Source organism: Phyllobates terribilis, unplaced genomic scaffold, assembly GCF_046119375.1.
Source record: "Phyllobates terribilis strain yellow unplaced genomic scaffold, ASM4611937v1 Scaffold_4__5_contigs__length_816908805, whole genome shotgun sequence".
Lineage (NCBI taxonomy): Eukaryota > Metazoa > Chordata > Amphibia > Anura > Dendrobatidae > Phyllobates > Phyllobates terribilis.
Genome location: NW_027362764.1, coordinates 155,408,350 through 155,552,528, shown reverse-complemented (window position 1 = coordinate 155,552,528; position 144,179 = coordinate 155,408,350). Strand labels below are relative to the sequence as shown.

Genomic DNA, 144,179 nt, shown 5'->3' with positions numbered 1-144,179 from the left:
CACAGCAAGATCATTTTTCTGCATGATAATGCACCATCTCATGCTGCACATAAAACATCTGCATCTCTGGCTGATATGGGCATAAAAGGGGACAAACTTATGGTGTGACCCCCATGCTCCCCTGACCTCTACCCCATTCAGAACCTTTGGAGCATCATTAAAAGGAGTGTCTATGATGGCGGGAGGCAGTTCACATCTAAGCAACAGCTCTGGGAGGGTATTCTGTCCTCATGCAAAACAATTGAAGCAGAAACCATCCAAAACCTGACAAATTCAATGGACGAGAGAGTTCAGAAGCTCCTTTCGAACAAGGGGTCCTATGTGAAAATGTAACATCACCTAGAATAAAGTTTTGAGTTGAAAACTGTTTGATTTCAGTTTCTAACAACCTGCTAATGCTTATAATTTCAAAAATGACCATTTTTTTGGTCTTTATTAAAATGAAAAGGTTGATCGAAAAGTTTGGGGGATCTAAGAGTGTGGCAACCCAGTAGTCATGATTACTTCGAATTCTGACAATATGAGGGTCATGCTGCAGGTAGTGCAGCAAGAAGGCACTTATGTGTCTTGCGCATCTCGGAGCCCCAAAATTATTTTCCGGGCTAGATGCAGCTAAAAATTATTTTTAATTTTAAATCTGGTGGAGCTTATTATAGATGGCCTAATAGGATCAGTGCTGCACACTGCTACAAAGCCCAAATTATTTTCCAGTCAAGATACAGATAAACATGATTAGTAATTTGAAAGCTTAAAACGTTTGGTAGGGTGATTTTAACCAATCATCAAGCTTTTACTCTCCCCAGGATGACACAGGGGTAGAAAAGTCGTTTCGGATCCATGATTTGTTCATCTTTATGAACGTGAGTCTGTCTACATTATCAGTGGAGAGCCGCGTGCGCTTATCTGTCAGCACACCACCAGCAGCGCTGAACACACGTTCAGACAGAACGCTGGCTGCGGGGCATGACAAGATCTCCAAGGCGTAAGTGGCTAGCTCCGGCCATTTATCCAGATTGGAAGCCCAAAAAGAGCAAGGGTCCAGTGACACAGTCGTGGCTTCAATGTTTACTTGGAGATACTCCTGTACCATCGTCTCTAGGCGTTGACTATGTGTCAGACTTCTTGTCTCCTGTGGCCTTGCAAAGGATGGGCTAAAAAAGTGGTGAAATGATTCCGCAAAATTGATGTTACCAGCAGATACTGTGGTTCTGTTACGGTTTGAGTGCTGAACACTTGACGGTCCCACGGTTGGCAAGTTGGAACTGTGAGATTCACTACGTGCACCACTGGTATTTTGTGGAAAAGCACATGTAAGATTCTGCAACAGTCTCTGCTGATACTCCTGCATGCGTGCATCCCTTTCTATGGCAGGAATAATTTCTGCAAATTTACTTTTGTACCGGGGATCTAACAGTGTGGCAACCCAGTAGTCAGGATTATTTCTAATTCTCACAATTCGAGGGTCATGTTGCAGGTAGTGCAGCAAGAAGGCACTCATGTGTGTTGCGCATCCAGGAGCACCAAGTCCCTGTTGTGTTGGTGGCGAGGTAACAATCATGCTTCCTTCCTCTGTCCTCTCCCCCCAACCTCGCACAACAGAAATGTGATCAAGGTCTCCCTCATCTGATGAGTCTTCCATCAGTTCGTCCTCCACTTCTTCCTGGGCTCCTGCACCTTCCTCACTAGTTTGGCTGCTACCATGCGCCCTGGTAAAACCATCTCCCCCACCCTCACATGCCTGCCGCCTTGGTGCTGCCGACCGTCTGGACCTTGCAGATGTTAGCCCTTCCGCATACAACTCCTCCTCCTCTACTTCCTCCACCTCCTCTTGTGCCACCACCTGACTCCGAATTCTGTTTAACATGTGCTCCAGCATGTAAATCACCGGAATAGTCATGCTGATAATGGCATCGTCAGCACTAAACATCTTCGTCGCCATTTCAAAACTGTGCAGAAGGGTGCATAGGTCCCTGATCTGAGACCACTCCTCCAGCGTGATTTGCCCCACCTCTGAATCTCGTTGGCCCAGGCTATACGTCAGAACGTATTGCACCAGGGCTTGTCGGTGCTGCCACAGTCGCTGCAACATGTGCAGAGTTGAATTCCACCGGGTAGGCACATCGCATTTTAGCCGGTGAAGTGGCAGGCCCAACGACTTCTGTAGAGATGTAAGTCGCTGAGCTGCGGGATGCGAACGGCGGAAGTGAGCACACAGCGACCGTGCCCTCTGCAGAAGGCCATCTAGTCTGGGATAGTGGGCTAAAAATTGCTGGACAACCAGGTTCAACACGTGAGCCATACAAGGCACGTGTGTGACATTGCCCCGGCGAAGGGCCGCACCCAGGTTTGCAGCATTGTCGCACACGGCCTTCCCTGGTTTCAGGTCCAGTGGAGACAACCATTCATGAAATTGGTTCTCCAGAGCTGACCACAACTCCTCAGCTGTGTGACTCACATTTCCCAGACATTTCAATGTAAAAACCGCCTGATGACGTTGAGCCCTACTGCCAGCATAGTAAGGAGGTGTGCAGGATCCCTTCTGCGCAGTTAGAAAGCTTGTGGCATGACCAGACAGGCTTTGGGTGCAGGTGGAAGACCGAGAGGAGGTTGAGGAGGCAGAAGCAGTGGAGGAACTTTGACATAAAGAGGATTGACGCACAACTCGTGGGGACGGCAAGACTTGGACAGCAGCCCCTTGTCCTGCTGTCACCATAGTTACCCAGTGCCCAGTCAGCGACATGTAACGCCCCTGTCCATGCCTACTCGTCCAAGTGTCTGTGGTGAAATGCACTCTGTCACACACAGAGTTTCTCAAAGAAGCGGTGATGTTGTGTGCGACATGCTGGTGGAGCGCAGGCACACCTTTCTTTGAGAAGTAGTGCCGACTGGGCATCTGGTACTGGGGCACTGCGACGGACATAAGGTCTCGAAAATCCTCTGTGTTCACCAGGCGGAAAGGCAGCATTTCTGTAGCCAAGAGCTTGCAGATGGTGAAATTCAACCTCTTAGCTTTCTCATGGCTAGGAGGAAATGGTCTTTTACTTGTCCACATCTGAGGGACCGAGGGCTGGCTATTGTGCTTAGACGGGGTTGATAAGGGTGTCCCCGGCAAACTGCCGGTCTGTGAGGAAGATGCAGGCGGACATGTTAGGTTGCCTTCATCCAAAGGTGGTGCTATCGATGTCGGACAGCGCTCAACACCAGCTGGTGTTACCACCTCCAAAGAAAATGATGACCTGCCAATCACGCTGGCTGTTGCGGGTAAAGAGGTGGCAGGTCTGCGCCCCAAAACAGGTGTGACTGCTGTCCCCCCAGTCACAGAGGATGAAGAGGCCACGGATGCACAAGATATGGCAGACGGTGGTTGGCCCGGCCGGCTAGGCCACATTGTAGCACACTGAGCTTCCCACTGCAATTTATGCTTCATGTCCATGTGCCGGTTCATGCATGAAGTACTCAAACTATGTATTTTTTGGCCTCTACTTAGCTTTTGCTGACAAATGTTACAGATAACACGAGTTGGGTCATCTTTATCGATCTGAAAAAATGCCCAGGCTATGCAAGGCTTAGCACCCATGCGACCTGAAGAGCCACCACGACTTGTGGTGAGAGGCAGAGTTGTGTTTGAGGATGCAGTTGTTGACGTGCTTCCAGTACTACGTCTCTGTCCAGGAAAGCGCAACCTGACCTCGTCGTCACTAGCATCTTCCTCCACCTCCTCTGCTGACCTCATCTCTTGGCTGACTGTGGGTTGACAGTAAGTGGGATCTCCGACCTCATCATCATCACCCTGTGCGTTATCACACCCGTCGTCCTCAGAGCCAACCTGTTCCTGCCCTGACAAAAAACTAAAGTTGTCGCTCCAATCAGGTATTTGAGTCTTATCATCGTCTTCCTCATTGTCTCCACCAACAGGAGTTACAGTTTGGGAATGAGGGTCTACATTATGGTCAGAACCTTCTGCGTCTGGTCCTGGATCCGACTCATAAAGATTCTGGGCATCAGTGCAGATCATTTCCTCGTCTGGATTCACAGAAGCGCTGGAGTCGACCTCTGATTCCCAGGCTATAGTATGAGTAAACAGCTCTGCAGACTCAACCATCTGTTCTACCTCATACTCAGACGGGCAGCTGGAGATTTGGGAGCTGTGAGGAAGCAAGTGCGATTTGGGTGACACCTTTGAGGACTGGAGTATTTGTGATGTTGAAGTTGATGTGGAGGAGAGCCCACTTAAAGGAGCACTTGATATCCGTTGAAGCACCTGCTGTTTTTGTGCCTCATCTGGAATTTGTAGCGATTGGCGTGGCCGTAAGAAAGGGATCTTATCACATTGTCCGCTAAAAGAAGTAGACATTTTAGTTTGGCTGGAAGATGGTCTTTCTTCTGCAGATGTTACTGTTGCTTTAACACCTACCCCACGGACACAACCTTTTTTCCCCTTCCCAACACGCCTATTCCCCTTTCCACCAGCAGCAGGCCTTTTTCCACTCATTTTGGTGGTTAACTAATTCACAACTCTGGAGTTGTTTGCACAAAAAAACAATGGATGGTAACCGAGCAGAGCTGAGTGGCCAAACTGTGGTATTAGGCCAAAACTATTGGCTGGGTTAGATGCAGAAAAAAATTATTTTGAATTTGCAACCTGATGGAGGTCAGTATAGATGGACTAATACAACAAGTCCCACACACAGCTAGAAGCCCAAATATTTTTTCAGACGTAGATGCAGAAAAAAATATATTCAGTTTGCAACCTGATGGAGGTCAGTATAGATGGATTAATAGAACAAGACCCACACACAGCTAGAAGCCCAATATTTTTTCAGAGGTAGATGCAGAAAAAACTATATTCAGTTTGCAACCTGATGGAGGTCAGTATAGATGGACTAATACAACAAGTCCCACACACTGCTAGAAGCCCAAATATTTTTTCAGAGGTACTGTAGATGCAGATAAAAATTATTTTTAATTTGCAACCTGATGGAGGTCAGTATAGATGGACTAATAGAGAAAGTCTGACACACTACTAGAAGGCCAAATATTTTTTCAGAGGTAGATGCAGAAAAAAATATATTCAGTTTGCAACCTGATGGAGGTCAGTATAGATGGATTAATAGAACAAGACCCACACACAGCTAGAAGCCCAATATTTTTTCAGAGGTAGATGCAGAAAAAAATATATTCAGTTTGCAACCTGATGGAGGTCAGTATAGATGGACTAATAGAGAAAGTCCGACACACTACTAGAGGGCCAAATATTTTTTCAGAGGTAGATGCAGAAAAAAATATATTCAGTTTGCAACCTGATGGAGGTCAGTATAGATGGATTAATAGAACAAGACCCACACACAGCTAGAAGCCCAATATTTTTTCAGAGGTAGATGCAGAAAAAAATATATTCAGTTTGCAACCTGATGGAGGTCAGTATACATGGACTAATAGAGAAAGTCCAACACACTACTAGAAGGCCAAATATTTTTTCAGAGGTAGATGCAGAAAAAAATATATTCAGTTTGCAACCTGATGGAGGTCAGTATAGATGGATTAATAGAACAAGACCCACACACAGCTAGAAGCCCAATATTTTTTCAGAGGTAGATGCAGAAAAAAATATATTCAGTTTGCAACCTGATGGAGGTCAGTATAGATGGACTAATAGAACAAGTCCCACACACTGCTACAAGCCCAAATATTTTTTCAGAGGTACTGTAGATGCAGATAAAAATTAGTTTTAATTTGCAACCTGATGGAGGTCAGTATAGATGGACTAATAGAGAAAGTCCGACACACTACTAGAAGGCCAAATATTTTTTCAGAGCTAGATGCAGAAAAAAATTATATTCAGTTTGCAACCTGATGGAGGTCAGTATAGATGGATTAATAGAACAAGACCCACACACAGCTAGAAGCCCAATATTTTTTCAGAGGTAGATGCAGAAAAAAATATATTCAGTTTGCAACCTGATGGAGGTCAGTATAGATGGACTAATAGAACAAGTCCCACACACTGCTAGAAGCCCAAATATTTTTTCAGAGGTACTGTAGATGCAGATAAAAATTAGTTTTAATTTGCAACCTGATGGAGGTCAGTATAGATGGACTAATAGAATGATGCTATGCCCAAAAGATTTTACTTCACTAGGTGCAGTAAAAAAATTGGTATTCTATACACAGGTGGTATATCTTGCAACACAGATAGGCTACTCCACTGACTAACACACTCTGCAATAGGCCAAAAAGGATTAGCTTTGCTAGATTCAGCCAAATGCTGTGAAAAAAACTTGCACAGCACTGGCACAGACCTGCCTGGCAAAAACTGATAGGAACTCATGTAACCTAGTCCTGAAAAGGACTCCAATTACAATTAGTCTTTACTCCCACAACCTATCTATTTAAGAGCACAGACCTCCCTGATAAAAGTCGTAGGAAATGCTGTAACCTAGTCCTTAAAAGGACTGCAATCACAACTATTCCCTACTCCCAAGCTATCTGTATATTTGTGCGAAAATTGGCTTGAAATTAACAAGGTATAGCGCACACAGCAACAGCGGTGCCGTCTAACACGCAGCTGCAGCAGTGAGAAAATGGTGGCGACGGGGAAAATGGCTTGGTCTTATAGGGCAAGGACATGTGACATACACTGCCAATGACACATGCCCTTGCTTGTGTGAAAAAAAGCACTTCGCTCCGTGTGTGCGCTGCTGATAGGCTGACAGATGGCACCTCCCCACTGTAAATGCGGGAAAGAGAAAAAAAAATGGAGATCTTCATTGTTCCTGCAGAGATCCATCCCCTGCCCCTCCCCCCACCCCGCTGTACACTCAAACTGCGTATTAACATTAATTTTCATCATTACTGAGAAAAAATCCAGTTATGATTTTGGTGCACGAACAGTTATCGAACATAACCTCGAACAGCCGAATTTTTCTCAAATTGTTCGTGTTAGCCGAACGGCTCGAACACCGCCCAAAACAGCTCGAATTTGAGATTGGCGAACAGTTCGAGTAGAACAACGCTCATCTCTAACGTACATACAGTAATGTTCAAAATAATAGCAATCCAATATGACTTACCAGATTAATCACTGTTTCTGGTATAAATTATATTACCACGTGTCAAACAATTTACCAGTTGGTGCAGTAGATTCTAAGAAAACCGACAGACTCAGCATTCATGATCCGCATGTTTTTGGGTCTGTGTATTTGATTAATTGAAAGGGGGTGTGTTCAAAATAATAGCAGTGTGGAGCTCAATTAGTGAGGTCAATCATTCTGTGAAAAAATAGGTGTGAATCAGGTGGCCCTTATTTAAGGGTGAAGTCAGCACATGTTGTACATGTATTTCTCCTTGAAAGCCTGAGAAATATGGGTCGTTTGAGACATTGTTCAGAAGAACAGCGTACTTTGATTAAAAAGTTGATTGGAGAGGGTAAAACCTATAAAGAAGTGCAGACAATGATAGGCTGTTCAGCTATTTTATTCTCCAATGCTTTAAAATGGAAAGCAAAATGGAAGACTGCCATTCGAATGGATCGAAGAATAGCCAGAATGGCAAAGGCTCAGCCAATGGTTTTAAATTAGAAAACAGTGTACAATGTTCCCAATGCATGGAAATAAAAACTAGTATAAAGATTTTGTGCTTAACTCAGGTTTTTGAACACATTGCTATTATTTTGAACACTACTGTAACATTATTTTTTTTTTCCTTTTTGGGAAAGGTTGAATAATTGGGGTTGAAATGATTGTTAAAAGTTAATTATAGTGTTGTATAAAATGTATGGTAAAAAAAAAAGAAAAAAAGGAAATGGACGAAGTAGAGTATACGAAAAGAAACACAACTCATACAATGACTAAGAGTGCAAGCTGCTAGCAGCAGCAGAAGCACGACCACCACTGGCATCAGCCTCCTAGGGAGTAGGACTACCACACACAGGAGGGTGTTATGGAAAATAAATATGGCATATCAATCGTCTCAGTTATAGCAGGATGAGACACTGTCAATTTGAGTCAGTTTTCTGCACAGAACAGTTTGCCTAATAACAAATGACTGAGAAGAATAATTTTTTTACTGTTTTTAAATAAAAATAAAACATGAAAAGTCCGTCAATGCACTGTGTTATCAAATGGTTACTACTGGCTTACTATACATTTCTATCACAAGGTCACATTGACATTGCTAAGGCTGTGTTTACATTTAAAGAGATTGAAAGAGGTTGGATACAATTCTAGGCAACCTCAGAGTGTTGTACACATCTTTTCAGTGCAATTGGACTACCTGCAATTTGTGGTTAATTTAACTGCAAAATTGATTTTTTTTCAAAAAAATTGCCAAACCTGTCAAAATTGAATTTAAAACGAGTCGATCAACTTTATCATAGACCTATTGGTGCCTGCCAGTATGAATGTGAAGTGCATGAGATTAAGGGCTCATACTCATCTGTGAGAAAAATGGACGAGTGCAATCCGATAAAAAAAAAAATCGCATGGCACTCGGACCATGCGCGTGCCGTCTGATTTTTAGTCACCCATCTCCTAGAAAACCTGAAATTTCATCAGCCGAGTACAGTAAATTCACTGTATGACCCATCAGAATAGAATAGATAGAATAGGTATATACATAGAATCGATAGATATAAAGATGTCAGTGATATATATATAATTAGTGCAGTGCATGTGTAGTTTAATGTTCATGTATTTAGCTAATAAATCAATAAATTAAAGAATAAATGGTGTGGTGCTCGCGTTGACGTCAGTGAGGTGAACGGAGTTCATTGGCTATGAACTCCACTCACCTTATTCCCGTCACCGCGAGTCACTGAGCTGCACTAGCATGCACTGCTTAGTGGCTCTGCTGGATGTCAGGCTGAATGGTCACATCATGCCACTGTTCAGCAAGACATCTAAATGTAGCAGAGCTAGACTCATCAAGAGAAAAATGTTTTATCTTCTCGTCGGACAGGTGAGGAATATGGTGGTTTATTATTTTCGCTTTTTCCATGATTAATGGAATGGATTTTAATGGATTAAAACAGGGACGTAGAGTGTTTATTTGAATAAAGTAGTCTGTCATTATTTCAAATAAAGGACTTTATTCTGGGTGTTTTTTATTTACAATTTAACTATGGGTTAGTAATGGGGAGGTGTCTTACAGACGCCTCCCCATTACTAACCCCTGGGCTTGATATCAGCTGCCAATACAAAGCTGACATAAACCCCAATACTATTACCTCACTTGCCACCGCACCAGGGCAAGTGGGAAGAGCGGAGGCTAAGTGCCAGAATTTATGCACCTCATGGACGCGCCATTTCTAGGGCGGCTGAGAGCTGATGTTTTTAGTCTGGGAGGGGGCCAATATCCATGGCCCCTTCCTAGCCTATTAATATCAGCCCGCAGCGTCTGGCTAGCCTTTGCTGGTTATCAATTATAGGGGGGACCCCATGTCTTTTTTTGGGGGGGGTCCTCCATTTTAATAACTAGTAAAGGCTAAGTATACAGCTGTCAGCTGATATTAATAACCTGGGAAGCTGCATCTGTATTACCCCCTTCCAAAGCTATAAACATCAGCCCCCAGCTGTCGGCTTTTCCCTCAGCTGGTTAATAAAAATTATGGGGGACCACATGCAATTTTTTTCATTTATTACTTAAATACATGTACAGTAAGCAACACATTCAAAGCACTTACATATCTCACTCACATATTTCTATCTATTTATCTATATATGTTTAGAAGAATATTTATTTTGAAAACTATCTTTAAATTACACAAAATTACTCTATGTAAAAGCTAATGTTAAAATCGCAATGCATACACATTGCATTCACATGTCATTTGGATGGGTGTGGGTCATAAAATCTAACAGTCCGGAAAATAAATAAAGCAAATAGTGAGAGACAATACACTGAAAGTAACCTCTTCACCCACTACATAAACATGATGCAAGTTTCAACAACATCTTTATCAGGGGAAATCAGAGCATGTCCAGATAATGCTTCTGTACAAATAAATAGGGCTTGTGTCAGGCTATGTGCCCACGATGCAGAAATGCTCAGGATTTTTTCCTGAGCGTTTCTGCAGCTCCCTGGCAGAAAAAAACGCATGCGGATTGTACATGCGTTTTCCTGCCAGGGACATGCGGAAATGGAGCGTTATCACTGACATTTCCGCATGCGGATTGACAAGCGCTTTCCAAGCGATTAGCATCACTTGGAAAGTGCTTGTGACAACTAGGTCACACTATATAAATCCATGCAAACTGCATGGATTTATATAGTGTGACTCGAGAGAGTGGATAAAAATAAAAAAATAAATATATACTTACCCTCCGATGGACCGAGCTGGCTTGCTTCGCTCGGTGCCCGCAGCGGTGGATTGAAAGACCCGCCGACGTCAGCGTCGCGTGACCTGCCACATGACTCTTACGTCAGCGCAGGTCCTTCAATCCACTGCAAAGTGTCGGGAAGCAAGCAGGAGCGCAGCGCGGGCCGCCAGAAGGTAAATATACATTTATTTTTTATTTTATTCTTTTTTTTACAGATTTTTTAATGGTACCTGGGTGTGGATGAGACTCTCCTCTCCTCTACACCCGGGTACCATCCGCACATTAGAACGCGCCAATTACCCAAGTACAGATGCAGTCTTGCGGAATTGGTGCGTTCCAATGCAAGTCAATGGTGGCGAAAACGCAGCATTTCCGCAAAATAATTGGCAGTGCTGCGTTTTTTTCCGCAATGATAATCCGCAGCGGAAATTTCCGCAGCATGTGCACAGCACATGCGGATTATCATTGGGGAACATTGCTGCCCTTCTACCATGCGTTTTTAATGCGTTTCTGCAGCGCTTCCGCAGCTACAAAAACGCTGCAGAAATGCATTAAAAACGCATAGTGGGCACACAGCCTCAGTCTACTGCTGCTTAAGGCTGTGTGCCCACTATGCGTTTTTCAAGTGTTTTTGCTGCGGAATTTCCACAGCGAAAATGCTTAAAAAATGCTTGGTAATACGTGCCCCATGGTCCCCAATGATAATTCGCATGTGCTGTGCACATGCTGCGGAAATTTCCGCTGCGGATTATCACTGCGGAAAAATACGCAGCATGTCCATTAATTTTGCGGAAACGTAGCGTAATTGCCGGCATTGACTTGCATTGAAATGCTTGATATCCACATCACTACATGTGCACACGCGGATATGAAGAGATTCAATGTGCGGATGGTACCCGGGTTTGGAGAAGAGGAGACTCTCATCCAGACCCGGGTACCATGGTACCTGTAAAAAAAAGAATTTAAAATAAAAAATAAAGATTATACTTACCTTCCGATGGCCCCCGGCCTCCTCAGCGATGCGTCCGGTGTGTTGGGCGGCTCGCGGTGGTGTGAGGACCTGACATGACATCATTTAGTCATGTGACAGGTCACGCGACCACTGACGTAGGCGGTCGCGTGACCTGTCACATGACTAAATGACGTCATGGAAGGTCCTTTTACACAACTGCGAGACACCGGGGAGACCGGACGCATCGGAGAAGGAGATCGGGGGCCATCGGAAGGTAAGTATAATCTTTATTTTTTACCATTCTTATTCTTTTTTTTTTAACCATTACTTGGTCACACTATATAAATCCATGCCGGTTGCATGGATTTATATAGTGTAACCAAGTTGTCAAGCACTTTTCCAAGTGATGCTAAAATCGCTTGGAAAGCGCTTGATAACCCGCATGCGGAAATGTATGCAAAAACGATTGACAAACGCTTCTATCTGGCGGGAAAAACGCATGTAAAATCTGCATGCGTTTTTCCTGCCAGGGAGAAGCGGAAAAAATATGCAGCATTTCTGCATCGTGGGCACATAGCCTAAGTCCACTTGTCCAGAAGGTAGTAGGAGTCTTAAATTTAGCCTTGAGGCTAGTGTGAAATTTGCAAGTTTTTTTTTTTACTAGAATAAAATGAGAAAAAAAAATTAGAACCAAAATAAAAAAAAAATTGTTTAACATAAAAACGTCATTTAAAAGATAGTGAAAAAAAAAATCCCAAAGCAGCTTCTTAATCATACTCAGTGCCTGGTTGCTGCCCCGCTGCAGTCAATAATGGAGCTCAGCGAATCTGCCTGAGTTGACAGCATGAGCCGCTGAGCTCCATTATTGGCTACAGCATTGCAGACAATAACAGGCAAAGGGAGCAGCAGCAGTGACTCAGTGGTGGACCCAGGGAGGGTGACTGAAGCACAGCTAATTTTTAAACCAATTGCAGCCAGGAAAACCTTTTTTAGGGTTGGAAATTAGTTTGTAGGGTTCCAAGACTGCCATATTATTTAGGTTACTAGTGCAGCTAACAAAAGTCACATCAACAGACAGCTGTTTTGGGGGTTTTGTTGTAAGGCTGTCACAGGGGCTCTCATATGTCTCTCCCTCTCTAAACTGTGTCTGTACAACATGTGTGTTGATTTGTGACTGTTATACTATGTGCTTCTGTATAGAGTTTCATAGGCAATAATGTATTGTGATTAATATATGATGCTATTCATGTATAGTTTATAGGGAAAGTCTAGGGTTAAGTTTAGAGTATATAAAGCATTGCATAGGACATAGGGATTAAGTTAGAAAGGGAGAAGATTTAGTTGGGGGGCACATTAGATACAGGAAGTTCAGTGCATGCTGTTTAGAGGGTAGTGACTGAAGTTAAGTGGGTGAAGTTTGCCCAGCAACCAAAGGAGACAGTTGGTGATTGGTCTAGCTCCAGTGTGGGAGGGGCTTAGTTAATGTGTTTAGGGGATTTCCCAGTTGGGAGGGGCCTAAAGTTGAAGATAGTATTGTTTGAAACAAGATGAGTAAAACAGGAGGAGCTCAGGGCCAGTGGGCTGAAAGTCACTTAGGACATCAGAAAAATGAAAGGAAAACAAGGCAGTATAAGAACGGCAGCGACCAATTTCAGTGAACTATCCCTTAACGTCCGAGGCCTATGGCCTGGAAAAGATATGGAGGAGCCAGCCTTGCTTTCTTTCCCAAGGGGAATAACGGACAGGGATTAACTGACATGGACATATGTGAAATATCCCAGGGGCAAGAAATGCTAGGAGAGAAAGAGATAATGAAGGCGTCAAAAACAGTTACCACTGTACCAAGTTGTCCTTGACTGAAACTGAAGAGTTTAAGTTGGATTGTTGGAAACTAATCAAATGTTTAGTGTGAACTGTGCGGCTGAGACTGGGACCATGTACCAGATGGGATCCTCAAAAGAAAACGTGATCGTTATCCTATACACTTTCCCCAAGAATTTGACCCCTTGATTAGGGACAAAATGATCTAGGTGTTAAAGGGCAACACTCCATTTAAGCCGTCTTGTTATTGAGTATACTAATGGACATTGGGATCTAGGATGAGAAAAAGGCAGACTATGAAAGAGAGAGGGTAAAATTTTTTTTATTTTTTATCACTGAATTTCCCCACTTATAAAAAGGGGATATGCCGGGTATAGATAATAGAAACCCCTGCCTCTGTTACCATATGCGGTGGTGTTGGGGACATCAATAGGTACTCCTTTATATCCTCTGGTATGATTAGAGGGATGACCAAAAGGTATCCTATATCTGAGAGGGTTCCTCTATGCAGTAAACAACGTTATGTATTAGATATGAATGAGTGCTGAGAATAGAACTCATTGTTTGAAGCTGCGCATGCGCAGTGATGCGATGCATATCGTACGGAGCGCTGGATGTGTGTGTTGCCCGAGGAGTGATCCGACGCATGCGCTATAGCGCCGTGATCACTACTTCGGGCAGCAGACTCTAGACCCCGGATAGAAGGGACAGACATGCGTGTTGTACATCCTTAGTGATGAGAGCACGGACAGCGCAGACTCATAAGGTCCTAGAGGTGGTAGACTACGTCAGCCGTATTACAGATGGGAGGTAACAACCTCAGGGCTCCGGAAGGAAGAGCAGATATGCGCAGTAGACACTGGGATACCTCTAGTGACTGAGGTCTAATTAACACAAGTGCAGTTGGAACAGGAGACAGAAGACCTAACCGGCTATAAAATCCCTGGCGGCATGCTTGCATAGTGCTCCACCTCCCACTATGCAAGACCGCAATCTTACCTGTCAGTCCAGCCTGCTAACCATGCTCCAGTTCATGCTGTGTGCATGTCTCTTGACTGACTGCTTAGGGTGGCGGCCCGGTTACTTACTGATTCTTATAGCTGCTGTGGGTGCACCCCTAATGCGTCTCCAGCCTACTGCTGTGAGTCACTGGATATTTAAACCCCCTCCACCCAGAAGGAGGTGCCTGAGCAACACTATCATTCAGTGTGCTCCTTGACTCTGAAGTTGCCAGGTCCAGTCCTGCTTCTTGTCTGTTTCCACCTCTGGGGGCTGTATACCCAGACCTGTTATCTGTGACTTCTAGTCTGTTTCCGCCACTCTGGGGGCTGTATACCGAGGCCTGTTACCTGTGACTTCTAGTTTGTTTCCACCACTCTGGGGGCTACTGTCACGGGTGTGTCGCCACGAAGATCGTCACGATTACACAGCCTGACTTCTCGCAGCTGACTTTTTGGTGCTTTGTGTTTTCGGCAGTGAGGGAGTTAATTCTCTCTCTCTCTCTGTGCTAGACGAGGTCCAGCCTCGCCCAGCTGCAATCAATGTTGCTGTAGTGAGACTCCTTCAAATGCCTGCTGGTCTGTTTGGGAAGTGTCGGTGAAAGCATTTCATACTGACTACAGAGCGGATCGTGGTATTTGGAGTTTCTGAGATAAGTGTATTTGGAGTGTTTTTTCCCTTCCTCGCTTTATCATTTATCTCCTTTCCCGTTGGTGTTCCCTCTGTTGTAGTTGTGTAGTTTTTGTATGCAAGGTGGTTTTGGTTTTTCCCTTGTACTGTCTCGTGCGTCTAAGTACTGTGTGTGGGCATATTATTACTTGTCCCCTTTTGTTGTGATCGGGGTCCTTCTCAGGACTAGATTACTTAGGTACAGGGATCCTCAGGAGGTAGGGGTTACGCTGGCGGCCTGGACCTCTGTACCTTTAACAGTACCTCCAGGTTGAGGGATTAGTCAGGGCCCCAGCTTAGGGTCAGCTTAGGCCCCCTACCTCCAGTATACAGAGACAGCGTGACAGCTGTATACCCAGGCTCATTCTTGTATCTCATTGCAGTAGCAGTTCCTGTCTGAACTGTATCTTAGCCTGTTACCTGTTTGTCTCTATGTCCGTACCTTCCCTTTTCCTGCAGTATCTGAACCTGCACCTAACTCCTACTCGTTGTCTCTGTACTTCTGTTTGTGAGTTTGGTATCCACTCGCTACTTCATAGTAAGTACCTTGTGTGTATCTGGTTCTGCTTGTCCCTTTTTACTTCCTCTGTATCTTCCTCCTGTGTTCTAGCCATCTTCCTGTGTTTTCCAGTCTGTTCCATGTGAACAGAGCCCTGTCCTCTCTGCCTGCACCTTCAGCCCTGTTCGGCTCTGCTTGCTCACCGCGCCAGCGGTTTCTCTCTGCTCTGACTTGCCCACCGCTCCGGCTGCTTCCCCCTGCTCTGCCTTGCCCACCACTCCGGCGGCTTCTCTCTGCTCTGACTTGCTCACTGCGCCAGCGGTTTCTCTCTGCTCTTACTTGCCCACCGCTCCGGCGGCTTGCCTCTGCTCTGCCTTACCCACCGCTCCGGCGGCTTCTCTCTGCTCTGACTTGCTCACCGCGCCAGCGGTTTCTCTCTGCTCTGACTTGTCCACCGCACCTGCGGTTTCGCTCTGCTCTGCCTTACCCACCACTCCGGCGGCTTCTCTCTGCTCTGCCTTGCCCACCGCTCCGGCGGTTCCGCTCTGCTCTGCCTTGTCCACCGCACCTGCGGTTTCGCTCTGCTCTGCCTTGTCCACCACACCTGCGGTTTCGCTCTGCTCTGCCTTGTCCACCACACCTGCGGTTTCGCTCTGCTCAGCCTTGTCCACCGCACCTGCGGTTTCGCTCTGCTCAGCCTCGTCCACCGCACCTGCGGTTTCGCTCAGCTCTGCCTCGTGCACCGCTCCGGCGGTTCCTCTCTGCTCTGCCTTGTCCACCGCACCTGCGGTTTCGCTCTGCTCAGCCTCGTCCACCGCACCTGCGGTTTCGCTCAGCTCTGCCTCGTGCACCGCTCCGGTGGTTCCTCTCTGCTCTGCCTTGTCCACCGCTCCGGCGGTTCCTCTCTGCTCTGCCTTGTCCACCGCTCCAGCGGTTCCACTCTGCCTTGCCCACCGCACCTGCGGTTTTCGCTCCGCTCTGCTTGCTCACCGCACCAGCAGTTCCTCTCTGCTCTGCCTTGTCCTCCGCTCCGGCGGTTTCGCTTTACTCTGCTTGACTACCGCATCTGCGGCTCAGAACCTGTCTCCCAGTCTGTACTGGACCCTATCCAGCCTGCGCTCCAACCTGCTAGTACCTCCCTGTCTGGGATACCTCTAGTGACTGAGGTCTAATTAACACAAGCGCAGTAGGAACAGGAGACAGAAGACCTAACCGGCTAAGAAATAGGATTTGACCCTAACTTAGGAAAGTGGTATTGCCTTGATACTGCGTGGTGAGACTTTATATGGAAGGGGATATGGTGGAATAATACAGCTCTTTGCAGAATGACTGGATCTTCTCCTGATGAACCATTTACCAACGGGGAAACGCGTCGAGGAGTACTGGGGGCAACCTAATACCTTTGCAAGATAAGTCCTACTTTGACTTTTCATATTATGTCATTGTTATGAAATGAAAGATATGGCGGAATATTGGTCTGCCGGTTTAGAGTAGGAGCTGTGAATTGAACAATATTGAGAACCCTAGGGACACTATATCGGGAATAGGATATGTTGCCAGGAATTCGGATTTCTCTTGCAGGTTGCACCCTTGATATGTGTGTTGTATTGATGTAGTTTGGGGAGCATTACACATGAGTACATAGGCCCTGCCTACATTTTCCTACTGTTTTTAAGATAAGTGATTTGCTGCATAATAGGTTTTTCTGTTTAAACTCACACCTATATACCATACATCTAGTGGCAAAAGGGTATCTTCATCGCTTCTGGTGAGGGGAGGTGTGGAGGTAATGACCATAATGGGTCAATATTTACTTATTTACTTGCACCAAGTCACTTTTTTATGGGCACTTTATTCATGTTGTATGTGTCATATTGTGATTATTAAAGATTATCTTTTATGGAAAAGGTTTTTTTTTCTGTGTTAGATGCTAGACTATTTCCCTTTAATATTTAATCAAGAACGTGTGATCTGTTATCCTATACACACAGCAGCTCCTCGCCACAACTACCACTCCGCGCCTCTCACATTGTCGTGATGACGGGAGCCAATTTAAAGGGGAGCTAATTTTCCTATATTTTTATCTTTATTTCATGAATCAATGAAAAAGATTCTCCATATGCCTGTATATAATGACAGATGCAGTATGGACCCATAGCAGATACAGTATAAGAGATCCTTACAGCATGGATCCATAAGAGCTTATAGTACAGTCCCAATGATATCGCAATGAGCAGAAGGGATGACTCCTCATGTGACACAGATTCTGTGTTACCATTACAAAGTATTGTGCAGAACACAAGGTCAGCTAAATACAGAAATGGATAAAATAAAGGATATATTACAAAGCCTATTAATCATCTTGTTAAACAGATGGAAAATATGGACATTAATGTCATATACAGAGATGTAAAAAAAAACAAATCACCAAATAAAGAAACGTTCTGATCGGGGGACTAGAGGTGACAATAGCATTTCAAGAAGGAACTGCTGTACATGGTCCTATTGTTCATTAATTTTATGCAGGTGCAAAAATAAAAGTATGGGGGATTATTTGTGTGGGATAAAAGCTTCCAAAACAATTTCCCCACAGGGAGTTTTCAGCACCAGCTTTCCCACAAAACCTGTTAGTTTTGATACTAATGAAAATACAAAGGGCAGACTTAAAGGGACAGGGCCTCACACCTGGCAGTAAGCAATAATATGAGCGATTAGAGAAAAATGAGCCAGGAAGGGCTTGTGCAAGAGGGAAAGATTGCAAATAGGGAATGTTTTCCCTCTTCCCCACCCAAAAAACAAAACCTTACATGTGCATACATTGGCCATAAATAATCAGAATTTCAGCATCTGGCCGGGCTACATTTTTGTGGCCGTGTTTCTGCCAGTTGCAGAAAAACCACATGACATATAGTTGAAGGTCTGCAATAAAGCACGAAATCATAGCTTCTTCACAACTCGGAATACGGTCCTGGATTGGCATATTCAGTGCTATAACACTGGCTAGATTGCACCATGCAATAACATGAGCACATACTTACCAACAATTACACCCCAAAGGATGGTTTAAGCACCCCCTGCAGGACCACCCATGAATGCAATTGAAAACGCCCACATAGTTTAACTAAGCCCACCTTTTGCTGCCTGGTAATCGGGACTGACCCATCAAAATCTGTATGGTTGGCACGTATTGGAAAGCCTTCTCATGTAATGCACTTGTGGCGAAGGGACAGACTTTCCTTTAGGATACCCCCGCATTATACCCTCTTCATTCAAAAACTTGCAGGAGTCTTCTGCAGAGAAGAAGCTTAACAGCATGAATTTCCAGCACTATGCTTTACGATTGGCAGGATTTTTTTTTTAATAACGTATGTATTTTACACCAAATACATACATTTGGCTGGCGAGGTATTTGGGCAGTGTTAGAATGTTCATAATGTCACCTCTGTGCACAAGTGCAATGGATTTGAAAAAAAGTCCTCAAGATGTAATTGAACAGTTTTACAGAAATATTTCATTTAGGAATTGCAATTCATTTTGTACATGGTTGCCCTATTTCGCCAGTGGATAGGCTGTGGAGCCCTTTGTGGAGACCGGAGGTCACTTTAATGTTACGGATCGTACCTGAAAAATTTAGAATACACTGCACCAAAATAAATCTTCATGTAGGGAAAATGTATTTTTATAACATGTTGTTTCCATCCATTTTCACTATTCTATCATATGAACAGGTCTCCAACTCATCACTCCCTTTACTAGCAAGAGCATCATAGCATTAGCTTTCTTCCAGCAAACTTCACAGTCAGCACAATGCAGTCAGGCAGGTAAGCTTCTCCTGGCATTCATCAAATCCAGACTTGTCCATTAGATGACAGAGACCAGCGACTGCAACCTTTATACCACTCCATCCGATACTTGGCATTATGCTTGGTGTTGTATGGATTGCATGCAGCTTTTCTACCATTGACCTTTACTATAACGCTCCTGGGGCAGTTTTGTGATTATGTTAACACTAGAAGGTTTGGAGTCCTGCAGTATTGAGGCAGGAGAGTGTTAAGAGACTTTATCGCTCCATGCTCCTTAGCACTTTGGGACCTCGTTCTGTAACTTAATGACAGCTTCCCTTTTTAGGACCCCAGTAAGCCATCTATATGGGCATGCAGGTCAAAGGAAGCTGAATAAAATGATACCTTAATATCTGCAATCTGATGTTTTATTCCAGAGAAATCCAAATTTTTCTTGTATGTAAATGAGCAATAAAAGGAGACATTACCAGTGTGATGTGTAATGGCCGCTCTCTGCTCTCCTGATCTCGCTGCAGAGCTGTGTGTGATTATACCGGACACATCTGCAGGTTCCTCTCAGCTTCAGTTTTCATCTCACAGGCAGACAGGGTTGCAATACAGCAGAGCTGTGAGAGCTACAGCTGCTAAGGTGTTTGTTATGAAACAAAGTTCAGTTCTCCTGTTTGGTGTTAAACATCTCAAACAGGTAACGCCTCCCTTCTATTGAAAATAATCTCTGGAGGCAGATTCTCAGGGAGATCTATGTCCGGCCCATAGTCCTGAACAGCTCATTTACACATAAGAAAAACGTGGATTTCTCTGTAATAAGACATCAAGGTATCATTTTATTCCACTTCCTGTGGCCTGTGTGCCCATATAGACACCTTAGAAGGGTTGATACCATTGGCAGATAGCATTTAAGGTGGTCTACAACTTTTTGGCTGAAAACACTTCCACTTTTTAATACCACTCATTAATCATTAAACATTTAAGGAAAAAAAAATCCCCAACTGACTTGCTGCAGAGGTGTCATCTTATTACAGTACCACACTCAAATTCAGCTCTTTAGAATGGACTATTTTGTATGTTTGCATAGCTAGGAGCTTAATTTTACCTAAGGAAATGGGACTGGATGAAAAACCTGAATTCAATCATTCAAAAGGTGTCCCAATACTTTTTGACATATAGCATACATTTGCGCTACAGTTGACTTCAATTGTCTTCATGAGATCACGATGTTAACCTATGACCATCTTTGATTATTTTTACAAAAGTTTGTATGAGAATCACACACAGGATGAAAACCAAGGACTGCAAGTTTTCTGGCATTTGCTTTAACCCCTTTACGACCCAAGGCGTACTAATACGTATCTGTGCCCTGGGACTTATGGACCTGATACGTATTAGTAGGCCCTATCTTTAAAGCGGCACCGCGACCGAAGTCGCGGTGATAAAATTAAAATTCCGGTGCCATCTTACCTCAGGGTAGATGGCGCCGGCATCTCGGGGGGTGGCGCCGCCCCCTGCACCCACGATCACTGTGATTGGCTGTTCAATTCTGAACAGCCAATCACAGCATTTCTCACTGTTTCCGGCAATCAGATTGCCGGAAACAGTGCTGTGCAGCCTAGGATCGGTGCTCCTAAGAGCACCGATCCTAGGCTGTTGCCTAGTAACCCCAGCCCTCTCCCCAAACTGCTAGGATCGGTGCGATCGACAATCAAATCGATAGCACCGATCACAGCAGGACCGAGCGGTAACAGGGCGGTGACCGGCTTGTGACCTGCTTGTCACCTCCCCATGACCCCCTGTGAAGTAATACAAGCCCCCTGCCAGCCCCCAGCCAGCTCTGATTGGAGCGATCGATGATGAGTACATAAACACAGGTGACACGGCGGTCACAGGGCGGTGACCAGCTTGTGACCTGCCTGTCACCTCCCTGTAACCCCCTGTGGTGCGTGCCCAGGCCCCAGCCATCTCTGATTGGTGCGATCGATGTCATCATCAATCACACCAATCAGAGTACCTGACCGGCTGCTGATCCTCACACTTGGTGAGGATTTCTACAGAGCGGTCACGTCTGATCACTCTGTGCTGGGCCTTGTAGTTCCACAATCTTCTGTGACACTACAAGACCTTCTCCTACCTGCTCCAGTCGCTGCTGCAGCTCTCCAGGGTCCTGGATCTCTTGCTCCAGCATCTGCTGAGCTGTTCAGGCTGCTGGATCTTCAGCTTCGGTGTCCGGCTGCTGTCCAGGGTTCCTGGATCTCCGGCTCCTGTCTCCTGGGTCGTCGGTCTCCAGCTTCTTATCCTGCGGATCCTGCTCCTGAGCCTCTTCCAGAACCTGCTGCTGATCCTGCTGAAAGAAGAACAGAGAAGACTTTGGTAAGTGCATCTCTGTTCTCCCCTCATCCACCCCTCTCCCCCCCTCCTCCTCCTCCCCCCCCCCCCTCCTTTTACCAATTTTTTTTTTTCGTGCGTCCTGCAGCGGCCGAGCGCTGAGCAGTGTCTACGTCACTGATCAACGTCCGTGCTCGCTGCTTTTCACGACTTTTCTTTTTTTCTGTGTTCGCGGTTTTCACAACTTTTCTTTTTTTCTTTTCTGTGTTCACTGTTTTCACGACTTTTCTTTTTCTTTTCTGTGTTCGCTGTTTTCACGACTTTTCTTTTTTTTCTTTCTTTCTCTTCTTTTTCTTGTCCCTGTCAATTCCCCCCCCCCACCTTTGCACCACATCCGCGCACACACCCAGCAGCTGCCGAGAGTTGATTGGTGACACAGTTCACCGATCCGCACTCGTGCTCGCTGTTTGAACCACCTACGGTAGTTCTTTTTTTTCTCTTTTTTTTTTTCAGGAAAAAAAAGTTCACACCAAGCACACTGACACTGACACACACACACACACACACACACACACACACACTAAATAAAGAACTGACACACACGCACCACATACACGGGGAAAAAAAATGGCCGGCTCATCCCAAACTCGCTATTCAGCAGAGGAGGCATCCTCTTTTGTTGCCTCCGACACTGAGACCGACAGCGAGGGCGAGGATCCCACATTTCTTTGCTTTTCTGACGCCTCATCGTCCTCCTCTTCTTCCTCAGGTTCTCCTGGACCGCCCCGCAGTCGTCGCAGGAGAGAAGATGTTCCAGCGCCCCCCAATACTGACCCCAGATGGACCTCACCCCCTGAAAATTTTGAGCCATTGATTCCTGATTTCGTGGCGGAATCAGGAATCACGTTTGACACCACTGGCCTCACAGAAATAGACTTTTTCAAAGTCTTTTTCTCTGAGGATTTTATAAACCTCATGGTGGGCCAAACTAATTTGTATGCTCATCAATTTTTGGAACAAAACCCCTCTTCATCATTTTCTAACTGGTCTCCTGTAGACGCAGAAGAAATTATGAAGTTTTGGGGCCTGGTCCTTCATATGGGGATCCTGAAAAAAAACAGAGATTCGGCAATACTGGAGTGTTGACGTTTTGTATAACACTCCAGTGTTCCGAATGGTGATGATCCGGAAACGTTTTGAAGCCATCCACAAGTTCTTGCATTACCAAGATAATGCAAGGTGTCCTGCATGCGATGATCCGAACTTTGATCGTCTTTTCAAATTTCGGCCGGTCATCGAGCACTTCAACAACAAGTTTGGTGAAGTGTACGTGCCCCAAAGGGACATCTGCGTAGATGTGTCCTTAATTTCTTTCAAGGGGCGGCTTGGATTCCGGCAGTACCTGCCCAGTAAAAGGTCCAGGTACGGGATCAAGCTGTATAAACTTTGTGAGAGTACCTCAGGGTACACTCACAAGTTTAGAGTTTATGAAGGGAATGCCCCCCTGTTCTGGGAGTGAGTGGGAAAATTGTGTGGGACTTGGTGCACCCACTGCTGGATAAAGGTTATCACCTGTACGTGGATAACTTTTATAGAAGTATCCCACTCTTCAAGTCCCTCTCTGCACAACATACCGCAGCTTGCGGTACTGTCCACAAAAATCAGAAAGGCCTCCCAAAGACGCTAATTGGGCAGCTGCTCAGAAGGGGTGAGAGCAGAGCCCAATGTAGCGACCACCTGTTGGTGGTCAAGTACAAGGATAAGAGGGATGTCCTTCTCTTGACCACCATACATGGTGATGGCTGCACCCTCAGCACTGTAAGAGGTTCCACTACACAGGTCGCCAAACCAGACTGTGTAGTGGGGTACAACAAGTACATGGGGGGAGTTGATCTCTCCGATCAAGTCCTCCAGCCGTACAGTGCTTTGAGAAAGGCCAAGGTATGGTATAAGAAGCTGGCCGTGCACATTGTTCAGATGGCAATGCACAACGCTTTCCTTCTGTCTCAATGTGCAGTCCAGACTTCTGCGTCGTATCTTCACTTTCAGGAGACAGTTATCAAGGCCCTGATATTTGGCAGTGGTGGCGGAGCGGGTCCCACTACTTCTGGAATTGAAGGACCTCGAATTGTACCGGGCCAGCATTTTCCCGGGGCAGATCCCTCACAGCGGAAAAAAGGGTAAGTCACAAAAGAAGTGCCGAGTGTGCTACCGAAGAGGAACACGCAAGGACACCATTTACCAATGTGACACATGCCCCGACAAACCTGGCCTCTGCATGAAAGACTGCTTCAGAAGATACCATACCTCCATGGACTATTGAATTAATTTCTGACGTATGAGAACCCGACGAACACTACACAGCTGACGTAGTGTTCGTCAGGTTGTCATACTTCAGTTGTGTAGTGTTTGTCAGGTTGTAATACACAACTGGCATATAAAACACTACATTATAAAATTGACAAATCAGGAATCCGTTCCAAAAAGGGGGCACTTGTGAGGGAGCTCCAATGTTTAGGCACACAGGGGCTCTCCAAACGCGACATGGTTCCAATTTGTTAGCGGACACCATGTCGCGTTTGGAGAGCCCTTTGTGTGCCTAAACATTGGGGCTCCCCCACAATTGACCCCATTTTGGAAACTAGACCCCCCCAAGGCACCTATCTAGATGCATAGTGAGCACTTAGAACCCCCAGGTGCTTCACAAATTAAGCCGTTAAAATAAAAAAAGTTTTTTTTTTCCACTTTTTCATTTTTACGAATCAATTTGAGAAGCACCTGGGGGTTCCAAGTGCTCAGTATGCATCTAGATAGGTGCCTTGGGGGGTCTAGTTTCCAAAATGGGGTCACTTGTGGGGGAGCTCCAATGTTTAGGCACACAGGGGCTCTCCAAACGCAACATGGTGTCCGCTAACAATTTGAGCCGATTTTCCATTAAATTTGTTAGCGGACACCATGTTGCATTTGGAGAGTCCCTGTGTGCCCAAACATTGGAGCTCCCCCACAAGTGACCCCATTTTGGAAACTAGACCCCCCAAGGCACCTATCTAGATGCATAGTGAGCACTTGGAACCCCCAGGTGCTTCACAAAATGATTAGTAAAAATGAAAAAGTGGAAAAAAAAAATACTTTTTCATTTTTACGAATCAATTTGTGAAGCATCTGGGGGTTCCAAGTGCTCACTATGCATCTAGATAGGTGCCTTGGGGGGAAGTCTAGTTTCCAAAATGGGGTCACTTGTTGGGGAGCTCCAATGTTTAGGCACATCAGGGGCTCTCCAAACGCAACATGGCGTCCGCTAATTATTCAAGCAAATTTTACAATCAAAAAGTCAAATGGCGCTCCTTCCCTTCCGAGCCCTGCCGTGCGCCCAAACAGTAGTTTTTCCCCACATATGGGGTATCTGCGTGCCCAGGAGAAATTGCACAACAAATTTTGGGGTCCATTTTTTCTTGTTACCCCTGTGAAAATAAAAAAAATTGGGTGTAAAGTAACATTTTTGTGAAAAAAGTTAAATGTTAATTTTTTTCTTCCACATTCCAAAAATTCCTGTGAAGCACCTGAAGGGTTAATAAAGTTATTGAATGTGGTTTTGAGCACCTTGAGGGGTGCAGTTTTTAGAATGGTGTCACTTTTGGGTATTTTCTGTCATAAAGACCTCTCAAAGTGACTTCAAATGTGATGTGGTCCCTAAAAAAATGGTTTTGTAAATTTTGTTGGAAAAATGAGAAATCGCTGGTCAACTTTTAACCCTTATAGCTCCCTAACAAAAAAAAAAAATTTGGGTTCCAAAATTGTGCTGATGTAAAGTACACATGTGGGAAATGTTATTTATTAAGTATTTTGTGTGACATATCTCTCTGATTTAAGGGCATAAAAATTCAAATTTTGAAAATTGCAAAATTTTCGCCAAATTTCCATTTTTTTCTCAAATAAACACAAGTGATATCGAAGACATTTTACCAAAATCATGAAGTACAATATGTCACGAAAAAACAATCTCAGAATCAGGGGCATCCGTTGAAGCGTTCCAGAGTAATTACCTCATAAAGTGACAGTGGTCAGAATTGTAAAAATTGGCCTGGTCTTTAACGTGCAAACCACCCTCGGGGGTAAAGGGGTTAAAGCGCACCTGTCAGCAGGATTGTGCTTAGTAAACCACTGTCAGGTGGGCGCCGTTACACTGAGTAAAATGATACCTTTGGTGATGAAATCCATCCAGTGGTTATTTTATAATCTTTACTTTCCGTTCTGCCATAATGATATGCATGTAACCTCATTATGTATTCATGTATGCCTATCTGTGCCTTGTGATAGGTCGCGTGCTTTGTCACCTGCCTATTGTTTTAAATACTATGTATTTTCTGTTCAAAAGTGAAAATTTACATCCCCAAATATGGCTGCCGCGGCCTGCGCATGCTCAGTAGCAGCTTTTGGTTGCCAAGAGATGCTATTGGTGGGCACCATTTTGCTTCATTTTTAACATCACAGGTTTCCTTTAACAAATTTTAATTGTACATTGCTGCAGAATATATTGGCGCTATATAAATAAAATGCTTAACAATGAAAATGATTTAAGTTGACCAGTGATACAGTCGTGGTCTGCAAGTTGTCCATGCTTGACTTTTTGGCCTATAGTTGGACAAAAAGATTTTTCTTCAAACGAGTGATTTTAATTTTGAAATAATATTGCCAGAAATATTGCCCTGTGTGACTGAATATGCTGAGTGTTTGAGCGCCTGCATACAATGGTATGGGACTGAATCAGACACTCGGTCGTTATGTTTTGTGAACAGAAGTAATCAAGCATGTCCGTGACTGGAAGACCCATCTGGTGAGATACCTGGTGGACCGCTCATCCACGACTCAGCGGACCCAGCCTACCATCTGATAAGAAGTGACTTCAGTAAAAGGACTCGCAAACCATACAACAGCTTCTGTTAATACTTTATTAGTGTTACCAGTATTCCAGCTTCTCAGTTAAACAAAAACAATGAAAAAAAAAAAAAGATAATGTTCCTTTCAACCCAATAAAATAGCTGTAACATTCTGTTTTGCCCTTTGCTCAAGAGAAGGAAAAAAAATGACAAAAGAAAAAAAAAATGGTGAAAATAGCATTCATAAAACAATGCACAAAACAATTACTGTACATGATATGCACAATTCATATTAAAACAGTTATAGTCATGACATATGCAATATAAATATTTGCCAAGGACACACTGTAAGAGAACCTGGAGTGACAACTAAGACTTATAAAACAAGTCCTTAACGTGTACCCATAATCTATACTCTGTGGCGGCAGACCTTTGTATCAGGGAGTCAAAACTCATGAGACTTCAGCCTATCAGCCCGCTAAGAACTAGGGGCCCATCATAGTATTCTCTGCTCCGTCCTGGTGCAGCCCAGAAATGGCAGGTAATAGCGCTACGCAGCAATAAGGAATGTATCTCCTAACATCATTGAATCAAATCCACTCTGTGGTTAGGTTTTGCAGTCATTTCACGCACCGAAGCAGCAGTTTTCATGTAGAAACCTATTAGACTTCCTACTTTTTATTTTAGGATTAAAAAAAAAAAAAAAAAAAAATCAAGCGACTGGTAAAATGATCCAAATGATATGCAATTCAGGAGAGTTTAGACAGCCTCCTGCAACTGTGCGGAGTCCTCAAAGATATGAGAAAATGAACCAAGTGCTGTTCCCATAGAAAACTAAAAAAAAAAAGGGCAAGGTAATGGGACTGCAATACCAAATCCGGCCAATAAACAAGTGTGGCGCGGTTTTTGGAAAAAAATAATAACCACTTAACATTTAATTTCACCCCACATCTAACCAGATAATTAGGTCAATAAATAAGCAACTATATGTAAATATTGGGAATTAGTCAGACAAGACTAGCTGGTCTGCCACTTGATTTAACTAGGATAAAAACACAGGATGTACATTTTTACCAGGGTAAAACAACAAATGATAACCTGTAAACACGCATGATGTATCCGTTTTAGTTTTGGAGCCAAGGGGTTGTCTACTTCTTAAATGGGTAAAAAATTAGTAAAACAAGCAACTTACTACTTAACAAAAATCATCTCCGTTCTTAAGAAATGGATTTTTAATTTATAGTTTACTGCTCATTGCCTAGGTTTCTGGCCACTTCTGCAGTCTATCAGAGATGGTCGGTTTCCTAGGAAATAAGCGTGTGCTTGTAAGTTGTTTGCTATAGAGTTGCAAATGCAGCTTTGAGGATGGGCAGATCGCTGGATCCAGCCAGTTGCAAAACTGCCTCTGCTTGCAGCATGTGAGAGAACAGTTCAGTTGTGTGACTATGCTTCTAGTGTAAACTATTAATCTTCAGGAGCGCACCGCCTCCAGCAATCAGGAAGACAGGAGGCAAGGGAGCAGTGTGCTCCTGATGAAAGATGATTAGACAACCCCTTTCAAGATTTAATGTTGTGCCATTCCTCTGCTATTCCATTTAGAAATGTTTATATAAATGAGACAATTAGGTATTAACATTTCTCTTCTTAATGGGGCGTCTCCAGACACTCTTGTACAATCAGTGCTAACGTTGTCAGCTTGTGTAGGCACACACCTGACTGACAGGGGTTATAGTAACACAGTTGTTAATTTATTCATAGACCTCCAGGAAGACAAGAGAACTCCGATTTAAGAAAAGATGCCCCCAAATTTTTATTTTATTGGAAATGTAAATGTTAATGACCAAAAAAATCCTCCTTAACAATAAAATACAAAAAAGCCCATTATTCAGCCAATTCTTTGGTACTTTAAAGACACACACACACGCACCTCTCAAAATACTACAATACATTTTTCAACAATTCCTTACCATGCTTTTGCAGCCATCACTACTTGTGTCCCCCACTTTTTTTTTTTTTTTAAGAGGACGCGTCACTTGCCATAAATATGAATTATTTTTTTACCTGCTGTTCTCCTGAATGGATTGTTTTTCTTTTTTCCTGTGCCGGTCTGTTCCTAAGATATGGCTCCCTGCATGTAAATCTAGTCTACCAAGTGGCTGTGGTCCTCAAGAAGACTCCAACACAGGAGGGTTGAGGACCATACCCTCTTGTCTACAAAAGACTAGATTAAAATACAGGAAAAAGAAGGCATCAACGGAAAGAAGGAACGGAAAGGTGTAAAACGGAAAAAAACAAAAACACCAAGTTGTAGAGAATTACGTATTTTTGGCAAGTGACAAGTCCTCGTTAAGGGTGTACTCAGATGTCCGTACAAGTCAGTCCGCGATTGGACCGGAATGCACGAACTGGCCGCCGGTCTCCCGACCGAAGAGTGACAGCTTCATAGAAATATACGACGCTGTCACTCTCAGGTTGGGAGAACCCCGGGCAGTCAGTACTCTGCGCTTCAATCTTGGACTGATTTGTACAGATTTCTGAATACATCCCAACTAATTATATTAAACATTTATTTTCAGTATATCAATAAAAGAAAGAAGAAATAGACAAAGCACCAGCAAAAACGAGCAGTAAATCTAAATAGGAGATGCAACAAGTAGTAATTTCATCTAGTAAAGGTATACGCAAGATCTGTAGATGAATGTCGTCTAGAATACAAATTAGATATAAATAATAAGTACTCTTACTATAAGAAGTACCCATGATGATATGCACGTAAACAGTTATGGGGGGGACGGAGAAAGCTTCAGGGCGGAAATGGTAAGGAATTGTAAAATAGAAGGTAGCCACACACGCGCACACTCGGCTGTACCTACATCTGTTCTTTGCTGTCGCCAGAGATCTCCGGAAACAACAGAGCCGTGTTTAGTTTCAAAACAGGTCGCATGCAGGGAGAGACCCGTCACCCAAGGGCAGCGGTCGGGGAGAAAAGTCGGGGGACACCACCAGTCTGACTAGTCTCCTGTGCGGCTTGGTTCCCAGGGGCTTGTAAAGTATGGTTATTATTTTCTGAAATGCTGCAATGTTTCAGAGTTGCACATACCTGGCTGAGAAGAGCCATTTTACAAAATAGTTATAGAAGAGGTTTTCTCTAACATTTCATTTATTTCTAGGTAGCACTTCCTTTAGAAAACCAAATGAAAAAGGAGCCCTAGACGCTGCAATATGGAGGGGACGTGGGGAGGATCTTAACAGGGTATTCGAGAAAAAGATTTACAAAGTACCCAGACTTAGTACTGAAAATATTGCACATTATTAAAAAATAATAAAAAAATAAAGCTACATCTTTCTGTTTTTAAAACCTGGTGCACAAAATTACAGCATCACAAATGTTGAGGTTTATCGAACATCACAACTCTTGAGCTAACGAGTATCTACTACAGTTATCTTGATTTAAAAAAACATTAAGGCTAAAAAAAAGTGCATTTGCTTTGGACAATGGCACAATACATGTACAGCGATGATCTGAAGGCCCAGACACGAGAGCGCTCCAATAATTCCAGGTTGTACAATCAATTTGCAGGATTTTATAAGGGTAAAATGAGGATTAAAGGCAGAACTAGATTATGAACCGCTTCACAGTCTGGTACAGCAGATATTGAGCAGCAGAGTCACAAACTAATGACAAATACCTAATTCAAGACAAAAAATAATAAACCGATATTTGTTTTACTTCCACCGGAACGTGTCTCACATAGAAAATGTAGACTGACACTCTGCGGGTTAATGTGCAACGGCAGCGTCATATAGAAATAGATCAGAATGATCTGCCAGATAGTGAAGGACTCACCACCGCTATATAGAAGTTATCATAACCGGTCTATCAGCCCAGAATAGGTAACAACATCAAGCTAATAGCCCGCGTTATATTATCAAGTGCTGCAGAGAGAGGGGGCTGCAGAAAGGGACAAAATGACCTTACCAGCTGATCTGAATAGGACTTACAGTTTTTTAGTCTAAGATGAAAAGTCTGCAATCACTCCATGTAACTGCAGACTCGTGACAGTGTGCACAGTCACAATTCTCCATAGCAGTAGGAAATTTGCATACTTGCAGTCACATGCCGACTAGTCTCATCCAATTTATCTCAACAGGAGAGAATTGAGAAGTCAGATAAGACTAGTCTGCACATGACCGCAAGTAAGCAAATCACATACATATGGTAACGTGACCGCCCACTCACATGGGGTAGAGAGGGGAATCGTGACAGTGTGCACAATGTCACGATTCGGCAGTCTGTAGACTGCAGACCTTTTCTTAGACCAGAAAATCCCTTTAAGTTTATACGTGCATTTATTTTCATTAAAACTGAAATATTGATAGTTAGGAATAATCTGTGTGACATCTAACTAGAGGATAAAAGAAAAATCTCAACCCGAGTTACTCACAGACCTCAGAGCACAATATGCTTAACTGAAGAAAGTGCAAGACCACTGCAGCCCATCACTGTAGTGCTTGCAGTTCTGAATAAAGGGGTTCTCTAATAAAAAAATGTCTTTCACGCTGGTGGGCTCTTGAAGGCCTGTCATGTAATACTACATTTCAGCTACAGCATCCATTAAGGAAAAATATGTCGCAAACAGCAATTCTCCGGCAAAGTTAGCTGCATATGGTGGGGGTGGGGAGGGAGGGAACCTGGGTCACCATGAAGCTTCTATCTGAAAAGACCTAGGCTCTGATTCATCAAAATGTTTTCACTTTGAAAAGTCATAAAATTGTGACACTTGGCATTTTGACGCAAGGTTATGACAGCTCCACTAAAGTGGGTTGAGTACGAGCAGGACGGGACGGTGTGAAGCCCGCCCAATTAATTCATCCAAAGTTGTGGATGAAGTAATGTTAGAAATGTTACTCCAGTCTCTGAATGGAATAACATTTCTGGCAAAGCGCACAAAGGTATACGCCAGTGATAAGAGGCGCCTAATTTATCAAGTAACCTGTGCCCAATTCATTGCGTGGTGTGTGCCTCTTCATGAATTAGACACATCTTACTCTCACATGCCAACCATGAAGAATGGTGTCTACAATGACTCGGGCCCATGGTCTTTGTGAGTCACTCTCTTTGAAGGGGTTGTCTCAATGTAACGCATTATCACTTATGATGAGTGTAAGTGCTCGTTACTAGAGTTTGCCTAGGGCGCTCGGGTATGAACCCAGTATCGTGGGCGCTCAAGTGTTAAGACAGCCACAAAACATGCCGGGATTGTCCGTGTTTGTCAGGCAATCCCCACATGTTTTTTGGCTGTCTAACAGCCATGAAACAAGCGGCTGCGGGGACTCAAACATGTCAATAGAGCACTCGCGATACTTGGTGCATACCCGAGCACCTTCGGCAAACTCGAGTAACGAGCACTTGCGCTCATCACACGTACTTTATATAAATTGCGAGCATGACCATACTCCAAGCAGGACCTGAGGTAGTATTGAGAACAGACTTGCAATAAAGCGGTACACTCTTCTCCCCAATGCTTCTCATGCAAAACCAGGTATCAAACTTTTATTTTAAATCCGTTAAAACCCCTTTTAAGAGACAAATTATGTAAGTATTTTGTAGGTAAAGTGTGAAAAGAATCTTTCAGATTTAAAACTTAAAAACTGGGGTAAGACATGTTAACCCCCACCCCAAAAAACCAACATGTTGATGTGTAAATCAATTCAGCAGCTTTACAAGTGAAAAGTGTGATATCGGTCATCTCAATAGAGCTATGGTTTTAGAATAACACAGGGCACCTGTGACCAAGAGAGATAAGACTGGCACTGCCATTGTGCTCACAAAAAAGCGACTATAAGACATCACCACCAATCACTTGTTGGGAGAGCGTTTATGCCAATATTCGGGATAACTAGACATGCAAGAAACGCACACTGGGTTCAGGATTTCAGGGTTACACCTCATTCAGCTAATACGTTACACAGATTGACCCTGTTTGAAGGGGGGGTTGTCTGATACGGAGTCATGATGTTACCTTCAGCAAGTGGTTGCCACCTCAATGTATTAATGCAAGGATAAAAATCTAAGACTGATTGCATATACGGGGGGGGGGGGAGAAAGTCAAAAACGGAAAAAAAAACCAAAAAAAACACCCTACTCCCCAGAGTAATGCAGATCTGCACATGTGGAGCATATAACGTTTGTCGCAAGACTCTAGTGATAATATCAAAAAGTTACAGGCCGCGTGAACCAATCTGTCTGCAGATACTCATTTCATGTATGACCCACTCTTGCCATTAGCTACATGGGAATGTATCTCCTAATCGGTGAAGCCAGGACCCCCGCCGCCATCATTGCACTATTCCCCAGCTTTAACTCAATCCTGTTGATCCTCCGGTGTAGCAATGTGTTTGTGCTTGATTTTAATGTAGAAAAATACAATCTGGCACTTATTCGACCACTGGAATGGTCCCTTCACGCTATCCTATGCCTGAATCCAGACGGTACCATCATCGCTGGTCCTGGTTCTTCAGAGTGATCCAAGTGCACCAATTTAAGACACAGTCCCGATTGATTGATAGTTGCACAGCAGGTAGGATGAGTAGAGCCACTCAGCTTATGGATGCATCAATAATCTATATGACACGATATGACTGGTGTGGAAACATCAGTAGCCATTTTTGAGCCCCGGAACATTATTCCCAAACCGCTATTCAGTTATTTCTGGCTAAAACACTGCAGAGTTTCTAGGGCGTATTCTGACCGGCCGGAGTGTCACCTTTTCTGTAAGGCAGGTGCATGATAAGATTGCGGTCTTTGTCTATATTTCCTCATTCGCTCCGACCTGGAGTGCAGTTTGTTAAAAAGCTCATGGAATTTGCATTGTGAAAATAAGGTTTCCAGAAAACCCTCTAAAAAAACATACGCAAGTCTCCTGTTCAGTTGGGTGTGCTGAAACATTTCAATGACCCGAAGGATTCCCTTTCTTGTTGTTTCTGCCCCAATGATGTGCTTCAGTTCATCTGAGGGGGGAAAAAAAAAAAGTGATTTATGAGATAACAGAATACTAAAAAAATATGCATAGGAATACACCGAATAACTGCGAGGCTGAAACGCCAGAAAATATCAGTATTCCAGCTATAATAAGATAAACTTGTAGGAAAATAATGTAATAATCATAAAATAATTGAAATGGGCTTTCCAACTACTAAAATAGTTTTCTATGGTCAGAAAAAAGCAAGAAAAAAAAAAAAAAAAAGCTGCAATATAGACACGAGTATGGTAGTCAAATACTAGCCGATCTGACAAAGTCACCATGGATGACACGTTATTGCAGTGGACAATGATGGCTGCCACAGTCCAATGATGTGTAATGTATCACTGTGCAGCAACGAATAAAGGAACATTTGTGGAATCAGGTTCTGTATGGAGCTGACGGTGAATCTGAAAGGCAGGTATAGTACGATTTTATTTTTCTCAATTATCTTACGGTGTAAACTTTTTTTTTTTTTTTACCCAGGTTGGTAAACTCACACTATATGATTTGTTAGAGGAGTTATTTCTGTGGTGCTCAGAACACTTGGCAAATGGCTTTTTACTTATTTAAATATTAAATTAATAACATTTTCATACTTGATCTGGATATCCAGACAAATCCGCTCGCACAAATGGGGTCCTTAAATTCTTTTGAGAATGAAATTGCCTGAATCCATCTGCAAATAGGTGGATAAACTAGTGTGGACTTTAAAGTATCCTGGGCCTCCTAGAGTGCTCCTCCTGGATCATAAACTGCCAAGCAAAACAGAAGATCTTCTTTGACGTCGTCACTACATTTGTCCATGCACTGGCAACTGTCTTTGCCGATAAGCAAACAGTCCCAGCTCCAAGCATTCTAGCTCCTCAGATCTGTCCTAAATACATGTCCTTGGAGATTTATATACTGTACCCTAATGAGACACATGGCAATAAACAATTCCAGGTAAGGCCTGACTACAGCCAGCGGTGATCGCAACATTGTACTGCACCCTGTGTTGGGGAATGCAGGGCATGATGTTTTTCTTTTTCAGATTGGTATACGTCTTTGCATAGCTCCAGAGTACAAGACATTTAAAAGACATCTTCTACCAATACAGACATACATGTCTTCATGTGTAAAGAACACGTCAAACTCTGGCCCCGCGAGGCAGATCTGGCCCTCAGGGTGATTACATTTAGCCTGCGACACCAGGGACTATGCGGGGCCCATTATTCTGTATGGAGGCCTATGCGTGTCCCATTATTCTGTATGGAGGCCTACGCGGGCTCCATTATTCTGTACGGAGGACTGTGTGGGGCCCATTAGTCTGTATGGAGGACTATGTGGGGCCCATTAGTCTGTATGGAGGACTATGTGGGGCCCATTAGTCTGTATGGAGGACTATGTGGGGCCCATTAGTCTGTATGGAGGACTATGTGGGGCCCATTAGTCTGTGCGAGGTCTATGTGGGGATTACAGTTGGGGCATCATACCGTGATGGGTTACCATCTTTTCCGCGTGGGTACAGTAGGTTCATCATACCGTGCGTGTGGAGGAATTCACTGTGGGGGTATCATACTGTGTTTGGGGGGCACTTGTTGGCATCATACTTAATTATCTGTATTATTTCTTAATTTAAGTTTTTTAGCCTTGGTTTTTACATATTTAAATTGGGTTGGTTATGTGCTTTTTCTTGCTCTTCCATTACATATTATTTCAGTATGTCCCATTTGTGATCATGTGCTAACTTTATTCCAAGATTTATTAAATTAAAATATACTTTGTTCATGGGACAAGCCCTTTTAGTTTTTTTTTTTTTTCATAAGAAAAGTTGCATCATTTGATAAAGAAAAACTCTCTCAATTACAGACATTTTTTTTTTAATTAATATCAAGGTTGGCCCTCAACTTTGCGCAAGTTTTTAATTTTAGCGCTCTGTGTATTTGAGTTTGACGTCCCTGGTCTAAAGGTTCGATTGTCTGGTGCTGTGTCCCCCAGAGATCGCTAGTGCAGGGGCTGGAAGGTCAGTATGTTTGGCTATCTTAGTAGAGCTGTGGACACAGGTCTGAATTGCAGGGAGGACAAAAGAGGCAATTGCCGTGGATCATCCATAGCCCAATACCCGGGGGAACAACCCTCTTCTACTTTGTTTGGTCTAAGTTCAGGGTTCTCACCAAATGAAAAGTACATCTAGAGGTTTTATTAACATCGCCCATACATTACTGTCAATCTAAATCAATAACTGTTAATGAAGAGAATGCCTGCGTCCTACACTTAGTGTGCATTACATTCCAGCATGCCTTACATTACCTGGCATAATTTCCAGCAGCTTCGTTTTTGCAGCAACTCTCGTACGCATTCGTATACTTCTGTCCCTGCGAGGAGCAGTCTCTGCCAATATCCCATTAGGCCAAAATGAGTCTCTGCAATCAATGCTTCAATTAGTCATGTATCCAAGTGTATCTAAAAGTATTTGTACCATGCACAGTAAGAAAATTCTTATGTAAGGAGCTTGAAATATACGATTACTACAAAGGTGCTAACATGATAAGGGAAGCTAAATATACAGTGGTTTAAAAATACAGAATAAGAATAAATGTAAGAATACCTTCATCATCATAGTAAATATACACACACACACGTTTATAGTTTTAGACCTGGCTTACCTAATATTATACATGTATATAGCTTTAGACCTGGCTTTCCTAATATTATTACATATGTACAGTACAGACCAAAAGTTTGGACACACCTTCTCATTTAAAGATTTTTCTGAAGGCATCAAAACTATGAATTAACACATGTGGAATTATATACTTAACAAAAGTGTGAAAACTGAAAATATGTCTTATATTATAGGTTCTTCAAATTAGCAACCTTTTGCTTTGATGACTGCTTTGCACACTCTTGGCATTCTCTTGATGAGCTTCAAGAGGTAGTCACCGGAAATGGTTTTCACTTCACAGGTGTGCCATGTCAGGTTTAATAAGTGGGATTTCTTGCCTTATAAATGGGGTTGGGGCCATCAGTTGTGTTGTGCAGAAGTCAGGTGGATACACAGCTGATAGTCCTACTGAATACACTGTTAGAATTCGTATTATGGCAAGAAAAAAGCAGCTAAGTAAAGGAAAACGAGTGGCCATTATTACTTTAAGAAATGAAGGTCAGTCAGTCCGAAAAATTGGGCAAACTTTGAAAGTGTCCCCAAGTGCAGTTGCAAAAACCATCAAGCGCTACAAAGAAACTGGCTCACATGAGGACCGCCCCAGGAAAGGAAGACCAAGAGTCACCTCTGCTTCTGAGGATAAGTTTATCCGAGTCACCAGCCTCAGAAATCGCAGGTTAACAGCAGCTCAGATTAGAGACCAGGTCAATGCCACACAGAGTTCTAGCAGCAGACACATCTCTTCAACAACTGTTAAGAGGAGACTTTGTGCAGCAGGCCTTCATGGTAAAATAGCTGCTAGGAAACCACTGCTAAGGACAGGCAACAAGCAGAAGAGACTTGTTTGGGCTAAAGAACACAAGGAATGGACATTAGACCAGTGGAAATCTGTGCTTTGGTCTGATGAATCCAAATTTGAGATCTTTGGTTCCAACTACCGTGTCTTTGTGCGACGCAGAAAAGGTGAACGGATGGACTCTACATGCCTGGTTCCCACCGTGAAGCATGAAGGAGGAGGTGTGATGGTGTGGGGGTGCTTTGCTGGTGACACTGTTGGGGATTTATTCATAATTGAAGGCATACTGAACCAGCATGGCTACCACAGCATCTTGCAGCGGCATGCTATTCCATCCGGTTTGCGTTTAGTTGGACCATCATTTATTTTTCAACAGGACAATGACCCCAAACACACCTCCAGGCTGTGTAAGGGCTATTTGACCCAGAAGGAGAGTGATGGGGTGCTACGCCAGATGACCTGGCCTCCACAGTCACCAGACCTGAACCCAATCGAGATGGTTTGGGGTGAGCTGGACCGCAGAGTGAAGGCAAAAGGGCCAACAAGTGCTAAGCATCTCTGGGAACTCCTTCAAGATTGTAGGAAGACCATTTCCGGTGACTACCTCTTGAAGCTCATCAAGAGAATGCCAAGAATGTGCAAAGCAGTCATCAAAGCAAAAGGTGGCTACTTTGAAGAACCTAGAATATAAGACATATTTTCAGTTGTTTCACACTTTTTTGTTAAGTATATAATTCCACATGTGTTAATTCATAGTTTTGATGCCTTCAGTGTGAATGTACAATTTTCATAGTCATGGAAATACAGAAAAATCTTTAAATGAGAAGGTGTGTCCAAACTTTTGGTCTGTACTGTATATAGCTTTAGACATGGCTTTCCTAATATTACATATGTATATAGCTTTAGACATGGCTTACCTAATACTATATATGTATCTAACTTTAGACATGGCTTACCTGAAGTGCTTGACATAATCTGCTACTTGGTCAGGTGAGGTCATGGACTCCACATGATCAACTATTTTTCTAGTAGCCAAGAGAAAAAACAAAAACAAGAAGGAATTCATGTGATGTCGCATCTGTATGGCCACTTTTACCATGAGGCAGGTCTTTGTCACAGAGCTGACCGACAACTCTCTCAGCAGACTTCTCCCCCCATTCACATGTTCTCAGAAATTGTAGAGTAAAAAGCCTCTGCCATACAACTATGGCAGCAGCTCATTTCCCAGAAAAACAAGACTGGGTGTTGAAATTTAACAGGCCTAAAAGAGATGAGCAAAAAAATAAAAAAAATTGCAGTACCCAGTTCAGACCTCTAGCGACTGACTGCAGATTTGCAGCAGCAGGACTCTGTAACAAAGGACTGGACCAGAGGTTGGAATTTGGGACTAAAGTCTTTGATCCTTCTGAGATCTAATATCATCTGTTTGGGACACAGAAGATGGTCAGGCCAACTTTCATCTCATGTGTATGGGGGCGTTGAGTTCACATCTATTGATGAAAAAAACATTTATTCTCATTTCTGAGGTCTCTCCCATAGAGTATGTACTAAGCATGTACCTGTTAATTGTGTCTCCATATGTTGCTCTAATGAGCTGCTGGAGAAGGCTGGTGATTTGTCTTCTTAACCACTGATTTCTTTCCTTCAGGTCAAAGACTTCATCCATGAGCAGAAGCATTACACGGAGAGGGATATTGTCATCAACCTGACAGAACGAGATTTATGGGATATCTCAGTTAAGATATTCAACTACGACTGTCCACAGTAGCTCATCTTATTAAAAGAAATTACAGGTAGAACATGGTTTCAATGAGTCCAATTAACCAATAGAAACTTTCCACAATCTTTAATTTACAGATTTTATTATTTTTTGAAATGTAGCAATAATAATAATCATAATCATCATGATACATTGCGGTATGTGACATCCTATTCTAGCGATGTCTGGTGTACAAAAATAAAAACAAGTTACATGAAATATTTGAAACAAAAAAACAAAACCAAAAGATCTCAGGGAATTCGCAGTGTCCACAGAAGACAACATGTACCGAAAAGATGGGAACTCTGAGCACCACGTGAGGCACCTGATCGTTTTACAGCCATGACGAACAATCCAAAGTACTTTAATACAAAGGCATTTATCAACGTGATGGTAGCAAAGGGATGTTTAGGAAGACACCCTGGAATGCTTTGATGTGACATATAAAAATTCACAGAGGAGGACAGGTGCAGATTTAGGACGATGACCAATATCCATATAATTACCAATAATCTTTGCACTGTAAGTTCAAGCCAAAGATAAAAGACTTCCTATCCCATTTGGAGAACCTTCAAGGTTGTTTCATCCGTTATTCTGAGAAAAATATATTTTTAGCAGCCGGGACTTGTGGGAGTTCACACTATATCTTCTAAAGGTGTAAGCTATGAATTTATGGTCGAGGCAAATCCCAAGTGTCGGTAATCTAACCAGTAACCAGCGTTAACTATCTTTATGCAATATAATGTGAATATTAGACTCAACAAAAACAACATCTGGACGGCGATTAAAACGACTAGTGATCACAAGAGAATTGATCAAACGCACATCCTAAACGGTTCATCCACGTTATAGGGAACCGGTCAGCTTGTCATCAGTTGTTACATACTTCCATATGGTAATGATGTATAGACACTTGTCCACCCATAACAATGAGACCTTTTCTGTAAAGGTCTCAGTCATCAGAAATCCAGAAGACAAGCTGGAAGTGCCCCGGGGGGCGTGCCCCGTAGTGGTGCCCCGGGGGGGGCGTGCCCAGAAGACGTACACTGAAGGCGCGTCAAAGCATCTGTACTTCCAAGTGAACTTACCCACCTCTAATGCACTCACTTCAAGCCTGATTTTTTTTTCATGATTGCATCATCAAATTTCCACAACTAAAATATATTTCTTATTGGAGACCATACATCTATACAGCCATACCAATGCTTCTATATGTAAAAAAAGGGCTCAAAGGTACCCTTTAAAGACTCCATTTACACAATGGACGAGAATTAGAAGAAAAAGACTAGAGAGGTCGGCTACCATAAATTATGCCACCCCACAACATATTATCATTAACATCTGCATCCAAGACAAAAGCAGGACTCATCGCTGAAGAGGACAGACCCTCATTCCAGCCTCCATGGCTTCATGTGAGCCTCTGGTTTCCCATATAGAGATAGTTCTTCACGAGGGAACTTCACATCTGGCTTACTCCAGTAATTATTGTGTGGAGTAATCTACATTCTCTATCACAGCCTGTAGCATTGCAGGATATTCCTCAGACAACCATTAATATCCTCATTAGTGTTGAGCGAGTATGTTCTATTAACCCTTTCGCAGAGTATGCTCGGCCGAGCTCCGAGTATTTATAGCTGCTCAGTGATATGGTTGAATCGCTCCCGTGTGCATGATTTGCAACTGTTTGACAGCTTGATTACATGTGAGGAATGTCTATTTCTTACACATTCCTCACATGTAATAAAGCTGTCAAACAATTGCAAATCATGCACACGGGAAGGATTCAACCATATCACTGAGCAGCTATAAATACTCGGAGCTCGGCCGAGCATACTCGGACAGAACATACTCGCTCAACCCTAATCCTCATTAATAGCAGGTGTCATTAAGGTGTGAAAGTGTGGAAATTTCTGAGCATGGTGCTCATACTCTATACCGACAAAATCTGGAATATTTAAAAAATTTTGAATCAATTTTTTTATCACTTCCATATCAATAACATGTCTATCCATTTTGTGATTTCCATAATTACCTGACTTTCTTCTTTGTGCAGGAATTTCAATATCGCAGAGTATTAAATACACCCTACAGCAACTAATTCCACTATGCATATTTTAAGAGAAGCGACTATGTACTCACATTGTCATCCAGCTGAGCTGACACTCGGCAGTGTTCAGGGTCTGAATCGGGCTTTGGTACGAGGATTGGAGCCTTAATGTAAGAAATAAAATAAAAAAAATGCAATTATCCATAATTGTAATTTCTGTTTCCTTTGCCCCAAGATAGTACGTTTCACCTGTAAATGACTGCCTCAAAGTACACCAATTTACAGAAATTTGTCATTAAGGTAACATTGATAAGAACACATGACAAGATAGGCAAGCGTGCATGTAAAATGCTTTAGCATTATGTTAAATACAGTGGAGTTGAAATTTTCTTTTTTGATTACGGTAATTTATTGGGGTTGCATTTTTTTTTTTATCCATCTTGCGTATTATTTTTTATTCTTTATTTGTGCTTTTAATCTGGTTAAAAAACTAAAATAAAAAAAAAAATATATATATATATATATATATATATATATATATATATATATATATATATATATAAAAAAGAAAAAATATATAAATTAAAAAATTAATAAGTATTATTTTTATTCAACAATTCTGATCAAAATGGATAATTAACTAACCAATTAATTTTAACTACTTAGAAGGCCATAAAGTTGGCTCTGGCCCTGCAGGTTGGCTAGAGGGATATATGAAAAAAAAAATTATAATATTATTATAGATCCCCCCGCCCTTTTTTTCCTCCTATATTTTTTTTTATCTATTCTACCTGTTTCCCTTTATAAACACAATAAAATATAAATACATTATATATAAAGGAAAAAAAATAATATAGCTAAAAAAGATATAGATAGATATAGATTTATTTTCTTTATCCCTATAGTCAACATGCAGATCCAGAGCCAAGTCTATGGTGTGCTAAATAGTTTACATTAATAGCCTTGTTCACAGGACAATCAGTTCTTTATCCATATTTGCTAACAATTGTTACATTTTGGCCAACTTTAGGACTAATCATAAAATAAGATGGAAGGCTGAGAATATCAGAAAATGAACATCAATAATAAAATAAAACATGTGCGTGGATAGCTCGCCCCTCACACCCTGTCTGCACCAGGTATCTGTAGTGTTCTTGCCCCATATAATAGAATTTTAAAACACCCCCGAAGAAGGAACAGACCTTAAACAGGGATTGCTTTAGATCCTGTCCGATTTTTTCTGACATTTTGCCCACGTTGTCAGACATCTTATTCATTCCTTCAGCTAAGCTGTCTGGAATGGATTTCACGGCATTGGAGACATTTCTCATTGAATTGCGCAGTGGATTTACAATTGTGTCCATCTACAAGGAAAAATAGAAGCAGCTTACATTAGTGGTAAGAACTTTCCTGCTGTCAATTCGCTTGGAAATCGTGCAGATAGAATGCATGAATATTAAAAGGACACTGCACCATGGAGATTGTGATGCTATGCTTCTAAAGCAAACATACCTTAGAATAATGTTTTATATATATATTAACTCCTTTTTGATCACATCCTGCCTTCAGCAAGCCCAGTCTGCCACAATAAAACACGAGTACAGTCATGGCCAAAAGTATTGAGAATGACACCAAAATTATATTTTCACATGATCTGCTGGCCTCTGGTTTTTATTAGTGTTTGTCTGATGTTTATATCACATACAGAAATATAATTGCAATCATATTATGAGTACCAATAGGTTATATTGACAGTTAGAATGAGTTAATGCAGCAAGTCAATATTTGCAGTGTTGCCCCTTCTTCAAGACCTCTGTAATTCTCCCTGCATGCTCTCAATCAACTTTTGGACCAAATCCTGACTGATAGCAGTCCATTCTTGCATAATCAATGCTTGCATTTTGCCAGAATTTGTTGGTTTTTGTTCGTCCACCCGTCTCTTGATGATTGACCACAAGTTCTCAATGGGATTAAGATCTGGGGAGTTTCCAGGCCATGGACCCAAAATCTCTATGTTTTGTTCCATGAGCCATTTTGTTATCACCTTTGCTTTATGGCAAGGTGCTCCATCATGCTGGAAAAGGCATTGTTGGGCGCCAAACTGCTCTTGGACGGTTGGGAGAAGTTGCTCTTGGAGGACATTCTGGTACCATTCTTTATTCATGGCTGTGTTTTTAGGCAAGACTGTGAGTGAGCCGATTCTCTTGGCTGAGAAGCAACCCCACACATGAATGGTTTCAGGATGCTTTACAGTTGGCATGAGACAAGACTGGTGGTAGCGGCTCACCTCTTCTTCTCCGAATAAGCCGTTTTCCAGATGTCCCAAACAATCGAAAAGGGGATTCATCAGAGAAAATGACTTTGCCCCAGTCCTCAGCAGTCCACTCCCTGTACCTTTTGCAGAATATCAGTCGGTCCCTGATGTTTTTTCTGGAGAGAAGTGGCTTCTTTGCTGCCCTCCTTGAAACTAGCCCTTGCTCAAAGAGTCTCCGCCTCACAGTGCATGCAGAAGAACTCACACCAGCCTGCTGCCATTCCTGAGCAAGCTCGGCACTGCTGGTAGTCCGATCCCGCAGCTGAAACAGTTTTAAGATACGGTCCTGGCGCTTGCTGGTCTTTCTTGGGCGCCCTGGAGCCTTTTTAACAACAATGGAAGCTCTCTCCTTGAAGTTCTTGATGATGCGATAGATTGTTGACTGAGGTGCAATCTTTGTAGCTGCGATACTCTTCCCTGTTAGGCCATTTTTGTGCAGTGCAATGATGGCTGCACGTGTTTCTTTAGAGATAACCATGGTTAACTGAAGAGAAACAATGATACCAAGAACCAGCCTCCTTTTAAAGTGTCCAGTGATGCCATTCTTACTTAATCATGACTGATTGATCGCCAGCCCTGTCCTCATCAACACCCACACCTGTGTTAATGGATCAATCACTAAAACGATGTTAGCTGCTCCTTTTAAGGCAGGACTGCAATGATGTTGAAATGTGTTTTGGGGGTTAAAGTTCATTTTCTGGGCAAATATTGACTTTGCAAGTACAGTAATTGCTGTTAAGCTGATCACTCTTTGACATTCAGGAGTATATGCAAATTGCCATTACAAAAAATGAAGCAGTAAACTTTGAAAAAATTACTATTTGTCTCATTCTCAATACTTTTGGCCATGACTGTACTCTGTGATTGAATGTTGGGAGACTGTTTCTTCACCTGTCTCTCCCCCAGGATCTAATCAGATAAATGGTGCTGTGGACAATGGATAGTGTCGTCTAGGTAGTCACACAGCAGTGATGGGTTGCTGCTGTTAGGGGAGAGTGCTGGATGTCTAACACAGCTGGCACCTGTTGTGTATGCCGCGGGCTCAGGTCGTAAGCCAGCTCTAAAACATGCACACCTGACATCTGCCATACGTGACCGGAAAGGGGGTAAACAATTACTATATCATTACAGCTTCTTCATTTATTGATGTCCTCAGTAGTATTTTCTTTGGCTACTACAAATCTCAAAACACATTTAGATCCACTAGCAAAGTTGTCAATTACAGACACTCTCTTACTAAACCTCAATCCACTACAATTTCAATCACTGCAAGTGTCAATCCTTCAAGGGAAGAGAGTTCTCCACAGAAGCTATCCATTCATGATGCCTCTGAACTCCTGCGATTCAGGTCCTCACGTAAAATAAAAACACCATGCACTCACCTTCTGGACCGGAGGTGTTTAGTGTGACATGTTTATATGAGAGCTGAAAAGTTTTCATTTTGTATGAGGCACTTTTACATTTATGAAGGGGTTGTCCAAGTAGTAGACAGTCCCTTTAGGGTCTGTGCACACTGCGGTTTTTTTTCAGTATAAATTAACAGAGTGCGCAGCGATGTCAAAGTTTCATTGCTGTGCATATGTTCAGTCTAATTATACTTCATTTAACCGCTTCATGGTTCATAAACTCCAAAGCATTTAAAATAGTGACATGATCATTCTTCAGGCGGCTTTTGAACTCTTCTTCTATGCTTCTATACTCTCTATACAGTAAAGAGTGAAAGAAAAGGAGCCTCAAGAAAACGACCTGAAGCTGCTGCGCCTGGGAAACCTGGGCACCTGCGCCAGCATCCAAAAGACGCTGTGCGCTCGTGCCCTTTAGCTGTATCCTCTAGCCATATGTATATATATGTAGGTGTAAAAAGAAATAATTACATATATTATTTATATACACACACAGAGATATACCTATATACATACATATATATATATATATATATATATATATATATATATATATATATATATATATATATATATATATATATATATATATATATATATATATATATATATATATATATATATACACATATACATACACACACACACACAGTACAGACCATAAGTATGGACACACCTCATTTAAAGATTTTTTTCTGTATTTTCATGACTATGAAAATTGTACATTCACACTGAAGGCATCAAAACTATGAATTAACACATGTGGAATTATATACTTAACAAAAAAGTGTGAAACCGTAGTATCGACGTCTCTGCCCCCTGACAGGCAGAGACGCCGTCCCTCTTACAGTCGCACGCCCGGCTCTCCTGCTGCTGCTGCCGGCGCGCGCAGATTCCCGGGCACTGTATTTAGGACGCGGGTGCGCTCCCTCCCTCTTAAAGGGGCCGCGCGCGCCGTCCTAAGGAGTCCCCGGCCAATGGCCGGAGGACCTCTCATATAAAAGACACCTCCTCCAAAATGGAGGTGCCCGTGCAAGGTTGTAGATTTGTGTCCTAAACTCTGCTTCAGGCTTCAGGTCCAGTCCGCCAGCCTGACTACCAGTCCAGTAAGCCTGCCAAGTGTACTCTCCGGCCCGACTGTCAGCCATACGATCCAAACCCGCCAGCCTGTCTATAGGCCTGGCTTGCCTGCCTACCCGGAGAACGTACCAGTTACCTGCCGTGCCTATCAGTCAGCCTACCTGGAGGCTCCTACCAGTTACCTGCAGTGCCTATCTGACAGCCTACTCGGCTGTCTGTTACCTGCTGTGCCTACCCGGAGGCTCCTGCCAGTTACCCGTGGGAGTCACCTGCTCTCATACAAGAACAGGCCCAGAGTAGCACCTGGTCCCTCTGCTCGGTCCTTCCCTGGTTCACGGAGTCGATTGAGCCACCGTGCGACCTTGGTCAGTCCGAGTTGATACCTAGTCACGCCCCTCTGGTCCCTCCTTGCACAGCAGCACAGAGGTTCCACCACCCGGATCCGTAACAGAAACAACTGAAAATATGTCTTATATTCTAGGTTCTTCAAAGTAGCCACCTTTTGCTTTGATGACTGCTTTGCACACTCTTGGCATTCTCTTGACGAGCTTCAAGAGGTAGTCACCGGAAATGGTTTTCACTTCACAGGTGTGCCCTGTCAGGTTTAATAAGTGGGATTTCTTGCCTTATAAATGGGGTTGGGACCATCAGTTGTGTTGTGCAGAAGTCAGGTGGATACACAGCTGATAGTCCTACTGAATAGACCGTTAGAATTTGTATTATGGCAAGAAACAAGAAACAAGTAGCTAAGTAAAGAAAAACAAGTGGCCATCATTACTTTAAGAAATGAAGGTCAGTCAGTCCGAAAAATTGGGAAAACTTTGCAAGTGTCCCCAAGTGCAGTTGCAAAAACAATCAAGCGCTACAAAGAAACTGGCTCACATGAGGACCGCCCCAGGAAAGGAAGACCAAGAGTCACCTCTGCTTCTTAGGATAAGTTTATCCGAGTCACCAGCCTCAGAAATCGCAGGTTAACAGCAGCTCAGATTAGAGACCAGGTCAATGCCGCACAGAGTTCTAGCAGCAGACACATCTCTTCAACAACTGTTAAGAGGAGACTTTGTGCAGCAGGCCTTCATGGTAAAATAGCTGCTAGGAAACCACTGCTAAGGACAGGCAACAAGCAGAAGAGACTTGTTTGGGCTAAAGAACACAAGGAATGGACATTAGACCAGTGGAAATCTGTGCTTTGGTCTGATGAATCCAAATTTGAGATCTTTGGTTCCAACCACCGTGTCTTTGTGCGACGCAGAAAAGGTGAACGGATGGACTCTACATGCCTGGTTCCCACCGTGAAGCATGGAGGGAGGAGGTGTGATGGTGTGGGGATGCTTTGCTGGTGACACTGTTGGGGATTTATTCAAAATTGAAGGCATACTGAACAAGCATGGCTACTACAGGATCTTGCAGCGGCATGCTATTCCATTCGGTTTGCGTTTAGTTGGACCATCATTTATTTTTCAACAGGACAATGACCCCAAATACACCTCCAGGCTGTGTAAGGGCTATATGACCAAGAGGTAGAGTGATGGGGTGCTACGCCAGATGACCTGGCCTCCACAGTCACCAGACCTGAACCCAATCGAGATGGTTTGGGGTGAGCTGGACCGCAGAGTGAAGGCAAAAGGGCCAACAAGTGCTAAGCATCTCTGGGAACTCCTTCAAGATTGTTGGAAGACCATTTCCGGTGACTACCTCTTGAAGCTCATCAAGAGAATGCCAAGAGTGTGCAAAGCAGTCATCAAAGCAAAAGGTGGCTACTTTGAAGAACCTAGAATATAAGACATATTTTCAGTTGTTTCACACTTTTTTGTTAAGTATATAATTCCACATGTGTTAATTCATAGTTTTGATGCCTTCAGTGTGAATGTACAATTTTCATAGTCATGAAAATACAGAAAAATCTTTAAATGAGGTGTGTCCAAACTTTTAGTGTGTGTGTGTGTGTGTGTGTGTGTGTGTGTGTGTGTGTGTGTGTGTGTGTGTGTGTGTGTGTGTGTGTGTGTGTGTGTGTGTGTTTTCTGATGCATGCTTACAGTACCAAAATAATATTACAGTAACGAAATAATAACATTTAAATTAGTCTCTCAGATTTTCTTTTTACTTAAATACCGACCTTACGTGCAAAGTCTCCCTTCCCTTTATTGTAGGCTTTGTTCTCAAGAAAGTCAAATACACAAGGTGCAAGCGCAGGACAAGCCTTCAGCAACTCGGGGCTTAGTAATAGCTACAAGAAATTACAAAAAAACAAATGATAAACCTTTCAAAACCCGTCAAAAGAACAGAAATATTAGAAACAGACATCTTAATCAAAACAGCCATACATCAATGATTCTTGCTTATACCAACATATGAAGACTGATCATAAATCACCGCGGCATATGGTAATTTGTGTATTACTGCTATAAAATACAAAAAAGACACCTTACCTGTAAATATGCATTCAAATCATTTTTTCTCTTTTCCAAAAATTCCTTATCCATGTTGTTGAAAGTTTTTTTCCCTGGCAGCTTGAGGACGCTGGCAAGATTTTCAAACTGAAAAAGGGCATCCGAGAAAAAAAAAAGATGACAGATTAGATCGGCTATTAAAGTACTCCGATGCATAGGTGGACATGTGCAGGGTTTGCTGCCAATAAAGCAAACAATAAACTGCCCTAACGTTTTATGAATATGGCCTTCTTGAGGAGGCCGATCACATGATCTGTTCCTGACAGATAAAAGGACACAAGACGAATGCTGACAAATATCTATGTTGAAGAACTTGCATGGTATACAATCCTAGCTTAAATGGGCAACGGATGAACTTCTTCCTGATTAGCTCCATTAACCACCCTCTTAGCATGGCTTTAAGTCATTCAGGGGAAGTGGAGAAGGTCACTATCCCTCCACACCAGAAAGGTACAGCATGGGTCAAGCATAGGTGGGCCTCCCCTCATTAAGCTTATGGAGAACCTACATACTCCTGCCTTCCACCTACGCATTCACCCAAATGTCATCTGAGATCCTCCCTGCAAGTGGAGCACAAAGATTCACACCACTCCTGGACTTCAGGAGAGGCATCCCATAAGAGCCCCACATCCTGAATAAGTCTTTTGTGACTGACAGATATGTGGTCAATGAACACACACGTGACGTAGAAAATATATAAAGATGTGTGCCGTTAAGACAGTATGGACATTCAGATGAAATTATGAAAATTCCTCAAAACTGGCCAAATAAGAACACAGGTGTGGTGTGCGCTTACAATGTAAAAAAAGTGAAATCTGTACCTAACTTAATTCAGGTTACAACACCTAGTGAATAAGGGCACCCCAGGATCAACACTCTCGATGCACTTCTGCATCTTGGTCTTTTAAGCACCTCAACCCAAGGCTTAGATTCTGAGAACATGTGTCAACATACAAGTGACTACGAGCGCCAAACAGCGTACACCCAGAAGCTTGGATATTCTGTGTGTCCGTCTTACATCAGCACCTCCGGCCAAAGTCACCGATAAGAACAGATACCACCTGATCTTGGATCACTTTATAAAACACATTCTTCGCATCTTTCCCTCAGTTGTTTTCTGCCCAAGGATAGCACCTGTCTTAGCCGACGGTACCCTTTAATAAAGTAAAGTTGTCCTCCCCCATGTTTGCCTGCAAAATCACATCCAACATCGTAGAGTTAAAGGGAACCAGTCACCAGGTTTTTCCAATATAAAGTAGGGCAAGCACCAGTACGCCCTCATATACAGCATTCTAGTATGCTGTATATATACCCCCAATGCGCTCTGCATCCCACAAAAAAGACTTATTATACTTACCTATTGGGCGGTCTGATCCGATGGGCGTCACTGGTCTTGATCCGTCGCCTCCTTTCTTCCTACGATTGCCATCTTCCTTCTTATATCATGTGGATGACACCTCTTACGTCATACACACAGTGTCCTCCATTGCACTCCTGCGTAGGCGTACTTCTATCTGTTCTGCCAAGGGTGGAGCAAAGTACTGTAGTGTGCATGCGTCGGTGCCCTTTGCCCTTTTCCCGGCACATTACAGTACTTTGCTCTGCCCCCGGAGGAATGCGTTGGAGGAGGCGCCGGATCAAGACCAGCGACGCCCATCAGACCGCCCTGTAGGTGAGTATAATAGAAGCTAATTTTTGTGGTATGCACAGCAGATTGGGGGCAAATAAATATAGCATTCTAGAATGCTATATATGAGGGTTTACAGGTGCATGCCCTATTTTATATGGGAAAAACCTGGTGACAGGTTCCCTTTAACAGTGGCTCAGTGATTAGCACTGCAGCCTTGCAGTGCTTAGTACAGAGTTCAAGTACATCATCTGCAAGGGGTTTATATGTTCTACCTGTGTTTGCGTAGGTTTCCTCCGGTTTCCTCCCACACTCCAAACACATACTGATAGAGAATGTAGATTGTGAGACCCAATGGGGACAGTGCCGACAATGTCTATAAAAGTGCTACAATGTACCCCAGTATAAAAACATGCACATAATGTGTATGCTACTGCAGTCACTGCACTGCTCATAGTGTTGAAACCCATGACAACAGGTAAAATATTTCAGGTGGTAGGTTACAAGGAAACCGGGATAAAGTGTTAGGCTGATTTTATACAGTGCAGAACAAGTATTGAATTCAGTGGGTGGGAAACGCTGCTAAGCCTTGAGATCAGGAGTTTATGGACAGCTGGAAGGGGGATCTGTATTCACATTGCTTCATCTACTTTAACAATGGATCTGGAGGGGTCAGTTGAGGTTTAAAATACGTTTCTTAAGACTTGCCACTTAAGTCACTTCATTTTCTGCAGTAAAAAAAAAACAAAAACGTGTGCGCTGAATAGAAAAAGGAAATATCCCCAAAAAGTTCAACTTTTCCTTAAAACCTCTTAATCTGTGAGAATTCAAGAACTCAATTTTAGACTAGTTTTCAGATGTTAAAAAATCCCAAACTGCTGAACAGAATCCATCCCAACCAAGCAATTACCTGATGGGGATGTAATAAAGACATGGGAAACATCAGATATCTGGTTTTCTTCAGCCAACAAACCATTTTTCAACTGAATACGAGACATTATTAACCAACAAAGAACCAACAAAATTTCCTTAATTCAGTCTTATTAGAAAACTAAATGATCAACAGAACAGACATATGAAATTTTGCAAAATTTGGCACGGATAGACAAAATGTCATAAGTCCTTAACTTTCACTTAAGCTAGACATCTCATTGCTTTACACTTTCTGGAGATTTATGACTACATTCCTTCCATCCTTTAAGCATAATAGGTTTATATGTGGTAGTTGCTCAGACTTCTACTTTTGGAATCTGTACAAGTTACTTGTCATAATTGTACATTGACTCCTACATCCTATCTGTGCCCTTCTCTCTAAAGGGAATCTGTCAACAAGTTTTTGCTATGCAGTGCGAAAGTAGCATGATATAGGGGCCGAGATCCTGATTTTAGTGATGTATCACTTACTAGGCTGTGTTTTGTCAGCAGATTATTACTGCAGGACTAGTTGTCTTGTGCCATGTAGTCCTCCTGCTCTGTGTAACCCCGCCCCTACTCCAGAAGCTGCCAATCAGGTTTCTAGGTTGGATTTATATGAATGATCTGTGCTCAATCAACATTTTAGCGCAGTGGCCAGTATATTGTCGCTTTCAATATTAAAGGATGCTATAAAATACCCTCAAAGAGGCTTTCCCATAAACAAAGTACATGTAAATCAATAGATCTTGGAATAATAATAAGTTCCACAATTGGATGTGTTAATAAAAAATGTCCCTGTGCTGAGATAATCTTATAAATGTGCCCCTGCGGTATCTTAACCAAGCAGAAACATGGTCTGATCATACCACATCTCCTGGACAGGAGAGGACTCAGAAGAGTATACAGTCAGGACAGCATGGGATCACAGCTGATTCCCTCTGCGAGTTCAAGCCTGTTTTTAAACAATATTTTACCTCAAAGAAAGAATGAGCTGTGATCCCATGCTGTCCTGTCTGTATACTCTTCTGCGTCCTCTCCTGTCCAGGAGCTGTGGTATGATCAGACCATGTTCCTGCACGGTCAGACACAGCCATTACACAGTACACAGCAGGGGCACATTTATAAGATTATCTCAGCACAGGAGCATTTTTTCTATTAACACATCCAATTGTGGAACAAATTTTTATTGTAATATATATTGATTAAATGTAACCCTCTGCCAGCAGTCTGTGTTAGCCATCTTGAAATGGAGACATTACGACTATCGGCATGTGACTCTTACAGGCAATCACTATGCCCAGCACAGAAATGCACAGCCTCGGTGAAAGCACTGTTGGCATGTGTGCACTGAGGCCGGTGATTGGCTACAGCAGTCACTTTGAAATAGTCAGAATGTCATTGCTACAAGATAGATAACAAAGACCACTGGGACCACCACCCCAGCAGTGGGATTTACCGGGTGAACAGTAGGTTATTTTCTATTTTATCACAACTATTATCTCGTCATTTAAAAAAAAATAAATAAATAAAATCTTGGACAACTCCTTTACGGCTAACCTGTCATTCAATTTATGCTGCACAAACCTCAGGCAGCATGAATCAGAGCCTGGCTGCACATTAACATCCTGCTATGGTTGAAGTGTTTCAGAGAAACCATAGTTTAAAAATCCATCTGAGAACCATAGTCAGAAGAGACTAGTCTGGCCGGCTTCTCCCGACACCGCTCTGGTGACCGACGTTTCTCTCCCGATTTAAAACCATGAAGGAACTGAACGGTCATTCCTCTAGAGTGGACTGGTCTCGTTTTTCCCTATAGTCCCCGGCCAAATCTAAAAATTATTTTTCAGAGAATCGTTTGCAGCTAGGTATATTTTTCTCTGAATCGTGCGGACTGACTCCAACTCCTGCTTCTCGTGGTTTGTTGAGCATGAATCGACTGACAGGTTTCTTTCAGCTTTGAACAAACTACAGAAGACATGATGGGTAGAAATTATCATGGCGACTCCTTACCTCAAATTTACAAGTTACGATACATGTGAACCATTTAAAAGCATATTTGGTGGTACAAAGAAATGCTTCCAGCTGTCTCCGCTCAGACCCCACAGGCCCATAAGCTGTCACCCAAATCCTATACACTCAATTCCCAAGCTTAGTTTTTTCCACCCTAAGCCCTGTGACCAATACAACAAATGATCTGAGCCACTGTTCCACAGCCATTCTTCTGCGCCTCTCAGCATTAGTCCAGAAATGATCTGGTTACAACATAAATAGGATTGAGCTTTAGTGCCGAGCTGTGGGGCACATTACTGCCGAACACGCAAGACAGTGAAAGAGAGTAAAACATCAATATCAGATAGATTCCTGCGCTGGGTTGCAATCACACAAATACAATTGTCCACCACGTCCACTGATATTATTAATTCGTCACTTTTATTTGACATGATCAAATATGAATAATGTGATATACCAAAGTCTAACTGAAATTATTAAAATACAAAACCTGTACAGATTTTCCAATATGAGAGCACAATACCTTAAGTTTCCTATTGCTGCAATAGTTATGCTGTGTGTCTGCAGTGCACACCACATTACTTATTGTTAATCAGGACCACTCCCCTCGCCCCCAACAATCAGGAAGCCGGGAGGCTGGTGAGTACAGTGTTGCACCCTTGAAGACTGATCAGCATACAACATCTTATGTTTGCAAGCTGCTTGCATGCTTTCCGTTTGCAAGCTGCTTGCATGCTTTCCGTTTGCAAGCTGCTTGCATGCTTTCCGTTTGCAAGCTGCTTGCATGCTTTCCGTTTGCAAGCTGCTTGCATGCTTTCCGTTTGCAAGCTGCTTGCATGCTTTCCGTTTGCAAGCTGCTTGCATGCTTTCCGTTTGCAAGCTGCTTGCATGCTTTCCGTTTGCAAGCTGCTTGCATGCTTTCCGTTTGCAAGCTGCTTGCATGCTTTCCGTTTGCAAGCTGCTTGCATGCTTTCCGTTTGCAAGCTGCTTGCATGCTTTCCGTTTGCAAGCTGCTTGCATGCTTTCCATTTGCTCTGATGGAGAGGGACTCTATAATTTCTTTAGCAAAACAGGGTTAGTGTTATTAGACTTTTTGTTATATATCCAATCAATGTGCCATAAATATTTGTTGTGTGAAAACCCTTTATTCAGTATTTGTCGTATAGGAATAGTTTATGTAGAGTTAGGACTGTCCCATAAGGGTTGCCGTGACATGGCGGGATAGCTTTTACATTATTTTGATCAAAATTATGTTAACTAAATACCCTTTATTATTTATTATTATTTTTGCACTGTGCGATCTACCCATTTAACTTCGTTATTTGGGTATTTTTCTTGTCTTTGGTTTTTCTCTGTCTAATGGCCTTGTGTGAACATGCATTTACATTTTGCATGCACATCAATTTACGTTTCAGTTCAGACCTCCATCTTTCTTTATAGTTTATGTAGAGTCAGAATGTGTACGATCCCTAATAAATGACATTTAAATGCCAAGTCCCATACCTGTTCAGTGATCCGCATGTGGAAGTCATGGAAGTCACTGTAGCGGCGATAGGTTTTCCATATTTCTTCAGGGCCATCTAAGCCTCGCCGCTGGACAGTGATGGCGTACAGTGCATAGGTTTTCCCATGTTCATTACAAACTCCTGCCACAGCATATGGGTCACAGTCAACATGAACTGGTAGTATACAATGTACAGGGACAAGTGCACATGCAAAGAGGGATAGAAGAAAGAGCGTGAAATGGCAGGTGGAATGACCAGAAAACAAACAAAATAAATGAAATCAGACAATATGTTCCTATCATGTCTGTTATGTCTCTTATGAGTTAAAGCTGAAAATCCAATGTGAACTAAGCCTAACTGTACTGAAGAACTTCGAGACCTTCCCATGGATATACAGGGTTAATAAAGTGCGGAGGCCAAACATCCCAGACCATAAATGTAAGTGCTCGGTGTCCTGATATTCCAGCACGTCGGGTGTACATTGGGAATGGCCTCCGTCTCAGGGTCTATGACAATTTGGTCTAGGACAGCCCCACTTGGCGGAATGATTATACAAGACGTAGCAGAACTTTCCTATTAGATCTGATGATACACATTACATATTAATGCAATAAATACATTAAGAACTTTACTAGTTGAGTGGCATTGGGAATTTTTTTTTCTGTATTCGATAATGTAAAAAAGGCATTTCAAGAATGTTTTGGCATTTCATCGGCTCAGACAGAGCACACATACTTCATGTCGCGCTGCTGGTATCAGCTTTCATATGGTATTTGACTCGCCTATTAGGAGATTTATAATGCAGGAAAACATTTAGCACTGTCAAGTAATCATAACGGTCCGGGGACTTAGTGCAGGACTGATGCTGGCCAGCAGGACCATGCTGGGGAATAAGTGTCCAGAGACTGCGGGAAAATGTGTGCTCGGAGGATCTGCAGCATCTCTCTGCTCTGCAGGGTAAAGTAATGGGGTCAGCTGAGGAATATATACTGTACCTCTGTGCAGTCACAGGTACTTACACAACATAAATAGAGGTACGGTAACAGGATGAGGCTTCTAACAGAACCATACTTCTAAGGGAATCTGTCATGTAATCTGAGGACAACATGAGGTAGGGGTTAAAACATGGAGCTCAATGATGTGTCACGTGTCAGGTTGTGTGCTGCGTTTACTTATACTGAAGCTTTAATCCCCTTGTGATTATTATTACTGTGACTAGCTGGCCACATGCTAGAAAGTCCAACTCAGCCCCTCCTGTGATAAGCAGCTCACTGTCTATAGACTATGTACATACAGAGGCTGCTGTGGGCGGGGTTAGCTGTGGTGTGGGCGGGGTTCGCTTTCTCAGCTCTGCCTCATTCTAAATCTAAAAGCTCTGATTGTGTCAGAACCGCTGCACCCAGTAATCTAAGTCAGAGTTCCCCAACTCCAGTCCTCAAGGCCCACCATGTTTTCAGGATTTCCTTAGTATTGAACAGGTGATAATTGCAGTACCTGCACAGGCAATAATCCCATCACCTGTGCAATACTAAGGAAATCCTGAAAACATGACCTGTTGGTGGGTCTTGAGGAGTGGAGTTGGGGAACACTGATCTAAGTGATATATCATAGGATTCAGGATCTCTCTCTGCCTACATCATGCTGCTCTCAGATAGCAAAAAACCTGCTGACAGTTTCCCTTTAAAAACCAATGTACCCAGGCCATTCACTTAAAGGCATCGGGGCTTTATAGTTAAAGTGTGAATTGTGCTCATCTTATGTCTTGGGCCAATTTACATGAACCAGCCATGGCCGGAAATAAAACCGCCAACTGGCAACAGGCTAGGCTATCTGTTTAGACAGGCAGATCGGCGTGCTCGTATATTATGTTCAAGGCCCTGCGTCTGCATGATTTACAGCTGTAAGACAGCATGAACACATGCAGGGATTGCCTGTTTGTTAGGGAATCCTCACAAGTGTTGAGGCTGTCTTACAGCTGTAAATCATGCAGACGCAGGGACTCAAACATAATATACGAGCGCGCCGAAAAGACTTGGTAAGCACCCGAGCATGCTCAGCGAAAGGGTTAAAGGAGCACGCTCGCTCATCACTAGTCATCATTGCTATACAAATCTCTAATACAGTGTGCGTGCAGTGACCTCACATCGCAGTGCCCCTGTACCCTCATATACAGTGTCTGTCTGTCATGTTTCTGATATAGCGGAGCTGACCCTGGTCACCGCCATTCTAGCTACCTATCCAAACTATCTCCATCTAGCTGTTCTATCTATTTCACTGAATCTAATATTTGTACCTGCCCCGTCTGATCTCCAACAGGGACCGGGTTATTTATGTTCTTGCTGGTTCCAGTCTATGATCATGTATCTTTTGCATTTGAAATAAGATTGTATTGATAACCATCTATAACTAATGTTGGATTATAAAAACGGTGAAAGCATGACAGGTTTGTGCGCACAAGAGAAAAACTATAGAAGAAACTAAAAATATGCACCATGTGACAAACACAAGAGGGGACAATGAAGGGGGCGAGGATGGGGGAGGGGGTTTACAATCTCTCACCAGTGTCAGAAATAAAAGCATGGATTTGTACCAGCTCTTCAGTGGTGACATTTGACAGGTCGTCCAGGGACTAAAAATAAACATGGGAAAAGACAAAAGACATTTTATTATAAAAGAGAAAAATAGAGCAAAGATGAAAATTTAGAAATAAAATTCTAAACAATGAAAACCCTCGCATGATACATATGTAAGTATACCGCAGGACACGGAGACCAATAGGCATTTAGTTATACTTTAGGCCACTTTTCCTTTAAAAGTTTTGAAAATTGTGCAAGTCACTGACCTCCAGAATAACCTTTCCCCCCAATTCATAGCCTGTTCTGTTTATTGTAACAGAGTGACACAGGGGAGCTGTATTATTTGAGTAGGCATTTACTCCAGACATGGAGCCCGGCCAGAAACAACTAATCTGCGAGTGTTCAAACACCTGCAAAAGCACGGGGTCCCGGAATAGCCCTAAACATTGCACCGAGGGAAGTCAGAGATTCCTGCATTGTTCCTGGAGTTCATACAAACACCAACGTTGTCTCCCTCACTGAAAACATCCTTTCAACATTAATAAACAGAAGAATGCCATTCACTGGGCGAGCGGACACCCCGTCACCGGAGGTGAGCACCGGCATCATGAGTGACGGGTATCATTATCCTGTGGTCACACTGGTTACACAGCGCCTGCTACGCCGGGCTCAGGAGCACAGGTGCCGGACTCTCTGCCTCCCAGCCTGTGCCAAGTTTACCGGCAACTCCCAGAATAAAGATATATTCAGTATTGGTGATGATCCGTGAAAAATCCTGGTGGCAGCGGCATCATCAAATTTGGAAGGAAAAAAATGCATTTAATAACTTCCAATCAAAAACTTTTTTTTTTTTTTTTTTTTTTTTTTTTTTTAAACTGCAGCTTTATGTATAAGGTCAAGAGATGGAGAACAACTTTTTGGATTTTTTCTGGGGAAAAATTTTTTTTTTGCCCTTGGTTAAATATGAAGTAACCAAGAGTTTTAAGATGATACTGATTTGGAATACATCACATGCGTGGATACAGACATTTTTCATTATCTTTTTTGCATTTTTGTTTTATATTTTTTTCATTTACATTTTATACTAAATAACCCATTAACTTACCTGGGTTGTTCACATTTGGGTCTATATTTATTTTTTCCATAAACTCATTATTTGGGGTTAAAAATAATTTTTTTGCATTAGGGTTTCACTAAAAAAAAAAAAAAAGTCGCACCTTTTGGCTATGATCATAAATAGGCTAAGGGGAGCTCATAAAAAGATTTTAAAAAGTTACAAACTCTCAAATGTGACCGATTCTCATTTGAGAGTTTGTAACTTTCAAAACAAGCTCACAGATTGATTCTCAGTTAAAGGGGTTGTCCACTACTCTGACAACCCCTCCTCAATCGCTATATTCCCTCATATAAAACAACAACCTATACTCGCATGCGATGCCGGCACCACTCCAGCGATGCCGGCGCAACTACACTCTCGCCTTCTTCGGATGAAACTGACAACTGGAAGAAGTGAGAAGTGACAGGACACCGCTCCTGAGCTGCATCTCCGGAGGGGCTCATTCTCCCCGGCTGTTCTGCTGAGCAGTGGCATGGATTACAGTGGGGGAGACCTAGGAGAGGCGAGTACATGGGTTTTATTTATTTAAAAAAAAAAAAAGGCAAATTGGACATAATTTCACACAAAACCCCAAAAATGGGACGGACAAAATTGTTGACACCCTCAACTTAATATTCAGTTGCACAGCCTTTGGAATAAATAACTGCAATCGCTTCCTATAACTATTAACAAGCTTCTTACACCTCTCAACTGGAATTTTGGACCACTTTTCTTTTGGAAACTGCTCCAGGTCTCTCATATTTGAAGGCGCCTTCTCCCAAAAGCAATTTTAAGATCTCTCCACAGGTGTTCAATGGGATTAAGATCCAGACTCATTGCTGGACACTTTAGAACTCTCCAGTGCTTTATTTCCATCCATTTCTAGGTGCTTCTTGAAGTATGCTTGGGGTTATTGTCCTGCTGGATGACCCATGACCTAGGACTCAATCCCAGCTTTATGACTCTGGGCACTGCATTGCGACCCAAAATCCTTTGGTAATCTTCAGATTTCATTATCCCTTATATACAGTCAATGCACCCAGTGCCAGAGGCAGCAAAGCAACCCCAAAACATATTTGAACCTCCACCATACTTGACTATAGGTACGGTGTTCTTTTATTAGTAGGCCTCATTCTGTTTTCAATAAACAGTAGAATTGTGTGCTTTACCAAACACCTCTATCTTGGTCTCATCTGTCCACAAGACGCTTTCAGAGAAGGATTTTGGCTTACACACATACATTTTGGCAAACAGCAGTCTAGCTTTTTTATGCATCTGTGTCAGCAGTGGGGTCCTCCTGGATCTCCTGTGATAGCATTTCTTTTAATTTAAATGTCGACATATAGTTCATGCTGACCCTGAGCCTGCAGGACAGCATGAATTTCTTTGGAACTTGATTGGGGCTGCTTATCCACCATCCGGACTATCCTGTGTTGCAACCTTTCATCAATTTTTCTCTGTCATCCAAGTCCATGAGATTCTTGATATTTTTCATCAATTTTAGTTCTCAAGTCCTCAGACAGTTCTCTTATCCTCTTTCTGTTCTCCATGCTTAGTGTGGCACACACAGACACACAATGCAAAGATCGAGTCAACGTCTCCCCTTTTTATCAGGTTTCGGTGTGATTTTCAAATTGCCCACACCTGTTACTTGCCACAGGTGAGTTTGAATGAGCATCACATACTTGAAACAAAGTTGTTTACCCACATTTTTGGAAAGGTGCAAACAATTTTGCCGGGCCCATTTTAGGGGTTTTGTGTGAAATTATGCTTAATTTGCCTTCTTCTGTGTTTTTTGTGTTGTTCCAATACAAACAAAGGAAATAAACATGAGTATAAGAAAACATGTGTAATTGCAATAATTTTCTGAGAAAAACACCTCATTTTCTGGGAGAATTTCAAGGGTGCCAACACTTTCAGCTATGACTGTATTCCCTAACTTTTTTGGTTCCCCTTAAAGTTGTGTTTTTTTTTTGCTTTACCTACACAAAATCCTTATTTGGGCTCATTCACATGTCAGTTTCTTTCACGTATTAGAAAAATGGACTGGGTTTCACCAGATTTTCATCAAATTTTCTAGTATGTAAGAAAAAAAAAAAAGGTTCTCCACCCTTTAACACGTCTGTGAAAATTGGACTATACACACAAAAAACTGACATGTGAATAAAGCCTTACTGGACTGGTTGTATCATAGTCTGATGTGAGCATACGTCCTTGTACTTGGCTGCAGAACAGGTGGCCGCTATAGTAATACAATTATTCACAAGAAAAAAACACATTTGAAAAATGCAGATTGGATGTATATATTTAAAAAAAAAAAAATGACATACCAAATTAATGCTGCCTGTTGGTGATCCATTAAAAGACTCTAAGAGAAAACAAAAAAAAACAAAAACATGAATCTTTGCATATAGAGAGTTAATCAATCATTGTAGCCAAGACTAAATATCCCATCAGCTGAAGCATGCAGAACCACAGTTTACAGCACACACCCAACATCACAGACAAATCCCCGAGGTGTACGACACAACCCTCATAATGAGGAGGTGGGAGGGAGCACCTGCAGCCAGAGCAGGTCATTCACAGCAATAATGATCTGCAGGTCACATCTCCATGGGCCAAGTCATAACGAGAGGACTGGGGTGGGACAGGCTCAGCACTCACCATTTTTAACACCTTCAAAATATAACCAATTTTTGTAAAAATCCCATGAATCTAGTTTAGTAATTAAAAGGGTTTTGGAAAACCTCTGTCCTCCGGCTGCAATTTGTTTAAAAAAAAACAAAACTATTATTCACCCTGCCCAGGCTCAGATACGGGTGCCCATTAAAGGGGTTGTCCGGTCAAAAGTGATAAGTCTGTGTGATTGCAGACTTATAAATCCCCCCCCCCCTGTGCTCTGCGGGGATTCACCGGTATGAGACCCGGGACCAGAGGCTTTGTATACGTTATACATACCCCCCGGCCATTCAGCGCCGCCTCTCTCCATACACTTGTATAGAGCAAGGCCACACCCCCATCTAGTGATGTGGACGCCAGTGGGCGCGTCCAACTGGAAGGCGTGGCCTCACTCAATAAAAGTGTATGGAGAGCGAGGCCACGTTCACTGGCCGGGGGTATGTATAACACCTACATACCCTCCGTTACCGTGTCTCATGCCCCCCCGGGGGGGGGGGGGGATTTATAAGTCTGCAATCACACAGAGTGTCACTTTTGACCAGACAACCCCTTTAATGTCTACAGCCAATAAAGGAGCTCAGCAGCTCTGCCCAAGTTGACAGTGTGAGCCGCTAAGCTCAATGATGGGCTGCAGCGCTGCACAATAACAGACACCCAAAGCAGCGGCAGAGACTCAGCGCTGGATCCAGGGAGGGTGAGTTATAGGGCTCGCTCACACAGGGTAGATTCTCACATGCGACAGAATCAGGCCGATTATACTAATGACACTCGGCTCAAACTGTCAGAGATTGATCCAAGTGTCTCCATAGTGTGATCATATTCTCTCACATGAAGAGAATTGTATCACAGGTGCAGAGAAGATGGAGAAAGTAATTTCTCCATCTTCATAGACTGAGTGTACATTGGACTGCACTGGGATGACATCAGAGTGCAGTCCGATGTTTTACATGCTCCCATAGACTTATATGGTCTGATTATTGGATGCACTTGCAGCATGTTGCTATTGTTTTTTCATGCTAAATCGGCATGAGAAAATAATCGCAGATCTGCACTGCCCCATAGTAGAACATTGGGCCAGGTGCTATCTAATAAAACATCACATAGCACTCAGCCGCTAATTCGAAAACCACTTTAATCGCAAAAAAAAAAAAAAACACTTTTTTTTTTTTTTTTTTAACCATAACATTATGTTTCCAGACATGAACCTTGCATCATTAAAAGGCAGCATTTTTAAGTACATCTAATGTATTATATAACTTTCTTACAATGATTATGGTGGGAAGGTGGGGGGATAACAAAAAAAATCCATTATCCATTGCAGGGGGATTTTTATGGTGGGTATAAATGACAGTGGCCGACTTGTGCTTTTCCGATCACTATGAAAAACGTCTGTATTGTATTGTCTGCCTAAACCCTGACTTTTCACCAGTACCAACACATGACGGCGTGGCCACAGCTCGCTGCTTTAGTAGGGCAGCCGTGGGATGGATGGCAGCTCCATTAGAGGCTTTTTTTTCCCATTTATGAGGAGACTTTTTTGCTGAACAACGTTGCAATATATGAATTTGGAGTCTATACATCACTGTATAGAAAGATCTTGATATGTACTAATATTCTATTCTAATAAAGGGAACACATCAGGAACTTATCCATTGTTTAAATAAGGTTTCTGTGTTACAGTGGATTTATAATCAGATTTTTTGGTGGCGGTACAAGCCTGTTATTAATATGAACATTTCATGAACGAGATCATTTAGAGCCCAAGGCCCCGATTCCTCATCATCAGCAAGAACAATGTGTCCTGTAAGGGGGCGTCAGACGCTCCTGATACATTAAGACGCACCTCACCACAAATCTAACTCCAGACAGATATTCACTTTCACAAGGTAAAACAAGTGAAAATGGCCTCATAATTTGTTACACCATTTCTCACACCCCATATGTGGTCATATACTACCGTCGGGGCACAGAGCTGGGCTCGGGGGGGAGGAGCGCTATTTGACTTTTGGAGAGCAGATTTTCCTGGAATAAGTGTAAGAACAGCAGGAACCCCCAAAGTGACCCCATTTTGGAACTTACACCCCTCTACAAATTCCTCTATGAGTATAGTGACGTGTAACAGATACAAGCACTCCATGGATGTTGCAGAGTGAAAATTCCTTATATTGCAGCCTAGTGCCCAATACACAGTACCCAGCTTGTGCTTCTGGAGACACATACCCTGTAAATTGTTAAAGGGAATCTGTCACCAGGTTTTGCCACTTAATTTGAGAGCGGCATAATGTAGGGACAGACACCCCGATTCCAGTGATGTGTCACTTACTGGGCTGCTTGCTGTCGTTTTGATAAAATCACTGTTATCAGCAGGAGATTATCACTAGAGGCCTGGCTGCCATGTAGTTCTCCATAAGCATGAACTCTCTGTAAACCCTGTCCCCACCACGCAGCTTTGTGCCTATGCACAGTGTACACAGAAAGCTGTCAATCGGTGGTGTGGGCGGGGTTATGCAGAGCTTGGCATTCAGAGAACTGGTAACTATTATCAAAACTGCAGCAAGCAGCCCAGGAAGTGACATCACTGGAATCAGAGTCTCCGTCCCTACATCTTGCTGGGCTCAGATGGCGGAACAAAAGCGTGGTGACAGATTGCTTGAAGTGGGTTCACACGCAAACACCTCCTTTCATTTAAAATAAGCCCTGGAGAAGGGCACTCAGGGAGAACCATCTCCGGCCCATAGATCTTACAGCTCATTTACATATTAATAAAAACATACATTTCTCTGGCATAAGACATCGGATCGTCGATATTAAGGTATTATTTTATTCAGCTTCCAATAACCTACATGCCCATATAGACGGCTTGGCAGGGTTGATCCTACTGAAAGATTCCCTTTAAATGAACTTATAGGAAATATGTCACCTTTTCTAGCTTTTTGAGTTATTAATATGGGCATATAGGTTATATGCAGGTGAAAACAGTCATACCTGTATGCCTTCTGGATGATACCTTGTTTAGTAAAAATCATCTTTTGTAGCTCTGATCTTCCAGGCTATGGGGCGTAAGCTGACTGGAAGATAAGACTGCCTCTGGTCTTCATTATAGAAGATTTCACCTCCACTTCTCTTCAGACGTCCCTTTGACATTATGAGCGTGACCAGAAATCCTGCGCCTGTGCATTGTGCCGTCGCTCCTCTGCACTGGGGGAGTTCACCTTCACTGTGCACCGGAGAACACTGGACTGGAAGTTACAGTGACTTTCCGGTGTCTACGCACATCAGAATTGAAGACAGCGCCCACAGAAGGGCTGAAGAGTGCAGAGGAGCGACGGCAGGCAGAATGCGCAGACTTTCTGGCAGCGCACATGGCATTAAAGGGAAACTGAGAAGAAATCCTATATTATGAAGACCGGAGGCAATCTTATCTTCAGCGTACACCCTTGACGAAGGCAGCTGTGCCGAAACGCGCGTCGGGGTGTGCGCCATTGAAGAGTGTGTCACTATCCACAGTGGATGTAAGTATCAATCATGTGTTACAGTCACTCATGCCTTACCTGCTAGTTTTGACCTCCTTTTGTCATCTTTCATCTTATGACAGGATTACTTAATCCTGTAATGCCATTATAATTACTCATTGTATATACTACCTATGAATTGCACTGTCCATTTAAATCTACAATGATTCCATGTGACCTAGCCACTGGCAATGTTATAGAGTTGGGATCGGATTTATATAGTGCTGGGTGGACATGCTTTTTTCTAGGCATATATTTCTATATATCAAAGTATTGGATGTAATTACTGTATGGCAGCTGACATTCAGAGATATTTGATTCTTTATATCTTTATTATTGGTTGCTAATTACTATATATCACACTCCTTTTTTTTGACACCCCTCCACCGTTATGTTTTTAATTACCCCTGTGTCTGTAGTTCAACTTTTTCTCTTATAATAATTAATAAAATATATATTTTTAATTGATTCTTTGGACTTTGTTGCGAAGTTTGTTCCTCTTGTTTTTCACTTTTTGATTACTTTGTTGGTCCACAGCACCATTATTCTGTTACAGGTCCTTCATTTTGGGTTAATATTTAAATTAAACTTCATTTTCCATAATACCCATTTATTCTCTCTTCTTGTATTATACCCCATAGCCTGGAAGATCGACGCTATAAAAGATCATTTTACTGAACAAGGCATCATCTAGGAGGCATACAGGTATGACTAATTTCACCTGTATACAACCTGTATGCCCATATTAACGCAAAAAGCTCAAAAAAGATGACAGATACCCTTTAAAAGAAAAACAAACTCAAAAATGTTTACATTTTCACACTAGCCACTAAGCTTCATATACTTCCTGCAAGACTTTTCAACAGTCTCATTATCACAGACAGGATTGCAATAACAGTTAACCCCTCCATAAACATTAATACAGGACCTGCCATTCACAATGGGCGATGGTCACAGCAAACCTCCTCCACCTCCCTGCACCTTTTTTCAGAACAGAGCATGCACAGAAAGGCCGTCCTGTATAAGACATTGAGTCAGATCCTGTCTATTGCTGCTTATATCCATATGCTTTTCTGGAGTATAGAATTATCAGGCTTAGTGGCCTGTGTGAAAATGCAAGATCATTTTTTTATTAATTTTTTAAACTATATATAATGATATCAAAATATTTTTTTTTCTTCTAAAGTACATATAACTAAAAAAAAATATTCAAACTCTCTTGGAAAGGGGGCTTCAGCTTGGTTCTACCACTTTGAGAATTCATAGAGTCTATAGTTGGCCACTAGAGGGCATCATAATACAGTGAAGAATTAGATGCTTGCCACTTCATAGAAGGAACCTATCACAGCTACAATGGAGCCCGTCAGTCAGCCGCACGGCCACTGCACCACAAGAACACTGTACAAATTAGCGTGCACCTTTTAATTATTTTCAGAGATAAGCAGATGCCGTAAGATTTTTTTTTTTAATGCTTGAAAAAAATCCTTTAAGGCATTAGTAAAAGGTCAACATTTATATCTTATTGCAAAGTATAGGAGATGGATGCTTGTACTCCCCTGACCTGTGACAATATATAAAAGCCTTACTGGAGAAAATGATGCATGATGATCAATACAACAACATTAATAGAGCTATGAATAATAAATGCTAAAATAAATAATTGAAGGATAAATCTGAAGGCAGCGCTTTGTTATCTAACACACAGTATGTGGCATATGAGCAGCTAGAAATAGCGCAGGCACCATAACACGATGAGCTGCCACTTACCGCCGTCTCCATCATCAGACCCTTTAAAGCTCGGCTCTTTTAGCATGTCCAGCTCCGCCAGCATCCGTATGTAGAGAGCGTTATGTCGGAACGAGGGATAAAAACGGTCATCCCGCAACATGATGTCATAAACCTGATTGTAACAGAGAGAGAAAGACAAACATAGAAAACATAAAGCAATGTATGCATACAAAGCACACGCTACAGGATAAAACTACTGAGGGGGTTATTCCCAAAGCATAGGTCTGATCGCTGGGAAAGCCACTGATCCAGAGACTGGATGGAGTGCTCTGCAACCTCCGGCATTCCCTTAGAGTGGAGTGGTGGAGCACATAAGCGGCCATAACTACATTATAAAGGGGCACTCTAAAGCCCCCCCTCTCAGGAGTGGTCAAATCCCCAGCGATCAGCCACATTTCAACTTTTGGATGCCATGTGTTGGCTAAAATTCATAACGAAGGCCATACTGGTGTCTGATACATATCCAACAAGCCCTCCATTAGAGGCTCATTGGGGGGGATCCATCATTAATAAGGCAAAAAAAAGCAGTGTGTGCTGACCTAGACTTCCTGGCAAAAGTTGAAAGATAAGGAAATAACCGTAGGCATATTAAACTTCATGTACAATAGTATAGATGGTGTAAAACACTACAATAACTGACGCCCAAGATCTCCGGGACTAAACCAAAAGGTTTACAGTACACAGTATAAAGGGGTATAGTCTGATAAAGAAGAGTCCCTCCTCTGGGAGAACAGGGGTCACTCAGGCAAGGTAAGTAACCGTCAGCATATGGTAACATGGATGCACAAGTCCTTAACGCTCAACTGAAATCTATGGGATTTAAGGAAATAGTCAATGCGGATTTTGATCCACACCTATTCTGGCGGTAGGTGGGCGTTTCACACAGCATATGGTATGCCAGAGGATTGTTTTCTTGCCATCAAGTAATTTGTCATACACTGGAGGTCTGTTTAAAAAGCCAATCCAAAACTGTAAAAAGCCAACAAAGGAAAAAAAACAAATACAAAACCCAATAACTCCTGATTTCCAACTTATAGTGAACCTGTCAGATCCCCCAAGTTCCCCAAACTACCACCAATACATTTGTAAAGCCCTATCCTATGATTTCTTCCATGTCCTTTAGGTCTGAATAAAGTGTGGATAATTCACAAATGCTCCAGTCTGGCAGGGTGAACAGTCGGAAACTAACGGGCGACATTGATCTTGACGATCTGCTTCATCTGCTGGGTTCATCTTGGCAGTGAGGTGAGGAGGCCAAGCAATCATGGGAACAGCGTCTGAGCGCAGACCATCAGCATATGTGGAGAGACCGGAATAAAGGCGCTGTGCACACTTATCCATACATCAAGACATCACGATATGGAGGGTGGAATTGGGCTCTATAAAGTAATGGTGGCAGTTTGGGAGGCTGGGGGACCTGAAGGTTCCCTTTAAGATACTTGCCTTTTTCTGAACCTCGTCAAAGATCTCAGGCGTAGGGTCTTCATTGTTTACCCCTTCTTCAAGTCTTGCTAACAAATAATCATCAATTTCAACTCTTGGTGATGCCTGCAAAGCAAATCGATAACCTGAAATTCTGATAAATGATGACGGACCCAAAACTCTGTAGTCACACACTACTATATAAAGGGGTGTCCAAGACACCAAGCACCACATGGACCACAGGAACAAAGGGGGTCCTCAAGTTTCTAAATAAAATAAATACAAGTGCCCATTAATTCAGGTGCTACCATACGTTTATAAAATTATTTTGCTCGTCATCATTTACTATATAAACCTAATATTGTAATACCTTTTCTGATAAGTACTGGTCAAACACGCCAACGGCAGCCGCTCTTAACAGCCCCTTGGTCTGATTGGTTTGGTGCTTGCCATCACGTTGTCGGCTGCGCAGCACCTCCAGCTGTTGCTGTGCCGTCACCCGGTACCCCTCCACTGTGAGCCAGAAGAAGAGATGTGCTTGGCCCCCAGTCTGCTGCATAAAATCTAAGGGAGCAAGAAAACAGACACGTACATTACTCATGAATAACACAAACGCCTCTGATGCCCCTACATACATGCACACTTGATCGTGCATATGTTGTGAATAGGAGCAGGATAGTAAGCCTGTGCTCTACACGTCTGGCTGCAGTTTGTGCAGAATGGTTTTGTGAAATGGATCCAAAAGATAACTGATAGATCTATAGGATTGCCTCTGGGTTTCTATTGCTTGGTGAAGGAAAATGGAGAGACTGCTTATAAAAGGCATGTGTGAGAACGAGAGAAGAGCATTGCTAACGGCGTGCAGTCAGACGGCCTTATAAATCAGACCGAGATTGGAATACAATGCACAGACTGGCCGGCGGCTCTCCCGACCTGAGCGTGACCACTTCCTGTATTTCCATGCAGCTGTCACGGACGCGTCTGGAGAGTCCCAGCCGGTGGGAGCACAGAGTTCTGATCTCAGTCCGGTTCATACGGCCGTCTGACTGTGTAGTAAAACTTTCAAAACATCACAATTTATTCAGCATGGCGTTGGAGAGCCACATGCAGAAATCCCTGCGCTTACACACCTCGGCTGCTGTCAGTGAGTATAATAATGGTTGACTGAGGAATGGCCAGCCACAGTGAGTGCAATCAGGCAAATCATCAAGATCCGCTGCTGGCAGTTCCCGACACACTTGGCGACCAATGACTTCCCAGATGTCTGCAATGAGAGACAAGTCTGGAGACTCTGCAGGCTATGGTAGCACGTTTAGGCCACATAGGCTGCTCACTGTAGCGTGTGAGCAACATGTGACCTGGTGTTGTCCTGTTGAAAAAAAGACGGATTTTGGTAAGACCTTATTTGTAAAATCCTTTTCAGCGAAGGAAGGAAGGGAGAGACAGATCCATTACTAGTGGGTAGGCAGAGCCCCACAGGATAGTTCACCTCAGATTAGAAAAAAAGTGACGACCGGCCCCTCCAGCTTAGGCTCCTCCTACTCCCATGTCCTTCAGTCCGTACACAAGCTAAGGAAGAGCAGACAACACCAGCGGAACAACACAACCCCTTCCGAAAATTCAGAAATGCGAGAGAACAGGTTATGCATATAACAGAAAAAACACACAGTCCCAGGCACTACTCACTGGACCTGACAACTGCGATGAGCTGGCAATGCTGGAACAGAGCCCTAGCGCGCCGACCCCCGCCCAGATGACCGCCATCAGAGAGGAGTCGCGCCGCATCTAGAAAACAATAATACACTTCTGCCATGGGAGGGTGCTGTGTCTCCCTTCCTTCCTTCGCTGAAAAGGATTTTACAGGTAAGGTCTTACCAAAATCCGTCTTTCAGCAGCAGAAGGGAAGGAAGGGAGACACAGATCCATTACTGGTGGGACGTCCCAAAGCAGTCCAGAACTCAAGGGTGGGAAACAGTGGCAGAATCGCCAACACCCCAACAACTTAGTCAAGCGCGCAACAAGCGCCAAAACTAGATAAAAGAGATAACCTAAACCACCGCCGCCTGCAGGACCCTGCGTCCCAAGGCCGCATCGGCGGAAGCACTCACGTCCACTTTATAAAATTTAGTAAAAGTGTGAACGGAGCGCCGGGTAGCCGCCCGGCAGAGCTGCGCTGCCGAGACCCCCTGACGAAAAGCCCACGACGAACCAACAGCTCTCGTGGAATGAGCTCTAACCTTAACCGGACAGGGCTCGCCCTTGAGCCGGTATGCCTCCAGGATAGCCGAACGTATCCACCGAGCTATAGTGTCCTTGGAAGCCCGCTGACCACGCCGACGACCAGCAGGAATCACAAAAAGAGTCCGACTTCCGAAACCCTTGCGTGATTGAAAGATAGAACTTCAATGCCAGCACCAAATCCAACGAGTGCAAGGCTCGCTCCTTTGGACTCTTCGGATTCGGACAGAGGGAGGGCAACACGATATCCTGATTGACGTGGAAACGCGACATCACTTTAGGCAAAAAATCGCCACGGGTACGAAGCACCACGCGATCCGAGTGGAATTCCAGAAAAGGGGGCGAGCAAGACAGTGCCAACTCAGAAACCCTTCTCAAAGAGGTGACCGCCACCAGGAAGGCCACCTTCCAAGAAAGCAAGTAAAGCATAGCTGAATCCATAGGCTCAAACGGCCCATGCTGAAGAGCCTCCAAGACTAGATTGAGCCACCAAGGAGCCACAAACGCCCTCCGAGGCGGAAACGGACGTGCAACCCCGCGAAAAAACGAACGCACATCCCTGCGCGAGGCAATAGCCTTCCGAAAAAGCACGGATAGTGCAGATACCTGACCCCGCAAGGTACCAACCGCCAGACCCTTGGCTAAACCACATTGCAGAAAAGCCAAGAAGTTGGGAATGGAAAAAACCCTCGGGTTCCTTGACTATCCAGAACACCATGAATAGAAGGCCTCCCAAGTTCTGTGATAAATTCTAGTCGTAGCTGGACCTCTGGCCGCCCGCAAGGTGGCAATGACCTCGGCCGAAACCCACGACGGGTCAAGATCTCGGTCTCAAGTGTCACGCTGTCAAACGAAGCGACTTCAGGTCCGGATGGCGAATGGGCCCTTGGGTTAACCGGTCCGGGCGAAGAGGCAGTGGAAACTGAGGCGCCGCCAGAAGAGACACCAGCGTTGAATACCATGCCCTCCGCGGCCAATCAGGCGCCACCAAAATCGCCAAAATTCGTTCGAGTTTGATCTGCCGGATCACCAGAGGAAGTAAGGATACCGGCAGAAACAAGTAGATCATCTCAAACTGGTCCCACGGGGCCACTAGAGCATCTACCGCCACAGCCTCCGGGTCCCTGTACCTGGACATGAACGTCGGAATCCTGGCGTTCAGCCTGGATGCCATCAAGTCCACTTGGGGAGTCCCCCAACGGGAGCACTGCAGTGCAAAAACTTCCGGATGAAGACTCCATTCTCCAGGATCCACCGGCTCGCAACTGAGGAAGTCCGCCGAGATATTCAGCACTCCTGGGATGTGAATCGCGGAGATGGCTGGAACCCTGGACTCGGCCCATACTAGGATCCGAGAGACCTCCATCATGAGTCTGGAACTCCTCGTCCCGCCCTGATGGTTGATATACGCGACAGCTGTCGCATTGTCCGTCTGAATCCGGACCGGCAGACCGCTCAAAGGGACCGTCCAATGTCGGAGGCAGAGAAATATCGCTCTCAACTCCAGGATGTTGATCGGCAGAGACGACTCCTCTGATGACCAGACCCCCTGAACCCAGAGATCGTTCCAAAACCCCCCCCCCCCAGCCAGACAGGCTGGCATCGGTGGTAATGACCGACAACCGTGGGAGGAGGAAGGATTTCCCCAGGGATAAAGCCTCCGGACGTAACCACCATCCAAGAGACTCTTGCACCCTGCGGGAGATACCGACATAGCGATCTAGCGAAGCCGGCGATCGATCCCAACGGGTCAGAATAAGATCTTGGAGACCCCGGGAATGAAATTGTGCAAACGGTACCGCTTCCACTGCCGCCACCATCAGACCCAGAAGGCGCATACACTTCCAAAGGGACATCACCATCGCCGACCTCATAGCCTGGACATGGTGACGAAGGTTCGCTTGTTCGTCCGGAGGCAGGGACATCCTCCAGGTGCTGAAGGGAGAGATCGCGAGCTGACACCGCCTCCTCCGCTGTGGGCGACACAATTAACAGGTCGTCCAGGTAGGGGAGAATCGTAACCCCTAGCCTTCGAAGGAGCGCCATGAGCAGCGCCAGAATCTTTGTAAAAACCCTGGGCGCCGAGGCCAACCCGAATGGTAGGGCCACAAACTGGTAATGGGCCTGACCTATGGCGAAACGCAGGAAGCGCTGGTGAGCCCTGCCGATAGGGACATGCAAATAGGCGTCGCGGATGTCGATCGACACCAAGAAATCGTACTGCGACAGGGCCGCCACGACAGAGCGAAGAGACTCCATACGGAATTTCCGGGTCCGGACATGAACATTCAATCCTTTGAGGTCCAGAATGGGGCGAAACTTGTCCTCCTTTTTGGGGACCACAAAAAGGTTGGAGTAAAATCCCCTTCCCCGGTCCTCCGGCAGAACTGGAACCACCACACCCTGCTGCAGAAGAGAGTCGACCTCCCGCAGCAGTGCGGCAGCCAGCTTGGGCTCGGACGGGATGCGTGACTGACGAAACCTGTCCGGGGGTCGAGAATGAAACTCTATGAAATAGCCTGCCGACATAACCCGCGTCACCCAGGCGTCCGATACGTGGGACGCCCAAATCGACCCGAATTGTAGCAAACTACCTCCCACCCGAGAGCCCTCAAGAGGGTTCCTGGCGTCAGTCCGCCTTAGCGGGCTTTTTGTCAACCTCCCGTTTGCCCTGACGGAAATGTTGTTTCCAGGGAGTACGGGATTTCTGGGTGGTCTTTTTTCCGGAAGACGAGGGACGACCTGATCTCCAAGAGGGCTGACCGAACCGTCCCCTGGGCCGAAAGGACCGGCGACCACTACCGGCACTTGACTTGCCAGACGTAGAAGCCGCTGCGGCAAAGCCGAATCCTTGGCCTTGGCAATTAGCTCCGTGAGGTCCGAACCAAAAAGCTGACCGCCCTTGTACGCCAGACTCCGCAAACCTTGTTTGGATACTGCGTCTCCAGTCCACTGTTTAAGCCACAGTGCTCTCCTGACTGACGGCCGAGGATTGAGCCCTGGACAGAACCGAAGTAGTATCCAGCACTGCGCCCCTGCCATATCGGGCCGCCTCTTCCAACAGCTGGAAGAGCCTTTCCACCTCAGACAGCGGAGTCCCATCTTGCCACGCCGCCTGCAGCTGATCCAACCACCGCAGAGAAGCCTCACCAGCCCACATGGCCCCCAAGGCCGCTCGGAATCCATGACCCGCGGCCTCGTAGATGGACTTCGCCGCTAACGCCGTCCTTCTGTCCAGCGGTTCCTATAGACTCGCCTTCCCTTTAACAGGAAGCAAAGAGGATTTGCTCAACTGAGACAATGGCACGTCCACTTCAGGAGAGGGGACCCAATTAGCGATAGTCTCCGTGGAGCAGGGATACAGGGCATCAAAAAAACAGCATCCCCTGGAAGCGTTTATCCGGACACAGGCGTTCCTTCTCCACCACCTCGTTAAGTTCATCGTGCGCCGGCAGCGTCGAACGAGCCCGAAATGACTCCTGATACAGCCGGGCCGACTTGCCAAGGCGCCTTGTCACCTCTTCAGACAGCTGTAACGCTTCCCGCATAGCCCCAATAAAAGCGTCCACGCGGCCCGAAAGCGAAGCAGAGCGCCCCTGCCGATCTCTCTTCATCAGAATCGGAAACCTCACCAGCGGTCTGTCGGAGGAGACCGCGCCACCACAGGCCTGTGGCGCGTCTTGCCTCGTGATGTTGGTTGGGACTTAGCTGATACCCAATGACCCAGGAGGTCAGACAGATTGTCAATGGAGCGAGTGAGCGCCTCCACTTTAACATCACTGAGACCCCCGACCAGTGTCGAACCTGACGCCGTTGAAGACCCCGGCGTATCAGATACGCGTGACCGATCCTGAAGCGGACCAGGAAAGAGATCCGCGCCCTCTGGTCACTGATCCGACATGCCCCCACACAGTTGCGAGCGTCGCGTATAAGGCGGTAATAAGCCCTTACAATGGGTACAGTAACCGAGGATGTGTGATTCCGCTACCACAGCCTGTTCCTACACAAAACAAAACCCAAGCACTGAAGGGTTAAAGCTCTTCCTTAGAGGGAGAAGAGCTACCCCAGCTGCCTGCAGAGCAGAAGTTAACCTAACAGACTAGGGTGATGCACCCTCTTATCCCAGAAGCATGCACATCCAGAAAGGGTTAACTGCCCTGATGAGGCCAGACCCCTTCAGAAGGGGTTAATGCTGCTGACCACGCAATACACCTTTGCCTTAAAAGGACAGAGGAGTGCGAGTCCCAGAGCCTCCTCAGCGGGGAGGTAGCCGCGCCGGATATAGCACACCCTGTCAGCCTTAACAGGCCAGTAGTAAGGTGCTCTGCGCTGCAATAGTGAGAAAAAGGAATCTTCAGCCTTAAAAGGCAGAAGTGACTCACCAGCTGGCCGCGGTGACTGCTCTTCCCGGTGTCTGGTGTAGAGAGTGGGAAGCAGGAGGTTGCACGAGGTAATGGACGCCGGCAGAAGGACCCGGAAGAAGAAGGGGCTGGGTCAGCTCCAGCGCGCGCTTTCCTGGCGCTTCCTGTCTGAGGCTATGATGACAGGCCGCAGAGAGGCGCGAAGCCACGCCCCCCGTCGCCGCATACTAACAGAGCCCGCGGCTCCTCCGTCCCTGCTCCCCTGCCAGCAGAGAATTACACAAACGCCTGCAGCGGTGATATCCTGCAAGGACAAAACAGCAGTCACCACTTGAAACAGTAACAGCGGCTGCCGCCGCAGCCGCTGAAGCACTCAAACCTTGGAGCACTTACCCAGCTGAGCGCCACAGGGACCCCCAGGGATGTGTGGCGCTGTGGCCCTTTGCTCCCCCCCACGGCGGAGCGCGCAGGGACCCCCAGAGGCTGTGTGCGTCTCCGCCAGGAAGCGCCCTGCATCCCCCGGGGCCGGCAGGCTTCTGCGGGGACCTCCTTAGGGGGTACACAGATCTGCCAGGGGAGGGTCAGGGGTCCCAGCAGCGCCGAGACCCCCTGAGACCTCTAGACCACGGGGGGTCCAGGTCTCCGGATAAAAATTAAAAATTCTTCTGAGGAGCAGCAAAGGCAGCGACTATCCTCTGTGACCTCAAATTTTAGACTGAAGGACATGGGAGTAGGAGGAGCCTAAGCTGGAGGGGCCGGTCGTCACTTTTTCTAATCTGAGGTGAACTATCCTGTGGGGCTCCGCCTACCCACTAGTAATGGATCTGTGTCTCCCTTCCTTCCCTTCTACTGCTGAAAGTCTTCCTAGGACACTTTGGAGAAATGGCTGTGGCTTAAACTTGCTACCTTGTCCTGCAGCGTCTTCAAACTTGTCTCCCATCAAGCACATCTGGAAAGTCATTGGTCGACAATAGCAAAGGGAGCTGCCAGCAGCGGATCTTGATGATTTGTTGAAGTGCATTCAGCGAGGCAGAACATTGCTCAGACAACCATTAATAATCTCATTGATATTTGAGTGTGGGATAAATAATGTAATATTATAAAATAATTCAGATTGAACTAATTGCTTACATTTTTTTTCTCCAACACATAGGAAAAAGGTTGGTCATTTAAACTTTTACATTTTGCGTTAATATTAAAAAGAAAAAGAATGTTTCAACTTTTTTTTAGACTCACTAGGGGGATATTAACCTACGTAACTTGCTTCTACAAAGAGCTTCAATACTTCTATAATTTCAGTGTATTTTCCTATCAATACTTTACAATTAACCCAAGCATGTGGGCAAAGTACAAAGACAATAAGATAGGGTGCACTTAATTAGGCTCTTGGCAGCTAGGACAACCCATTGGCACGCAATGATCATGCGGCAAGCAAGGTAAAAGGTTTGTCACATGTAATTAGGCTGAGTGATGAGACCCTACACAGCATTTGCCGCTAAAGAGCCACGGCCCAAATCTTAAAACTCCACCTGAGAAAGTAGCTCAGTGCCTACAGCAGTATATCTAAAGACAATGTGGAAAAGAGCTTTAAATACCAGGGCCCTGATTCCTGAAGTCTGGCGGGGTACACGCTAGTCCTAATGAAGGTGTGTGGTGGGTGAAGAGGTGCACGCCATTTACTGAATCTGGCGCATCTTACAAGCGCCCTACGCCTCCACTAGAAAGGTTTCTACAGTCAGGGACTGTCAGGATTTCTGGTGTAAGGTACATCACGTTTGGTCAAGAATCAGATTGGCGGGTAATGCCACATCCAATTCCTGCCACTGCACCAACAACTTTGGTGGAGCTGGGCGGGACTGCCACGCAAATAGAGACAGAAGTTGTTCACAACTTATTAACCCCCCCAATGTATTCCTTCGGGGCCCCTGAGGGATTTTGTAATTACCTAGTGTTGTAGATACTGCCTGTGAGCGGTGCTACAGTGGGCCGCTCACAGGAAGTACGTGACCCCCCCCCCCCGCGCTGACGTCACGTCAAGTGAGGTGTGACACCAGTGACGCGGTCCCCGCAGGGGATGCTGGGCCGTGGTTCCCCTCGCGTCACACCCAGCATCCACCGTGCGCTATGAATGAGGAGAGGGAGAGCGCGCGGTGGATGCTGGGTGTGACATGCGGGGTAACTCCACCCACAGCCCATCATCCACTGGTGGAACGCAGAACACAGAGACCCCCGGCTGCATCCGGAGTCATGACGTGACATCAGCGGATATCAGAGTCGGCTGCAGCCGGGGGTCACGTGATGCCTGTGAGCGGCCAGTGATTGCGCCACTCACAGGCAGAAAAGACAGCAGAAGGTAATTACAAAACAACTTAGGAGCTCTGGGAGAATACAGTGGGTGGGTAATAAAATGTAGAGAACAACCCCTTTAACAGAAAACTGTCGAAAAACACTGATGTATCGGCCTCTAAAACTTTTCTAGTTTATAGGCTTTGCCCAACTCAATATTAGCAAAGTGCCTAAAGGCCGTGCGCCCAGTCCTCCAACAGGGAGGCAATGGGGCTGCGGATGGAGGACGGCAGACAGATATGGCCTCAGATTGCTCTGGATAATTAAACTTAAACAGAAGTGAAATTGGGCTTTTTAAAATTGCTCAAGTGATTGTGCTGAAAACAAGACTATTTCTGTCAAGGGTAATGTGTGTTACAGATCAGGACTAACTATCTATGTCTGAAAACACAAAGACGTCTTTATAGCAATGATCCAGTCTACGTAATAATCTGATTATAACAGCGCTGAGGAAGGGAGAGCACATGAGAAACGACCGACTGTCACCAGAGTACAGGCTGGGGGTTTGTCTTTAGAATTGTGCAGCACTGCACTTTTATTTTCCTTACTAAACATTCCCAAAGTTTCCAGAATTTTCTACTTTGCACAAATCGCTTCATCATGTAACCATGTAATGTGAATTTGGTGCTATAAATGAACTGTACTATTTCAGCATCATGGCTTTCCATTGTAGCGGCCATATATACTGTAGTCGTGATGTCACTGCTGTTGCCCTTCAGCAAAGTCTGCGGGCAGCTGCAGAGGGACAGTGCGGCACTTCCGATGAGTATAACAGGGTTTTATTGTTTTACATCTGAAAGCCTTTTTTTTTTAAAAAAAAAGTAGGGCCCTAGATTAAAAAAAAAACAAAAAAACACTATGTATAGTGCCCCTCCATACCCAATGTTAGAATTGTCGAAAAAAATCATTATCGACTTGACTATAACTAAATTATTGTATATGCAATTTAAGAAAAAAACTCAACGTGTACAGTCAGCCTAACTCCTAGTTTAGCGCAATTATTAAAAAAGTGCTAGCAGGAGAATAAAGTGATTTTCACTCACCCATAAAAAACTGTAGTGCAACATTGTGTACAAGAATTCTGTCCAGCGGGACTGTGCAAAGTTTTCCAAAGCTTGCAGCCAACTTCACAGTGTCAATTTCCTGTAAGAAATGTGGAACATGGTATTACACTTCCAGGATATCTACAGAGAATTACAGACAGATTTACTAAGCCACATGAAGCTTGCCACAAAAGCCATGTCGTACACACGTAGGATCACAATGATCATGTATTTTGACACTTTTTGTGCTGTGAATACTCACAGGATTCTCTAGTGCCGGGCACATGACCGCAAGTATCCAATTTGCATACATGTGGTCACATGCAGACTAGACTCACTCAATGCAAGTGTGTGACGGCCCGCTCCCGGAGAATCCTCAAAGCAATCACAGATGACTGCAGAGTTGTACCCTAAGGCCAGACAGCCCCTTTAAGCTGGCCATACATACAAAGTGGCTGTCTAATGTCTGTTCGGTAAACCGCTATCTCAGCCAAGCGTTCAAGGTGTTGTTAATAGCCGAAAGGGAGGAAGTCGCAGCCACACATTTAGGACAATGGCTTATCTTCCCAGAAAACAAAAGGATCTGGCATTGAGACAGCAACTTCCTAATCCTTCTCTTCCCTAATATTAAATGGTCCCATTGAAATTGGCAGGATCCAACAATTTTTATCTAATGAGTAGGTCTCCAAATGAGGAATCAAGCAGTTGGAATTTCAACACCCACTCTTTTTGTTTTCGGGGGGAGGCAAGAGGTGTCTAGCAGCAACTTTCTCCTCTCCTCCCATTGAAAACACATTGGGGAATTGGGAGAGGTAGCTCTCTGACCCAACATTCAGCTGACAGCCATCTCATGTACTCGACCATGTTCAATGGTCGTTCTCCACCTGTTTCTTCAGCAGTTTCACTTCCTTGTTTCAGGGGGGGGGCACTCCTCCTTTTTTGATCAGATAAATTTGTATTGAGAATTTTAGATATAATACAAGCAAAAGAGTGATAAAAAAAGTACACCAACAATGAGCATCTCATATCCCCTCAAAACAAGAAGACCCCCCCCACCCTAGCCAACAGCTCGCTTCCTGATAGGCCCGCATAACATCCAGTCAATGAGGTCATGTGAAAGCCTCCTCCTTTGCAGGTGGAGCGAGTCACACGGCCACAACTATTTTTACCCTTTCCATCCCCCACTCATTCCGCAGAATACAAGAAAAAAAGAGAATTGAAACCCGACAGACATATATAAGCATGTTGAACATTCATCGTATAGCCCAACAACTACATTTCTTCAGATTTTTAAAAGGATTACAGTCAAAGCTCCTATGGGCTCTCCACTACATGATCGGCATTGCTGTCCCCAACCGGCCCTGGGAGGCTTTAGATCTCTTTATCCAGGACCAGTCTTGAGACTGAACACGTACAGCCCCTATTGTGTAGGGGAAGTATACTGACCAAGTATAAGAGTTTACCGAGGGAATAAAGGTAATACACTCTAGGCCAGGTCAGGGTCAGAGGGCACACCCACGGGAGTCCAGCCATGGAGCCCCCAATTTTTAACATTTTTTGTGGGGTAGCCCTTTTTTTGAAATACAAATTTCTCAAGGCAAAGTAAGTTATTGACCCTGGGAATAAATTCCGTAAGGGTAAGAGGGGCTTTATCCTTCCAGTGTAAGTGCAATTCATTTCTTAGCTTAAAAGGGGTATTCCCATCTCCAAGATCCTATCCCAATATGTTGTAGGTATAATAAAAAGATTAGCAAATACCTCCAATTAGAAATGTAGCATAGTTTTTCTGATTTGCTAGGTCTCTTTCCTCATGTGCAGGAATTGCAGGACCTTATGTATCCATGGGTACGACCACTAGCAACTAGCTAGCTGTCACTAGTTCAGTGGTTGTAACCATGGATACCTAAGGTCCTGCAATGCCCTGCACATGAGGAAAGAGGCATAGCTAATCAGAAAAACTATACTACATTTCTAATAGGAGGCTGCTGCTGCTGCTACTACTGTAATGCAGCGCCCTTGATTTGCGTGAATGGGGTCCTTTCTCCCTGTAGTGTGAAGGAGTGCCTCAATTTCAGGTACTGGTGGAATCTTATTTGGAATGTCAAACTGCTTTTTGGAATTCACAAAAAGATTTAAAACAGGTCATCCTGAATTATTGGAGAGCAATAATGGAGCCCAGTATCTTGTCAGAATCGAAAACACTCTAGTTTATGAAATTCAGGGACGATAAGGATATTCAACCAGAAAGGGTTAAAATTTCCAAGAGCAATGCCCGGATTCCCCATGGTCAAGGAGTGCCAACCACGCATTAAGTAAGGAATGGTCAGAGACTATTGTCGTAATTGCCCTTGCAGCTATGGAGTTACACAAGACCGGATCTAATTGAGACAGTGTGCCGTATACCGCAGAGTAGCATGAGAATACTCTGTCCGCAAGGTGGCTCAGTCACCAAAGGTCTAAGACAGCGGCTTCTTTAAGCACTTTACCAAAGTGGGTGCATCCCTCCAGTGTCCTTGCTAAACGGGTGGAGACTCTTTCGAGCAAATGGTGTATTATTTTATTAAAGAGAACCTGTCAGAGCATTTTACTAATTAAAGTACAGACAGGGCCATATTGGCGCTGCCATATTGATTAAAATGATACCTCGGGTCAAAAAAAAATCAGTTTTGTAGATTTTCTTTAAACTCTGTTTGAAGTTTCCTTGTATTCATATCTTCGAGCATCGGGGTGGCCTGTGGGTAGGGTCGTCAGCTTTGTTCTGTGCCCTACGCTGTGTCTGGGTGTCTTATCTTTATTTAAAATTTTGAGCTGGCCCCTTCCTAGCCGCAAGTGGCGGTGACGCTTGTGCAGATTGAGCTCTTGGAAGTCTTCAGGAAAATTGTGCTGCCAGCTGCGCATGCATAGATTGCTCTGCAACTGGCACCATTTTACTGAAGCCCACCCTTAGTCCTACCCGTTTGCGCAGATTGATCAGTAAAATGGAGGGCTTCAGTATAATGCAGCCGGTGCCACCGAGCAATCTCAAAGAAAAGGAAAGACACCCAGACACAGAAGAGGGGACGGAACAAAACTGAAGACCCTACCCACAGTCCCTCCCCGATGCACAAAGATATGAATACAAGGAACATAAAAAAAAAGAAAACATCTATAAAACTGATTTTTTGGCCTGAGGTATCATTTTAATCAGTATGACAGCGTCAATATGGCCCCGTCTGTACTTTACTTAGTAAAATGCTGCTGACAGGTTCCCTTTAAGGTTCCCCAGCACTATGAAGGGGCAGCCAGGGGCCCTACTCACAAAGGTCAAAACCTTCTAGAGAACCACTCCTGCCTATGGTGGCGGGACATAGACTGCAGCTACAGTGGTGGCCAAAAGTATTGGCACCCCTGAAATTCTGTCAGATAATACTCAGTTTCTTCCTGAAAATGATTGCAATCACAAATTCTTTGGTATTATTATTTAATTTGCTTGAAAGAAAAAAAACACAAAAGAGAATGAAGCAAAAATCAAATCATTGATCATTTCACACAAAACTCCAAAAATGGGCCAGACAAAAGTATTGGCACCCTCAGCCTAATACCTGGTTGCACAACCTTTAGCCAAAATAACTGCGAACAACCGCTTCCGGTAACCATCAATGAGTTTCTTACAATGCTCTGCTGGAATTGTAGACCATTGTTCTTTCGCAAACTGCTCCAGGTCCCTGATATTTGAAGGGTGCCTTCTCCAAACTGCCATTTTAAGATCTCTCCACAGGTGTTCTATGGGATTCAGGTCTGGACTCATTGCTGGCCACCTTAGAAGTCTCCAGTGCTTTCTCTCAAACCATTTTATAGTGCTTTTGGAAGTGTGTTTTGGGTCATTGTCCTGCTGGAAGACCCATGACATCTGAGGGAGACCCAGCTTTCTCACACTGGGCCCTACATTATGCTGCAAAATTTGTTGGTAGTCTTCAGACTTCATAATGCCATGCACACGGTCAAGCAGTCCAGTGCCAGAGGCAGCAAAGCAACCCCAAAACATCAGGGAACCTCCGCCATGTTTGACTATAGGGACCGTGTTCTTTTCTTTGAATGCTTCTTTTTTTTCCTGTACACTCTATGTTGATGCTTTTTGCCAAAAAGCTCTACTTTTGTCTCATCTGACCAGAGAACATTCTTCCAAAAAGTTTTAGGCTTTCTCAGGAAAGTTTTGGCAAACTCCAGCCTGGCTTTTTTATGTCTCGGGGTAAGAAGTGGGGTCTTCCTGGGTATCCTACCATACAGTCCCTTTTCATTCAGACGCCGACGGTTAGTACGGGTTGACACTGTTGTACCCTCGGACTGCAGGGCAGCTTGAACTTGTTTGGATGTTAATAGAGGTTCTTTATCCACCATCCGCACAATCTTGCGTTGAAATCTCTCGTCAATTTTTCTTTTCCGTCCACATCTAGGGAGGTTAGCCACAGTGCCATGGGCTTTAAACTTCTTGATGACACTGCGCACGGAAGACACAGGAACATTCAGGTCTTTGGAGATGGACTTGTAGCCTTGAGATTGCTCATGCTTCCTCACAATTTGGTTTCTCAAGTCCTCAGACAGTTCTTTGGTCTTCTTTCTTTTCTCCATGCTCAATGTGGTACACACAAGGACACAGGACAGAGGTTGAGTCAACTTTAATCCATGTTAACTGGCTGCAAGTGTGATTTAGTTATTGCCAACACCTGTTAGGTGCCACAGGTAAGTTACAGGTGCTGTGAATTACACGAATTAGAGAAGCATCACATGATTTTTCAAACGGTGCCAATACTTTTGTCCACCCCTTTTTTAGGTTTGGTGTGGAATTATATCCAATTTGGCTTTAGGACAATTCTTTTTGTGTTTTTTCATTGAAGACAAATTAAATGAAGATAATAATACCAAAGAATTTTTGTGATTGCAATCATTTTCAGGAAGAAACTGAGTATTATCTGACAGAATTGCAGGGGTGCCAATACTTTTGGCCACCACTGTATTATTACAGTATTAAACAGCCTAACCAAGAGGCAAACATACCGCCTTTCTTTATCAATGAATTGAAATGGGATTGTTGGGTGTATAAGGATACTAACCCATGGTGAATATGTGGAGAATGTGGCATGATAGCTCTGATTAACACATGTAGGAGACCACGTGTGTCCTATTCGGTGTCATGTGAGTTTCTTAGAGACATAATACTAGGGGGGTGGTGTGTTTCCATGCGATCAAATATCGCTTTCTGTTTAATGGCGTCACTCATCCTCCTGACATTACAGGACAGGAGGCCGATCTTTTTGGGCATTGTAATCAACCCACTGCAAAAGACAGGAGACTACCAATATGAACGGTTGCGCCAATGGCTATAGGCATACACATGTAAATTGAACCAGGTCCATCTCCGATCAGAGTTTAACAGATTTAGGGTTTGTAGTGCCCATTTAACCCCAAAATATAATGCAAATGTCAACATTAACCTTTTAACTTTTGCAACCTTGCCCTATTCAGAACTTCCAAAGGGTCCAGGGCAGAATTTAAAGTGTCAGATGGTATCAAGGGGCATAAAGCGGAGGAGGCCACACACCTCTCTACCTTTCTTAAGACTTTAATACCCAACAAGTATCCGTAAGCAGTAGTATAATGCCTTATAGTAATGAGAAAAGAGGTAGAGGAAGAAAAGGTAAGAGAAAAAAAGGGAAGGAGACCGGAAAACAGATCTCCACTCTCCCCTCTTATATTCCAGTGGCTGTGATAAGCAACCATCAGAGCTGGAGAGTCAGATCACCAGATATAGTTACCAGTCAGCCACACAATAAAGTCACAAGTAATTTTTGCCAGCATTTTCTTCTCCTTTTGGTCCAGCCAGGGGAGCGCATCCCTGGGGGAGTCAAAGAATGTAGAGTTCATTGCAGCAATTCTCAGGCGAGCTGAATACAGCATGGTGTATGGGATTCCCAGTAGTCGCTGACGTTTCTTTATCTCCCAGAATTTTGCCCTTCTCTTCTGAACTTTGGCTGAGTAATCTGGGAACAGGGAAATCCTTTGGTCCTTAATGCACAAGTCAGGGTTATCTCTGTAGTGTCTCAGAATGGTATCAGATCCCTGTAATGAGGTATCTTGGCTAAAATTGTATGGAAAGGACTTCCAGGGGGTAGTGGCCTGGTTGGTTACCCAGTGTGCCCTTTCTACTGCAAAAAATGTAGCTCAACGTGTCATTTCTAAATACTTTCAGGAGCCATGTTTCAAGAATTTCAGTGGCGCTTGCTCCCTCAGATTTCTCAGAGACCCAGACAAGCCGAACGTTGCTCCTACGGAGACTGTTCTCCATATCATCCTGCTTACGGCGAGGTGCATCTAGTAACTTAGCGTGCTGCTGCACGTCCCACCTCAAAGGAAGTGTCCACCATCTCATTAACCCTTTCATCAAGGGCTGCCATGCTCTCTGAAATGTTGCTGATGTCCTGTCTAACCCCCACTATATACTCTTTGATACTTCTCACCTGTAGTGCCAGCGATGAGACAGAGCTACTAAAATCCCCCTATAGCACTCAATGTCTTTAAGAGTCGGCTCTGTGCTCATTTGCCCATGCACTGGTGGATTATCAGAAGTTGCCGGATTATGCAGCATCCCCTCATCCAGCTGTAGCAAGTAGAGAAGAAAAAAAAAAAAAAACACGTGTGTCCACATGGATCCCGATCACCACCAAGTTTAGCCACTGTTAGTTCCTGTTGGCGTTCTCCTGTTCTTGTCCCCATCTTGTGTTTCACTCTCTGTATTGCCCTGCTTGTCTTCCCTCTCTTCATAGCAAGTGACGAGCCTCCTATGGAGCTACACCCGGAGTGTCACGGGAGGTATTGGCGGCTCACATCACACGGTAGCCACGGCATCTGGAGGGGGGCTCTGCCTTGAGTGACAGTTCTGGTTCAGTAGCTTCGTCCTACTGCGGAGTTTTCACTTGTTGGTGCGATACATTAATCTACCAGTGCTTGTTCTGAAGTCTACACTGTTATCCCTATATTTACATATATACAAACAGGGTCTTTGAACATGCTCATGGCTAGGGAAAGTGAGAGCAGTGATTTGGAGAACTGCTCTGGAAGCTGCTGATGGTGGGGCTTTTTGATTTTGCAGGACTGATAACAGGTCAGGAGATGACAGGGAAGTGGATGGAGGTGAGCAGCTAACTATTCTGTAGAAATTAATGATCTGAAGAGACAAAGCTGGGATTTCAGGAGTGACTTTCTCATCCTGGAATGTAGCTGCAGGCTCTATTTGCTAAGCTCCTCGGACAGTCAGCTTTACACTATGTAAGATACAAGCTTTAATGGCAGCAGATAGTAAAAGCAAATTAATTTCAAACCCACATGCTAAACTATAAAAATTTCATAACATGAAAATACCAGTTTAACTGTTGGAAACCCCTATTTAAATATTGGATTAACTGCTTCAGAAAGTTATATCCAGAGGATGCAGGGTTCCAACAACAACCAGGAGAAGACTTTAGTACAGAGAGCTCAAGCTACAAATCAGCACCTAACATCTCAATGTAAATAGCGGCCATGAGGATTAGATCTCAAAACGCTTATATAATTCACAAGGCATGGTATGTTAACATGCTCTTAAAAGAGAGGGTTATCTCTTAATGTCTAGGCCAACTCTTTAGAGACACATTTACTTCGAAATGTAGAAATATTATCTGGTGTTGCCATGGGAACAATCTAATAATCATGTTAAGTGATGACCATACAAAAACAATATAATGAGTCCAATTATAGATTATACATTATAATAGAAGTTACATACAGTAAAGCACATTACAATGCTGGGAAAAAGACGGTAATTATTCTAAATATGGCCATCATTACCATTCTGGTGTAATGTACGGCCAAATAGTGGTGTGGGCGCTGTACATCAAGAGAAACACTCGGCTCTGAGTCATCAGTGAACAGGATTTCTAAAACTACCTGTGTGGATTTATTACATTTAAAGGGATTGTCTAGGATTAGGAAAAAAGGTCTGCTTTCCTTCCCTGATCAGGCATCTCTATTTTCCATGGCTCTTGTGTCTGGTATCATAGCGCTTCATTGGGTGACCTGCTGCACCCGACATAATCCACGGACCTCTATACCCACCCAACCCCTCCCCAACATAATCAACGGACTCTTCCCACCCACCTTACATACACACATTCCACGGACCCCTCCCCTCCACACTGACACTTTCCACCATGGACCTACCTCTGGTCCTTGCTCATGGGGGAAGTTTTATTTATTTACTTAATTTAATTTTATTGGAAAACCTAATGTCGTCCCATATGACCTCGCCAGCCAGGCAGTTGTTCATCTAATCCCTCAAACCCTAAAAAAACGGATAACCAGGACAGAGCTGAGGGTCTTTGATTGGCCTAGGATCAGCTCAAGGCCTATGTCACAAAAAATGGCCAAAATAGCTGTCATACAGAAAATCACTCTAGGGGGAAACTAGAGTAGAGTTGGACCAAATTTGTGACTTTTTTAAAAAGTCATTTAACAAATCAGCCTAAAACATCTGGAAAAGGTACATTAACTTAACAATCTAAAAACCAAAAACCATCAAAGACACATTGATAAAAGGTTTAAATTGTTTAATAAACATGAAACAAATCAAAAAAGTTACTAACAGAAGCATTCACATGAAACAACTGGGGGATATAAAATGATGAATGAGGTCCTTAGCCTTTGCAGTCATCATCCCAGGGCTAGCCATCAGGTAAAGAGGAGACAACATCCTTCTTTTGCATTGTCACAATCACTTCCCAGCATTAGAAGTCAAACAGCTGGGATCAGAGACGTCTCCAATCCTGATAGTCATGGTGGGCTGGCAGCTGACAATTGCAGAAGATCCAACCTACATGTGATCATGCAGGCAAAACACAGCAAATACTACTAGTTTCCAACCACACACATTTACTGTGCATGTTGCCAAGGGGTTAAAGACTTAATCCCACCTCCAAGATCCTATCTTAAAATGTAGTAGGTGTAGTAATAATAATATTAGCAAATGCCTCCAATTTGAAATGTAGTATAGTTCTTCTGATTAGCTACGTCACTTACCCCATGTTCAGGGCATTGCAATAGCTTAGGTATCCATGGTTACGACCACTAAGAGCTGTCTGTCACTATGTGTGTGGCCTTAATCATGGATACCCAAGCTACTGCAATGCCCTGCACACAGGGTAAGCAACATAGCAAATCAAAAGAACTAAAATAAATTTCTAATTGGACTAATTTGCTAATACCGTTACACCTACTACATATTGGGATAGGATCTTGGAGATGGGAATACCCCTTTAAAAGACATTCTCGCCTATCAGCAGCTCAGAGCCGGAGAGATTCACGTAGACTAAGCGGACAGGACAGACATACAAGTTATACAGTCAATGCATAAACTTACTTTTCCAGACTGCAATCTCTGTATTCGTGTTTCACATACTTTCTTTACAAACAGTAAACTGTTTATCTGGTTTTTTATAGTGTTGATATCTAAAAGACAAAATGTACAATAAGGATATTTCCAAGGCCGGAGACGTCACAGATTTACACAGCGCACACTGCAGACTGCTTTTATTAACATGGACCACAAATGCACAAAAATAACATTTCTGGGAACTGATTTCAGAAGATTCCTCCAGAAGGTTTTTTAAACAGCAGATGAACCACCCGCTATTGTTCTGAATAGGTGGTGGATGTGCAGTACCTGGCCGCGGCCACTATACCGTCAATGGATCTGTGCTGTGCAGCTCCGTAACTGAGCAATACAGGCCGCTGCTGACACCAGGAACAACTGATTAGCGGGGGTGTCACACCCCACTGATCAGACACTGATGACCTATCCTGGACAACCCTTTTAAGAATAAAAACTACAGAATCGACATGTCCAAAATCAAAGGCAACAGGAACAACACAGCATTTCTGTAAACTTCCCAAAATATGACATGGAGGAAGGTTACGAGACCACGAACAAAGGTTATGACTGCTTGTGATAAAACGGGCAGCACCCGGATGTAACATGGGCCAGGGCACATACTCGTCCGCACACAGAGAACCAAACAGGTTTTAATTCTGAGCATAACTCAGCAATCCTATTGACCCTCATGATCTAAATCACTAGCTTTGGAGGAATACTTGATGAAACAGATTTAAAGGGAACCCGACAGCTGCCCTAGCCTCCCTAAACTGCCACCCTGTATGCAAAGCACCTTGTCCTGCATCTTGACAAGCCCCTTTATGTGGCTTAGAAATTGCTTAATTAATATAAAATTAATTGGAAGCTGCATCCGCGCTATGCAAATTAGTTGTTGACTAGTTGGGGGGGCGTTGATTACCCCAGACAGAACCTCCTTCTAAGGCCACGGCCCCACTATCAGTATTTTTTCTCAGGAGTGGGAGCCAAAACCATGTGAGGAACAATCAGAGAAAAAGTATAATAGAAACAAGTCACCAATTCTGCATTTATCACCCACTCCTGAGTAAAAATACTGACCAAATACTGATAGTGGGGCCATGGCCTAATCATGTAAGCGCACCTCTGTGAACATGAGCAACACAATTTGCAAGAGCAACTTCATCCCCTGCCCTTTGCAAATGTGCTGCACACGGGCAATGTTCTCCAGCCTTAAAAAATGTGCGATGCAGCCAGGGGACACGCAGCCAGGGGACACGCAGCCAGGGGACACGCAGCCAGGGGACACGCAGCCAGGTGAACATACTCGGCCTCAATCAGCTCACTGTGCATGCCCAGGGAGGCAGCAGCGACGCCGTACTCGGACAGCAGCAGAGGAACTACACATTTACCGTCCAAAAACGTTCTTGTAAATATAGTTATCATTGGTGGCATATGGGAACTGTAAAACCGGCTTTACATTTTCAGACAGTAAATATGGAGCTCTTCCTCGGCGGTCGACTCCAGCATCACTGCTGCCTCCCTGGGCATGTGCAGTGAGCCGCAGAGGGATCTACACCCACCTACATTGTGCATTTTCAGGGAAGGAGAAAATCACACACATGTGCGATATTTGCAAAGAGCAATAGGTGACCTGGCTTTTGGAAACCATGTTGCTCACGCCCACGTGAGCATGATTACAGGATTAGAGGGAAGGTCAGTATGGGATAATCAACCCTTCTCTGCTCGACTAGTCACTAGTTCACATTGCGAGTGCAGCTTCAAGACGAATTTCAGAATCATTCAGGAATCAATAAGCAACTTAAAGGGGCTTTGTAGAATGCAGACAGTTTGGGGCGGGCATGGGCAGATGTCAGGTTCTCTTTAAAGGATATCAGTCACCAGTAAATCTAATGGAATCCCACTTTGCTGTTCATAGGAGTTTATCTTAAAGAGGTTTTGAAAAAAGTCTAATGAAAAAAAAAAAGTTCAGTCACTTCTTTGCAGGGGATAGTGAACAAAATCCCTCCAAACTAGACTGTCAAATCAAAAGGCTGTAGAGAATACTTCTGGAAAAAGCCTCTTCCAAAACTTCTTGAAGGTAAATAAAAACACCTCCATAAAACTCCTCAAAGCAGGAGCGTCTCCTAAAGGGGATTCTCATTGAAAACATCATGCTTTTTCAACTCCTCAAAAAACTCTGGGCACACTTTATTAACACTGATTTTAAAGTGAGGATTTTAGGGATCCAACAAGTTATTGAGAAAGCTCACAAGTCCAAGTACGTTCATTCTCCACTCTGCTGACTGACAGCTGCAGCTTGTTTTGAGCAGTGTGAGATTTGAGCAGGGACAAGGGACACTGATAAGATGTCAGGCAAGTTGGGAGGAGACAGATTCAACTTTCAGAAAAAAACAATACAGTTATTCTAAAATTGATTATCAAAGCAAGTGCACCAGCCTCATCAGTGCCAAGAGCTATATAATAAAGTATATGCTGCCTGTTTTGTTAAATGTAGCAGATCTTTTCAGGAGGACCTCTCAGTTCTCTGGTTGTTTCAGCAACTACTAAAATGATATGATAAAAACTATGACTCCATGACTCTGCTTGGATCAAACTGCCAAGATTGGACCCCCAAAAGAGAGAAACGTGATAAAATCCACACAATAGGCTGGGGTGTGCGGACAGAATAGTTAAAATGTGTTGTACATAACGACGGCTCCAAGATTAGAAGAACGACTGCACAAAGAAATAAGTCTCTCTTCTTCTTACCTTCTCCCACGGTGTCTAATGAACGGAGATACTGTAATTCTTCAGCAGCTTTGTCCCTCACAGCTTCCAACTCTCCAATATTGTCACTTAACTTAATGACATTCATGAAGGCCTCATAATTGCAATTGGAATCACGAATCTAAAATAAGAAAAATAACAACGGTTTAAAAAAAAAATTACACTTAGTCAGGGAAGCGCAAGAGGAATAGCAGTCAAGATGCCTCCCGATAGTCATGGACTTTATATATGGAGGCTTCACCAAGAAGCAAAGCAAACTGCAGAAAGCAAGTCCACTGCTCCATACAAGGGGGAACCTTCATCTTCAGGCCCCTCATACACAATAACGATGGAAGAATCCTCAGATAATAGATCATCTCAAGTGTATAGTATGCCTTCTGACTTTTCCATAATAGATCAAGTTTGCTGGGGTGGGGGTTTGGGCACTTTAACTCTATATGAAGGACCCTTTTCTTCCCTCTGGAGATAAGCGGTCACCAGAGTTGTCTAACAGGGCCTTACTCTCCTCTCCCCAAACACATCACATGCAGAGTATATGCATAGGTGGGAGAGTTGACCATCAGTCCATAAGAGCTTGTGGCAGATGTATATGTGATGTTAAGCCACCACCCTTAAGCAGAAGTATATAGGGCAGAAGATGATCATCTAGATCAGGGATGTCAAGCTCAAACACACAGAGGGCCAAAATGAAAAACTTGGACAAAATCACAGGCCCTGCATAGTCGTCCATAAAGAATAAGGGGCCCCCACACAGTCCTCCGTAAAGAATAAGGGGCCCCCACACAGTCCTCCGTAAAGAATAAGGGGCCCCCACACAGTCCTCCGTAAAGAATAAGGGGCCCCCACACAGTCCTCCGTAAAGAATAAGGGGCCCCCACACAGTCCTCCGTAAAGAATAAGGGGCCCCCACACAGTCCTCCGTAAAGAATAAGGGGCCCCCACACAGTCCTCCGTAAAGAATAAGGGGCCCCCACACAGTCCTCCATACAGAATAAGGGGCCCCCACACAGTCCTCCATACAGAATAATGGGTCCCCACACAGTCCTCCATACAGAATAATGGGTCCCCACACAGTCCTCCATACAGAATAATGGGTCCCCACACAGTCCTCCATACAGAATAATGGGTCCCCACACAGTCCTCCATACAGAATAATGGGTCCCCACACAGTCCTCCATACAGAATAATGGGTCCCCACACAGTCCTCCATACAGAATAATGGGTCCCCACACAGTCCTCCATACAGAATAATGGGTCCCCACACAGTCCTCCATACAGAATAATGGGTCCCCACACAGTCCTCCATACAGAATAATGGGTCCCCACACAGTCCTCCATACAGAATAATGGGTCCCCACACAGTCCTCCATACAGAATAATGGGTCCCCACACAGTCCTCCATACAGAATAATGGGTCCCCACACAGTCCTCCATACAGAATAATGGGTCCCCACACAGTCCTCCATACAGAATAATGGGTCCCCACACAGTCCTCCATACAGAATAATGGGTCCCCACACAGTCCTCCATACAGAATAATGGGTCCCCACACAGTCCTCCATACAGAATAATGGGTCCCCACACAGTCCTCCATACAGAATAATGGGTCCCCACACAGTCCTCCATACAGAATAATGGGTCCCCACACAGTCCTCCATACAGAATAATGGGTCCCCACACAGTCCTCCATACAGAATAATGGGTCCCCACACAGTCCTCCATACAGAATAATGGGTCCCCACACAGTCCTCCATACAGAATAATGGGTCCCCACACAGTCCTCCATACAGAATAATGGGTCCCCACACAGTCCTCCATACAGAATAATGGGTCCCCACACAGTCCTCCATACAGAATAATGGGTCCCCACACAGTCCTCCATACAGAATAATGGGTCCCCACACAGTCCTCCATACAGAATAATGGGTCCCCACACAGTCCTCCATACAGAATAATGGGTCCCCACACAGTCCTCCATACAGAATAATGGGTCCCCACACAGTCCTCCATACAGAATAATGGGTCCCCACACAGTCCTCCATACAGAATAATGGGTCCCCACACAGTCCTCCATACAGAATAATGGGTCCCCACACAGTCCTCCATACAGAATAATGGGTCCCCACACAGTCCTCCATACAGAATAATGGGTCCCCACACAGTCCTCCATACAGAATAATGGGTCCCCACACAGTCCTCCATACAGAATAATGGGTCCCCACACAGTCCTCCATACAGAATAATGGGTCCCCACACAGTCCTCCATACAGAATAAGGGGTCCCCACACAGTCCTCCATACAGAATAAGGGGTCCCCACACAGTCCTCCATACAGAATAATGGGTCCCCACACAGTCCTCCATACAGAATAATGGGTCCCCACACAGTCCTCCATACAGAATAATGGACCCCCACACAGTCCTCCATACAGAATAATGGACCCCCACACAGTCCTCCATACAGAATAATGGGCCCCCACACAGTCCTCCATACAGAATAATGGGCCCCCACACAGTCCTCCATACAGAATAATGGGTCCCCACACAGTCCTCCATACAGAATAATGGGTCCCCACACAGTCCTCCATACAGAATAATGGGTCCCCACACAGTCCTCCATACAGAATAATGGGTCCCCACACAGTCCTCCATACAGAATAATGGGTCCCCACACAGTCCTCCATACAGAATAATGGACCCCCACACAGTCCTCCATACAGAATAATGGGTCCCCACACAGTCCTCCATACAGAATAATGGGTCCCCACACAGTCCTCCATACAGAATAAGGGGTCCCCACACAGTCCTCCATACAGAATAAGGGGTCCCCACACAGTCCTCCATACAGAATAATGGGTCCCCACACAGTCCTCCATACAGAATAATGGACCCCCACACAGTCCTCCATACAGAATGGACCCCCACACAGTCCTCCATACAGAATAATGGGCCCCCACACAGTCCTCCATACAGAATAATGGGCCCCCACACAGTCCTCCATACAGAATAATGGGCCCAACATAGTCCTCCATACAGAATAATGGGCCCCCACACAGTCCTCCATACAGAATAATTGCCCCACATAGGGGTGGTGATTCTGGTGTTGCCGGCCAAATAAAACCAACCTGAGGGCCAGATTTGGCCCAGGGGCCAGAGTTTGACATGTATGGTCTAGATGAATGGAACAGTATCAGGTAGCACCATTGTCTTGCAGCTCTGGGAACTTAAACCCAAATCCCATGAAGGGGGACATCGCCACACACTCTGCAGCTTGTCTACATAGACTCCACTATATAGTCTGGTTTTCTCTCATATTTCAATATACTAATTAAACTTTCTATAGAATAGAGTTGTGTGCGTGTGAGTATTGGGGAAATTAGATTGAGGGCACCACTGGAGATGGGAAAATGGATGATAACAATCTCTGTTGAAAATTTGCAGAGTACCACCACCACCGAAAAAATTCTGCTTGGGGACTTTTGCTTATATATTATCATTTTTATAATGTACCATTCATATGGGCGATGACCCGATTTGCACAAAACAAAACCCTCTACATGGCAGTCCTCTGCACTTCTATCTAAAGCAACATGTCAAGCTATACCTTCATACAGCTACACCTTCATAAGACAACATAACACTTGCTGGATTATATCTTCATTTATAATATTTAAAAAAAAAAAAAAAAAACTTTCAAAAGATTTATAAAAGGTCATTGAGGAGCTCACCATCCAAATGATATATTGATTAATATAATCAGGATCACTGAGCTGGTTTATTAAAGGAAGAAGAATTCCTCGTGATAGGATTTCCTAAAGGGAAAAGCAGAGAACTAGAGTAAGTTGTTAGTCAATATCAGAGGAATCTGGTAACTTATAAGTTCCTTTCTCTTCTCACCCTCGCAAAGTATCGCATGATCTTGTTCTGGAAGTCTCCAGGAGGTAGCAATAAATACAGTAAAACTTCACATAAATCCTTCAGGAACCCTGAGGACACAAAGTTATGACATGTGAAGGTGGCTTCTAATTTACATCGGGTAGGAGGAACCTAAAGAGGTCATATTGGTAAGTTACTAATTACAGAAATAGCCAAAATAATTAGGTTTTTTACTAAAGTTGGTGCGAACTGATTCACAGGATAAGTTCCAGTTACCAACTCCGTAATCGGAGGATGATGGATGGGCGCCCAGAGAATCCTCGGCTCTTCTTTTCATTAACTGAACTGATGCGACATCATATGTGTCACAACACATCGACGACGTCGCACCAGACCGGCTAATCTAAAGAGCTGCAGATGCCGTCAGGTAATAGGTGGTGCACAGGGCTTCCATTCAGCATTCACAGATTAAAGGGGTTGTCCGGCCTTAAGCTACAGGTCTGCAGTCACTATGTGACTGCCAACTTGTAAATCCTGCAGTGCGCACTGCACACTGTGCGGATTCTCCGGTACCGGAAGCAGTGCAGCCATGTGACTGCAAGTATGCAATATACATACTCCCGGCCACATTCAGACTAGACAGTTTCTGTCCTCACTCAATACACGTTTATTGAGTAGGGCTGTGCCCATCTAGTCTGATTTTGGCAGCGAGTATGCATATCACATACTTGCGGTTATATGGAAGATCGCTCTTGACACAGGATAATCCTCACAGCAAGCAATGTGAGAATACACAAGTCTGCAGTCACAGACCTGTAGGTTAAGACTGGAAAACCCCTTTAATTTAGTGAAACGTCCTCTTTTTAGATTATGTAGTACCCAACAAAAATGCAAATGGTGAAACAAACCTTCCTCATCTTTGGAAGAAGTGCAGACGAGGTCACGGCAGACTATTTTCTCCATTTCAACCTCAACCTCAAAAAAAGTATCTACAAAATCTTCTGCTGTGTCTGCGAATAAAGCAAGAAATGGTTAACACATTGATTCAGCAGTAACTATATGCGAGGGCTGCATTGCTATAATATGTAGGGTTCAGGCTTATATACTGAAATTTCAACAAAACACAATTCACAATAGTAAACTAATAAAAAACAAAAGAGAAAGCCATTATCTGTTGACAATGTAATAAATCAATGCAAACCTAATGGAAGTCTAATTAATAAAACATTCCCTAAATAGACTGCAGAAGAATAAACCACAGTAGGAATAGCAAGATACTTGGAAAGCATCAAGCACTGTACAAATTTGTTGTGTGTGTCAGCAACTATTATTTTCCCATCCTTCCACAAGAAAGAAAATAGTCACTAAAAATGAAAAGTAAAAAAATGTTCCTCTTTGAATCATTGAGGGTATATAATAAAAAGCTTATTACATTTGCATTAATAGCCCATTTTTGCATTGCACAGCGGATGAGCTAATACCTTCTTGTTCTGTGAAGACCATGCTGTGTTTTGTCGTAGTAGAGATGGAGTTTTTCATGCAAATAAAAATGGCGGTTGGATTGGTGTTAAAGTGAAATTATTTATGGAGGCTTCACCCAGGACTTCATTTTACTGTTTGCACCAATAGCTCCACTTTTGCTTTGGTCCTGACAGCAGCTTTCTCTCACCACCTTCAGGACTGGTGAGTTGTATGACACGGACTGTCTAGCTCAGTTTCATAGCCAAGTCAGCCCCCTTCTCAGTCCTTGAACCAGAAGTGACAAGGGCTAGTTTCATTATTGCACTAAGCCAGAAAACCAGCCCTGTTATACCCATCAGTAGGTAGGAAGCTCACGACCAAAGTAAAAAGAGAGTTGTAGAGACGCACAGCGAAATCTTCCTCTCCATTTCTGAAATCAATCATTTTAAAGTTTGAAAACAATCCAACCACTTTTCTATATCGCTACGTCCATCAACTACTGTTAGATGGGGCCCGATTTCCTTAATCCCCAGTAATCCTTCGAGCTCTCTTGGTTATTTCTTGTTCATCACTGCTCTCCGTGCCAAGAACCACAACTTCACCACATTCACCGACATGGAGGGTGTTGCAGATCCATGCAGGGAAGGTGGCCAAGAGGGTGAAAGGTTGAGCTGTTACCTTTCTTTTGATCTTCCTTCTCTGCCATCCTCTGCTGAGCTTTTCTGAACACTCGGAGGTGAGTAGCAAAGTCATCTACTAATCGGGTGGTAAAATAAGGCTGCCAGTCAATTTCTTTAGACCTGATAAAGAGAAACAGCTTTTACTACAACACATATTGATGTCTGAAAACATAAGTCGTCTTATTACATCACCTTAAATAAAAAAATATTTATGTTAAGTACAGTTTATAACCATTTAGGTCATCATAAAATTCCTTAACTTTAACAGAAGGGTTATTCCCAAAGCAGCAAGTTATTACCTATCAATACCCACAGTTATCAATGGGGTAGGTAGATGATAACTTGCAGACGACCGGGAAATGAAGACTCTTCTGGCAACCTACTGATCCTGAGAATGGGGCTCTGAAATGCTCTTGCATTTTCAGAATTTCCCTATGGACAATTGAAAAAAATTGCCCGGCTCTTCTCTTCTTCGCCAGGTTTAGACGGCCTTATAGAAAATGGGGCACAATCAGTTGTGCTGGATCTGCCATTCATTGCATGCATTATTCTAAGCTGTAACAGACCAATGTAGTGCATGCTGCGATTATTAATTTATTTATTTTTCACATACAGTCTAAACATAAATGGTCCCGTGTGTGGTCCACGGCCACAATAAATGCTCGCTCTGCACGTTTAGCTCGGTTTTCTAGAATGAAAGCCGCTTTATTTCTTTTAAATATCCTGACAACCCTTAGAATTGCTGTAGGTTCAGAAAGTTTTGTTTTTGTTATCCAGATACAGACAGTTCTGCGCACACCAATCTGTTCACTTACTGTAGACATGCTATAGGACATAGGAGGAGGATGACAGGTACATGAAGGAAGGGGTGGTCCGCATGTGCTCCTTTCCAACAGGGCAATTACATGGTGTAGCCAATTCAATATGAAAAATTTGGTGAAAGGTACTGTAAGGGGTTTTCCGGGCCAAGGATAAATTTCATCAGGGTTCGGCGTGTGTAATATACACACAAGTAGGATTCCACTCAGCTTGACGATTCAAGCAGCTGCCAGAGCTCATATGAGATTAGCATATTTGCAGTCACAAACAGACCAGCTGGTTTTTCTGCTCCTGTTATTGAACAGACAGAATCAGGAGTAGCAGCTAGTCAGCACGTGACTGCAAGTACACAAATCGCTTATGAGCTATCACATGACGACCACTCAAACCGACAAGTAGAGCCCAATCTTAACAATAAGTATATTACACAGTGATCGCATTCAGCTGAATACAGTGCCTACTGAAAATTAACACAGGCACGGAAAAACCTTTTTAAATAATTATCTATTAAGAGGAGACTGAAGATAGTTTTCCTTAAAGTTTACCATCAAAAGGGATTGTTCCAGGCTTGGGGTCAAAATCTGCAGCCTCTATGACTGCAGACTTTTCAATCCTCACAGCGCACGCCAAGCGTGGGCGGTCATACTCATATGACTGCGTTTGCGTTTTACATGCTTTTGGCCACATCCCAACTAGACATGCCCAGTCTTGTTCCATTCACTTGTACTTAGCGAGGCTGCACACATCTAGTTTGTATGTGACTGCTTATATGCAAATCACATAATTGCTGTCATGAGACCACCCTCTCGGCACCAAGTCACAGAGTGCCTGCAGACTAACCTCAAGCCTGAACAACCCCTTCAAGTTCCTTGAGACAGTGTTGCACATTAGACTGGTACGTGTAGGTAAGTAATCTCATTGATGGAAACAGGGCTACCTCCTGCCTCCTTAGAGCTATCTTTCTTACTCCATAAGATCAGGGAGTTTTCAGTCTTTGGCTTTATATCCAACAAAAGCTTTTAGATTCCCTGAACATCTTAAGAAACAGAATAAAACAACAGATGGGACAGATGGGAAATCAATTCTCCAAACTCGAATAGATTTTACAGCAGTTTGTGTGTCTGACACCATTAGATCCAGGTCACAATAAGGTTTTATTTTGGCTTCCAAAGAAGAAACTCCGATGACTCATCTTTCCTCCGGATCATAAGACATGAAACAAACAGGAACAAATAAAACGTATACTTCAAAGTAGCAATTTACTTTCTGTATTCAGAAGTATTTGATTTTAATTTTCTGCCATTGTTACTTTATAGCAAACTATGAGGACAGGAGGCACAAATACTGCTGTCAGCTGTAACAATGTAGCAAACGCTCTGATGTGTTTACAACCTTTCAGTGACTGCAAAAATTATCCAAAACTTAAAAAAAAAAAATATATTAAAGTGAAAAAAAGGACTATAGGGCTATTGGGTGATCACATTGACTTTGCTTGTATTGTAAAATAGTGCATTTTTTCTGTTGCAAAAATGCCCAGGAAAAAAAAATTACAGCAAAAATGCAGCTTGTGAACAAGCTCCGCATTTAATATTTTTATTCAATTGACCATAAAAATATTTTTATACCAAGTTACAAGTTGACAGAGTAACTTTTTCAGTAAGAGTTTTTCCAAAAGTCAACCGAGCGCACGTGCAGGAAGCTGCGCCACGTTCTGTCACAGCAAAAGAACAAGATAAAAGCGTTTACTTACCGGGTGGAAAACTGTACAAGTGCATTCTGAACAGTCTGCCGGATTTCAAGGAGAAAGGATTCGTCCTCGCTTAGTGTGTAATACCAGTACTGGATATAGTCCCTCAAGGAAAACTGTATCACCTAAAGTACACAGAAAAACATTCTGGAGGTTTGTCAAAGTCATAAGCAGCGGCAGAAAAGCAATAATATACGTTATCTGGCCACAAACCTAAGGAGGAAGCCATATGATACAAAAACCGGGGCGACCCCATCAGTCTACTCGTATTCCACTGTCACTAATCAGAGCGGGGAAGCTCGGTGTCGGCCTGTAGAAGCTCCATTAAACCCCCGGGGTATAACTGCGAAGGGCAGAGACTGTCAGCTGTAATCACGTGGGGAAGGACAGCATATCAGGAGCACTGCTCAACACATCTCCGGACAGGCTCCACACTGATTTAGGATTTTTAAGCACTACACTTTATATGTGGTTGGAGTCCTCCTTTAAGTAAATCTTCATCTTAGGCTCAAAAAACATTTTTCTTGGGTAGCAATGCAGCATGGTCCCATTAAAAAGAGTTCTTCAAAATGTAAAGGGCTACAGACATTTGTGGCATGTGGCTTTATGTGCATGGTAGATGGAGCCTTCGGCCACCAATAGCGGCTGCAGTGAACGGAGAGAAGTTTTTATTTCCATAAAATTGCTCAAAGAAGTAAATGGAGAAGATGCAGGCCTGTGTGGCCACCTCTCAATTACATGGCATGGTAACACTAATATACTTGTATGGAGATTTGTAGGAAACACTCAAAGTAGACATATGGAAGCAGAAGCAATTTATGGTTTCCATGTCTTTGGGTAAGAGGCCCCGATCTCTAGAATAATTCACTGTAGATCAGTGCCCCTCACACTGAGGTGCGGCTGCGGAGGCAACACTTATAGCAGTGATTGGATGTTACATGGGTCTTCCTTTGGTGTCAGCAATCTCTAGTTTAGCAATATAATTGACTTATTCTGGACTTACTGTAATACTATACTGGGTCCAGAAGACAAAAAAGGAAAGTTGAGAGAAAGTTAACACTAGCATCGCCTTCCCCTACAGATGGTGAGGCTCAGGCCTTAGTCTGGTGGGAGACTGCAGTTGAAAAAGTTTGAGACGTCCCTTGCTCTAGGTGACAAACTCAGACCAGCGATATGAGGAGTGCGGCCGCTTGCATGAGGAGTGCTGACAGCATGCATATGTTTCTGTGTCCTCAGCAGATTGTTATTGCAGAGTTTCCTTTCCATTGTCTGTGTGAGAAGTCACTTCCTTTCTGCTTAACTAAAGAATGCAGGTGAGCGGCTGCACGGCGCAGACACCGCGGGCGCAGAGCGCAGACACCGCGGGCGCAGAGCGTCACCCGTGTAAGGTTACACTGCACGACAAGCGCTGCACCATGTGCTCACCACGTGATGCAGGGATGGAGCACAGCTTTAAATCACACTCACGTGACTAAAAGTAAAGGCTTATCAGCCAGCTACCATGTTAGTTTTAGAAAATACCTGCACCTATGATTAAGGAGGCTGTCCACTATGGTCTATCCTTAGGATTGGTGTGGGTGCGACACCTGGCAGTGCTCAGTTACGGAGCTGCTCCACCTACTGATAGTGGCCGCGGCCGGGTACTGCACATCCGCCCCATATTTGAGTTATTAATTCCCTTGCCAATATTCTGTGTGACAAAGCCCCCTGACAACTGTCACACTGTCTAGGGATAACCCCATTGCCAAGAGGAATGGTTATGTCCAGACATCAATATAAGTATACATTTCCAGGAGGAATAACAGGAACAGTGTGACACAAAGATCTCAGAAAAGGCACTATTTTTACTCTCTATTACATAATACGGCTATTCACACATTAGAACAGTTTACTTTTTTTTTACTCCTTTTTTGTCTTGAGATAAAAGGCCACACTCAGGCTTTTTTTTTTTTTTTTTACAAACAAGAATAAAACAGAATGTTTTTTGTCAGTGCAATTCAATATCTTCATCTATTTTTGGTCCTAGAGTCCATGTGTACTGTTAGTTTTTTTTTCCTCGGACCCAAAGAGTCTCATTGATCCACACACAGATCCGTTTTAAAGCTGCATCCGGTTCTCCGGTCAGCGAGACTCAGAACACGTCCTATTGTGATCAGTTTTGTGATCAGACTCGGCCATTGAAGAGAATCCATGCAACACTGATGACACACAGAAGAGAGACTTTATACGTCAGAGTTCTATGTGCCTTCATCCAATAACTAAAACATTACTAAATCAATGGATTAAAAAAAAAAAAAAGTTTAGAGTCTACATACTTTAGTGGGAAAAGAAAAAAAAAAAGAGAAATTAAGACTACAAGTACAGCAAAAGAAGGCTGCGTTACACGCTTACTTGCTGCAGGGGTTCATCGATCATGTTGGCACCGGTGACCCTTCTGTCAATCTTGATGGGTTTAGCTTCACGTTTCATTTCTTCTAAAACCTTAAAAAAAATAAAAAAACACAATAATGACTAAAGGCTACATGAGATTTTCAGCATCCCTAATTTGCAAGAATAGTTTCAGATATTTGCTTCACGGCTTATAAGAAAACTAACTTACTAGCTTTAATAGAAGAGTGGTGTGGGCATGCTCCTTTCTGCATGCAGAGGTAACTGTGGAGGAGGAGGAGGAGGAGCGAGCAGAGCCGTGTGATCCTTCGCTATCTCCAGCTTTACAACAAATGGTGTGACATGATGAAGTAAGAACATTTCCTCTCCATTGATTCCCTGCGTCTCAGTGCACTAAACATATCCAAACAATGAGCAGACTTGTGTCTTCTATAGAGATTATCCCAGGAAAGACCCCATACTGTAGCAGCCCCCTCTGTGATAACTGGAGGTCCGCACAATATTGCCATTGTATGGAAGCAGGTTGGTCTTGGACAGTCATAATTTGTCAGGAAAAGTCCACACTACACTTGAATTTATCAATGTCTTATCATTCGGGTAGAATAAGTTTCCTTATGCTAGTCGTTTTATATTGCGGAAAATCTCTCCAGCAGCGCCAGCGCAGGTTTATAAGGCACAGGCCAATCTGATTAGCTTTTACGAGAGGTAAATCATAAACCTGACCTTGGTACGGCTGTACATGTAGTAGATGTGGGTTTTTTAAAGGCCTGAGTATTTTATATTTTTTTTAAAGCGTTATTGTACGTTTAAAGTGAAAGTCACAAAATACAATAAAAACTGATCTCAGTCCTCCCCTGCCACGGTCCTCCGTTCCGTCTCTATTCTTCCTGTTTGGCTCGGATAGGCATTTGTCTGCTGCAGACAAATTACAGGCTCCAGCAGTGACCAACAACACTTCACCGATGTGACCAGTAATTGGCTGCACCAGTCACATGTGCACACAAATGGAAGAGGAAGCACAGAGACTGGCGGGAGACCCTGGAAGCTTTGGAACAGGAGCGGCACTCCGCGTGTGTCAGGTCGCAGAGCATGCCCACAACACTACCACTGAAGTCCATAGGGTGTTTTCTGACTGTGGTTGATGCGATAAATTTTTTAAAAAGGGACTGTCTGCAGAGAACGACTGTTCAAACCAAGCACAAGCGCTCGGTGCTTCACAGCAGGGACAATCATTTAAATACACCTTCCCACCTGCTCAGTTTCCATCTGTCTCCACCCTTCCCTGGGTCTATGAAGAGAGAGCTGTCAATCTAAGAAGTAGGGGGAGATGGAAGGAAAACAATAAGTGGGAAGGTGTATATAAGTGATTGGCCCCGGCATGAAGCACCAAGAGGCAGGACTTAGTTTGAACAGTAATTTGTGCTGACAGTCCCTTTAGAGGTATAATGAAAAAAAACATTCAACTTCACTAAACTGAACAAAAATACATTGTTTAATAATATAAGTAGTCAAATACAGAGCTCTATATTAATCCAACATGATAATTGGGATGCAGACCACAAGAAGCATCTGGATTAATAAATGGTGCTTTCAAAGGAAAAACTATGTTTAAAAGGGTTGTGCAAAGTTTATAAGTTATCCCCTCTACTATGGATAAGGGCTAACTTACTAATCGATAGGGGTCTGATCGCTGGGATCCCAAACAATTCTGAGAACGAGGCTTTACAGGTCCTCCTCCGAACTGAGCGGAGGGTGAGAGTAGGACGGCTACTGAAAGGAGTGGAGGGAGCCTCTGCACCTCCAGGCCATTCAGAGAGGTCTCTGGAGAGCTACATTCTTTAGATCAGTAGGGTTCTGGGCGGTCAGACTCCCAGCAATTAATAAGGCTGCATTTGTGCCACCTGATTAGTCACTGGAGGTGTTTACTTTTTTCCCTCTATAACGTTGCCCATTTATAAGCAGGAGGCATTATGCCCCCAGAACTGGCTTTTCTCTGTGGATTGTGAGACTCATATCTAGCCAGGTCACCCCGATCTAACTACCAGTGATTACTGTGCAGAGGAAGGAGAGCACAGCTATGGGTCCCAAGCGCTGCTCACACACTACAGGTCTCATCTCATTAAATGACAACGCTGTGAAATGAGAGCTGCAGTGTGCGAACAGTGCTGGTCATAAACACTGCTCTGAATTCTATCCCCATGTACCTGGTCATTATTCTCTGAAGTACCTGGGATAGATATACAGCATTGTTTGGATCACAGGCAGATAGATCTGTGTGACCCTAGTTACATGGTAGGACACGAATTTGTTCTGAAGTTCTTTGGGGGCGTTTTTTTGTATCCTTGTATGATGCCTCTTGTTTAAGATTGGGCAACGTCTTACAGGTAAAAAAGTAAACAACCCCAGACACAAATCTCTGCCAACACCCCCTTGGTTGAAGTGAAATTCTTATATAAAGTTTCAAGCTAATATCTCTGCTGCGGAAATGAGAAATAAAAATGATGTTTTACTCAGATCATCATCCACTTAATCATGAAGTGGCTAGTTTAGCAGGTAAAATGTGGTGAAAGGTCCCCTCTAAACAGAGCCAAGGTGCAAGGTCAATTAGGGATACATGATGTTGGCCATACACATCAAATAGAAGTTAGATGAACATGATTATAGAAAGATCAGACAAGCGAGTATGCGGTCAACACCTCAGTCTGGCAATGGCTGATGTCAGAGATAAAAGGCTAAAATATCACAATACCCCATCCTATGCTCCTGTTCACATTCAGCACATTCATCTCCATTAAAACAAACAAGTGTGCTCACGAGAGCAGAGCAGGCATGTGTGGCGCCCCTGCGGGTCCAGTCGCCACAGAGGTACTGCATCTCAGCCAGAGGTGTGGTACCCCACTCTCGGGTAAGGAGGGAGCACTACCCAGGACCCACACACCCACATCCAACACTACATCACTCCACTAGGGAAGGGAGAGATTGCTCCTGAGGGAGAGCACAGTCCCTGTCCCTGTCTGGAGGAGGGAACTAGGTAGAGGAGGTGGGTGGAGGAAGTAGTTTAGGGGAGCACACAAGGAAGGACTGAAGGTAGAGGGGACCACGTAGAGTGACAGTTGGTGATGTGGGTCACATGACAGGTAGTATAAAAGGAAAGGTAGAAAGATCTAGAAGGGTCCTAGGAGTAAGAGCAGTGAGTGAGGACCGTGGAGGAGTGGGGTCCAGTCAGAGGGGCCCAGTAAGAGAAACAACAAGAGGAGCGAGGGAGTCAGAGAAGGGCTCCAAAGACAGAGAAAGGATCTCAGGGGCACGGGAAATGCGGAGTCGACCCATGCTCCCAAGTTCACGCCGACCGTGAAGGGATCAGGTCGCAGTAGGGGACCGGCCTCAGACTTGTGGAGGACTACAAGACTCAGAAAGCAAACCGGATGTTGCGGTATCTCTAAGTGCCGTAGCCAAAACCACACACGTTCGCAGAAAAGGCGGCCATATAGGACCAAGGGGACAGAGAGGACATCGCCTGACAAGGCCCGCAGCCACTGGCTCGGGACAGTGTGTGTGAGGAGCAGGGCAGGAGGGTGAGAGCCAGCGCAGAGAGACGACCCGGGAAGGTACATAAGAAGGGGGTCCCGATCAAGTGCACCCAAGTTATCTGAGAGTTGGCTGGATCACTTCCCGGGAGGACACAGGACTCAGTGGGCTGTTATAACCTGGCTAGTCGTCGTAACCTGGAGTACCGTAAAAACTGAGTAAAAACTTGAAGACTGCACCCCGCTGTGTCCTTGACTTAATTGCTGCTTCACCTGCCTTGCACTACACCAACAACAAAAATTCCTATTTAGCTGCCCTGAGGCCTAGCTCTACCCGTGGAGAGCTGAACCATCTCTAATGCGTCCGTCCTGGGCCACGGACCGGGTCACGCCACCGTGACTATCCTAAAAGAACCGAAATGGCTGTCAGATTGTTACAGTTATCTTCAATGAGTTGTCTGACAAAGGATACATGTAATGTGTAATGTCCAATTTATAAATGAAGAATAAAACATGCAACAAATAATATCACTAAAACATGAGCTGAATGGTCACTATTAGGATCATGAAAAGAATACAAGGAAACGAAGAAAACATTCAGCAAAGCAGATTACTGCTAGAAGACACCATCATGATGAAGTCACATAACCGGGGCACGCCGACTGGGAATGTATACCAGCAGAGTGCCTTATAAATGTCTGCATGTCACTGACACAGAGTCCTAGGCTGGCACATGGCCAGCATCCTGGCAGCGTGGTATACCCACACACTACTGCAATATAATGAACACACCCATCATATTACCAGGGCAGCGAGGCCACACAGACGTCACCATACAAGTAATCCTTTCATTATCTCCTAAGTGACTGAATCCGAGGAATAACATGAACATCTCATGGCAGAATGCTAATGTAACGCTCACTGCAGAAAGCCGCAGAGTCTGTAAGAAAATGCACAGTAACCCTAAAAGCAAAATAAAAGCTCTGCCAAACTGTGCGCCCCCAAAGAAATGCATTTTTCTCACATCAGAAATGCTGATAAAATAATAAAACCACACGCACAGACAACACAAAGTTACACAGCAATCGAGCGTGATCAATTCCTGTTCTGACGCAGAACCCAGGTCTTGAGTTGTCTTTTTTATGGATTCCCAGATAGTTCTTTAATACGGATAAAAAAAAGGGAAAATCTGTGATCCCGTTCCGGTTATATCCTCTTGTACATGTCCACATACGCGTTACGTAGAAGCGGATTTTACGTCACACTGACCTACCGTTGAGATTCCAGCAGACGTTTGAGGAAGAAAGGAGAGCTCGCATCTCTCGAGGTACTTCTCAGAGGTTATCTTTCCAAACAGAAGCGTGACAACAAAACCCCTAAGTGGAAAAAAATTAAAAGAATTAAAATTGTGCATGCGATTTACCTTATTTTCAGGTTCTAAAATTAATAGGAAGTAACAGTATGTTTGTGATTTTGTGCCAAGTAAAATTTAGCAACTTAATGGTCTTCGATACAAGCCTTAGCTGTGTTACTGCTAGGGTTCTCCATCACTGCAGCGGGCCGAATACCCATCCTGTGCTCCTCAGATTAGAGTTGAGAGTAAAATAAATTAATTTAGTCCTCCACAACCCCTTGAGATTTTTCTCATCTTCTTGCTTCAGGAGTTCACCGCATCCCTGCTTCCCAGCTTACTACTTGCAGGGGAAAGGTGCTCCCCTGAAAGTTTGGCCTTGCTCAATGGTGGCGCCTCTGGTCCGAACTGTGAACTCTGAGGTTGCAAACAGTGGCAGCTTTGCCTCTGCAGCATCAGAAGAGCGCTGGGGCCCTGATCCTGACTGGATCCAGCAATGTGGCTAGCTTCAAAACAAAGAGCTTGTAAGAGCTGCCCTCCTTGCCAAGGACACTGGCCACCTTCGCAGTTGTACTGCAGTATATAAAAGCAACCGATCAATGGATCTCAAGTTCAAGTCTGCCAGGAAGATCAAAAAATAAAGGTAAGCTGGGTGGGGGGGAGGTAGGGAAAGTTAAAAAAAAAAAATCTAAAGACTCAAATCCCAACTTCTTATTCCTTTAACAAAAAAAAAAAAAGAAAAAAACTACTTGGTATCGCCATATTTGTAAAAGTCACATCTGCCAAAATTTTTTTTTTTACCAATGCAGTAAAGCAAAAAGAAAAAAAAAAAAATGGACCCACTAAAATTTTTCCCGTCACCTTACCACACATAAAAAAACAAACCCTCAAACCACTCCATCAATCGAAAATTTAAAAAAAAGTTACAAACTTTGAAAATGGTACGTTTTTTTATTTTAATCTTTTCACCATTAAAAACAAACAAAAAACACACACACACACACACACACACACACACACACACACACACACACACACACACACACACACACACACACCCCCCTTTGCGGGTCCGAATGCGGGCTTTCCCCATAGACTTGCATGAGATGAGGAAAATCCGCATGCATAAAAACCGCATGGGTGTTTCAATAGTGTTTTCGCAGCGGAAACGCACACAAACGGTACATGATGATCAATAAAGTTTGTTTAAAAAAAACCCTATTCTCTGAAACTCTGCAAATTTCAATAGCCTTTATTAAGAACCGACAAGAAGACATAAAAAACGCATGCATAAAAAAAGTATGCGGCAAAACCACATGCAAAAAACGCACCAAAACCAAAAAAGTGCGATTTCACAATTATTTGGAAGGGTTTTACCACGTTCACTAGATGGTAAAACTGACCAGGCAATACGAGTCTCCAGGTCAGTACAGTTATGCAGATATCAAAACATGTATAGTTGTGTTTTTGTTTTATTTAAATTGTGAAAAAAATAATTTGGAAATTTGGTAAAAAGATAAACAAAAAAAAAACACTGTCGCCATTTTCTGACAGCCGTAACGCATTCAATTTAAAGAATATAGTGCTGTGTGATGGGTTATGTTTTTGCGGCCTGAGCTGACATTTGTACTGATAGCATTTTTGGGTAGATACAATGTATCGATCACCTCTTATTACTATGTTGTGGTGACCCCCCCCCCAAAAGGAAACGTATTCTGGCATTTTGATTTATTTTCTTGTTATGCCGTTGACAGATTGGATTAATTTACTTTACATTTTGAAAGATTGGACCATTACAAACGCAGCGATACCAAATGTGGTTTTTTGTTTTGTTTTAGTTCTAATGGGCAAAAGATGGGTATTTTGAACTTTTTTTTTTTTTTAACCTTTTACTGTTTTTAATAGTCCCCTCAGGGAACTTGAAGCTGTGAACGTCTGATCGCTTGTGCTACACATAACAGTGCATCAGCCCTGCTATGTATAGAGAAAATCATGATCTCCTATGAACGCCAGCTACAGGCAACATCTGGCAGTCATGGCAACCCATCGGTGTTCTGCGATCACATCACGGGCACGCCAATGGGCGAGTGGAATGTCGTGCCCTCCTGCCAGTGCATGTAAAATGCTGCAGTCAGAGATTGACAGCGGCACTGAACAGGTTAACAGCTGCTGGCGTAGCTCCGCTACCCCCGCCGCAGCTGTTAAAGGCACCTGACAGCTGATTAAATCAGCCATCATCTTCAGGGAAAAATGTGGGCTCAGCGTGTGAGACCGCATCAAAGGCAGGGACATGAAATTTGATGTAAATGTATGTCCTATGCTTTGAAGGGGTTAATAAGTAAATAACACACTAGTCTTGGAAGGTAATCTTTATGGAATTAAAATGGCCGATGAGTTTTTATACTGATGGAATTGGGACCGGGGCCTGTGAGCATGTGCAGTAGGAAGCACCACTCACTCGCTTCATGTGTAGCAATGAACTCCCCAGGGATATCCTGGTCTTGAACTGGAGATATCAGGGGTGCTGAGGTAAGAAGCGGCTGCTCACACTGCTGTCCACCCTGTCTATCTGATCTAATACTGGAGATATCAGGGGTGCTGAGGTAAGAAGCGGCTGCTCACACTGCTGTCCACCCTGTCTATCTGATCTAATACTGGAGATATCAGGGGTGCTGAGGTAAGAAGCGGCTGCTCACACTGCTGTCCACCCTGTCTATCTGATCTAATACTGGAGATATCAGGGGTGCTGAGGTAAGAAGCGGCTGCTCACACTGCTGTCCACCCTATCTATCTGATCTAATACTGGAGATACGAGGGGAGAGGAGGTGAGAAGAGGCTGCGCACACTGCTGTCCACCCTGTCTTTCTGGTCTAATTCTGGAGATACGAGGGGAGGTGAGAAGAGGCTGCTCACACTGCTGTCCACCCCATCTATCTGATCTAATACTGGAGATAGCAGGGGAGCTGAAGTAAGAAGAGACTACTCACACTGCTGTCCACTTGGTCTATCTGATCTAATACTGGAGGTACCAAGGGAGCGGAGGTAAGAAGAGGCTGCTCTGTTTACCGGGTCTGAGTGCCACTTGCTGGCAAGTTATCTTCATCTCACAACAGCTGCTCAGCATTTAGTCAGACCAGGTGGACAGCAGTGTGAGCAGCCTCTTCTTACCTCACCACCCCTAGTACCTCCGGTATTAGATCAGAATATCCCCTGGGATATATTCCTACACACGACGCGAGGGGGAAGAACCTCCTTCTGCACATGCTCACAGGCACCGGTCCTAATAAATTTCTAGGACAAGTTTCTTTCAGTGTAACAAGGTGGCACTCATTTTAATTACATAGTGATTACCTCCCTAGATAAAACGTGGATGATTTGCTAGTTACAGTAGGAATTTATAGATACATATCTTAATTTTTTTTTATTCCCAGAAATTGGCTTTAAAAAAAAAAAGCTAATTTTAAAAGGGAACCTGTCACCAATGTTTGCCAACTAATCTGAGATCAGCATAATTGTAGAGACCAAGACACTGATTCCAATGATGTATCACTTACTGGGCTGCTTGCTGTAGTTTTGACAAAATCACTGTTTTATTGCCAGGATATTATCACTAAAAGGACTAGTAAGCCTGCTGGTAGGTAGTCAAGCATATTAATGAGTTGTGTATAACTCAGTCACCCGGCAGTTTTCTGTGTACACTGTACATACAGCTCGGTAAGTGAAATATCGCTGGAATCAGAAGCTCTGCCCTTACTTTATGCTGATCTTAGGTGGGGCAGCAAATACCTGGCGACAGATTCCCGTTAAAAAGGAACCCGTCATGTTGGATAACACCATTCACCTGGTTAATCTGCAGGTTAATAGCATTAGAAAGGGGCCCGGCCGCCGTACTCAACGCGCTGCCACCGAGAAGAAATGATCTTCATTCCTCCTGGGAGCGCGGCTTTCAGTCATACGGGCAAGCTAGAAAGGCACGACCCGGCACTGACCGACAGTCGGCTCTGCACAGATGTGCTTACCGCCGCCACTCACATCTCTTTCAGTACGGCGGCCACAGGGCTGTGGAGTCGGAGTCGAAGTCCATTTTGGTGGAGTCAGTATAAAATGGACCAACACCGACTCCTAAAATATATAATAAATTGGGTACAGTAGTTCAATGCAGTTTGTGGGGAATATTTTTTTCATAAGAATTTGGGAAAGTTATGAAATGTCCTATAAATGTCTGTCCTATTCCTGATCTAAGGGTCTAGACTTTTAGCTGAGATGAATCTGTGCTACAGTAAATTTATCACTTACACATGAGCCATGTATGAGGGAGTCGGAGTCGTGGAGTTGGAGGCATGGAAACTGAGGAGTCGGAGGTTTGGCTTACCAACACCACAGCCCTGGGCGGCCATGTACCTTCCTAACGAAATTAACTCTATATCTGCAGGCTAATAGCATTATCCGACATGACAGGTTCTCTTTCTGATAGATTTTCAAAATAAGTACATCAGGCTCATCAGGTCAAATACATCTTTTTAGTAATACATGCAGTTTATGTTGTGGAATCTGGGGAGAGTTCCACTTAAAAGAGGGGATCCCTATCAGTTTTAACCCTGGGGAAACATTTGGTTAAAGAGATGACATTGCAAACTTTTAGCCATTAATATTTCACTGTATAATGTTGGCACTCTAGCCGTCTGCACGGCCAGGCGGTGCCAGGCACTCAGCTGTTACATCATATCGGCACCGTTTGTGTGATTTGGATTTATCTGCAGTATTGGATGTTGTACTGAAGCAATAAAAAATGAGAAACGAGCCTGGAAATCTATTCCACAGAGTAGGAGAAATGCTAATGTCCTGCCCAAAGTCTGCAACCATGTTTATCAAAATTTGTACAACCCCTTTAAGGACCGTAAACTCACATTGACTTAGAGGACCACAGTAAATAGAAATGTAATTGCAGATGACCATAGCGGGACCGCACTGACCTGATCAATAAACAAGGTGATTATTTACAAGGTGCGGAGCGCACAATGAGACCGACCTCCGTTTTATCAACAGAAGCACATGCCAACAATATCAAGGCGTGCACGTAATTCCAGGAAAGAGCAGAGCGCTGCGAGCATCCACAAGGAGAAAGCAGAAGATAAGGATTGTGTAATATCAGAGGATCGTATGCAGCCGATGTACCCGCACAGGCTTACAGCCCAGGAGCACAGTGCGGAGCGGGGCATCTGCAGGGGGCCATGTACCCAACAGCTGCAGACATCACCCGCACATTTATATCAACCAGATGAGATGCAACCATTCACTACATGGAACAAGGCGACAGTATATACACCCACTACATGTCCGACAACTAAAGGAGCCCTGAAATATACATTAACATTGCAATTAATTCAATCAGGGGTTCCCCATTTAGGACCACCATCCATTACGCTGAACAGAGTTGGTCTCTGGAGGACACAACATCTGAGCAATACAGACAGACCATTTATTTCAATGAGAATTGTGTAATCATTCATTTCCCCAGTGGTTGTGGCTGCTGGCGGATCATCACATACCGTCTGATGTCCCCATAACATGTTTCCTTAATGATCAGACTGAGCAGTCATAAAGCGCTCTGCCCCATCTTTGTGCCACTGATCATCATAATGGCAGAGCGATCTCTCACAGATCAGTGCGAGCCAACAGGACGCTGTATGTGATAAGCACATTACATCCAGCTAGCTGCCATGGAGAGAGCTGTGCAGCGATTCTCAGACGCACAGTTCTCCCTCTACCTGCCCACAAATATTCCAGGTGATTAGGAAAGTACAGGAAGGGACATAAAAGGGGCCCTGGACCCCGACGAGGGTAATAAACCTTTACAAAAGTAGATGCTCATATAGAAAAACTAACAAAATTTCTGAAGCTTTTTTTTTTTTTTTTTTGCTTTTCTTTCTTCATTGACAAAGTACAATTGTCAATTTTTAGACAAACTGGGCTTTATCTTAGGTGTGTTGTAAAGATAATGTGAATTTCTCACCATGGTAAGTCCAATATACTGTTCAAGATTTAAACAACAACTAAACCATTAAGGCATGTTCAGATGCTGCGCTTTTATCGTTTTTTCTTTTCAAAACCTGAAGAATTTCCTAGTAGCAGCAAAGTGAATGAGATTCCTGCAGTCTCATGTTCACATGGTTTCAGCGTTTTTGCTGCAGATTTCACCCATACTAATGAGAGGGTAAAAATCCGCAGCAAAAACACATGTAAAAAAAAAAAAGCAACAAAAATGCACGTATTTAATGCAGTGCACACTATAGTACAAACTCAATAGAAAACATAGGCTACAAAGTTGAGCACTTTGGTCCCCTCAGTGATCGGTGGGAGTCTCAGGATCCGGACCCCAGACGACAGACTTATAATTAAAAGGGCGCTGAAATATGAAAACCTTGTAGAGGTTTATAATTACGCCAACACAAAAAATCATGTCTGAACAGTAGTTACAGGCCTTGGCCGTGTCCTGTTATATTATCCCTAACCCCGGTTTCTTCAGGAAAAAGAGGTACAACCTTAGACCTCCAAAGTTAGTGACGTTACTCCTCTCCTTACTTAGACCACTAGGAACGTTTTCATTAATAAGAATTTTTTTTTTTTAATTTTCCATTGTCTAAACCTCCTCTAGTCAAACTCCAAACCACTGCCTGACAAATTTGTTTATATAGATTTATTAAATTCTAATATATGGGTGATGCTTTGTATTTTTTGATTATAAATTGCTGTATATTGCCTCTGAGCTTCTATTTATGTGTTACGGCATTTAGGTCTACCCTTGTTACCGTTATAGCTTTTGTATATTTATCTTATATCAATTCCGGGTCACCCTACCATTCGTCTTGTACTGTGGGGTCTCATTGTTTGTCTTCTCAAGGTTTTAATAATTGTTAAATACAATATACTAATTTAATGCACTATTTTGCCTATTGTAAACCCCCTTTTTGGAGTTTATTATTGAATTTTGCTTTATGGATATAGGGAGGATAAATTAATTGGTGTATCTACGCCCTATAGTCAGAAAAATCTGGATCTGAGCAACAGACAGCAGATCTGCGACTGATAGAACAGACTGACAAAATGAAGTCTAATATGTCAGCTTCTGATCGTCCAAGTGAATGGTGACAATGTGCCGGCATCGCCTGCTGGGACTGAAAGACCACGCTGACATCTATGAAACACCTAATAACCTAACAGGCTACTTGGCAATTTACTAACATATCAGAAACAAACTAGTATTTTCACAGTTTGGGTACAAATAGACATTTTCTGCAGAGATCGGCTCATCTCTCACTCTCCACACAATATGTTGGGTTGCAGTAAGACAGGAAAGTGTTACACAATTATGGCTTTATGTATACAGCTTTATAAGCCGATATGACCATGTCTAATAATCACAGTAAACTGCTCACAGGGTCCTATTCTATCAGTAAGTAGCGAGTAATCAGCCTGAAACCATTAAATTGTCTTTTTATTGGGTGTATTTTCAAGAAATGCATAAACTATAGGACCTTGTAAATGGCCGCAGAGAGGCTAAGATGTAATGCTGCATTATACTACATTATATGACAATGTATAAGAACATTTTACACAACCCATCATTGTCTACATGCCCCACTAGGGTCCCCTCCTCTATGCAGGATCGGATTGATCATTTGACCAATACAAGTTGGCTTCTTTACCCAACGACTGACTAGCTATTTCCCCTGCAACAACCAGGTATATGGCGGGTGACCATTCTAATAATAAAGTAGGTTTTAGAAGAAGTAGAAGGGAGAAATGGGAAGGCGATTAGAAACCGTTTGCTTCCGGAAGAAGTCTACTAGATCGTTCCATGGACTCTGTAGTCCTGAAGAGGTTAAAAGGTAGCCTGTCACCAGCAAAATGCATTATACATGAGATATTACAGTGTTGTTGGGGACTTGGCCCCTATAACAACCATACTAGCACTGCACCTGTTACTGGTACAATGTCTGAGAAAATAACTTCATTCGTATAAAATGAGGCAGCTTTGGAGCACTGTTATGTTGCCTCATTTCCATATTGGGGGCCTTCCCCCCATCTGTGATTGCAAGTGTTCGCTTCCCTGAGCGAGAACTGTGTGAATTAAGCCAGCATAAATGGCCGCGAGCAAGCAGCGGCCAGGCACGTTCTCCTCGTCTCCCTTCTTCAGACGTCACTCACTGTATTTCTGGGTGTATTAAGTGTAGCGAGCGGCAACAGAAAAAAAAAGGAGACAAGGAGAACACCCAGGTCGGGCACAGGCAGTGCGCCTGTGAAGGCACCGGTCGGGCACAGGCAGTGCGCCTGTGAAGGCACTGGCAGCAATCAGACGGTGCTGGCTCTGGGAAGCGAGCACTGTCAATCTGAAGTGGGAGAAGGCCCCAATATGCTAATGAGGAGGTGTAATGGTGCACCAAGCTCTTGGTCACTCCAAGGGAGCACTGAAGCCTTCTCATTTGCATATGAATTAAAAATTCTCAGGCACTGTACCGGTAACAGGTACAGAGCTAGTATGGTTGCTATATGGGCCAAGTCCCCTACAACACTGTATAGCCCATTTATAATGCATTTTGGGGGGGGGGTGTGACGGACTCCCTTTAAACTAACAGTGTAAGTGAGGTTCTCTGATCCCTCGATATTCGTATTACCATATCTAGACGTGATCAGCTAAGAAATGGTAATTTTTGTGCGTGATGTTCTCTAATCACTTTAAATATTTTTTAGTACACTGTTGCCATTTTTGTGGATGTTATATTGTTAATTATCTACTCGTGATTGTTACTGTGTAAATATGTTACAGATATAATTGCGGTCTTGAAGAATATGATGAGGTGTGACTGCTTTTTATAACAGACTTCTATCTGCCGTACACATAATTGAGAAAGGGAGTCGAAAGGCGTTTCTTCAACTCCTATGACTAATGCAAATTCTCTTCAATGATTTTTTTGAAAATTTGGATTTCCTATACAGTCGTGGAATGCACATTATTGGTTCTATTTTAAACTGATTGCATTAGTAGTAAACACACAGGTTGAAGCGGCTCTATACGTAAAACGGCCGTCATTTTAGCAGCCACATCTGCTCATCCTCTCTCCCTGCTGCGGAAATCTCCGCTGCGGATTATCACTGCGGAAAAAAACGCAGCTCTACCAATTATTTTGCGGAAGCGCTGCGTTTTCGCGGCCATTGACTTGCATTGGAACGCATGGAATCCGCATCACTTGATCTGTACATGCGGATTCCATGCGTTTCAATGTGCGGATGGCACCCAGGTCTAGAGGAGAGGAGACTCTCCTCCGGACCCGGGTACCATAGAACCTGTAAAAAGAAAAGAATAAAATATAAAATAAATATGATACTAACCTTCTGATGGCCCCCGGTCTCCTTGTCTTCGCTTGCCGGCAGATCGCGGGGGACTGAAGGACCTGCGCTGAAGTCATTTAGTCATGTGACTGCAGGTCCTTCAGTGTAGTGTACCGCGAGCTGCCGGCAAGCCAGGACGGAGCAAAGCAAGACTGCGGGGGCCATCAGAAGGCAAGTATAGATTTATTTTTTTTATTTTTTACCATTCTTTAAGGTCACACTATATAAATCCATGCCAGTTGCATGGATTTATATAGTGTGACCAAGTTGTCAAGCACTTTCCAAGTGACGCTAAAATCGCCTGGAAAGCCCTTGACAACCCGCATGCGGAAATGTATGTGAAGAACGCTTCACATTCGCTTGTCCCTGGCAGGAAAAACGCATGTACAATCCACATGTACAATCCACATGTACAATCCACATGTGTTTTTTCTGCCAGGGAGATGCAGAAACGCTCAGGAAAAAATCCGGAACATTTCTGCATCATGGGCACATAGCTTAACAATGAAATGACAACACATTACAGTAAGACTGGACAGCATTCAGTCGGTCATAAAAATAATATATTTCTCCTGTAAATGCATAGTACTTACCCACCCACGAAGCAGAGGATATAAAAGGCAAAATAAAATATAGCAAAGGGTCCAAATGTTATGAGGAAGAGCACGCCACCGAGACTACCCCAACCCCATATGGAAAGACTGGCCTGCAGAAAGAGAGAAGAAAACAAGATCATTATACATAAATTAAGACTGAAGCAAAGACATAATCTAAGAGTAAATTTGTTACAGTATTTCAGTTTATGAATCCAGTTACAGAGGTAGAGCTCATGGGTACAAGTGCATGCAGTCTCCACCCACCCAGTCTGACTGACAGCTGCAGCTTGTACTGAGCAGTGAGAGATCTCAGCAGCAGGTGGAAGCTCAACACTAAGGAGCGGTCAATCAGGTTGCAGGGAGATATTGAGTTAAACTTTTATAAAGGATTATAAAAGTTCTAAAAAAAATAAAATGGTTCAGAATTGCTATGAAGACATTTTTCAAAAGGAGACCCCCTAAAAAAAAAACAAAGGAAACATCAGTAGCACAGCCAAAGAATTTCTGTGCTTGCATTAATGACGTATGTCCAGCATTGACCAAGGACCTGACGACCCAAACGTCTTCGAGATGAATGTTGCGGTCAGGTTGAACCCTCAACCCTCAGACCTGTAGACCTTTTTAGGCAAGTAACGCAGGAGTATTTCTACATGCAAGTCCGGATCTAACCTCGGATCTAATGGCTCCCACAAACAGCATATTAGGAGTCTGTGATACTATCAGTTTGGGGCAGTAGAGCAGAGATCAGATAAGGTCTTGCATCAGCACTATGGGGACAGAAATGTGCCCCTACTACACTTATCTAACCCTGGACCAAGTCTGTAAGTCACCAACGACCAGGTTCACACCGAAGCTTTGCTTTAACCATATCCTGCTTTGGCTTTGTAAAGCTGACCTTCTACGTATCCCAAAAAGCATAGCATACCGCACGCATACAGTACAATTCTGTTTCAGGCCAATCCTCTATTAACGGTTAGGAGACAGTATGGACTAGTGCCGAGAATTAGGGAAAAAAAATTGTGGAAGCGAAACATAAAAGCATGTAGTTTCTCTTCCATCACTTCCATGTAAACAGGAAACTCATCTTCTGGAATAACTAAACCGGATCAAGAAAAGGAGGTAATTTGGGGGGGCAAAAGGTGGACTATCAAAAATTATTGCAATTATTGCAAAATGTTAACAGGCAGAGTGGAAAAAGTATAAAAAGACAAACCAATACTGAATGACAATATATGATTAACCCATATATTAAGGGTTATCAGCAGGGCTGTGGAGTCGGTAAACCAAACCTCCGACTCCTCAATTTCCATGACACCGACTCCAACTCCCTCATACATGGCTCATGTTTAAGTGATTCTGCAGCACAGATTCATCTCAGCTAAAAGTCTAGACCCTTAGATCAGGAATAGGACATTTCATAACTTTCCCAAATTCTTATGAAAAAATATTCCCTACAAACTGCACTGAACTACTGTACCCAATTTATTATATATTTTAGGAGTCGGAGTTGGTCCATTTTATACCGACTCCACCAAAATGGGCACCGGCTCTACAGCCCTGGTTATCAGCTACCACTTTACAAGTGAGATATAAAAAATCTGAAGAACCTCACTGGCTCAAAAATTCATGAACTAAAAATCATTAAGCTGCGGTACTTTGCACTGTGTGATGACCGGACTTCCCAGCTTACAGTTTTCTGACTGTTAGAGAAAACACACATCCTATGATAAAAACAAAATGAGCATATACCCTGCAGTACTTAAATAGCAATAATACATGTAAATAACATTAACTAAGTATTCTATGGTTTTCATTAAAAAAAAAAAAAAAAAAAACGTAAAAGCCATCCCACCACGACAAGGTGTACCCAATTGGGAAAGTCCTTTCTCTAGAATTAGTAGCTGTCGGACCAGTGTCTTGCTCTGCCTCCACCTATATTGAGGTTGACACAAGGGGAGGTCTTAATACTAGAGATAAGGTGTACCCAATCAGGACTGTCCTATCTCAGTGGGATGGATTTTATGCTTTTTTAAATCACAATAGTGTTTACTAAGTACGTACCTTATGTTATCTACATATACTATTACTATTTATTTTTGTATTTACTTACTATAGGGCACATGCTCATTATAATTTTCATCTTAGGTTTTGTTTGTTAAATGGCCTCAATGTGAACGTGCTCCTTCACACTGCACGTATACCATGTGTTCCGGCTCATTTCCTTGGTTTTGCCGTTAAACAACACAGAATCTCCTATCAGTAGCCGGCTGTGTATGTGCGGATGGTCGTAGGTGACCCTGCCCTGCCTGTTACATTGTAGCATTGGTTGGAGTAAAGAAAAAAAAACAGAAAAAAAAACAGCTCCTCCATCACGCCACAAACATCTTTTTCACACGGTGACAGGAGACGCTGCGTTCAAGATGTCTTAGCATATACTAGATACTTCTCTCTCCTCCCCGGGGCAACAATCCCCACTCCACAAACTTGAATACCCTCGTAGAAATCTCAAACACCTTGACCTACACTCACTTTCTGAATCCCCCCTCCCTCTTACAGACATTAGTTCCTTACATGATGCAGATGCTGCTGCCACTTTATACAACACCACAACAGCTGCAGCTCTCGATTCGGTCGCCCCCCTCATGCATACCAAGACTCGCACAATCAACAGACAACCCTGGCACACCAGCCTAACTAAAGAACTGCGACGGGCCTCCAGGGCTGCTGAACGTAGATGGAAAAGGTCCCACACCAATGAACACTTCACCACATTCAAACAGTCCCTCACTACCTTCAAGTCCACACTCACTGCAGCAAAACAAACATACTTCACATCTCTCATATCCTCCCTGTCCCACAACCCCAAACAACTATTCAACACCTTCAATTCTCTCCTCCGTCCCCCAGTGCCTCCTCCCTCTCCTCTTATTTCAGCCGAAGACTTTGCCTCATTCTTCAAGCAGAAGATTGACACCATCAGACAAAGCTTTTGCCTAAAGCCCCCACAGCCCCTCCCCACACCTACTCAACCCTCCTCCTCCAAAACTACATTCTCCACCATTTCTGAAGATCAACTTTCCTCCTTACTCTCCAAATCACACCTCACCACCTTTAAACTTGACCCAATCCCGTCCCACCTCATCCCAAACCTTACCACTATCTTCATCCCAGCCCTAGCCCACCTCTTCAACCTGTCACTAACAACTGGTGTCTTCCCCTCATGTTTCAAACATGCTTCAATCACACCCATCCTCAAAAAGCCCTCCCTTGACCCATCCTCTGTGTCTAGCTATCGCCCCATATCACTTCTCCCCTATGCCTCAAAACTACTGGAACAACATGTCCATTCTGAACTGTCCTCCCACCTCTCCTCTTGCTCCCTCTTTGACCGCCTACAATCTGGTTTCCGACCGCACCATTCTACTGAAACTGCACTGACTAAAGTCACAAACGACCTACTAACCGCCAAATCTAAGCGACACTATTCTGTCCTCCTCCTCCTAGACCTGTCATCTGCCTTTGACACAGTGGACCATTCCCTCTTACTACAGACTCTCTCATCTCTCGGCATCACAGACTTGGCCCTATCCTGGATCTCCTCATACCTAACAGACCGGACATTCAGTGTCTCCCACTCACACACCACCTCTTCATCTCGCCCCCTATCTGTCGGTGTCCCCCAAGGTTCAGTTCTAGGACCCCTGCTCTTCTCCATCTACACCTTAGGCCTGGGACAGCTCATAGAGTCTCATGGCTTTCATTATCACCTCTATGCTGATGACACACAGATCTACCTCTCTGGACCCGATATCACCTCCGTATTAACCAAAATCCCACAATGTCTGTCTGCTATTTCATCCTTCTTCTCTGCTAGATTTCTAAAACTTAACATGGACAAAACAGAATTCATCATCTTTCCGCCATCTCATTCAACCCTCCCAACTGACCTATCCATCATAGTCAATGGCTGCCCACTCTCCCCAGTCCCTCAAGCTCGCTGCCTCGGGGTAACCCTGGACTCGGAACTCTCCTTCAAACCACATATCCAAGCCCTTTCCACTTCCTGCCGACTCCAACTTAAAAATATCTCCCGGATCCGCACATTCCTAAACCATGAATCTGCAAAAACACTAGTGCACGCCCTCATCATCTCCCGCCTTGACTACTGCAACCTCCTGCTCTGTGGCCTCCCCTCTAACACTCTCGCACCCCTCCAATCTATCATAAACTCTGCTGCTCGACTAATCAACCTGTCCCCCCGCTATTCCCCGGCCTCTCCTCTCTGTCAATCTCTTCACTGGCTCCCCATTGCTCAGAGACTCCAGTTCAAAACCCTAACCATGACATACAAAGCCATTCACAACCTGTCTCCTCCATATATCTCCGACCTAGTCTCCCGTTACATACCTGCACGCAACCTCCGATCCTCACAAGATCTCCTGCTCTACTCCCCTCTTATCTCCTCCTCCCACAACCGTATACAAGATTTCTCCCGTGCTTCCGCCCTACTCTGGAACTCTCTACCCCAACGTATCAGACTCTCGCCTACCGTGGAAACCTTCAAAAGGAGCCGGAAGACCCACCTCTTCCGACAAGCCTACAACCTGCAGTAACCACCGCTCCACCATACCGCTGCACGACCAGCTCTACCCTCACCTACTGTATCCTCACCCATCCCTCGTAGATTGTGAGCCCTCGCGGGCAGGGTCCTCGCTCCGCCTGTACCAGTCGCTGTCACATTGTGTTCAAGATTATTGAAATTGTTCTTGTATTATACCCCCTTTTTCACATGTAAAGCGCCATGGAATAAATGGCGCTATAATAATAAATAATAATAATAATACTACTAGATGGCATGTTATGCTCAAAGCCAACCCAGTAACTGTGCCCCGAGACTGGAGGCCGTGCAGACTGGTCAGAAGGATCTCCTTCTCTTTTCCCGTCCTCCGTATTCTTCTGTAATATCAGAAAATTCTTCTAGAAAAGTTCACTTACTAGTACGCTCCCACTACACTGGTTACCAATTACCGATGCTGGAGTGAAGCTTCCTCTATACTGATACAACTGCGGGAGTGAAGCAAATACATAATAATCTTACAGGTAATTATAGAAGGAGTCTGTCTGTACATTAGAATAAATGAAGCGTCCAGTGTGCTGGATCTGGTTTTCATGCATGTTTGGTCCCTGCGTCCACTTTTACTATCAGCGTGGCATCTGTTTTTCTTGTATGCAAAAATAATTTCCGAGGTTCTCCTGCCCCATCAAACAGGAAAAAACAGACAGCGCTCAGATGACAAAAACAGACCTGTCTCCATGTTTTGTTATTCTATATCTACTTTATCTTTTTTTTTTAAAGGGAATCTGTCACCAGGTTTTTGCCACATAGTCTGCAAGCAGCATAATGTAGAGACAGAGACCCTGATTCCAGTATCAATTACTGGGCTGCTTGTTGTAGTTTTAATAAAATCACTGTCTAAATCAGCAGGAGATCATTAGAGGACTATTAAATTTGCTGCCGGGTAGACCTCCATTATTATGAGCTCTGTATAATCCCTCCCCTACCACTGATTTGCAGATTTCTGTGTACACTGTGCATAGGCAGAAAGCTGCCAGTTAGTGGTATGGGCAGAGTTATACAGCGCTCAGCATTCAGAGAACTGCTAGATCTGCAGAAGAGAAAACAGTGATTTATCAAAATGCCAGCAAGCAGCCTAGCAAGTGACATCACTGGAATCTGTGTCTCTCTTCATTATGCTATCAGATAACTAAAACATGGTGACAGATTCCTTTTAAGGCAATCGGTATGCAAAAAATAGACATGTGAAGAGCCCCACAGACCATAATGGGTACAAGCTCTAGCAGTGAAGCATGGATAGGACATGTGTGAAAAATGGACATCTGAATGAAGCCTTAGAGATGAGGTTTTCTTCAATTCCTCTAGAGCCAAAAAAAACTTTTACTGCTTGAGAGATTTTCCCCAAGAACAAAAGTACATTTTAATCAATAGATGTCAGAATAAAAATTAAGTTTCACAAGTGGATGTGTTGAAAAAAAATGTTCCTATGCTGAGATAATCTTATAAATGTGCCCCTGCTATGTACTGTGTAATGGCTGTATCTGACCGTAAAGGAACACGGTCTGATCATACCACAGCTCCTGGACAGGGGAGGAAGCAGAAGAGTATACAGACAGGACAGCAGGGGATCACAGCTCATTCTTTCTGTGAGGTAAGACTTTTTTAAACAGGCAGAGAAAGGTTTTACCTCACAGAAAGAATCCGTTTTGATCCTGTACTGTCCTGTCTGTATTCTGTTTTGCATCCTCCCCTGGCCAGGAGATATGGTATGTTCGGACCATGTCCATGCGTGGGAAAAACATTTACCCCCTTCCCCCCTCTGACACCTTGTTCTCCTGGTTTAATTGCATACAGGTAATTGCCGAAGGGAAGGGTTACCCCTCCAAGAGCTCAGTTGTGGCCGGTTTCCCAGCCAGTGTGTTAGTTCATTTTAGCTTCTTTATACAGAGGCCGCTGTGATGTTAGGAGTTTGCATCAGCTCCCAATTCTGGCCTCGTCTACATCCATGTGTATGGACGGCTCCTGGGCATGCGTAGTAGTCAATGAGCAGGTCTACTGCTCACCAGCCGCCATGACCGGCCAGCTGGAAGCATGCATGTTCAGGCAAGCAGTGCAATGCTGCTGTTATCTTCAGCTGTCACTAGCAGGAGCGCCCAAGTTCCCAGCAACCAGGGGCTTGTCTGGCTAGGGAGCAGTGCGCTCCTGAAGAGAGAACATACAGCAATTTTTCTTGTCTTTATCATTTCCTTGGACTGAAAAGCCTAGCGGATTTTCTGACTGTGCAAAATCCGTTGCATTTTACAGTGCCAGTGTAGTGCAAGAGATGTTAAGAAATCTCATGCGCCTGCTGTGAAAAATATCTGCAGCGTGATTGACAAAAATGATCCACAGCATGGCAATTTTGTGCTGCGCATACAGGTTAACGCAATATATATGGCTTCCCCGAAACTTTCTCATAATGACATACACAGCAGAAAATAGCACTGCCGGGCATCACTATAAAAGCTATAAAAGCACGCCAACCTAAAAATCAAAGCTGAAACATAACTGCTGGATACAGGACACCAAGACCTTCGGGTGCCATGTTGCCCTCTACACTGCCAGCACGACTTGTTTTCCGTACAGATTTGGCTTCTGTTCACATGATCAGTAGTTATTTGAATTTTTTTTTTGTTCCTTTTTGCAATCATAAAAACAAATACAATGGTCTTGTACAGGACTTCTTCATCTGAATGGGAAGGGTCTACTATTTGTCTACTTTCTAGCAATAATCCCTTTTTTATTTGGAACAAAAAAAAATATATAGTCTGCACAACTTGCTCTGTCCAGCCAAAAATAGAAAGCAAATTATTATTTTTTTTTTTTTTAATTTAATTTTTTTTAACATTAATCTATGGGAATCTGATCATAGCAGATGGCTTCCATTCTGCATCCATCTTGGCTCTTTGTAGCAGATCCATTTTTTTTGATTACTGGATCTGTTACACACGGATAGCTGGACATGTGAAGAGTCTTCCATCATAACATGCTCTTTAGCCGAGACATCAAAACCAGGCAGAAAAACGAAAAAAGGAAGATGAAAACCCACCGCTCACGAACAACGTGCGAGCATCTTCATGCTTCACTTCAGTTGAGGGGGTTAAACACAGAGGCTTCAGACACCGCGAAAGTTGTGAAATCAAGTGACAAAGTGACTTCTGAAAATATCTTACCACTTACAATGTGCTTAGCAGCGAAAATAATACAGAGGTGTCAGGATGTAGATAGGAAATCGACACCGTCATCATGTAACCCTTGTACACCCAAGGGAACCAGGGGATTATTTTTTTTTTTAAATCAGCAAAAATGAATGAAGAAAAAACATCTTTATTCCTTAGACCGTTTAAAAAAAAATAATACAGAAATAAAAGTTCAACATCTAAGGCTTATAGTGATGTGGAGGATATATCGAACATTTAATGCAGTAATGGCTGCGGCCATAAATGTTCACATGCTACCGCAGTGTAAGGTCAGTAATGGACACTTCATATATAACAACTCTGTACTGGGAAGGATTTTCTCAGTAAGAAGCTCATTTTATTATATTAAAATAACAATTCTGTCTCCTGGATTGACTTGATTTTCTGGGGGTTTGCAGAGATCGGGGTTAATTTCAGAAACCTTAGAGCTTAATGTTAGAAAATAATAGGATCCTAAACGTACTGACATCTAGAACTAGGCTGTTCCCCCTCCATGAGCGACTGCCTAGCCCACCCCAGGTCTCTGGACCGCGCTGCGGCTTTATGTCCCCACTAAACTATCCAGTGTGGAGGTAAGAAATGCTTCTGGCTGGAAAACCCCTCTAACTTCCCAAGAATGCTATCATTTTTATAGCTGACATTGAAGTGCTCTGGGTGAGTGATTTGGAGCTGCAGTTTTGTCTTTTTGCTTTTTTTCTAATTATTTTTTATTTTATTTTTTTATAGACTTTAAAAAGGGTTGTCCACAACCAGGACAACCCCTTCTTGATCAAAATGTTAGGCCCCGATAAAATAAACCTATACTCACCTCCCATGCCCGTGTTCCTGCGGTATCAGCACTCGGGGTCCCGGGGCTTCCATGTGGTTGTTGTGACGCCGGCGCCCAATCAGCGCTGGCGTCACTTTCCCCGCCTTCGGACAAATCAAACGTGAAGAGGAAGCTGGGGCTGCAGTCAGTCAGTCAATCTCTGACTTACTCTTCATGTTCAATTCGAAAGGAGGCGGAAACAGTGACGCCAGCGCTGATTGGGTGCCAGGCTCACGTGTCACAACAATCACACGGGAGCCCCGGGGAGAGCGAGTCCTGACACCGCAGGAACGGCGCCAGCACGGGAGGAGAGTATAGGCTTTATTACTTTATGGGAGCCAAGCAAGGGGTGTGAACAGGGTTCTTTAAGGGTTTATTCAAACAGCAGATACACTCTGGAATTACTGGGTATAAAATCCACAGGATATTAGGCTATGTTCACAAGATAAGCTTTTGGTGAGTTTTTTTACGCTGCATATTTTCAGATGCAAGTAGCCAGCTATATACATCACTTAACACCTTTCCGACATACATCTTATGTAGGGTCGCCACATATGGAGCAGACGCAGGAGCTGAGCCCGCATCATGGCAGGCAGATGCCAGCTGTAGCATGCGTGCTCGGGAGTACGCACATCGCCTACTTGACCGACGAAGACACCGGTGAATCCAGTGCATGTGCTGGGAGGATTCAAAAGTCTGCAGTCACACATATTGACCACAGACTTTTCATTTTAGACCAGACAACCCCTTTAAAACACAGTAAATATCAAAAATGAAATCTTAAGATATGAAAAAAAAAAAACACATTTAGTATTGTTGCACCTGTAAAAGTCCAGCCTATAAAACAAATAATTAAATTTACCCAATTGGTAAAAATGAGGAAAAAAAATAAGGGTACGTGCACACGATTAGTAATCGCTGCAGATGGGACGCAGCATACTTGTGCTGCGTGCAATCCGCAGCGGCCAGATGTTACAGCATAGTGGATGGGATTTCAAGATCACCAGCAGACACGGATATGTGGCGCGTCTTTACAGACTGCAGCATGTCAATTTCTCTTGCAGAGACGATAGTCTCTGCAATGATATAATATCTCTTGCAATGTATAGGATGCAGTGAATCCTCATGGTTCAATGAACACATGCGGATTCACCTGTGTGCAGCACTTTGGACGCAGCATAAAGTATCCTGCCTTGAAAGTGCTGCCAATACCGACCGTGTGCACATAGCCTAAAACTGCCAAATTGAGTTTTTTTTTGGTAAATGCAACAACACAAAGCAAAGTAATAAAAAGTGATCAAAGCATCGTGCCAACCCCAAATTGTGATCAATATAAAAAAAAATAACTTGACACACAAAAAACAAACCCTCGCGCAACTCTATTGATGGAAAAGTGAAAACGTTACGGGTCTTGAAAAATGGTGACAAGAAAAAAATAAATTTTACCACTTAAATAAAAAAAAACTATACAAGCTTGGTATCGCAGTGACCTGTAGAATCATCAGTCCAGGTCATTCACAGTACAATAAATGCTGTAAAAACAAACAAACAAAAAAAAATGGAATTTCAACGCATTTGAATTTTTTTTCCCAGTCTTCGAGTACATTGGATAATAAAATGAGTGGTGCCATTTAAAACTACAAAAAGTAGTGTTGGGAGAAAAAAAAAAATCTAAGAATAAAAAAACAAGCAAAACAAAAACAGATAATGAACTAAACTATCTATTCTACGGAGTAATCACAATGCACCTTTTAAATCGGGGTCACACGGCCGTACTAAAGTTCAGGACAGTCACAATTGAAAATTGTGGATTTGGATGTGAACGTTCCCGTGTGTAAAATGCACCAGACTGGCTCATGCCGTGACTTTTCACATGTACCGATGGGCTGGTTACAGCACCCGGAGAAAGGATCATGATCGGGGGCGGCTGGCTGTACCCAACACCACACATAAAAGATAGTCACAGAGTCTGCTAATATACACACACACACACACACACACACACACACATTAGGAGTCACATTATACAATTAACATTTAAAACAAAATTTAACTTGAGACCCTTTAAAAACAAAACTAACATTTATCACCCATCCACAGAACAGGTGATAAACGTATGATCACTGGGATCATGAGGGGGTCCAGAGACCCTCCATATCGCTTGATCACAGAGAGAAGAAATGAATGGAGCGGGCGTGACCTTTTTACAGGACAGATAACAAGGATGTTACAAGTAGGAATAATCATTGAAGCCATGTTCACATGTAGCAGAAAATTTCTACTGTGGATTTGGCTGCAAAAAGTTGACACATTCTGGACTTTCGGAACAAAATAAATATTTAGGCTGTGTGCATACGTTGCGGCAATAATGTAATTTTTTTTCTGTTCTTTATCAAAATCGTTTCAGCTATAATGCGATTGTGGGGGGTGACATGGCCGCAAGGAATGAATGCAGTCTAGGGCTTTCATATGTATTTAGGCTAAAAGCCCCTTTAAATCTGCTAACATTAGCCGTGTGAATAGAAAATATTTTTACAACCGTTTACAGGCTCGGCAGAAAATCCAGGCTTATTTTTATCCACGGTGCTGAAAAAAAAAATATTTACTGGAGGAACTAGCAGGTTTATTCTTCGAAAACATCGCACATGAGAAAGTTACAAATTAGCCCCATGGAACAGGGCTAATCCGAATACTGGTATGGGGCACATCAATAGTAGAAATCGGGGCTGGCCTTGGATTTCTGGGGATGCCCTTTTAATAACATGTTATATATGGTTTCAGCAAACCCAAGATCTGTGCCCATACATGTATTATTCTGATTTTTGTCTAGCCATAAAGCCTTTCAAATCAGATTTTTGCTTAATGCGTCAGAAAAGTCCACAGGAGACCTTGCTGAAAGTAATACTTTAATTGGCATACGGCTAATTTTAAACATCTTGTTTGAACCACGAGACAGATCCCTGAATGCAAATGATAAGAAAAGCAGGAAGCCAAAGCTGAGAGAGGACAACAAATGTAGCCGTGAAGCGGGTATACGGGTCCATACCGACCAGGAGGTTGGCAGATTTTTGGGCTGCACATTTATGCAGCAAATTTTCCATGTAGTAGGGCGTATGAGGACACATGCTCTGGTGCATCACTGGGAATATAAAGGTGACTGTATATAAAGATCTCCATTCATTTGTAGGTCTTCGGTAAATTGCCCAGGGCACTTACTCGCCAATATTCAGAACCCCTATACAAGTAAATGGAGAGTGTGGTACATGCACGGCCTTTCCTGACCCGGCAGCCCATGACGGAGATCATTCACTAGGTGCATGCAGGTCCCAGGGGTGGGATACATCTTGAAAATCTGCAACAAATGTGCTGTTTAAATCTCAAATGAGGAAACCGCACAAAAAAAAAAATCCACAAAGTACAAACCAAAGGATAACGTATGCCACAAGTAACCATGCAGATTTTATAAGAAATTTTCAAATTAAACCAACGTTGTATATTCTTACACTAAGGGTTACATCTTTACAAGAATTACTTGAAGACCAAAGATGAAGAAGAGCTGACTGACACTGACCTCCCTCCAGTCACCTAACCACAACTCTATTAAACATTTATGGGGTACTTAAAGTGTGAGAAAGCCAAGCATTGAGTTACATCATCGGATACTCTTCGGAACATCCACAGTGTTGTGATAACTTTGCTCATCAAGTTTTGCACCAACTGTGGGAACAACACTAGTACCAACGTACGGCGCCATTATTTGCACTTCTGTAACCTGTCGCTTATAGCACCAATGCATCTAAAATAAAAGCAATCGTCTTAAAAGCATCCTGCTATTTAGTGTGTACAGCAGCCATGAAGAACTGTGCGTCTATAATTACAGACAAACCTTGATCTTAGGAAGCTCTTCTCCCTTGTAGTGACAGACAGTAATAAGGGAGGCAGAAGGAAAGGAGTAACAGGTGACTGCAGAATTATACTAGGCAGAGGATATTTGCAGGCTATATCCATGGCGACACATTGGTCTACATAGAAGCTGTGGGCAGAAAATAGTCTAACATTTTAAATCAAGACTGCACAATACTGTTTTTCTACTTTAGATGCATTTCAATAAGTTTGCAAAAATGCATAATATGCACACGGTCAGGATTCCACTGTTTCCAGTTGTCACATGACTGCTCATCTGCAATTTGCATACTTGAATAGAGCACAGGAACATTGAAAGAAGCAGGAAAAGATGGTTGGCACGTGACGGCAAGTGTGCATATATGAGCAGCCACGTCACAACTGCTCCAGCAGACAAACAGCCGAATCCTGACAGTGTGTATACTGCACACTGATCAGATTCTGCAAGCTGCAGTTCAGATTGAATGCCAAAAAACATGGCAGGCCGGGGAAAACCCTTTACAAACAGGTTGTCATTAATAAAATAGCAGACAAAGAACTACAAAAGGAACTAACAAGAGAAAATCAAAGCTAGAAATTGTCATTACAAATTCCAGCTCCTAAAGAGTTCAACGAAGGGCAATTATTCAGTAATAATTAAAACTAGATGATCATTCCTACTTAAATGGGTTTTCCCCTATATTGTAATTTGAAGAAATTTAGCTAAAATGTCTTCCTTCCATTTCTGATCTGGCCTCTGTCTAGGACCCCTGCCATGTGTAAAGATATCGTCCACTACAGGAGACCCCGGCTTAAATAATTCAGGGCCCCATGGAGAATAAAAAGGATGTATACTCACCTCATGCAGCAGAATAGTTGCAGCAACGTACTTGGTCAGTTCGCTCGGTCCCCCACTGATCAGCAAGTTATCACCTAAGCTGTGGATGGGCGATAACTTGTTTTCACTGGAAAACCCCTTTAATGAAATGTTTGCACAACGTAGATATAATAGAAGATCGGAGCGTCCTGCAAATAAGATCAAGATCTCTCCCACATAAATCAGCACGATTACATCAATGGTTAATCCAATGAAGTGAGAGAGAGGAACACGGCCACAGTGGTTAGCATGTGTCCCATCAGGAGCTTAATAATGTAGATTAATGGTGCGGCGATCATACACTGATTGTATATCACAGCGATGTAATCAAACCGCAAATATCAGCAAGATCTTGTAGTGGTAGAAAGGGATAATTCACAAACGCTTTATTAGAAGGCATCTCCAGCAGCAGACAAGGCAGAACAGCGGCCGGACATTCTGCATATTCAACCAACTGCAGACAAGTGTCAAATGCTCAACCTGGACATCGAGCACTACAGGGAGAGTTCATCCAAAGAGTTAAAGGACACATGGAGGAAACTTACTTATTACTTGCTTTATTGCAGAGTATAGGTTGTTTTAATTTTCTATGGGGCGCTGAATTAAGTAGGGATTTTCCAGCAGTGGACAATTCCTTTAAGAATGCAAGGGTCTCCGGACTGTGCTTCAGTTCATGGCACGGGTGGCAGTCGGCATTATGACCCATTCATTTCATTCTACGGATTGTTAGCGGTCCTAGCAGTCAATCAGAAACAGATGGCATATCCTAATCACTCTAGGAGATCGAAACATACCTTTAAAAGGGAACCCATCGCCTCCAGAAAAGCTACTTACCTGCAGATATTGGGGGTAATCTGCTGGTAAATGGCAATTAAAATTAAAATGTATCCTCCCAAAAACAAAATGACCAAAGAATATAAGTCAGGAGGAGCAATATTAGGACACGAACGTTACAGTCCACAGGACAGTCACACAAAGTCACGTTCTCGAATGTGAAGTACAAAAGCAGAAGATGGGGAACTGGAAACAAAACTGCGTTTGTGCAAACTTTTGAAGTTATCCCCTTTCTATAGGCCAGGTGATAGGTTAATGATCACTAGGGGTCCAGCCGTCAGGACTCCCACAGACACTGAGAACAGGGCTCGGAAGAGGCAGGTGTGAGTGGAGCGGTGGTAGAGCATGCACACTACCTCTCAATCATTCTCTATGCAACGGCTGGAGATAGCAGAGAGTTCTAATTGGCAATCTCCAGCTGTCCCAAAGACAATGAATGGAGCCAAGACTGAGCATGTGAACGGACACAATCAGATGCAGCTCTTGAGCCCCATTCTCAGGATCAGAGGAAGATCCAACGGCTGGACCCCTTAGATCATGACAGTATCACTTGACCTAGTTGCCATAAAAGCCTCTAAATGTGTCTTTCTGACTTCAGTTCACTTTATTTCAGCTTCTCTTTTGTTAAGTAAAAAATATGGTGTCTGAGATTCCCTCTGCCAAAAAGCAAATATGACATTAAGGCACCAGCTGCAGCTGGCATCCAGTGTGACGCAGCGGATGAATGGGCAGCCCTCAGCACCCACTCCTGTATCAGGGACACGGTGTGTAATATCATTACACATACACCAGCCATTTGTAATTTTAATGGTTAATTTTATTATTGCACAACTACAGTGCTGTCGGTCAATCCAAAAGGTTAATAAACCTGAATATTTAAGAAGTTAAAAGTAAAAGTATGGGCTTTCTTAGGAGAAGATCTGTGTGCAGAATTATTGGACAACTGAATTAATATGCAATTAAATGAGAAATGTAGATATTCTCATCTCAGTTGTTAATTTTCATCTATTCATGTGAGAATAACAATGTACAAAAATATATTTCAAAAACAATGTCAGTCACAAATATAGCCCACCTTCTTCTCATCAACAGTCAGAAGCTCCATTCATGGAGTCAGTTCCTTAATCTGTTAAAGATCTACCTTTTGGGCAGCACCAATCACAGCCTCCCAGACACTGCTCAGAGCGGTGACTGTTCTCCTTCACCATGAATCTCCTAAGACGGGCCCACAAGTTCTCAGTAGGGTTTAGGTCAGGTAAGGAAGGGCCATGTCATTATTCTTTCATCTGTAAGGCCTTTACTGGCAGCCAAGCAGTGGAGACTTCAATGCTACGATGGAGAATTGTCCTGCATAAAAATCATGGTTTTCTTGAAAGATGCAGAGTTTTTCCTGTAAACTGTCTCTCAAAACTGGCAGTAGGTTTGGGAGTCGACTACCAGTCCATTTTCAAACAGAAAAAAGGTCCAACTATGTCACCTTTAATAATACCAGCCCATAGTAGTACCCAACCTCTATCTTGCTGGCATCTGAATGGAGTGGATAACTGTGTCCATTACCGGTCCAGCCAACGACCTATCTGGTCCATCATGGTTCAGTCATCTCATCAGTCCATAAACCTTTGAAAATTAGTCTTCAGATATTTCTAGGCCCAGTCTTAACGTTTCACCTTCTATGTCTTGTTCAGAGGTGGTCGGAATTCAGTCTCCTCACCTCGGCCATGTCTCTGAGCTCTGAACACCTTGTACTTCTGGGCCTCCAGGGCAGTTGCAGTTCTGGAAGATCATAGACACCTGGTGGCTTCACATTTGATTCTTCTTAAATCTTTGGCAGTTAAGGTGCGTCATTTTTTCACAACACATTTTTTGCGACCCTGTTGACAATTTGCTTTGGATGGTTCTGTGATTATGACCCAATATCTTAGAACCTTCAAGAGTGTTGCCTCCCTCCGTAAGACATATGACAATTGTTTTTTAACTATTCACAGTCAGTTAAATCTCTTTTTTGGCACATTTTGCCTGAGGAAAACAAGCTGTCTAATAATTCTGCACACCTCAATAAAGGGTGTGGTATCCTTAGGCCTCACCCTCCTCATTACACAAATACACATCACCTGATCTGCTTCATCCAAAAAGCATTCAAGGTTATACAGCTTGGAGTTGGAAAATCTGCAATAAAATACTGACGTGGTCATAATACTCACTAGCTTAATAATTCTACATCTATAGACATGTTAATGATATGCTGCAAACATCTGATTTATTCAGTATGACAGCCATGTGTAGAAATATATACACTCAAACACTTCTGCTGCCATCATTGTCTCCCATTGAGCACATCTGTGATGTCGTTAGTCGGCAACTGCACAGGGAGCTGCCAGCAGTGGATCTTGATGATTTGCCCAAATGCCTTCCGTGTGGCAGAACATTCCTCAGACAGCCATTAATAACCCCACTGATAGCAGGCAGGGTGGGCAGTGTGAGGATTTCTGAGTGACCCTCATACTTAATAGTGAATAAACTGAAACGTTTTGAAAATTTTCTATTTTTCACATTTGCATAATTCCATAACTTTTCCTTCCTTGTGTTACAATTTCAATGTTGCTTTGTGTAGTGTATATACACAGATTTCACATTTAATAGGTGTGCTTACAACACAATCCACCAGTAGTAATTTACTGTCACTGCTTTCATAAAAGATTTCGACACATATACAGAACAAGCAAAGCAACAAAACTAGAAAACCCTGTTCTCATTAGTAGAATAGTGATGGCTCAACATGTCACACGCCATCAAAAACAGCTTTCTTCTTCACACATCGTGTTAGGACCTGGAAACCACAATGACGACATTAGGACAACACACATAACCGATTAGAAGAGATCTAAAGGTCATGTGGACTATAATAGACCCTGCCGGCGTGCTGCGTAGATTCAATCCGGATGGACATGACGTGAGTAATTACACCGTACCGCCAGCTCACATGACCAAGGTCAGCACTTATGGCTGCTAGCTGGTAAATCGGTTGTTCTCACAGGACAAACCTGGTCTTTAGGTCTCATTGAGAGATAAGATGTCCAGAAAGCTTAGGCTGCTGTTGATCAGTGAACCGTTCCTCCATGGTTGGGAGCATGTGTGCTCAGCGGGTAAAGAGGAATAAGCTGCTGCAAGACACAGGAAAGCGGCTTATCTACCTCCAAAAGGGAAACTATTCTCTGCTGACCTCCGCCTTTAAAGAGGAGCTATAATCACAAAATAACCTATCGCTTAAATCAGGTTATTATGTTAATTGTAATTTTTTTTCAATTTGTCCCCACCCCCACAACATATCACAATCTTTATTAAAGATAAAAATTACAAATCTTGCAATTTTCACACTGGGGCTCTTTTAGACTATAAACTTCCTATTGTTTCAGGAAACAACACATGTACGTGGTGACAGTGATCAGACCCCGACCCTAGCTTTTGATTTAAGCATTAATGAATGTGTGCAAAATTCATTGTAAAGGGAGGACGAAGCAGGGTCAGGTGTGACATTGCCCATTGAGATTGGTGGATCCTCTTATCAGCTGTGCATAGAGGTGCCATCAGTCACTGTAAGGGCGCAGTCAGACGGCCATATAAATCGGAGGGCATGGCCAGTCTGTGCGCTGCAGTCCGATCAATACGGTTGCCTCACTGCCCTAATACTACCTCTTCTGATGAGGAGCATTGCCCTAAACCAGTGTTCCCCAACTCCAGTCCTCAAGGCCAACAAACAGGCCATGTTTTCAGGATTTCCTTAGTATTGAACAGATGATCATTGCATCACTTGCACAGGCAATAATCCCATCACATGTGTGATACTAAGGAAATCCTGAAAACATGACCTGCTGGTGGGCCTTGAGGACTGGAGTTGGGGAATACTGCCCTAAACTGTCCTTGAAAGGACAGGAAGGAGAAGTCCAAAATACTCCAGTGGCCAATCTGAAGACTGACAGTTTACCAATTTTATTTTTAAAATAAAAGTTTGTGATATGAAAAAAAAGTAAACTTGAATGAAAAAAAATAAAAAAAATCCTTGATTTAAACAATAGGTTATTTCCTGGTAATGGATTTGTATTAAAGTGATCCTCTAAATACAGGAGATAGAGCAAAGTCAGTGTCAGCTCCAGCACGAAGGCCTCATTCATGGCAGTAATTTTTCTTGCACATAAAAACCATTCTGATTTTCATCAGTGTTTGGTCAGTGTGTCAATTTTTACCATTAGCCATTTAGCAGTGATTTTTTTCTATGCAAAAGAAAAAAAAAAAACTGCAAATCTTCTACTAATCATCACATTGTTAAAAACAGATGGCAATGCACGTGGTCAATAATTTTTGACAGATGCATAGACTCATATGGGCGTTTTGATCCATGACCCAGTCTGCAGAAACACACGGACATGTGAACATCTCCATGGGTTATAATGGGTGTGTGATCTGTGAAAACTTCGGATCGTACACGTACTTGTACAATGAACATCTGAATGCGGTCTGATTTGGACAGGTAAATTAGCCACAGGACGGGTCTGATGCAGCGGATCTGCTGTTGGAAGCCATGAAATATTACATTTTCCCTGCAGCAGTAAAATTTGGCTGTGCCAGTACTACATACCCCGGAAGAGGAATCTGTCAATGGATCCAGCTGCAGGATCACAATAATCAGCTGCCTAGAATTATGGAGCCAGAAATCATTGAACAGGGCAGAACTGCAATATTGTGACTAGACGTGCGCGGCCTCGCTCAATACAGGTGAACGGCAAATGCCACCGGGGAACCTGAGAGTGCGGCGCGGAAGCTAGGAGGATTCAAAAGTCTGCAGTCACAAACATGGACAACCCTTTTAAATATATTACTATTCTTTAAATAAAAGGAGTTCAACTCCAAAACACAAAAGAAACCATGCTAAACAGTTATACAGGGGACTTCACATTCCCTATAAAAATCATATTAGAAAGATACTGGCTCCCGTCTGCGGCCACCACCCGTAACCCTGATACTTGAAGTGTAGAGAACAGGAGATGCAGTCAGTGATGAGAGCGCGAGCCCACCACAAGCACACCTGCACTGACAGCGTCTGAGCGCTCACTGTGGAAAGGTGAGCGTTACCAATCAGGATGCAAAATGACTGCGCCATTTGCATATAAAATACAAGCTGTTTCCTCAACCACTAAAATGTACACTGTACGTAGGATTTTTAAAAAGGGCCCCTGTCCCTTCTATGACTGGTTAAGGAGTGTAACATGCATTTGGGGGTGACCGACTGCATTTAAGATAGCTGCTGAAATGTCAAAATTTTAATTCCAGTCTGGAGACCAAGAAGCCGTCACAGACAGGTAGGAAGCGTTCTACTGTGTCAAAGCCAATTCAGATTTAGAGAGCTGCCTGCACCCGGGTCCGGCACAGCCGGCTTCAGATCCGAGCAGCTTTCTAATTTACAGGACATCAGGAAGATTCATTTTTGCACCTGGAGCAACACCCCAGTACACGAGCCAGAATGTGTACGGTCATTAGTAGACAACTAAAATGTCACAGGTTTACCCATAAGGAAATATACAACTTGGGAGATTGAGCACAAAACAATAAAATCTTCACCTTTGCCCCACGCAAGAGTTCACACATCTAGACATTATCTACACATTCAGTAAATTCACATAATCTCAATCTCATCTTGATCTGCAGATGATTATATATCTACACACTAACACTGGAACAAGACCTGGTGAGGTGACTGCCATCAGATGTCACACAGGGAGCAGCGCACGGAGGGTCACACACTACTCCGATCCATAGAATCACCGTGACGTATAACGTTTCCACGGGGTGCCTTTTGCAGATATGGATTCCAGGAGGTGGCTGGTTAGACGCAATGCAGCAGACTGATGGGAAAGTTGGTATACAGGCAACACTGGCACCATCTTGGAAGCATTTAGAGGGGTTGTCCACTACAGGACAACTCCTGCACAATCAATATTGGAACCCATGAAAAATAAAAACAATGTCGGCATTACTGTTTTCTGAGAGTGACATTTTGATTATTTTGTCAGAGTAGACATTCGCACTGATGAGCTGCACCCGAACAGTGGCCACTGATTGGCTGCAGTGGTCATGTGGAACAAAAAGGTCACCGGCCAGGAATAGAAGCATTTTTTTTTTTTTTTTTTTTTAAATGGTGATCTGAATTTATTAAGCCCGGTTTGTCCAGTGGTGAACAACCTTTAGTATACTCCTCAAACAATAGTATAAGGAAAAACTTACTGATCACTGGAAGGTCCAACTGCTGGGACTCCCCCTAGTTGTCCCAAGACAGAGATCTAGAACCTAGGAACCAAGGTCTCCAGAAATCCTTGTTGAAGGGTGTGGAGGTACGCTAGCTCAACTGCAGATCCATTTACTGTTTTGGAGACTGCCAGAAAAAGACAAGTGCTGTGCTCAGCTTCCGCCGGCAGTCCCATGGACAATGAATGAAGTGGAGGTTGAGCTAATGCACCTCTGCACCTTTCTAGATTGCTCTCGGCAGAGTACAATATCCGGCATTGCTGGGGGTCCCAGGTTTCAACCCCACCATGATCAGCAAATTATTCCCCATCTTATAGGGACAGGATAACTTAATATTGTGAGAACAACCCCATATTCTTTTCCTCTGTGCGAATGCCTTCTCAGACTCTCGAGGCTAGGACTTCTCCCATCACTGCTCCCCTTGCATTCACTTCTTCTGATCATTTGATATTATCTAACCTACCAAATGCCTCTTCCAGCAAGTATACAAACTGTCCTAATGTCTCCAGAATACGTTCCCTGTTCTGACGATACTGAGGTCCCACGTGCTGTAACAATTATCACCTATCCAGTGGATCGTTGATCATTTTTGGACACTGGGCAACCCTTTTATTGATGAACTCGCAAAGCAGCAGGTTTGTTGCACTTTACAAAGTGTCTGTCCCATCCATCTGAAAGGGGTTTACAGAAATCCACTGACTGTAAACCTTTATTTATAAGGTGAGAGAATGAGGCTGTACATGACAACACTAAAGCACTTTTCATTTTACGATGTTTTCAAAAATTTTTAGTTTATCTAATTAAAGGTCGTAAAAGAGATAACTTACATATCCTGAAAACAGAGCATAGCACTTGGCTACCCAAAAGACTTAAAAGGGGTTGTGCAGGGTGATCAGTGGGGTCTCACATCGTACCAATTGGCAGAACAGGGCCCTTTAATCCCCGTTAGAATGGAGCAACAGTGCAGATGAGCGCCCTGTGCTCCATTCATTCCCTAAGGGGCTGCCAAGTACTTTGCTCAGCTTTTTCCCATAGAGACTAAATGGAGAGAAGACGCTTTCACTGGACAACCCCCTTCAAGGTCCATATAAACTACAAGATAACCATATCGCAATTATCTTGCAGTGTAAACAGGCTGTCAATCACCGGATAAACAAGTAGAATAGTCATTCATCAGGTGAAATGATCTTTCGGCAGCACAACATCCGGGGTGTGTAAACAGGCTTTAAAACAACCGCCGATTGGTACTTACTGATCGGCAGACATTTAATGCCGCATGTCAGGTGGTGTAAATACTTATAAAGTAGAAGTATATTTGCGGCATGAAAAAAATTATTGTAAGACAATATTTCCTAGGAATAATAAGCTGCATTTACACTGAAAGATTAAGAATGGTGCAGTGGTCTGATTTTGCATCCATCAATTCATTCAAAGGGGTATTCTCAAGTTATCTCTAGAGCAGCATGCTTTCCAGTCTCTTTCACATTTAGATTTCTAGCAGAGTGAGCTGACCTCCTTAAAGAGGTTGTCCACTACTTTTACATTGATTCCCTATCCTTAGGATAGGGCATCAACATCTGATCGGTGGAGGTGCCAGGTGTCGGACCCCGGCCTATCAGGCTGTGTGCCCACTATCCCTTTAAGCGTTTCCGCAGCCACAATTCCGCCGCAGAAATGCTTAAAAAACGCTTGCCAGAAGGTCTGCTATGTCCCCCAATGATAATCCGCATGTGCTGTGCACATGCTGCGGAAATTTCCGCTGCGGAATATCATTGCGGAAAAATCCGCAGCACTACCAATTATTTTGCGTAATCGTGGCATTTTCGCCGCCATTGACTTGCATTGAATCGCTTAATATCCGCATGACTACATGTGCACATGCGGATATTAAGCGATTCAATGTGCGGATGGTACCCGGGTCTGGAGAAGAGGAGACTCTCCTCCAGACCTGGGTACCATAGTACCTGTATATAAAAAAAAAAAAAGAAATAAAATTAAAAAAACACATTATACTCACCTTCTGATGGCCCGCGGTCTTCTATTCAGTACGTCTTTGCTCCCCAGTGGCTCGCGATGGAGTAAAAGGAAATTCCATGACGTCATTCAGCCATGTGACAGGTCACGCGACCGCTGACGTCGGCAGTCGCGTGACCTGTCACATGACTAAATGACGTCATGGAAGGTCCTTTTACACCACCACGAGACACCGGACGCATCGGAGAAGGAGACCGGGGGCCATCGGAAGGTGAGTATAATGTTTTTTTTTAATTATTTTTTACCATTTTTATTCTTTTTTTAACTAACTTGGTCACACTATATAAAATCCATGCTGGTTGCATGGATTTATATAGTGTGACCAGGTTGTCAAGCACTTTCCAAGTGATGCTAAAATCGCTTGGAAAGCGCATGCAAAATAGCATGTGCAAAACGCGTGACAAACGCTTTTACCTGGCAGGAAGAAACACATGTAAATTCCGCATGCGTTTTTTCTGCCAGGGAGATGCAGAAACGCTCAGGAAAAATACGGACCTTTTCTGCATCGCGGGCACATAGCCTCAGTCTTTAACGGACGCAAGTACTTACTTGCGGAGCTTGGCTGTGTGCTTGTAGTGGTCAGGGCTTGCTACTCCACATAAGCCTCCTATTCAATTCAAGAGGCGGATGTGCAGTACCCTGCGGCGGCCACTACAAGTAGACGACCAAGCTCCACAAGTAAGTACTTGTGTCCATTAACTGCTGATCGGCGGAGGTGCAAGGTGTTGGACCCTGGGGTATCAGACATTGATGCCCTATCCTAAGGATAGGGAATCAATGTAAAAGTAGTGGACAACCTCTTTAAGTGACAGCTCTGATGAAAGCTCTGTACAAGCTCTGCTGTAATACATTCAGCTGTCAGTGGTTTGTTCTGAGTCTACAATGTTCGATCCCTGTATATACACACAGATTACAGGGCAATAGGACAAGCACACAGCAACGTCCTGTATACTCTGACGTCTGCAGACAACTACTGGACTCCGAGGTATACGGCACAAGACCACTGTGGCACTGATAGGCTGAAGCGGTCACAAGGGCCATACTGGCTGTAAACAGAGGACAGGCAGGGAGCATCAGGGATGTGGTGCTGGAACGGCAGAGAGCAAAAGGGTGATTATATATTTAATTATTTTACATGTATTCCTGCCCATTTATAGATTACTATCTTGGACAACTCCTTTAAGATGAAAAGAGAAAATGGAAACAACAACAGTAAACAATAGAAGAACGATACATTGTAGCAAACTACCAGAGGTACCAATGCTGAATGTGGTAACATTGCCAGGACACAGCAGTCCGCAGAAACATAATCTACATACAGGATTCCTGCACCATACACTCCCTGCCATGAGTCACCAACAATGGAAAATCTCCTACATAAAACTGGGAACCCTCTAGGACTTTAATAAACTTTGGACACATCATGGAGAAGGTATGCGCTTACCTCCTGGACAACAGATCCCCACACCATAGAGCGCTGTTCTATGCAGTATTTTGTCTGCAATTCGTCTGAAGGTCTTGTTGACCAAATCGCCATTTTTTGGATTGCAATTCTAATTAAATTCCATTTATAATTTCTCGCAATTCTTTATAGAGTGCTGGATCCTTCCTTTCTGATATAAACTTCCATCCCCAAGTCCCTGGACCAACGAGGGTGCGACTACACACAGGCTTTACTCATGTACAGCCCTATGTGAGGGAGTTATCGAAAGGAGTACAAGGTAATAGTGGAGTAATTGTGCACAGCACCGAGCGGAGCACTTCATGAGATTTGGGGAATGCTCTGCTTTTCATTTTCACCAATTTATTCCAATGAACTATAAAAACTCTGTGTGAAGTGCCAGCTTACCAGGAAAGGGTATGGTGCCCTGCCTATAGAGAGCAGGGGGAATCAGTGTCTATTTCTGGAATCGTTCTCTTTATGACGAGCGGTGATTCAGGTAATAGAAAAGTCTCTCCCTCTCAGCTGCTCTCCACACCTTTATATGCAGAATACAGGCCCTGTACATGCCCTCTGAATGGAGAGGGGGCTACATGTATGTGCATAGCCATCATCATAACCCCCAACACCACAAACCATGCCTATATTATTCATAGTGACAGTAAGGTCATGTTCACACGTTGTGTTTTTTTAAGCAAATTTTCAGCTGCGTTTTTCAGTACCAGCAAAGTCTATGAGATTTCAGAAATCTCATGCACACACCTTGGGTTTTTTTCTGTTTTGTCAAAGAGCTGCGTTTTTGCAAAATGTAGCATGTCACTGCAAAAATGCAGGAAAAAAAGCAGGCCTCAAGTGGTGATGTGTTTCTGGTGCCAAAACCGGAGGAAGATGAATCAGGTTATTTTTTTATGCACTAAACTTTATTAGCATGCACAAGAGACAAATGTACCCTGACAAAAACAGCTCCAAAAACTCAGCAAAACCTGCTATTTTGATGTTGCTTAAACCGATGAGATCCAAGCTCACCCCTATAGCAGCTCAGGTATGGAGCGGGCTCAGTGTATGAGCCCGACACAAATCCTACCGACTACATCCATACAGATACGTCAAGCGTTGGGAAAAGCGAGCAGACGCCGTTTTGCACTGGGCCCACCTGTTCACAAGCCCCACAGTAGTCATGTGGCCGGCCAGCATAGGCGGAACAATGCTACAGAAACAGCACAAATTAATGGCAAAGTCTGTAATAAATGCAGTGAAACATGAATATGCAGATTCTACCCAATGCACAGCCCTGTGGGTGTACGGCGCTGTGCTGGAGGCACCTTTGGGTGCTGTATGAATGGTGCTATTCTCTTTACAGAGAGAAAACCTTAAGTGTAAAATTCCTTTTTTTTTTCCCTGAGGAATATAGAGGTGCAGAGCTATTCAGGCTGCACATCCATCCTATATGGCCACATCCATGTATAACGTGTACAATAAGGATCAGCTGTAGATTTATATTTTTTTTTTCATAAATGCACTGAGATGCTCTTAATTCACCACATTATGACCCCAAATCACAGCCGCATAAAGTATAAGATTCCCATACGGAATAAGGTATATATGTAAGGTGAGCTGGCACCATTACTCTACGAGGTACGCGGCACAGCGCGGCTCTGACTGTCGGAGCAGACAGGGCGACTACATGATCCTCTTGTTTCACGAGTCTCTATTGCTGTCTGGAGATATTGATCACAGCAATAGCAACAAACAGAAACACACAAGTCCCCCGGGACCCCCGGAGCTTGTTATATCGCACTGGTTCACAAATCACACAAAATGACTTCTCTTCACCTGAGTGACGTCACAGGGACTGCTGACACGGGTGCCCTCTGTGTGACAGATGTAGCAACGTACAGGGGCATCCTCACACCGGTGAGCACAAGCAAAGACCACCGGCTCATCCATCACATCACCAGTGAACCCTCCACGACCCACACAGATCTCTGCTTGCTAAAGTCACACACATTCCAGAGTGACACAAGTCACGTGTGCGCCTGTCACCCTGAAAATAACACAACAGCAACCAGGATCAGCACCACACCTGCCCACACACAGTCACGGTCTAAGGAATGAAGACCACCTTACTGATCCACTGTCTAATCCTTTACTGCTGAAAGACTCCTAAACTGTTGTCATCTGTCCCCATCACTACAGCCCCCCATCACTGTAAGGCCCAAGACCCTGCTGTCCTCCATCACTACAACCCCAAACATGTACTTATGTGACAGCACTAATTCTTCATGCCCAGCTGTCCCCGTTCCCCCCATTATCACTACGCCCAGCTGTCCCCATTCCCTCCCCCCCATTATCACTACGACCAGCTGTCCCAGTCTCCCCCCCATTATCACTACGCCCAGCTGTCCCCCCCATTATCACTACGCCCAGCTGTCCCCGTCCCCCCCCATTATCACTACGCCCAGCTGTCCCCATTCCCTCCCCCCTCATTATCACTACGCCCAGCTGTCCCCATTCCCTCCCCCCTCATTATCACTACGCCCAGCTGTCCCCATTCCCTCCCCCCTCATTATCACTACGCCCAGCTGTCCCCGTCTCCCCCCCGATTATCACTACGCCCAGCTGTCCCCGTCTCCCCCCCCATTATCACTACGCCCAGCTGTCCCCGTCTCCCCCCCCCCATTATCACTACGCCCAGCTGTCCCCGTCCCCCCCCCCATTATCACTACACCCAGCTGTCCCCATCCCCACCATTATCACTACGCCCAGCTGTCGCCCCCCATTATCACTACGCCCAGCTGTCCCCCCCCCCCCATTATCACTACACCCAGCTGTCCCCATCCCCCCCATTATCACTACGCCCAGCTGTCCCCCCCCCCATTATCACTACGCCCAGCTGTCCCCGTCCCCCCCATTATCACTACACCCCACTGTCGTCCCCCCCATTATCACTACACCAAGCTGTCGTCGTCCCCCATCCCCCCGTCACTAAGCCCTGCTGTCCCCAATCTCCCCTGTCACTACACCCCGCTGTCCCCAATCCCCCCTGTCACTACACCCCACTGTCCCCAATCCCCCCTGTCACTACACCCCAGGACACACTGTGCGGTATCGCGCCGTCCTGCAGACATCCCCCGTCACTGCTCTGTCCTGCTCTCCGCTGGCCCCAGTACACTGTGCGCCCCTCACTGCAGTGCCCTCAGCGCCAGGTGACCAGTGCAGCGCCCCCTCCAGGGCTGCTGAGCCCATGACTGCCCCAGGTATTAGTCTTACCTTTGGGGTCATGATTGGTGCCGGCCGAGCCGCTCCTCTATTCCTGCAGCATTATACACAGTGCACAGCAGCCCAGAGCCTGCCCGGCCCCGTATATCCCCGTCCTCCGGTAGCTCCACAGACTGACCCACCCCTACCCTCCGGCCGCCTCCGGAAGAGCCGCCATGTTGTGGATGGAGGGAGGGAGGGAGGTCACATGGAGCTGCTGCTCAGGACTAGAGTGATGGGCGGGGCTAGTCACTCACGGGCGGGGCTAGTCACTCACGCTCTGCGCTAGGTGATCTGTAGTCCCGCCCCCATACAGACTCCGCCCATCCCGTAGTCTCCAGCTCCTGCTCTGTCTTCATGGCTGTGGAGCGCCCGCACAGAAATAATACACACCGCGGCCGCTCGTCCTCCTCCCTTATGGGCGGTGCCAGGAGGGGACGTCAGGGAAGGAGGCGTGACCATAGAGCTGAGGGGATATAAGCCGCAGCTCTCGAACAGCTGGCTTTGTCGGCACTCGGAAGCTACGGCGATAGTCTCAGTGTATGGTGCCGCGGGCGGCCGGGTGTTGGGTTATTATAGGGCAAATGGGCTATGTATAAAATGGGTTACCGATCAGGAAATTCCTTGCTTTGAGAGTTTTTTTCTTGAAGCTTTTTCTCCACAGCATTTGATCCGATGTCAATTAGTTTGGAGCAGAAATCCTCCTCAAACAAGAGGCATGCACTTTTTAAAAAAAAAATTCTTCTGTTTTGCTTCTATGTTTTCCTTGTGTTATCAGACCGTGTCCATACAGAACAGAGACATGGCCGTGCTTTTCCAGCAGCACAGATAACAAGGGCCAATACAAGTCTATGGCTGTGTGAGAAACCCGTCCAGCCCCAGATGGCTCCGTGTACAGGCTGTGTGAAAAACCCTGCTGTAACACAGACCGCACAGATGACACGGCCGTGTGAATGAGGCCTTAAAGAGTGGTGTAAGATGTGCGCAAATGTTATTAGGACTGCGCCTCAGCCCCTGACCTGTGATGACAATGGACGTCCTGGTCGGGTGCCATCTCCTGCATTGTAATGTGCTTTTTCCTCATGGCTTAAAACTGTCACCTCTTTTGACAGAGCGGTGCCGGCGGCAGGAGCGGCATGGCGGTGGGCTGCACTGCCCTACGTGGACCTCTTTACTCCTGTCAAAGGTTTTGAGCTCAAGACTGTGATACCCAATCTCCTTGTCCATGAAGAGAAGGTGATTTAAAGGGTTTGTCCACTATTCGAATAGCCTCTTCTCAGTGGCCGTACTCGCACTTGTACTCGCCTCTAGTCCCGTTCTGGCGATGTTGGCGCCAGGTTTCCTGCGATGTTTTACCACATGAGCCTTGCGGCTAATCGGCGGCCGCTTCACTCTCACTTCCTTCTGTAAGAACTGAGAATTGCTGCTGCTCTGACTTTGGATATAAGTTATGTAAAAAAAAAAAAGTGAGACTGAAGCGGCTGCTGATCGGTCGCAGGGCTCACGTGGCAGAACATCACGGGAAACCTGGTGCCAACATGCTAGAACGGCACCAGATGGGAGTACAGGTTTTTTTTTATTTGGGAGAATTTATTGACAATGGGTTATCCTAGTAGTGGGCATCTCCTTCAATCACTCTCCTGATTATCCCATAGTCCCGGTCATCCTTTCAGTGCAAACTCTCCATCCTGCTTATCTATGTTCAATAAAATTGCGTTTGTATATACAGTGAAGGAAATAAGTATGTGATCCCTTGCTGTTTTTGTAAGTTTGCCCACTGACAAAGACATGAACAGTCTATAAATTTAAGTGTAGGTTAATTTTAACTTTGAGAGATAGAATATCCCTCAAAAAAATCAAGAAAATCACATTGTATAAATTAGATAAATTTGCATTTTGCAGTGAGAAATAAGTATTTGATTCCCTGCATACCATTATGAGTTCTGGCTCTTACAGACCAGTTAGATGCTCCTAATCAACTCGTTACCTGCATTAAAGACATAG

At 43.9% G+C, this 144,179-nt stretch overlaps 1 protein-coding gene across 2 annotated transcripts; it reads right to left on the bottom strand.

The window, feature by feature from the left end:
* Positions 1–26,946: 26,946 nt before the first annotated feature.
* SNX13 (sorting nexin 13) lies at positions 26,947–142,382 on the bottom strand. 2 transcript variants are annotated; one of them, XM_073677847.1, is made up of 26 exons: positions 142,188–142,382; positions 114,927–115,039; positions 104,866–104,968; positions 100,069–100,158; positions 97,681–97,802; positions 95,110–95,231; positions 93,879–93,980; positions 92,992–93,080; positions 92,823–92,906; positions 89,079–89,217; positions 86,319–86,407; positions 76,892–76,991; positions 67,274–67,467; positions 66,925–67,029; positions 65,461–65,593; positions 59,833–59,870; positions 56,390–56,459; positions 53,829–54,004; positions 47,753–47,860; positions 47,440–47,550; positions 41,729–41,890; positions 40,619–40,690; positions 38,280–38,425; positions 37,677–37,745; positions 35,570–35,682; positions 26,947–33,266 (listed from the first exon to the last, which is right to left on the bottom strand). In XM_073677847.1, the coding sequence occupies exons 1-26, from the start codon at positions 142,197–142,199 to the stop codon at positions 33,019–33,021; spliced, it is 2,910 nt and encodes a 969-aa protein (XP_073533948.1). In that variant the 5' UTR covers positions 142,200–142,382; the 3' UTR covers positions 26,947–33,018. The 2 variants fall into 2 exon arrangements, with proteins under 2 accessions (XP_073533948.1, XP_073533949.1); XM_073677848.1 differs by having other exon boundaries at positions 53,829–53,971.
* Positions 142,383–144,179: the final 1,797 nt, after the last annotated feature.

Excerpts from the sequence above, each read along its gene's own strand:
- SNX13 (XM_073677847.1), bottom strand. Across the intron at positions 47,551-47,752 it reads ATTTGAATGCATATTTACAG|CTATTACTAAGCCCCGAGTT; the intron begins GTAAGGTGTCTT and ends AATTTCTTGTAG. Across the intron at positions 37,746-38,279 it reads TATGGAGACACAATTAACAG|AAAAATAGTTGATCATGTGG; the intron begins GTACATGCTTAG and ends CTTGGCTACTAG.